Below are 116,433 nucleotides of genomic sequence, written 5' to 3'. Positions count from 1 at the left end.
TCATTCAACCCTCGTAAATAACTTTAGGACATGTCCCCCCAAAAGTCTAGTAAGGAAAAGTTACATTTTTAAAAATTCAGATCATGGAAATGAAGTCAATTATTAGCACCATAATTTTAAAGTTTCTAGTACTTCAGGAGCACTAGATGACCTTTTCGCACCCAGAACCATAGTAGAAAGTTGCTGGTTCGTCAGAGAATTAGGAAATATGTTTATTTTAGCACCTAGAGAAAGCACCGGCTGCATTTTTTGCATATTTAATGCATCTCAGCCCCCTTCTGCACTACCATATATAATCCAGATTATCTGCTTTGAACTGGATTATATTGCAGTGTAGACCCATTGGGGTGTAGGCACTTAATGGCCCTCCAATGGAGGACAGACCAAGACTTTTTGCTGCCTGAGGCAAAGGCTATGAATGTGTCATCAAAAGCTTTCGTGGCCAGAATCACTGAATCGTTGTGATTTTTCCAGGCTGTCTGGCCATGTTCCAGAAGCATTCTCTCCTGACGTTCGCCTGCATCTAGGACAGGCATCCTCAGAGGTTGTGAGGTCTGTTAGAAACTAGGCAAAAGGGGTTTATATATCTGTGGAACGTCCAAGGTGTGTCTGTTGGAGGCAAGTGTGAATGTTACAATCGGCCTGCTTGATTAGCACTGAATGGCCATGCAGCTTCAAAACCTGACTGCTTCCTGCCTGAGGGAATCCTTTGTTGGGAGGTGTTAATTGGCTTTGACTGATTCCTGTCTGGAATTCCCCTGTTTTTTTTTAGTGTTTCTCTTTATTTACTGTCCTGATTTTAGGGTTTTTTAATACTCAAGGCTATTAATATGGCGTCTCTTCTACATACACAATGACTGTGTCTACACTGCAGAACTAATGTGGTTTGGCACTACTTTAACCATAATCGTTAAAAACCGGGTTGTGGCACAGCTGGTTGGGAGTCAGCTGCATTAAAATCACTATTGACCGAAAGATCATGAGTTTGAAGCCAGCCCGGGTCGGAGTGAGCTTCCAGCCATTTGTCTAGCTTGCTGTTGACCTTTACGGCCCGAAAGACAGTTGCAACTGTCAAGTAGGAAATTTAGGAAACACAATAATTAAAGACCTGATTGTGGCGCAGCTGGTTGGGAGTCAGCTGCATTAAGATCACTATTGACCGAAAGATCATGAGTTGGAAGCCAGCCCGGGTCGGAGTGAGCTTCCGACCATTTGTCTAGCTTGCTGTCGACCTTTGCAGCCCGAAAGACAGTTGCAACTGTCAAGTAGGAAATTTAGGAAACACAATTGTTAAATACCGGGTTGTGGCGCAGCTGGTTGGGAGTCAGCTGCATTAAGATCACTATTGACCGAAAGATCATGAGTTTGAAGCCAGCCCGGGTCGGAGTGAGCTTCCCGCCATTTGTCTAGCTTGCTGTCGACCTTTGCAGCCCAAAAAACAGTTGCATCTGTCAAGTAGGAAATTTAGGTGGCTAATTTAACTAATTTACTATGACATAAAACTCTCCAAAAGAATGAGGAAGTACTCAATCGGTGTCACAAGTGGACAATGAAGCAACAGCTCCCCCGGTGGCTGGAATTCAAAGCATACCTGCAAGAAGCTGGAAAGTTAAATAGCCTCTGTGTCCCTGTCTATATATGTTGTGTGTCTATGGCATTGCATGTTTGCCATGTCTATGTGCATATGTGACCCGCCCTGAGTCACCTGCGGGGTGAGAAGGGCGGAATATAAATATTGTAAACAAACAAACAAACAAACTGGATGCTATGAAACTCTAGGATTGTTGTTGAAATTAGCTGGCCAAAGTGCTGAATCTAATCCTGCTCACTCACTTTTCTCTGCTCTGATGGCAGCTCTTCGTCTTTGTTTACATTTTAGTTATTGTCCTTTGCTGAATCTTCAGTAAGACTAAGTCCCTTGTAAAACTAGATCTCCCAAAATTCCATGATCTTAAGACATGGTGGTGCAGTGAGTTAAAGTGCTGAGATGCTGAACTTGTTGATCGAAAGTTTGCAGGTTCGAATCCGGGGAGCGGGTTGAGCTCCCGCTGTCAGCCTCAGCTTCTGTCAACCTAGCAGTTTAAAAAACACACAAATGTGAGATCGATAGGCACCGCTGTATGCAGTCATGCCGGCCACATGACCTTGGAGGTGTCTACGGAGAACGCTGGCTCTTCGGCTTAGACATAGAGATGAGCACCAACTCCCAGAGTCTGACATGACTGGACAATGTCAGGGGAATATTAATAACAATAACAACAACAGCGCTCCTTGCAATCATGCTGGCCACATGCCCTTGGAGGTGTCTATGGACAACGCCAGCTCTTCAGCTTAGAAATGGAGATGAGCACCAACTCCCAGAGTGGAACACGACTGGACTTAATGTCAGGGGAATATTAATAACAATAATAACAACAACAACAACAGCGCTCCATGCAGTCATGCTGGCCACATGACCTTGGAGGTGTCTATGGACAACGCCGGCTCTTCGGCTTAGAAATGGAGATGAGCACCAACCCTCAGCGTGGGACACGACTGGACAATGTCAGGGGAATATTAATAACAATAACAACAACAGAGCTCCATACAGTCATGCCGGCCACATGACCTTAGAGGTGTCTATGGACAACGCCGGCTCTTCGGCTTAGACATGGATATGACTACCAACCCACAGCATGGGACACGACTGGACTTAATGTCAGGGGAATATTAATAATAATAACAACAACAACAGCGCTCCATGCAGTCATGCCGGCCACATGACCTTGGAGGTGTCTATGGACAACGCCGGCTCTTCGGCTTAGACATAGAGATGAGCACCAGCTCCCAGAGTCTGACATGATTGGACTTAATGTCCAATAACAACAACAGCGCTCCATGCAGTCATGCCGGCCACATGCCCTTGGAGGTGTCTATGGACAACGCCGGCTCTTCGGCTTAGACATAGAGATGACTACCAACCCACAGCATGGGACACGACTGGACTTAATGTCATGGGAATATTAATAACAATAACGACAACAACAGCAGCACTCCATGCAGTCATGCCGGCCACATGACCTTGGAGGTGTCTATGGACAACGCCGGCTCTTTGGCTTAGAAATGGAGATGAGTACCAACTCCCAGAGGTGGACACAACTGGACTTAATGTCAGGGGAAAGCCTTTACCTAAGACACGAGCAGTTAAAGTGGTGCTAAAGTGAATTAACTCTGCAGTGTAGATACACATTTTTGATACTGGTTTTAGGGGACAGAGCTCCCTACCACCTCGAGCAGTTAAAGTGGTGCTAAAGTGAATTAACTCTGCAGTGTAGACACACCTTTTGAAACTGGTTTTAGGGGACAGAGCTCCCTACCACCTCCCTTTGACTACATCAAGGCCTCTTTTAATAGTATCTCTGGCCCCTTCTATATTGCCATCTAAAATCCACATGATATGCTTAGAACTGGATTATATGGCAGTGTAGACTCATATAATCCAGTTCAAAGTAGATAATCTGGATAATATGGCGGTGCAGATGGGGAAATCAGTCAACACTGGCTCTTAGGGAATGCAGATGGACACATCAATCGTCAATTGATGGAAGATATACAAGTGGTGCCAAAGTGAATTAACTCTGCAGTGTAGACACAACATTTGATACTGGTTTTAGGGGACAGAGCTCCCTAAAACTTTACTGCTTCCCTTTGACCACATCAAGGCCTCTTTTATTAGTATCTCTGGCCCCTTCTACACTGCCATCTAAAATCCACATGATTTGCTTTGAACTGGATTATATGGCAGTGTAGACTTGCATAATCCAGTTCAAAGCAGATAATCTGGATTATCTGCTTTGATAATCTGGATAATATAGTGGTGTGGAAGGGGAAATCAGTCTACACTGGCTTTTGGACACTTCGTGAATGCAGATGGACACATCAACATCAATTAATGTAAGTTATAAAAGTGGAGCCAAACTGAATTAACTCTGAAGTGTAGATGCACCCTTTGATAATGGTTTTTGGGGACAGAGGTCCCTACCACTTCACTGCTTCCCTTTGACCACATCAAGGCCTCTTTTAATAGTATCTACAGTCCCATCTAAAATCCACATTATCTGCTTTGAACTGGATTATATGGCAGTGTAGACTCGCATAATCCAGTTCTAAGCAGATTATCTGATTTGATAATTTATCCTTTGCAGGTCCTGATCAGTTGTGCTTTCTTTAACCATAAGAATAGAGTTTGGGACCCAAACTCTAGTAAGTTCAGGCACGGGCCAACTTGGGCCCTCCAGGTGGTTTTGGACTACAACTCCCACAATTCCTAACAGCCGGTAGGCTGTTAGGAATTGTGGGAGTTGCAGTCCAAAACACCTGGAGGGCCCAAATTGGTCCATATTCCCTTCCAGCCATCTAGTAAGTTCAGGCACGGGCCAACTTGGGCCCTCCAGGTGTTTTGGACTACAACTCCCACAATTCCTAACAGCCGGTAGGCTGTTAGGAATTGTGGGAGTTGTAGTCCAAAACACCTGGAGGGCCCAAGTTGGCCCATATTCCCTTCCAGCCATCAAAGTAGAGAGATACAATTCTTCTTTGTACAATAACAAAAACAATACTAGAAAAGGTCCAAATAAGGTGCTTTGGGAGTTCTAGTTTCAAGGTGTCGAGGATCAAGTCCTCTTTCTCCGTTGGTCAAAGCAAGGGTCTCTGGTTGAGTTGGTTGAGCTTGGCTCTCTCATCGTTGGAGATGTCCGTCTTCGACAGGCCGCCAGACAGGCGCCCGCCCGCGGGCATCCCTGCCTTGACCGCAACGCCGTCGACAATCGGGCCCGCCTCGCCCTTGGCACGGGTGGCGTTGCGGATGAGTTGAACGGCGGCGTCCAAACGGAGGTTGTTGTTGGCCGCGGGTTCCTGAAGACCGGCTGCGGCTTCTCCGGGTTTTCGGTGAAGCCTTCGTGCCATTAGTGCCAACGCCGGGGTTGCCAAGATCAGGACCAAGGCCAGCGGCAGCACCACGTAGAGAAGGTTTGGGCTGCTTCCCCCTAAAAAAAGATAGAGAACCCTATGGTTATAGTTTTGGAAGAGACCCCAAAGGCCATCCAGTCTGACCTGAGAAACACACCATCTAAGTACTCCCAACAGATGGCCGTCCAGTCTCTGCTTCTAGGTCTCCAGAGAGAGAATTTAAAGATTATAGTGTTACAAGAGACCCCCAAAGGCCATCCAGTCTGACCTGAGAAATACACCATCTAAGCACTCCTGACAGATGGCCATCCAGCCTCTGCTTCAAAGCCTCCAGAGAGAGAATTGGAATATTATAGTGTTAGAATAGACCCCCAAAGGCCATCCAGTCTGACCTGCCATGCAGAAATACACCATCTAAGCACTCCCGACACATGGCCGTCCAGCCTCTGCTTCAAGGTCTCCAGAGAATCGAAAGATTATAGTGTTAGAAGAGACCCCCAAAGGCTATCCAGTCTGATCTGACATGCAGAAATACACCATCTAAGCACTACCGAGAGATGGCCATCGAGCCTCTGCTTCAAAGCATCCAGAGAGAGAATCGGAATATTATAGTGTTAGAAGAGACCCTCAAAGGCCATCCAGTCTGACCTGAGAAATACACCATCTAAGCACTCCCGACAGATGGCCGTCCAGCCTCTGCTTCAAGGTCTCCAGAGAGAGAATCGAAAGATTATAGTGTTATAAGAGATCCCCAAAGGCCATCCAGTCTGACCTGCCATGCAGAAATACACCACCTAAGCACTCCCAACAGATGGCCGTCCAGCCTCTGCTTCAAAGCCTCCAGAGAATGGAAAGATTATAGTGTTAGAAGAGATCCCCAAAGGCCATCCAGTCTGAGAAACACACCATCTAAGCACTCCCGACAGATGGCCGTCCAGCCTCTGCTTCAAAGCCTCCAGAGAGAGAATGGAAAGATTATAGTGTTAGAAGAGACCCCCAAAGGCCATCTAGTCTGAGAAACAAACATTCTAAGCATTCCCGACAGAAGGCCGTCCAGCCTCTGCTTCAAGGTCTCCAGGGAGAGAATCGAAAGATTATAGTGTTAGAAGAGACCCCCAAAGGCTATCCAGTCTGACCTGCCATGCAGAAAGACACCATTTAAGCACTCCCGACAGATGGCCGTCCAGCCTCTGCTTCAAGGTCTTCAGGGAGAGAATTGAAAGATTATAGTGTTAGAAGAGACCCCCAAAGGCTATCCAGTCTGAGAAACACACCATCTAAGTACTCCCGAGAGATGGCCATGCAGCCTCTGCTTCAAAACCTCCAGAGAGAGAATGGGAATATTATACTGTTACAAGAGACCCCCAAAGGCCATCCAGTCTGACCTGCCATGCAGAAATACACCATCTAAGCACTCCCGGCAGATGGCCGTCCAGCCTCTGCTGGCCCGGCGCATCCGCGGAGAGAGGGCCTGAGGCGCATTCCCTCCCATACAAATTCCCTCCGGAGAGAGAATGGGAATATTATATTGTTAGAAGAGACCCCCAAAGGTCATTCAGTCTGACCTGCCATGCAGAAATACACCATCTAAGCACTCCCGACAGATGGCCGTCCAGCCTCTGCTTCAGCCTCTGCGACTTCGCCACATTCCCAGGCAGTCTATACGTCACTAGATTTGGAAGGCTTTCTAGTCTAACCTCATTCTACCATGCAGAAAGACACAATCAAAGCTCTCCTGACAGATGGCCATCCGGCTTATGTTAAATTATAGTTGGGGGAGGCCTCAAGAGCTATCCAGTCCAACCTTCTCTATGTATATGTGTCTGTCTGTCTATCTATCTATCTATCTATCTATCTATGTATCAACCCCCTTCTGCCAGGCAGAAAGACACAATTAAAGCCCTCCTGACAGATGGCCATCCAGCTACGGTTGAATAATAGAATCTAGAGTTGGAAGAGACCCCAAAAGACCATCCAGTCCAGCTCCATTCCACCAGGCAAACACAATCAAAGCCCTCCTAACAGACATTCAGACTCTATTGAATTATAGACTCTAGTTGAGAGAGACCCCAAGGGCTCACCAGTCCAACCTTCTGTGTATATGTGTATATATATGTATATGTATATTTGTATGTATGTATGTATATCACATCCTCATTCATCCATCCATCATAGAATCCTAAAGTTGGAAGAGACCCCCAAAGGTCATCCAGTCCAGCCCCTTTCTGCCAGGCAGGAAGGCACAATCGAAGCCCTCCCAACAGATGGCCATTCAATCTCTATTGAATTATAGACTCTAGTTGAGAGAGACCTTCTGTGTATATGTCCATATATATCTTTATATTACATCCCCATCCATCCATCCCAGAATCCTAGAGTTGGAAGGGACCCCCAAAGGTCATCCAGTCCAACCTCTATCTGCTAGATAGAAAGACACAATCAAAGCCCTCCCAACAGATGACCATCCAGCTACTGTTGAATCATAGAAACCAGAGTTGGAAGAGATTACCAAAGGCCATCCAGTCCAGGCCCATTCTGCCAGGCAGGAAGACACAATCAAAGCCCTCCCAACAGATGACCATCCAGCTACTGTTGCATCATAGAAACCAGAGTTGGAAGAGACCCCCAAAGACCATCCAGTCCAGGCCCATTCTGCCAGGCAGGAAGACACAATCAAAGCCCTCCCAACAGATGACCATCCAGCTACTGTTGCATCATAGAAACCAGAGTTGGAAGAGACCCCCAAAGACCATCCAGTCCAGGCCCATTCTGCCAGGCAGGAAGACACAATCAAAGCCCTCCCAACAGATGACCATCCAGCTACTGTTGCATCATAGAAACCAGAGTTGGAAGAGACCCCCAAAGACCATCCAGTCCAGGCACATTCTGCCAGGCAGGAAGACACAATCAAACCCTCCCGACAGATGATCATGCAACCTCTGCTTAAAAGCCTCCAGAGGAAGAGATTCCACCACAAGCCACTCACCTTGACATGCACCATCCAGGCAGGCTTCTTGCAATTTTTGGCAAGTGGTACCTTCAGGGCAGGAGCAGAGATAGGTGCCTTCTCCGGCCAGGCAGCTCGCCCCTTTGGGACACGGGTTTGGGGAGCAGAGATCCCCCGAGATCTGGTATAGACCAAGAAAGAGAGAGGCAGCATGGAAAGGCATGCCATTGCAGCAAGCATGGGCCAACTTGGGCCCTCCAGGTGTTTTGGACTTCAACTCCCACAATCCCTAACGGCCTGAGGCCCCTTCTTTTTCCCCTTCAGCCGCTTAAGCGGCTGAAGGGGAAAAAGAAGGGGCCTCAGGCCGTTAGGGATTGTGGGAGTTGAAGTCCAAAACACCTGGAGGGCCCAAGTTGGCCCATGCCTGGTATAGACTCTAGTTGGAAGAGACCCCAAAGGCCATCCAGTCCAATGTTTACCTCGCAACGAGACCCACTGAACCCCAAAGGACAGCTACACTGGAAAGTCCGGTTTTCTGTCTCTCGGCACTGTCCTCCATGCAAACAGGGGTTGTCTTCACAAGTTCCCAATTGCGTCTCGCACTCAGCACCGGTATATCCCTTCCGGCAGGAGCATCTGGGCTTGCCTCCTCTCACCTGTTGGGAAAAGAAACAGGTAAGTTGTGTTGAAAGCATCAGGGAGGATTTTGGGTAGGACTGATTTCGGAAGCTAAGCTGGGTCGGCCCTGGTCGGCACTTAGATGGGAGATCACTGAGGAAGCTGTCAAGAAGCCCAACGAAAAAAAGGTAAAGGTTTCCCAGAACATTAAGTCCAGTCGTGTCCGACTCTGGGGGTTGGTGCTCATCTCCATTTCTGAGCCGAAGAGCCGGCGTTGTCCGTAGACACCTCCAAGGTCATGTGGCCAGCATGACTGCATGGAGTGCTGTTACCTTCCCCCTGGAGATCCCCCTATTGATCTATTGATATTTGTATGTTTTCAAACTGCTAGGTTGGTAGAAGCTGGGGCTAACAGTGGGAGCTCTTCCCGTTCCCTGGATTCGAACTGCCAACCTTTCAGTCAGCAAGTTCGGCAGCTCAGCAGTTTAACCCGCTGCACCACCAGGGGCTCCTAAGGTCAGCAAACACCACTATTATTATTATTGGGTTGCTGTGAGTTTTGGTTGGAAGAAGCTGGGGCTAACAGTGGGAGCTCACCCCGTTCCCCGGATTCAAACTGCCAACCTTTCGGTCAGCAAGTTCAGCAGCTCAGCACTTTGACCCACTGCAGCACCAGGGGCTCCTAAGGTCAGCAAACACCACTATTATTATTATTGGGTTGCTGTGAGTTTTGGTTGGCAGAAGCTGGGGCTAACAGTGGGAGCTCACCCCGTTCCCTGGATTCGAACTGCCGACATTTCGGTCAGCAAGTTCAGCAGCTCAGCACTTTAACCCGCTGCACCACCAGGGGCTCCTAAGGTCAGCAAACAGCACTATTATTATTATTATTATTGTGTTGCTGTGAGTTTTGGTTGGCAGAAGCTGGGGCTAACAGTGGGAGCTCACCCCGTTCACCAGATTCGAACTGCAAACCTTTCGGTCAGCAAGTTCAGCAGCTCAGCACTTTAACCCGCTGCACCACCAGGGGCTCCTAAGGTCAGCAAACACCACTATTATTATTATTGGGTTGCTGTGAGTTTTCCAGGCTGTCTGACCATGTTCCAGAAGCATTCTCTCCTGACGTTTTGGCCACATCTATGGCAGGCATCCTCAGAGGTTGTGTTTTATAAGGGTGCATCGATGTAGAACTATTATTATTTTATTAGGCTTCATCCACAGTAGAATTATTATTATTTGTTGGAAGATTTTCATGACTGAAATCATTGGGTTGCTGTGAGTTTTCCTAGCTGTATGGCGATATTCCAGAAGCATTCTCTCCTGACGTTTCGCCCACATCCTCAGAGGCTGTGAGGTCTGTTGGAAACGAGGCAAATAAGGTTAATATATCTATGGAATAATGTCCAGGGTGGGTGAAAGAACTCTAGTCTGCTTGAGGCAAGTGTGAATGTTGCAATTGGCCAGCTTGATTAGCAATGAATAGCCTTGAAGCTTCAAAGCCTGGCTGCTTCCTGCCTGGGAGAATCCTTTGTTGGGAGGTCATTCAATGCTAATCAAGCTGGCCGATTGCAACATTGACATTTGCCTCCAACAGACAAGAGTTCTTTCTGCCACCCTGGACATTATTCCACAGATATATAAACCTCACTTGCCTAGTTGCAATTGGCCACCTTGATTAGCATTGGATGGTGTGGCGAGGGAGAGAGACTATTTCCTTATTAAAAACCTCTTTGCTGTCTTATACTGATTCAGTTTCTTCTTTTATATTGGCTGGGACTTTCTGTGTGCTGTTAAACCTTTGTACTTTATATCACAGGCAGTGACACACTCTTGTGTATAACGAAGTAACACAGTTTATTTATAACTTCTGGCTCCAACGCTTGTGGTTACATTTGTGTTTTGTTTCAATCTTGAGGTTTACAGTCAGTATCATTTACCGAGCTCTATTTAACTAACTGCTTCTCTATATTAGAAGTTACTAACACATCTTCATAACTGCTTATTTCTCACAGGTACTAAAAAACCAACTCTCCTCTTCACACATAGATTCCTAACTCATTTTCAAACTCTCTCACTCTAACTGCCTCTTTCAGATCCTTGGCTCCGCCCCTTTGGAATGTTCAGCTCTGCTCTCCCCAACTGTCATTTTGGCCTAGCAGCCTTTTCAAATCCTGGGCCTACGCTAATCTGCATATGACCAATCGGCTTCACATATGTAAATGAATCCTATCTCTGCTGTTGCTACCCTGTCTGTGCCTATTCTTCCCTATCTGCCATATGTAAACATAGAGCTATACACCAAAACTTTAACATAGAGTAGCAATTTCACTACAGATGGCCTTGCAGCTTCAAAGCCTGGCTGCTTCCTGCATGGAGGAATCCTTTGTTGGGAGTTATTAGCTAGCCCTGATTGTTTCATGTGACATTCCACAGGTATATAACCCCCCCCCCCTTTGTTCTATTTCCAACAGACCTCATAACTTCTGAGGATGCCTGCCATAGATGTGGGTGAAATGTCAGGAGAGAATGCTGCTGGGACATGGCCAGACAGCACGGGAAACTCACAGCAACCCAGTGATTCTGGCCATGAAAGCCTTTGACAACACATATGTTGAATTTGTTGAGACTCGATGAGACATCCATTAAAAATTATAGGAAAATGATATAGCAATAAACAAAGTATTGGTAGTTCAATAAACTTTTTCCATGTTTTTATGATGGAACCAATTAGGAAATGATATCGATAACCCAGGAACAGAAATCATGTTACGTAGCGTAATATTAACAATTAATACCTGGCAAGTCCCTCCATTACGGCACTGGATCTGGCAAGCGTTTTCTCCTGTTGAGAAGAGTTCAAAAATAATATATTGTCTATAAAATCCTAATAAACATCAGTGATCAATCAGCCAGTTGGTTAGCTGCCAGTGAAGGAATCATATGGCTTTACTTTCTGTATTAAAATGGCCCAAAGGGACCCTAAAAGTGTGTGTATTTGAGAATTCAGCCAAACCAGGGGAGCCGTCGCTTCACCGTCCATCTGCGACACCAATGAAGTACTTCCTCATTCCCCGCATGCTTGCTGGACATTTTTATGACCTTGTAAATTAGTTAAATCACATATACATGGCAAACATTCAATGCCATAGACACACAACGTATATAAACAGACACACAGAGGCTATTTAACTTTCCAGCTTCATGAGGGTATGTTTCGAATTCCAGCCACTGGGGGAGCTGTTGCTTCACCGCCCACTTGTGACACCGATGGAGTACTTCCTCATTCTTTTGCATGCTGCTGGAGAATTTTATGGCGTAAATTAGTTAAATTAGCCTCCCCACATAAGTGGTACCTAAATTTCCTACTTGAGAGGTGCAACTGTCTTTCGGGCTGCAAAGGTCGACAGCAAGCTACACAAATTGGTCGGGAGCTCACTCCGACCCAGGCTGGCTTTGAACTCATGACCTTTCGCTCAGTAGTGATCTTAATGCAGCTGACTCCCATCCAGCTGTGCCACAGTGCCTTTCCTTTCTTGGCCCAATTTGCAACCCGAATCCCAAATGGAAAGCTGACTTGCTCCAACACTCGGGATCCCATCGGGTCCCACAACCTATGTCTCTTACGGATGTTGCAGTTTGGTCCCTTCCAGCCGTCCAGACAATCGCAGAAATAGCCTCCGATGAGGTTTTTGCAGCTCCGGGAATGTAGGCAGGGGTTCTTCTGGCATTCGTTCACATCTGGAATGAAGGAAGACATAAGCGAGCCAAGCCTCGGCAATGGGGCAGAGTCCTGTTTAGCTTCAGGATCCAACTATGAACGGGATCAATTTCAACAACGACAACAACAGCAGCAGCAGCAACGTTTCCTGCTGTTTTCCTGTTAATTGGGGCTGGAGCCAAAAGGTTTTCAAGATGAAATGTTCATAAGGAACAACATAGACAATCAAAGTGATCCATCTACACTAAGGATGGAAACGCTGCTGCTCTGCAGGGATTGCAACCTCCAGCATTCTGCATAGCTGATGGGATAGGCAATCCAACCTAATGTGCTTTGCTGCAAGATGGCTGTCAGTCATCTCCAAGTCTTGCCATAGTTGTAATTAATTGCCAGTTGTATTGGAAGGTAATGGGGGGAAAATATTCCAAATTCAGAGGAGTTTTTACCGAAAGCGGCACAGAAAGAAGGAGCAAAGCCTCACCGATCTGGCAGGTCTTCCCCATCCACTGTGATGGGCAAAGGCACCTGAAGCCATCTAGATGGTCCTGGCAACTCCCTCCATGGCTGCAGGGCTTTGAGAGGCAGGTCATCACTGCTGCGGGAAGCAAGAGGAACAAAAAACTTCCATCAAACTCCCATTGATTTGCTTCTCATGGGAGAACAGAGTTGCAAAGGGGTCCCATGAGGCTATCTAGTCCAACCCACTGCTCAATGGAGAGTTTCTGTCTAAAGCTTGTCTAGTCTTTTTTGGAATAAGTCAGGTCCAACAACAGAACTTTATTAACTGACTTAATATCCATCTATCTATCTATCTATCTATCTATCTATCTATCTATCTTAAGAATACTTTGCCAAAGATGAGTGACTTAACTTGATGACCCTATTAATGTCCTATATTTGTCTCCATGCGCAGTATTGCATCACTTGTCTGGAAGCTTGAAATCCATCTTTGCTTTTGGATGGCTCAATAATAATAATAATAATAATAATAATAATAATAATTATTATTATTATTATGTATTGTCGAAGGCTTTCATGGCTGGAATCACTAGGTTCTTGTGGGTTTTTTCAGGCTATATGGCCATGTTCTAGTGGCATTTTCTCCTGACGTTTCGCCTGCATCTATGGCAAGCATCTTTGCTTTTGGAAGTGAAATCCATCTTTGCTTTTGGATGGCTCAATAATAATAATAATAATAATAATAATAACAACTATTATAATTATATAATTATAATTATAATAATTATACCACCTTGAGTCGCCTCTGGCTGAGGCGGCTCAGCAGTAAATAAATATATAATATACCCCATTATCTTTGCTTTTGGAAGTGAAATCCATCTTGGCTTTTGGATGGCTCAATAATAATAATAATAATAATAATAATTATTATTATTATTATACAGCCTTGAGTCACTTCCGGCTGAGAAAGGTGGTATAAAAAGCAATCAATCAATCAATCAATCAATCAATCAATAAAATATCCCATTATCTTTGCTTTTGGAAGTGAAATCCATCTTTGCTTTTGGATAGTTCAATAATAATAATAATAATAATAATAATAATAATACCGCGTTGAGTCGCCTCCGGCTGAGAAAAGCGGTATAAAAAAGCAGTAAATAAATAAACAATCAAACAAATAAAATACCCCATTATCTTTTGCTTTTGGAAGTGAAATCCATCTTTGCTTTTAGATGGCTCAATAATAATAATAATAATAATAATAATTATTATTATTATTATTATTATACCGCGTTGAGTCGCCTCTGGCTGAGAAAGGCGGTACAAAAAAGCAGTAAATAAATAAACAAATAAATAAAATACCCCATTATCTTTGGCCCAGATCCATCACGCTCTATCGGAGCCTTTGGGGAACAAACAGGCAAACCAACATACGTAAATACTTTGATTTTCTTTCCCAAATGCCTAATAATTCGCCCGAATGGGAGGCCGCTTACCATCCTGGCACTTCTCTCCGCTCCATCCCGGGAGGCAGGCGCATCGCCATCCGGATGCGCTTCGGAGGCACGTTCCCCCATTGGCACAAAGCTCCAGAGCGCAAGTCGATTCTTTTCCCAAGGATAGAAGAGCTGGCACCATATTCAAAGAAAGAGAACAAAGACAGTTTCAAAACAGCCTGCGCAAGTGACTAGTCCACAATAAGGTAAATTCACTCACTTTGGATCTTGAATGAGCCATTGGTTGGTGCAAAAAATCCATTAGCTATTCTATTTGATATATATTTTTAGGTTCTAAACAAGATATGGGCAAACTTTGGCCCTCCAGGTGTTTTGGACTACAACTCCCACAATTCCTATCCATTGTAATGATAGATATTAGAAATAGTCATTGTGTGGTTATGGATGTCACAGTTATGAATGGTCCCATTAGAAATACACATGGCACTCTGGATGTGGGTCTTTGGATAGGGGTGGACTACAGCTCCCATCATCCTGCACCAATCCCTGCTGAAAGTCCGCCGGTATTTTAAGTTGAGTCGCCTAAGGGCTGAGAACAGCGGTATACAAATAAAGTAAATAAATAAATAAATATGGTCAAGATCAGTGGCCATAACACGTTTCTCTGGGTGTTGGTTGACTATAAGTCCCATAATCCTTAGTCAATCCCCTGTCCCCAAACCCCACCAGTATTTTAAGTCGCCCACAATGGTTATATGTGTCAAGTTTGTTAAAGATCCATCATCTGTGACCATGAATCACAGTTCTCTGGGTATTGGTGGACTATAAGTCCCATCATCCTTGGTCAATCCACGGTCTCCAAACCCCAGCTGTATTTTAAGTCCATCGCAATGGTTATATGTGCCAACTTTGGTCAAGATACATGATTCATAGTTCTCTGGGTGTTAGTGGACTCTAAGTCCCATCATCCTTGCTCGATTCCCTGCCTCCAAACCACACCTGTATTTTAAGTTGGTCATCATGGTTATATGTGCCAAGTTTGCTAAAGATCCATCATCTGTGGCCATGATTCGTAGTTCTCTGGGTGTTGGTGGACTATAAGTCCCATCATCCATGCTCAATTCCCCACTCTCAAACCACACCTGTATTCTAAGTTGGTCATCATGGTTATATGTGCCAAGTTTGCTAAAGATCCATAATCTGTGACCATGATTCACAGTTCTCTGGGTATTGGTGGACTAAAAATCCCATCATCCTTGGTCAATCCCCTGTTCCCAAACCCCACCAGTATTTTAAGTCAATTGCTATGGTTATATGTGCCAAGTTTGGTTAAGATCCATCATCTGTGTCCATGATTCACAGATTTCTGGGTGTTGGTGGACTATAAGTCCCATCATCCTTGCTCGATCCCCCGCCTCCAAACCACACCTTTATTTTAAGTTAGTCACAATGGTTATATGTGCCAAGTTTGGTCAAGATCCATCATCTGTGGCCATGATTCACAGTTCTCTGGGTGTTGGTGGGCTATAAGTCCCATTATCCTTGTTCAATTCCCTGTCCCCAAACCCCACCAGTATTTTAAGTTGGTCACGGCGGTTATATGTGCCAAGTTTGGACTGTGAAGCAACAGCTCCCCCGGTGGCCGGAATTTGAAGCATATCCTCATGAAGCTGGAAAGTTAAATAGCCTCTGTGTGTCTGTTTATATATGTTGTGTGTCTATGGCATTGAATGTTTGTGATGTATATGTACATTGTGATCTGCTCTGAGTCCCCTGCGGGGTGGGAAGGAAGGAATATAAATACTGTAAATAATAATAATAATAATAATAATAATAGACTTTGGAAAATTACATCCCACATGACTCCATAACATTGGAGGCTAATTTAACTAATTTACAACGCCATAAAATTCTCCAGCAGCATGCAAAAGAATGAGGAAGTACTCCATCAAGGGAGGAATATAAATACTGTAAATAATAATAATAAAAGACCTTGGAAAACTACATCCCACATGACTCCATAACATTGGAGGCTAATTTAACTAATTTACAACGCCATAAAATTCTCCAGCAGCATGCAAAAGAATGAGGAAGTACTCCATCAAGGGAGGAATATAAATACTGTAAATAATAATAATAAAAGACCTTGGAAAACTACATCCCACATGACTCCATAACATTGGAGGCTAATTTAACTAATTTACAACGCCATAAAATTCTCCAGCAGCATGCAAAAGAATGAGGAAGTACTCCATCAAGGGAGGAATATAAATACTGTAAATAATAATAATAAAAGACCTTGGAAAACTGCATCCCACATGACTCCATAACATTGGAGGCTAATTTAACTAATTTACAACGCCATAAAATTCTCCAGCAGCATGCAAAAGAATGAGGAAGTACTCCATCAAGGGAGGAATATAAATACTATAAATAATAATAAAAGACTTTGAAAAACTACATCCCACATGACTCCATAACATTGGAGGATAATTTAACTAATTTACAATGCCATAAAATTCTCCAGCAGCATGCAAAAGAATGAGGAAGTACTCCGTCAGTGTCACAAGTGGACGGTGAAGCAACAGCTCCCCCGGTGGCCGGAATTCAAAACATACCCTCATGAAGCTGGAAAGTTAAATAGCCTCTGGGTGCCTATCTATATATGTTGTGTCTATGGCAATGAATGTTTGCAATGTATATGTGCATTGTGATCCGCTGTGTGTCCCGTGGGGTGAGAAGGGCGGAATATAAATACTGTAAATAATAATAATAAAAGACCTTGGAAAACTACATCCCACATGAGTCCATAACACTGGAGGCTAATTTAACTAATTTGCAACGCCATAAAATTCTCCAACAACATGCAAAAGAATGAGGAAGTACTCCATCAAGGGAGGAATATAAATACTGTAAATAATAATAAAAGACCTTGGAGAACTACATCCCACATGACTCCATAACATTGGAGGATAATTTAACTAATTTACAATGCCATAAAATTCTCCAGCAGCAGTGCAAAAGAATGAGGAAGTACTCCATCGGTGTCACAAGTGGATGGTGAAGCAACAGCTCCCCCAGTGGCCGGAATTCGAAACATACCCTCATGAAGCTGGAAAGTTAAATAGCCTCTGTGTGTCTGCTTATATATGTTGTGTGTCTATGGTATTGAATGTTTGTGATGTATATGTACATTGTGATCTGCTCTGAGTCCCCTGCGGGGTGGGAAGGAAGGAATATAAATACTGTAAATAATAATAATAAAAGACCTTGGAAAACCACATCCCACATGACTCCATAACATTGGAGGCTAATTTAACTAATTTACAATGCCATAAAATTCTCCAGCGGCATGCAAAAGAATGAGGAAGTACTCCATCAAGGGAGGAATATAAATACTGTAAATAATAATAATAAAAGACCTTGGAAAACTACATCCTGCATGACTCCATAACATTGGAGGCTAATTTAACTAATTTACGATGTCATAAAATTCTCCAGCAGCATGCAAAAGAATGAGGAAGTACTCCATCAAGGGAGGAATATAAATACTGTAAATAATAATAAAAGACCTTGGAAAACTATATCCGACATGACCCCATAACATTGGAGGATAATTTAACTAATTTACAATGCCATAAAATTCTCCAGCAGCAGTGCAAAAGAATGAGGAAGTACTCCATCGGTGTCACAAGTGGACGGTGAAGCAACAGCTCCCCCAGTGGCCGGAATTTGAAACATACCCTTATGAAGCTGGAAAGTTAAATAGCCTCTGTGTGTCTGTCTGTATATGTTGTGTGTCTATGGCACTGAATGTTTGCTATGTATATGTGCATTGTGATCCGCTGTGTGTCCCGTGGGGTGAGAAGGGCGGAATATAAATACTGTAAATAATAATAGTAAAAGACCTTGGAAAACCGCATCCCACATGACTCCATAACATTGGAGGCTAATTTAACTAATTTACAACGCCATAAAATTCTCCAGCAGCATACAAAAGAATGAGGAAGTACTCCATCAAGGGAGGAATATAAATACTGTAAATAGTAATAATAAAAGACCTTGGAAAACTACATCCGACATGACTCCATAACATTGGAGGCTAATTTAACTAATTTACAATGCCATAAAATTCTCCAGCAGCATGCAAAAGAATGAGGAAGTACTCCATCAAGGGAGGAATATAAATACTGTAAATAATAATAATAAAAGACCTTGAAGAACTACATCCCACATGACTCCATAACATTGGAGGCTAATTTAACTAATTTACAACGCCATAAAATTCTCCAGCAGCATGCAAAAGAATGAGGAAGTACTCCATCAAGGGAGGAATATAAATACTGTAAATAATAATAATAAAAGACCTTGGAAAACTACATCCCACATGACTCCATAACATTGGAGGCTAATTTAACTAATTTACAACGCCATAAAACTCTCCAGCAGCATGCAAAAGAATGAGGAAGTACTCCATCAAGGGAGGAATATAAATACTGTAAATAATAATAATAAAAGACCTTGGAAAACTACATCCCACATGACTCCATAACATTGGAGGGTAATTTAACTAATTTACAACGCCATAAAATTCTCCAGCAGCATGCAAGAGAATGAGGAAGTACTCCATCAAGGGAGGAATATAAATACTGTAAATAGTAATAATAAAAGACCTTGGAAAACTACACCCCCCATGACTCCACAGCAGTGAACCAAGGCAATTCAAGTACATGCATTTCACAGCACCCCAAGTTTTTCCTTTCCATCGCTGGAAGCTTTGGCGTTGTTTGCTTTTCAAAAAGGAATTCAAAGGGTTTTGAAAACTGATGATTACTTTTTGGTGCTCACCGTTCTCACAGTTCCGGCCGCTGAAACCCTCCAGGCAGAGGCACTCGTACTCGTTGGGCTCCTTGTTGGCACAGGTGCCTCCGTTTTGGCATGGGGAATGCGACCCACAATAGTTCAGATCTAGACAAAGTTGAGGGAAATAAAATCAGCAAGCAGTTTATTGTGGAATATAAGTAGGCAAAGCAGTAAAAAGAAAAAGCAGTAAAAATCCAAAATCCAAGAAAATCCAGGAATTTTAAAGTTCCTGGATTGTCTTGGATTTTGGATTTTTACAGGTCCATTAGTACATAGGAGGGTTGAATGAAAAGTAACGCCTCCACCTTCGTAACCCCTCAACAGACGGCAGTACTGGTATGCAGCAGGTACTGGCTTGTTCAGTAGACTCTCCTCTACAGTTCCATTTTGGCGGGAAGCCTTAGCATTGAACGGTTGTGTTGTTAAAGTGAAAGGTAATGCCTCCACCTTCGTAACTCCTCAACGGATGGCAGTACTGGTATGCGGCAGGTACTGGCTTGTTTAGTAGACTCTCCTCTACAGTTCCATTTTGGCGGGAAGCCTTAGCATTGAATGGTTGTGTTGTTAAAGTGAAAAGTAATGCCTCCACCTTCGTAACTCCTCAACAGATGGCAGTACTGGTATGCAGCAGGTACTGGCTTGTTCAGTAGACTCTCCTCTACAGTTCCATTTTGGTGGGAAGCCTTAGGATTCAACGGTTGTGTTGTTAAAGTGAGAGGTAATGCCTCCACCTTCGTAACTCCTCAACGGATGGCAGTACTGGTATGCGGCAGGTACTGGCTTGTTCAGTAGACTCTCCTCTACAGTTCCATTTTGGCGGGAAGCCTTAGCATTGAACGGTTGTATTGTTAAAGTGAAAAGTAATGCCTCCCCCTTCGTAACTCCTCAACGGATGGCAGTACTGGTATGCGGCAGGTACTGGCTTGCTCAGTAGACTCTCCTCTACAGTTCCATTTTGGCAGCAAGCCTTAGCATTGAATGGTTGTGTTGTTAAAGTGAAAAGTAATGCCTCCACCTTCGTAACTCCTCAACAGATGGCAGTACTGGTATGCAGCAGGTACTGGCTTGTTCAGTAGACTCTCCTCTACAGTTCCATTTTGGTAGGAAGCCTTAGCATTCAACGGTTGTGTTGTTAAAGTGAAAAGTAATGCCTCCACCTTCGTAACTCCTTAACGGATGGCAGTACTGGTATGCAGCAGGTACTGGCTTGTTCAGTAGACTCTCTTCTACAGTTCCATTTTGGCGGGAAGCCTTAGCATTGAACGGTTGTGTTGTTAAAGTGAAATGTAATGCCTCCACCTTCGTAAACCCTCAACAGATAGCAGTATTGGTATGCGGCAGGTACTGGCTTGTTCAGTAGACTCTCCTCTACAATTCCATTTTGGTGGGAAGCCTTAGCATTGAACAGTTGGGTTGTTAAAGTGCGAAGTATGGAATCCTGCGCAGACGGTCGGTCAATGTGACTTAAGCAACGTGCAGTCATTGAATTCTTGACAGCAGAAGGTGTCACCCCAAAGGAGATTCATCAGAGAATGCAAGCTGTTGATGGATTATCTTGGGTTTTGAATTTTATTTATTTATTTTATTGTTGTTTTGTATTTTATTTTATTTTGCTGTATTGTATCTTTGGGCTTGGCCTCATGTTAGCCACCCCAAGTCCCCTCTGGGGAGTTAGAGGTGGAGTATAAATAAAGATTATTGTAATTATAAACCCTTCATAAACCCTTTCTGGCCACTGGGGGAGCTGTCGCTTCACTGTCTGCTTCTCACACAGATGGAGTACTTCCTCATTCTTTTGCATGCTGCTGGAGATTTTTATGGTGTCGAAAATTAATTAAACGGTTCAGGACCTGCCTATCTTTGTGACCGCATCTTCCACTACAAGCCCACACGGTCTTTAAGATCTTCTGGGGAGGTTCTTCTCTCGCTCCCATCCCCGCCTCAGGCGCAGTTGGTGGGGACGAGGGAAAGGGCATTCTCGGTGGTGGCCTCTCGTCTCTGGAACTCCCTCCTCAGGGAGATTTGGCTGGTACCCTCCCTATCCACATTCTGTAAGGCCCATGTAAGCCACCCCAAGTCCCTTCTTCTTCTTCTACTTCTTCTTCTTCTTCTTCTTCTTCTTCTACTTCTTCTTCTTCTACTTCTTCTTCTTCTTCTACTTCTTCTTCTTCTTCTTCTTCTACTTCTTCTTCTTCTACTTCTTCTTCTTCTACTTCTTCTTCTTCTTCTACTTCTTCTTCTTCTACTACTTCTTCTACTTCTTCTACTTCTTCTACTACTACTACTTCTTCTACTACTACTACTTCTTCTACTACTACTTCTTCTACTTCTTCTTCTTCTCCTTCTTCTACTACTACTACTTCTTCTTCTACTACTTCTACTTCTTCTTCTTCTACTTCTTCTTCTTCTACTTCTTCTTCTTCTCCTTCTTCTACTACTACTACTACTACTACTACGACTACTACTTCTACTCCTCCTTCTCCTTCTTCTTCTTGTACTACTACTTCTTCTTCTACTACTTCTTCTACTTCGTCTTCTTCTACTACTTCTTCTTCTACTTCTTCTTCTACTTCTATTACTTCTTCTACTTCTTCTTCTACTTCTTCTTCTTCTACTTCTTCTACTTCTTCTACTTCTTCTTCTACTTCTACTACTACTTCTACTACTACTTCTACTACTACTTCTACTACTACTACTTCTTCTACTACTTCTTCTACTACTTCTACTTCTTCTACTACTTCTTCTTCTACTACTTCTACTTCTTCTTCTTCTACTTCTTCTTCTTCTACTTCTTCTTCTTCTTCTTCTTCTTCTACTACTACAACGACGACTACTTCTACTTCTTCTACTCCTCCCTCTCCTTCTTCTACTTCTACTACTTCTTCTTCTTCTACTTCGTCTTCTTCTACTTCGTCTTCTTCTACTTCGTCTTCTTCGTCTTCTTCTACTTCTTCTTCTACTACTTCTACTTCTACTTCTTCTACTTCTACTTCTACTTCTACTTCTACTTCTACTTCTACTTCTACTTCTACTTCTATTCTTCTTCTTCTTCTTCTTCTTCTTCTTCTTCTTCTTCTTCTTCTTCTTCTTCTTCTTCTTCTTTCCAAAGGCCAAAACTGACAGGAAAGTTTTGTCACTTTCCCACTAGTTAACGGTTTATTATCTTTCTTTGGTTGTAAACGAGCAGAGCACCTGAGATTCTGAAAGTTCTATTTACTAAAACTTTGCTATCTGTTCGAGGTTTCACTATCCCTCCCTTCTGCACCTGGCACAGTAATCTCAGCATCATTTCCAGACTGCTGCTCTGAGAAAAGCGGTGAAAGGTCTCTCCCAGGAATGTGGCCTTCCTCAGGCCTCTCTTCTGAACTTAACTCCAGCCCGGGCAAACCCTCATCCCCAGCAACATCATCCCCATTCCCATTATGCACATCGACATGAACATCATTTCCAGCATGAACATCATCTTGAGTATCATTCCCATCACGAGCATCAGACACAATCACAGGCTGGCATACAACAGGGGCCTTCTAGTACAATTGCTACCTTCTGATCCAGAGGTGAACATAATAACAACTACTGGGAGTAGTCGATGAAGAGAAGTCATTGTCTCACTTCTGCTTTGGTCAGACCTCAGTGCAGTCACCTTCTCTGGAGATTCTTAAGCAGAGGGTGAATGGCCATCTGTTGGGAGGGATTGGATTGTGTCTTCCTTCATAGATGTGAAGGGAGTCAGACTGGATGGCCTTTGGGGTCCCTTCTATACTCTTACCTTTGTCACACAGAAGTCCTCCCCAGTTGGTCTCGCAGTCGCACTTCCACGGCTCGGTGCAGCTCCCATGGACGCAACCCGGGAAGGGGATGCATTCGTCGCAGAGGGTTCCCCTCCAGCCGTAATTACAGCTGGGAAGAAAGCGGAAGTTTATCATTGGCTGAACAATTCATTCATAAATATCCCACCCTATATTGGAAGATTTTCAAGCTGGTGTGCAATACAGACAACTTAAAATAGTAAAAAAATAATTAAGAGAGATTAAAAACAAAGCTGATGCAACCTGTCGGCTGATGCAATCTCCTGGCTGAATTTTATTATTGACGAAACAATTGAACTCAAGATTTCTATATTGACTTTCCTATTGAAAGCACCTTTGGACAGAGACCTGTCTTAGGTACCTTCAAAAGCACCTGAGAGCTCAATGGAAAGAATAAACCATTAGGCGAGAAGAAAAGCAACCTCTCCTTTTTTCCTCTCCTTTCTTCCTTCTCTACCTCTTTCTTTCCTTCTTTCCCTCCTTCCTTCGCTCCCTCTTTCCATTTTTGGTTTCTTTCTCTCCTTCCTTCCTTCTTTACCTCTTTCCTTCCTTCTCTCTTTCCTTCTCTCCCTCTTTCTTTCCTTCTTTCCCTCCTTCCTTCGCTCCCTCTTTCCTTCCTTCCCTTATTTTCTTTCCTTCTCTCCTTCCTTCCTTCTCTACTCTTTCCTTCCTTCTCTCCTTCCTTCTCTCCTTCTTTCCTTCTTTCCCTTTCTCTCCTTCCTTCCTTCTCTACCTCTTTCCTTCCTTCTCTCTTTCCTTCTCTCCCTCTTTCTTTCTTTCTTTCTTTCTTTCTTTCCTTCTTTCCCTCCTTCCTTCACTCCCTCTTTCCTTCCTTCCCTTATTTTCTTTCCTTCTCTCCTTCCTTCTTTCCTTCCTTCCTTCCTTCTCTACCTCTTTCCTTTTCCTTCTGTCTACCCTCCCTTCTTTCTCTCTTTCGTTCTCCCCCTCTTTCTTTCCTTCTTTCTCTCTTTCCTTCTCTCCCTCATTCTTTCCTTCTTTCCCTCCTTCCTTCTCTCCCTCTTTCCTTCCTTCCCTTATTTTCTTTTTCTCTCTCCTTCCTTCCTTCTCTACCTCTTTCCTTCCTTCTGTCTATCCTTCCTTCTTTCTCTCTTTCCTTCTCTCCCTCTTTCTTTCCTTCCCTTGTTTTCTCTCCTTCTTTCCTTCTCTACCTCTTTCCTTTCTTTCCCCCTTTTCTTTTCCTTCTCCTTTCTCCTTTCTCCACCTCTTTCCTACCTTCCTTATCTCTTTCCTTCTCTCCCTCTTTCTTTCCTTCTTTCCCTCCTTCCTTCCCTCCCTCTTTCCTTCCTTCCCTTATTTTCTTTCCTTCTCTCCTTCCTTCCTTCTCTACCTCTTTCCTTTCTTTCCCCCTTTTCTTTCCCTTCTCCTTTCTTCTTTCTCTACCTCTTTCCTTCCTTCTGTCTACCCTTCCTTCTTTCTCTTTCCTTCTCTCCCTCCTTCCTTCACTCCCTCTTTCCTTCCTTCCCTTATTTTCTTTCCTCTCCCTTTTTCTTTCCCCCTTTTCCTCTTCTTTCTTCCTTCTATACCTCTTTCCTTCCTTCTGTCTATCCTTCTTTCTTTCTAATCCTTCTCTCACTCTTTCTTTCCTTCTTTCCATCCTTCCTTCGCTTCCTCTTTCCTTCCTTTCCTTTTTTTCTTTCTTTCTCTCCTTCCTTCCTTCTCTACCTCTTTCCTGCCTTCCTTATCTCTTTCCTTCTCTCCCTCTTTCTTTCCTTCTTTCCCTCCTTCCTTTGCTCCCTCTTTCCTTCCTTCCCATATTTTCTTTCCTTCTCTCCTTCCTTCCTTCTCTACCTCTTTCCTTTCTTCCCTCCTTTTCTTTTCCTTCTCGTTTCTTCTTTCTCTACCTCTTTCTTTCCTTCCCTCTCTCTTTCCCTCCCTCTTTCTCTCTTTCTTTCTTATCTTCTTTCTCTCCTTCCTTCCCTGCCCTTTTTCTGTATTGTCATTTAGTTTTTCATCATTTAGCTTTTTGGGGGGGGGGGGTGTTTAAGTCCTTTCCACTGTTTTGGGGCAAATTTTATGAGTGATGGTCACTCGTTGGTCTGTTAGGGGTGTAGTGTCCAAATTTGGTGGCAATTCGTCAAGTGGTTTTGAGTTACCTATGTTAATCCCACAAACCAACATTACATTTTTATTTATATAGATTATTATTATTATTAATTTTATTTACTACCCACCTCTTCTTACACCTTGAGGTAGGGCACAACATAGTTGAGAACACCATAAAAACATTATTATTATTATTATTATTATTATTATTATTATTATTATTATCTCCCCCCTTGAAAGAGACTCCAAGTCTTAAACTAAGACTACAGAAAATCCAAAGCTCCAGACAATAGAAAATCCCAGCAAAAAAGTGTAAAAAAAGCAACTTTTCTAGGCTTTGCTAGAATAAATTAAGCTGTCTCTGACTCGTAGCCGAAGCTTGACGTCACCATGATGTCTTCAGAGTTTATTTATTTGGATGGCTCACCCCGGGGCCCCAGCTGAATGGGAGTGGGTGGGTGGGTGGGTGTGCCAGCCAGGTTTCTGTCCCGTGCCAAGCTTTCCTCGTCCAAAACCTGGGTGGCCCACAAACCCATTTCCCGACTGCCGCACCCCAGCCGCGTCAGACCTTGAATCCAACGGGTGACTTCATTCCCCTGGAGGGGAGTCAACCCTTTCCTAACTTCCCAGCTGGGCTGGGCTTGAGGACCCCAATCTGACTGCAGGGAAGGGCTGAACTTGGCTGGATGTCGCCTGGATGATGGGATTTGCCTTCAAAAGGACTTCACTGTGTGTGGAAAATTAATGCAAAGTGACCCAAATTGTAGCTGAACGCAGCTGAACGCAGTTGGGAAGTTGATAATTTAGCAAGGTGGGAAGTTAGCAAATTAGGAAGTTGGGAAATAAGCAAATTCAGAAGTTGGAAAGTTAGGAAGGTGTCAAGGTGGGAAACTGAGAAGGTAGCAAGTTAGGAAATTGCCAAATTGGGAAGGTGGCAGGTTAGGAAGTTGGAAAATTGGCAAGTTAGGAAGTTTGCAAGTTAGGAAGGTGGCAAGTTAGGAAATTGCCAAATTGGGAATGTGGCAGGTTAGGAAGTTGGAAAATTGGCAAGTTAGGAAGTTTGCAAGTTAGGAAGGTGGCAAGTTAGGAAATTGCCAAATTGGGAAGATGGCAAGTTAGGAAGTTGGAAAATTGGCAAGTTAGGAAGTTTGCAAGTTAGGAAGGTGGCAAGTTAGGAAATTGTCAAATTGGGAAGGTGACAAGGTAGGAAGTTGGGAAGTTGGAAAATTGGCAAGTTAGGAAGTTTGCAAGTTAGGAAGGTGGCAAGTTAGGAAATTGGCAAATTGGGAATGTGGCAGGTTAGAAAGTTGGGAAGTTTCAGGTTAGGAAATAGAGAAATTGGCAAGTTAGGAGGATGGCAAATTAGGAAATTAGGAAAGTGGCATGTTAGGAAGTTAGGAAGGTGGCATGCTGGCAAGTTAGGAAGTTAGGGAGTTGGGAAGGTGGGAAGTTAGCAAATTAGGAAGTTGGCAAATTGGAAAGGTGGCAAGTTAGGAAGTTGGGAAGCTGGAGGCTAGGAAGTAGGGAAATTGGCAAGTTAGGAGGGTGGCAAATTAGAAAATTAGGAAGGTGGCATGTTAGGAAATTGGGAAGGTGGCATGCTGGCAAGTTAGAGAGTTGGGAAGGTGGGAAGTTAGCAAATTAGGAAGTTGGCAAATTGGAAAGGTGGCAAGCTAGGAAGTTGGGAAGCTGCAGGTTAGCAAGTGGGGGAATTGGCAAGTTAGGATGTTTACGAGTTAGGAAGGTGACAAGTTATGAAACTGGCAAATTGGGAAGGTGGCAGGTTAGGAAGTTGGGAAGTTGGAGGTTAGGAAGTAGGGATATTGGCAAGTTATGAAGTTGGCAAGTTAGGAGGGTGGCAAATTAGGAAATTAGGAAGGTAGCATGTTGGCAAGTTAGGGAGTTAGGAAGGTGGAAAGTTAGCAAATCAGGAAGTTGGCAAATTGGAAAGGTGGCAAGTTAGGAAGTTGGAAAGCTGCAGGTTAGGAAGTAGGGAAATTGGCAAGCTAGGAAGTTGGCAAGTTAGGAAGGTGTAAAGTTGTGAAGGTGGCAAATTAGGAAGTTGGGAAGGTGGCATGTTGGCACGGTGGTAATGTAGGAAGCTGGGAAGTTGGGAAGGTGGGAAGTTAGTAAATTGGGAAGTTAGTAAATTAGGAAGTTGGTAAATTAGGAAGGTGGCAAGCTGCAGGTTAGGAAGTAGGGAAATTGGCAAGTTAGGAAGTTGGGAAGTTGGCATGTTGGCAAGGTGGTAATGTAGGAAGTTGGGAAGTTGGCAAGTTAGGAAGTTGGCAAGTTAGGAAGGGAAAGTGGCAAGTGGGAAGTTGGCAAGTTGGTAAGATGGCAAGTTGGCAAATTCAGAATTTTCTAACTTCCCAACTTCCCAAGTTCGTTGACTTCCCAATATCTCAACTTCACAACTTAACTAGTTCCCAACTTCCTAAGTTTCCAACTTCCTAAGTTTCCTAACTTCCCAACTTCCCTAGTTCCCAACTTGCACTAATCTCTGTTCCTTTGGAATAGAAACTCCAGCATTTCGGAGCAGCTAAAAACGCAAGTGGTAAAACCTATAGAAACAAAAAACTATTAAGTTGAAAAGGCTGGGAAAAGAGATGTAGTACCGGTCTCGAAGTTGGGGGAAGAAATATAGTATGGACCTCTGTCTATTTTCCTAATGTTTTGGATTTACGTGAGGAATGGGGAGGTGTCTCCAGCCCCTTCCTCTCTTTGGCTTACCTGCACTCACCAGGTTCCTCACAAAACCCGTGACACCCTTGGCGACACACCGCTGCAAGAAAGAAAGAAAGAAAGAAGGAAGAATTATTATTGTTATTAGAATTAAATATGAACAGCATGTGCAAACTTGGGCCCTCCAGGTGTTTTGGACTTCAACTCCCACAATTCCTAACAGCCGGTAGGCTGTTAGGAATTGTGGGAGTTGAAGTCCAAAACACCTGGAGGGCCCAAGTTTGCCTAAACAGATCCTTCCTCGGACATACCTTGTTTACACTCGTCTCCTGTCCATCCGTCCAGACAGACCTTGTTGCCCGCGGCGTCGCAGCCGTGATGCCCGAAGAAGTCGTCACGAGGCCGGCACAAGAGGTTGCACGCCGGACCGTAATAGTGCTCCTGGCAGCGCACACGCAACCGGAAGTCCAGCAACACGCCCCGGCCGTGGTGCCGCAGGTCTTGCCAACCCTCGCTCGGGTTCAGCATCCCTGACCGAGTCACCCGTTCTACCAGCTGACCGGCTCCTGGGAAAAGGGAGGAGGAGGGCAGGGAACAAAGGGTTAAGGTTTCCAGGAGGAAGGCACCATCAAAGCCCTCCCAACAGATGGCCATCTGGTCTCTAATGGGTCACGGAATCCTCGAGTTGGAAGGGACCCCGAAGGCCATCCAGTCCAACCCCTTCTGCCAGGAGGAAGGCACCATCAAAGCCCTCCCAAGAGATGGCTATCTAGTCTCTAATGGGTCACAGAATCTTCGAGTTGGAAGGAACCCCAAAGGCCATCCAGTCCAACCCCTTCTGCCAGGAGGAAGACACCATCAAAGCCCTCCCAACAGAAGGCATCATGGATCACAGAATCCTAGAGTTGGAAGTGACCCCATCCAGTCCAACCCCATTTTGACAGGCAGGGAGACACAACAAAAGCCTTCCCAACAGATGGCCTTCTGGTCTGGGATGAATTGTAGAATTCTAGAGTTGGCAGAAAGGGTTGAAGTTTCACAGGGTTCATTTATTCAACAGCCTAGTGACCCCAAAGGCCATCCAGTCCAACCCCTTCTGCCAGGAGGAAGGCACCATCAAAGCCCTCCCAACAGATGGCCATCCAGTCTCTAACGGGTCACAGAATCCTCGAGTTGGAAGGGACCCCCAAAGGACATCCGGTCCAACCCCTTCTGCCAGGAGGAAGACGCCATCAAAGCCCTCCCAACAGATGGACATCTAGTCTCAAATGGGTCAGAGAATCCTCGAGTTGGAAGGGAACCCAAAGGCCATCCAGTCCAACCCCTTCTGCCAGGAGGAAGCCCTCCCAACAGATGGCCATCTAGTCTCTAATGGGTCACGGAATCCTCGAGTTGGAAGGGACCCCATCCAGTCCAACCCCCTTTTGACAGGCAGGAAGACACAACAAAAGCTCTCCCAACAGATGGCCTTCTGGTCTGGGATGAATTGTAGAATTCTAGAGTTGGAAGAAAGGGTTAAAGTTTCACAAGGTTCATTTATTCAAAATCCTAGCGACCTCAAAGGCCAACCAGTCCAAGCCCTTCTGCCGGGAGGAAGACACCATCAAAGCCCTCCCAACAGATGGCCATCTGATCTGTGATGAATTGTAGAATTCTAGAGTTGGAAGAAAGGTTTGAGTTTCACAGGGTTCATTTATTCAAAATCTTAGCGACCGCAAATGCTATCCAGTCCAACCCCTTCTTCCAGGAGGAAGACACCATCAGAGCCCTCCCAACAGATAACCATCTGGTCTGTGATGAATTGTAGAAATCTAGAATTGGAAGAAAGGGCTGAGGTTTCACAAGGTTCATTTATTCAAAATCTTAGCGACACCAAAGGCCATCCAGTCTAGTCCAACCCGTTCTGCCGGGAGGAAGGCACCATCAAAGCCCTCCCAACAGATGGCCATCTAGTTTCTCATCATGGATCACAGAATCCTAGAGTTGGAAGTGAGCCCATCCAATCCAACCCCCTTTTGACAGGCAGGGAGACACAACAAAAGCCTTCCCAACAGATGGCCACCTGGATTGTGATGAATTGTAGAATCCATTTCTTTTTTACCTAGCGTGTTGACATCAGATTCATTGGCAGCATCCCAAGCCTCCAGAATCAAAGAGTATGAACGCTGGAAGAGACAAAGCAGAAGGGTTACACAGAGGATGCATCTGCACCGAATAATTATTGCAGTTTGATGCCATGGCTCTATGCTATGGAATTCTGAGTTTTGTAGTTTGGAGAGAAAACAGAACTAAAGACCTTGTAAAACCACAACTCCTAGGATTCTATAGCATTGAGCCATGGCAGTTCAAGTGGGATCAAAATAGATGAAATCAACACCCTTTGCTCTCTGATGCTTCAATGGATACAAACTTCATTTCATAACACAAATTATTAATATATAATACATAATATATTTATGAATTATATATGTGTATATATATGTGTGTGTGTGTGTATATATATACACACACACATATATAATACATAAATATATTATATATTTTGATATGGTATATAATATTAATAATTTATAATAATTTATTAATAAATAATATTATATAATAGTAATAATATATATTTATAATGTAATATATAATACAATACATATTATTAAATATTATGTATAATCAATAATATAATAATATAATTATTTCTTTCTTTTTTGCTCTAAGATAATTATATTAGCAATATATATATATATATATATAATGTAGATTATTAATATATAATACATAAATATTATATGATTACTATATATTTTAATATGGTATCTAATATAATAATTTACAATAATTTATTGTTAATAAATAATATTATATATTATATAATAGTAATAATATATATTTATAATGTAATATATAATATAATACATATTATTAAATATTATGTATAATCAATAATATAATAATATAATTATTTCTTTCTTTTTTGCTCTAAGATAATTATATTAGCAATATATATATATATATAATGTAGATTATTAATATATATAATACATAAATATATGATTACTATATATTTTAATATGGTATCTAATATAATAATTTACAATAATTTATTGTTAATAAATAATATTATATATTATATAATAGTAATAATATATATTAATAATGTAATATATAATATAATACATATTATTAAATATTATGTATAATAAATAATATAATAAAAGAATAATTATTTCTTTCTTTTTTGCTTTCTTAAGATAATTATTATATTAGCTATATATATATATATAAATAATGTAGATTATTAATATATCTAATACATAAATATTATATGATTACTATATATTTTAATATGGTATCTAATATAATAATTTACAATAATTTATTGTTAATAAATAATATTATATATTGTATAATAGTAATAATATATATTAATAATGTAACATATAATATAAAATATAATACATATTATTAAATATTATGTATAATCAATAATATAATAATAGCATAATTATTTTTCTTTTTTGCTTTAAGATAATTGTTATATTAGCAATATATATATAAATAATGTAGATTATTAATATATATAATACATAAATATTATATTATTACTATATATTTTAATATGTATCTAATATTAATAATTTATATTAATAATGTAATATATAATATATAATATAATACATATTATTAAATATTATGTATAATAAATAATATAATAAAAGCATAATTATTTCTTTCTTTTTTGCTTTCTTAAGATAATTATTATATTAGCAATATATATAAATAGTGTAAATTATTAATATATATAAACACAACATATAAATATGATATATTTAAATATGATATATATATAATATTAATAATATATAATATAGTATTATATATTATTATGTATAATATAGAATATTATATAATAGTAATAATATACATATAATGTAATATAAAATTATTATATATTGTTACATATAATAAATAATATATTATATATTTAAATATGATATATTATATAATATTAATAATAGTAATATTATATATATATATTATATTACTCTTACATTATTTATTATATATTATAATATATATATTATATATATTTAATATGATATATATATATATATTAATAATATATACCATATTCTATATCAAATATATTATATATAACATTATCTTCAGACTATGTTCCTATGAAACATGAATGAATTTTGTGTGTAAACATGGGTCCCATCGCTAATTATTATGCATATGCAAATATTCCCAAATCCAAAAAAAATTCCAGTGATATTCAACCTATATTATCTTATAGCACTTGTCTCATTGTTCAGTTTCACGCTTTATTATACATCATTAAATATTTAAAATTATAGCCTTCGTGTCAGGCCTTTCCATAAATAGGCCTATTTATATATGTAAATATATCTAATTAAATGCTGAATTTCTCCCCCTCCATATGCAAACAGAACGAACCCCGAAGGGCCCTGATCCAGGTGATAAGGACAGTTCAGTTTCAGTTTCTTGAAGGAACAATGCTCCTCCCTTGAAGACAGTCACGTTGGGTGGCATGAGAGCATAACGAAGTTGCCCTTTGTGGACTACAAGTCCCAGAATTCTTAGACATAGGTTGCATCTATACTGCAGTACGAATGCAGTTTGATATTTCTTTAACTAGCATGGTTTACAAATGTGGAATTCTGGCATTTGTAGTTTCAAAAGGTCTTTAATGTTTCCTGGTGCCTCGCCAAACTATAAATCCCCATGGAAGCCATGGCAGTGCAAGTGGTGTCAAACTGCATTAGTGTGACAGTATAGTGAGGTATAAATAATAATAATAATAATAATAATAATAATAACCACAATAATTCCAGTTGCAATGATTACAATTCCATGTATTGTCGAAGGCTTTCATGGCCGGAATCACTGGGTTGTTGTAGGTTTTTTCGGGTTATATGGCCATGTTTTAGAGGCATTCTCTCCTGACGTTCCGCCTGCATCTATGGCAAGCATCCCCAGAGTTTGTGAGATTACAATTTCAGTGGTGATGATTGCAATTCCAATAGCAATTATTGCAATTCCAATGGCATTGATTGCAATCCCAGTGGTGTTGATTGCCATTCCAGTGGCCGTTACTGCAATTCCAGAGGAAGTGACTGCAATTCCAGTGGCGGTGACTGCAATTCCAGATGATTGCAATTCCAGTGGCATTGATTGCAATCCCAGTGGTGTTGATTGGCATCCCAGTAGCATCGATTGCCATTCTAGTGGCAGTGACTGCAATTCCAGTGGAAGTGACTGCAATTCCAGTGGAGGTGATTGCAATTCCAGATGATTGCAATTCCAGTGGCATCAATTGCCATCCCAGTGGCATCGATTGCAATTCCAGTGGCGGTGACTGCAATTCCAGTGGCGGTGACTGCAATTCCAGATGATTGCAATTCCAGTGGCATTGATTGCAATCCCAGTGGTGTTGATTGGCATCCCAGTAGCATCGATTGCCATTCTAGTGGCAGTGACTGCAATTCCAGTGGAAGTGACTGCAATTCCAATGGAGGTGACTGCAATTCCAGTGGCATCAATTGCCATCTCATTGGCATCGATTGCCATCCCAGTGGCAGTGACTGCAATTCCAGTGGCGGTGACTGCAATTCCAGTGGCGGTGATTGCCATTCCAGATGCTTGCAATTCCAGTAACATTGGTTGCCATCCCAGTGGAATCGATTGCCATGTCACTGGCATCGATTGCCATCCCAGTGGCATCGATTGCAATTCCAGTGGCGGTGACTGCAATTCCAGTGGCGGTGATTGCCATTCCAGATGCTTGCAATTCCAGTAACATCGGTTGCCATCCCAGTGGAATCGATTGCCATGTCATTGGCATCGATTGCCATCCCAGTGGCATCGATTGCAATTCCAGTGGCGGTGACTGCAATTCCAGTGGGGGTGACTGCAATACCAATGGTGATGATTGCAATGCCAGTGGCAGTGATTGCAATTCCAGTGGCGGTGACTGCAATTCTAGTGGCGATGATTGCAATTCTAGTGGCGTTGGTGCAATCCCAGTGGCATCAATTACCATCCCAGTGGAATCTTTTGCCATTCCTGTGGCAGTGACTGCAATTCCAGTGGCGGTGACTGCAATTCCAGTGGCGGTGACTGCAATTCCAGTGGCGGTGACTGCAATTCCAGTGGCGGTGACTGCAATTCCAGATGATTCCAGTGGCGTTGATTGCAATCACGGTGGCATCGATTGTCATCCCAGTGGCAGTGACTGCAATTCCAGTGGCAGTGATTGCAATTCCAATTGCAATTATAGCAAATTTCAGTTGAATTGCAATCATTGCACCCCAATTATCTTTAGGATTGATCAGTTATTTTTAATTCTATCACAGAACCCCGAAAACTACAAATCCCAGGATGGTATTGGTCTCTATAAGGGGCTCTAATAGAGATTATGTATACTGTATTGTCGAAGGCTTTCATAGCTGGAATCACTAGGTTCTTGTGTGTTTTTTCGGGCTATAGGGCCATGTTCTAGAGGCATTTCTCCTGACGTTTCGCCTGCATCTATGGCAAGCATCCTCAGAGGTAGTGAGGATGCTTGCCATAGATGCAGGCGAAACGTCAGGAGAGAATGCCTCTAGAACATGGCCATATAGCCCGAAAAAACACACAAGAACCTATTATGTATACTTCCTGAGCGAGAAGCTACGAAGCTGGAGCGGAGAACGAGAGCTACAATTCAAAGGGAGGAGAAAGGACTTTGCCGCAATTAAGGAGAGACTTTAATTAAGCGCTTTATCTCCCGATCTCATTTCTCTTCCCCCGAACCCAACCTTGGGAGGCAGAGATCAACAACGAAGAAGAAAACATGCTCTTCCAGTTTAGGAAGACAGGAAAAGAAAGTCTCGGGGTGCATCTACACCGCAGAATTGATGCAGATCGATACCGGTTTAAACTCCATGTCTCAGAGTCAGAGTTTTGCAAGGTTTTTATAGCCTCTTCTACCAAAGAGTGTTGGTACAAAGCCAAACTTTAACAGGCATTGAGCCATTAAAGTGGTGTCAAAGTGCATTAATTCGGCAATGTGGATGCATCCTTTGCTGCAGAAATCAATGAATTGCCGCCAGCTGGTTGACGTCGTTGCCGTCTCGCTGAATTTATGCACGATTTGGCATCTGCTGCATCAATTCCCGTCCTTTGGGGAAAAGAAGATAAGCAAAGCCCATCTGGTTCTGTATTTGCATTGCACCTGGGACCCACTTTGGAAAGAGAAGTCAGCTGCTCCAGTTTCATAATTTAAACCTGGCCATTCAGACAAACCCCAAAAAGGCTTCGGCAGAGAGAGGAAAGCACGGAAAATGCACGTTTCCAGGTTTCACCAAATTCCCCATTGGGTCAAGCACTCCGTGCAATGCTCAAGCAAACATACAAGCTTTGTTTACATCCTTCAAAAATATTTCCCCAACATTTCACCTTCACTGCATCTTGTTATCGTGTCCCTCTCTAACCTTCTCCAACTTAAACCTGCCCAGTTCCCGACACATTTCCTTTTAGGGATTTGTGGCTCCCAGATCTTTGGCCATTCGGGTCACGTCCAGCTTGACCATCTCCTTCCTGGGTAAGGTAAAAGTAAAGGTTTTCCCTTGACATTAAGTCCAGTCGTGTCCGACTCTGGGCGGTGGTGCTCATCTCCATTCCTAAGCCGAAGAGTCGGCGTTGTCCGTAGACACCTCCAAGGTCATGTGGCCGGCATGACTGCATGGAGTGCCGTTACCTTCCCACGGGAGCGGTACCTATTGCTCTACTCACATTTGCATGTTTTTCAACTGCTAGGTTGGCAGAAACTGGGGCTAACAGCAGGAGCTCATGCCACTCCCCGGATTTGAACCTGCAACCTTTCGGTCAGCAAGTTCAGCAGCTCAGTGGTTTAATCCACTGCGCCACCAGGGTTCCAGTGCTTTGGTCAGATCAAAGAGAGATTTGACCAAAGCAGAATAGAGTGGGACTATGAATTCCCTTGATCTAGACACTAGACTCTTATTGATGCAGACTAAAATCTTCCTTCCTTCCATCCATCCATCTTTCCCTTGGATCCTAAAACTGGAGGAGGCCACTATGACCACCCAGTTTGTTCGTCCATCCATCCATCCATCCATTCATCCACCCATCCATCCATCATCTTTCCCTTGGATCCTAGAACTGGAAGACCAAGAACCATCCATTTCCTCCTTCCTTCCTTCCTTCCATCCATCCATCCATCATCTTTCCCTTGGATCCTAGAACTGGAAAACCAAGGACCATCCATTTCTTCCTTCCTTCCATCCATCCATCCATCATCTTTCCCTTGGATCCTAGAACTTGAAGGCCAAGGACCATTTCTTCCTTCCTTCCTTCCTTCCTTCCTTCCTTCCTTCCTTCCATCCATCCATCCATCCATCCATCCATCCATCCATCCCTCCCTCATATCCTAAAATTGGATGTAGACATAAAAACCATTCTGTTATTTCTTCCTTCCTTCCTTCCATCCATCCATCTTTCCCTTGGGTCCTAAAATTGGAAGCGGCCAGGAGGACCATCCATTCATTCCTTCCTTCCATCCATCCATCCCTCCCTCATATCCTAAAATTGGATGTAGACATAAAAACCATTCTGTTATTTCTTCCTTCCACCCACCCATCCATCCATCCATCCACCCATCCATCCATCCATCCATCGTTCCCTTGGGTCCTAAAATTGGAAGAGGCCAGGAGGACCATCCATTCATTCCTTCCATCCATCCATCCATCCATCCATCCATCCCTTGGATCTTAAAATTGGAAGAGGCCATAAGGACCATTCAGTCCGTCTGTCTATCCTTCCTTCAGATCCTAAAATTGGAAGAGGCCACTAGAACTACCCAGTTTGTTCGTTCTTCCATCCATCTGTCCATCCATCTTTCCCTTGGATCCTAGAATTGGAAGAGGCCACAAAGACCATCCATTTCTTCCATCCATCCATCCATCCATCCATCCATCCATCCATCCACCCATCCATTCATCCTTCCCTTTGATCCTAGAATTGAAAACCCTTCCTTCCTTCCTTCCATCCATCCATCCATCCATCCATCCATTCCTCGGATCCTAAAATTGGAAGAAGCCATAAAGACCAGTCAGTTCTTTCTTCCTTTCTTTCATCCATCTTTCCCTTGGATCCTAAAATTAGAAGAGTTCACTAGGACCATCCAGTTTGTTCATTCTTCCTTCCTTCCATCCATCCATCCATCCATCCATATTTCCCTTGGATCCTAGAATTGGAAAAGGCCACAAGTATCATCCATTTTTTCCTTCCATCCATCCCTCAGATCCTAAAATTTCAAGAGGCCATTAGGACGATTCTGTTCTTTCTTTCTTTCTTTCTTTCTTTCTTTCTTTCTTTTTTCTTCCTTCCATCCATCCATTTATCCATATTTCCCTTGGATCCTAAAATTGAAAAGAGGCCACAAGGACCATCCAGTTCATTCATTCATTCATTCATTCCTCCATCCATCCATATTTCCCTTGGATCCTAGAATTGGAAAAGGCCACAAGGACCATCCTTTCCTCCTTCCTTCCTTCTTCCATCCATCCATCCATCCATCCCTCGGATACTAACAATGGAAGAGGCCATAAGGACCATTCCATCCACCCGTCCATCCATCTTTCCCTCAGATCCTAAAATTAGAAGAGGCCAAAAGGACCATCTGGATCTATCTATCTATCTATCTATCTATCTATCTATCTATCTATCTTATTCTCTCCCATCCATCCATCCATCCGTCTATCCATCGTTCCCTCGGATCCTAGAATTGGAAGAGGACACAAGGACCATCCTTTCCTTCATTCATCCATCCATCCTTCCTTCCTTCCATCCATCCTTCGGATACTAACAATGGGCCATAAGGACCATTCCATCCGCCCGTCCATCCATCCATGTTTCCCTCAGATCCTAAAATTAGAAGAGGCCAAAAGGAACATCTGGATCTATCTATCTATCTATCTATCTATCTATCTATCTATCTATCTATCTTATTCTCTCCCATCCATCCATCCAACTAACCATCATTCCCTCAGATCCTAGAATTGGAAGAGGCCACAAGGACCATCCTTTCCTCCTTCCTCCCTCCCTTCCTTCCTTCCTTCCTTCCTTCCTTCCTTCCTTCCATCCATCCCTCGGGTACTAACAATGGAAGAGGCCATAAGGACCATTCCATCCGCCTATCCGCCCGTCCGTCCATCCATCCATCCATCTTTCCCTCAGATCCTAAAATTAGAAGAGGCCAAAAGGACCATCCGGATCTATCTATCTATCTATCTATCTATCTATCTATCTATCTATCCATCCATCCATCCATCCATCCATCCATCCATCCATCCATCTATCTCTCTATCTAGCTATCTTATTCCCTCCCATCCATCCATCCATCGTTCCCTCGGATCCTAGAATTGGAAGAGGACACAAGGACCATCCAGGTCGGTCGGTCGGTCGGTCGGTCTATCTATCTATCTATCTATCTCCCTGCCTGCCTGCCTGCCTGCCTATCTATCTATCTATCTATCTATCTATCTATCTATCTATCTTATTCTCTTCCTTCCTTCCTTCCTTCCTTCCTTCCTTCCTTCCTTCCTGCCTGCCTGCCTGCCTGCCTGCCTGTCTGTCTGTCTTATTCTCTTCCTTCCTTCCTTCCTTCCTTCCTTCCTGCCTGCCTGCCTGCCTGCCTGCCTGCCTATCTATCTATCTATCTATCTATCTATCTATCTATCTATCTATCTACCGTATCTATCTTATTCTCTTCCTTCCATCCATCCATCCATCCATCATTCCCTCAGATCCTAGAACTGGAAGAAGACACAAGGACTATCCAGTTCTTTCTTTGCTCCTGTCTTACTTTTTTTCTTTCCTCTCTTCTCACCGACAGAATTGGGCCAAACTTCCCACACAAAACCACCATTACCAAAGGAAAATACGTGATCCTTCTGACACCCGCACGACCCCCTTAGGGGTCGCAACCCCCAGATTGAGAACTGCTGTACTAGACATTTCTCCGTACCGGGTTTCCCCAATCCACTCACCGGCCAGGCGAAGTCGAAGGGCATGACCACTCGGTGGCTGTGGTCGGAGTGCTTGGGGTGTCCGGCGGAGAAGGTGTTGCCCCCGAGGAGGGGGGTGGCGGCAGCACCCAGGACGCAGGGCCCCCCCGGCTGCACCCGCAACTGGTACTCTTTCAGGCAAATGCGGAAGAAAGTCCGGCACGGATCGTCCTCGGGGCAGGGTGGCTCCAGCCCTCCACGGCAGCAGCGCCCGTCCGCCAAGGTGCCCCTCTCGTTGCGCATGAACCGGATCTGGAGCTCAAAGGTGCCCACGGCTTCGGCAACCTGGAAGTGAGATAGTCAAGGAGAAGCCGCATGAAATGCAATGGACTTGTGGTTAAGCGGAACTCTCAAGCAACCGGCAAAAAAACCCCCAAAAACAAAGAAGTAATAAATGTAGAAATAGTCTACATTTCACCTACTGCCACCATCACCTTACAACTAAATAGAGGAGACTATTATTCTATGACTCTCGGTTAACCGGAATCCAAGTATCCAAAACTCTCAAGCAACTGGCAATTTTTTAAAACGAAATAATACTTTTAAACAAAAATAAAAACCAATTTAACTCAAATTGCATACTGCATTCCAAAAAGGCAAAGAGCATTCTGCATATGCTCAGAGGTACCTTTGCTACAAATATGTACTTTGCACCAATGATCACTCCCTATGTGGTTAGGGAAAGGCACTCTGCATATGCTCAGAGGTACTTTTGCCATGAATATATACTTGACGTCAATAATCAATCCCTATAGTTCGGAAAAGACACTCTACATATGCTCAGAGGAACCTTTGCAATGAATATGTACTTTGCACCAATGATCACTCCCTACGGTTAGGAAGATGCACTCTGCATATGCTCAGAGGTACTTTTGCCATGAATATGTACTTTGTGCCAATTCCTTATGGTTCGGGAAAGGCACTCTGCATATGCTCAAAGCTACCCTTGCCATGAATATGTACTTTGCACTAATGTTCAAAGCCTAAGGCAAGTAAAAAGCACTCTGCATATGCTCAGAGGTTCCACTGCCACGAATATGTACTTCACACCAATTACCTATATCCTCAGAGGTACCTTTGTCATGAATATGTACTTTACACCAATGTGCAAAGCCTATGGCAAGTAAATAGCACTCTGCAAATGCTCAGAGGTACCTTTGCCATGAATATGTACTTTGTGCCAATTCCTTATGGTTTGGAAAAGGCACTCTGCACATGCTCAGAGGAACCTGTGTCACGAATATGTACTTTGTGGCAATGATCAATCCCTATAGTTAGGAAAAGGAACTCTGCATATGCTCAAAGCCACCCTTGCCCTAAATATGTATTTTTCGCCAATGATCACTCCCTATGGTTAGGGAAAGGCACTCTGCATATGCTCAGAGGTACTTTCGCCATGAATATGTACTTTGTGCCAATTCCTTATGGTTCGGGAAAGGAACTCTGAACATGCTCAGAGGTACATTTGTCATGAATATGTACTTTGCACCAATTATCAATCCCTTTGGTCTTGAAAAGGCACTCTGCATATGCTCAGAGGTACCTTTGCCAAGAATATATACTTTGTGTCAATGATCAATCCCTATAGTTCAGAAAAGGCACTCTGCATATGCTCAGAGGGACCTTTGCCATGAACATGTACGTTGCATCAATAATCAATCCCTATGCTTAAGGAAAGACACTCTGCATATGCTCAAAGTTCTCTTTGCCGCACCAATTTTGAATCCTTAAGGTTAGGAAAAGGCACTCTGCATATGCTCAGAGGTACCTTTGCCATGAATATGTACTTTGCGACAATGATCAATCGCTATGGTTAGAGAATTTTAATGTACCAAACATGCCAGGTTTGTCTGGAAATGTGACACTATTTCCTGTGCTGGTCAATGACCGAAATAAATATTTTGATTTGATGGTTAGAGAAAGGCACTCTGCATATGCTCAAAGCTACCCTTGCCCTGAATATGTACTTTGCACCAATGTACTTTGCTCTATGGCTAGTAAAGGGCACTCTGCATATGCTCAGAGGTACTTTTGCCATGAATATGTACTTTGTGCCAATTCCTTATGGTTCGGGAAAGGCACTCTGCACATGCTCAGAGGTACCTTTGTCACGAATATGTACTTTGCGGCAATGATCAATCCCTATGGCAAGTAAAGGGCACTCTGCATATGCTCAGAGGTACTTTCGCCATGAATATATACTTTGTGCCTATTCCTTATGGTTCGGGAAAGGCACTCTGCATATGCTCAAAGCTACCCTTGCCATGAATATGTGCTTTGCACCAATATTCAAAGCCTATGGTTAGGAAGAGGCACTCTGCATATGCTCAAAGCTACCCTTGCCACGAATATATACTTTGCACCAATGTACTTTGCACTATGGCTAGTAAAGGGGACTCTGCATATGCTCAGAGGTACTTTTGCCATGAATATGTACTTTGTGCCAATTCCTTATGGTTCGGAAAAGGCACTCTGCATATGCTCAAAGCTACCCTTGCCATGAATATGTGCTTTGTGCCAATGTTCAATACCTATGGCAAGTAAAGGGGCACTCTGCATATGGTCAGAGGTTCCACTGCCACGAATATGAACTTCACATCAATTACCTATCTCTATAGTTAGGAAAACACACTCTGCATATGCTCAGAGGTACCTTTGCAATGAATATGTACTTTACACCAATATGCAAAGCCTATGGCAAGTAAAGGGCACTCTGCATATGCTCAGAGGTACTTTCCCCATGAATATATACTTTGTGCCAATTCCTTATGGTTCGGAAAAGGAACTCTGCACATGCTCAGAGCTACCTTTATCATGAATATGTACTTTGCAGCAATGATCAATCCCAATGGTTAGGAAAAGGCACTCTGCATATGCTCAGAGGCACCTTTGCTACGAATATGTGCCAATTACTGGGATTCAAAACAGGTTTGGCGGCTGGGAGTGATTCCAGGCCAAAGTCCTAGGGGCCAGGGCATGGTTTCCTTTTGAGCAGCTTTTAAAATCCCAGACAAGTCCAAACAGAAAAGGAATACAGGAATATATTCCTTTTTTCGTTTTCCCGGGGCGTTTTGGGAATTTCCTCCTCCGTAGTGTCGAAACTACCTCCGGGAAAATAAATAAATACGCTTTTGGCGTTGAGTAGAGAATTGGGGACCAGATGCAAAAATAAATAAGGAAAATAATCAATTGACCTGTTCAAACGAAGTAATGATATGCAAATTTGAAACAAACAAATTTGTTTACACTGTGGTGCGCCTGCAAGACGTCTTTCCAACCAAACAAATTTGTTTACGTTGTTGTGCGCCTGCAAGATGTCTTTCCGACCGATGGGAAAGCTATTGCAAGGAAAAGCAAGGAAAATAGAGGAAGGGATACATAGTGCAGCCAAAGGAGTGGGCAGCGATTCCCAACCCATCGCTCGGGGGGCAGATCCGCCACACCCGACGCTGGCATCCCGATGAGGAAATCCATCATCCCCAAGGGAGGCTGGGCGTTGCTGGAGCGAAACACATGCACAAGCAGGGTTGTGGCACATCTGCTCTCTGCTTTTGCTCGGGGGCCGCTCTCTTGCCAGATGTGGAGCCGCTCATATGCCAAGACGGGCCGTTTCTGGCCCAGGAGGAATGCTGTGGCCACCCAACTGGCCCACATGGCCACGAACTCTGCAGCCATGCAGCCATTCCTTGCAATATATTTACAATTCCATAGATAGGTGGTGAAGCCTCTTTCTCTGAACACAGTCCAAAAGAACTTGTAATGGAGCTCTGTGTGTGTATCAGGCATGGGCAAGCTTGGGCCCTCCAGGTGTTTTGGACTCCAACTCCCACAATTCCTAACAGCCTAGCGGCTGTTAGGAATTGTGGGAGTTGGAGTCCAAAACACCTGGAGGGCCCAAGTTTGCCCATGCCTGATTAGACCTAATAATAATAATAATAATAATAATAATAATATATAAAGACCTAATAATATATATATAATAGATATATATAATAGACCTATATATATAATAGACCTAATAATAATAATAATGGAGCTGTATATGTGTATGTATGTGTGTGTATATATGTGTGTGTGTGTGTGTGTGTGTGTGTATATATATATATATATATACACATCAGCCATTCATCCGATAGCGAATGGTGACACTTGTTTTTATTAATTATAAGCCAAATGTGATGTTATTAATTGTTAATTGTTGTATTTCATCGTTCTACTTTCACTTGACTTGGCCGATGGTTTGTTGACCGAAATAAAGGCTACTGACTGACTGACTTATACACACACACACACACACACACACACACATATACATATACACACACACATACATGCACATATACAGCTCCATTATTATTATTATTATTATTATTATTATGTCTATTATGTCTATTATTATTATAAAGCCACATGTTGTGCAAAGGACACAAACATTGTTTAGAACACATACAGTTATACTGTTCCATTATTATTAATATTATTATTAGGTCCATTATTATCACTATTATTATTATTAGAAAACCATGTTTTGTTGTGCAATGGACACAGACATTGTTTAGCACACATATAGTTATACTGCTCCATTATTATTATTATTGCTCCATTATTATTATTATTATTAGGTCCATTATTATTATTACTATTATTATTATTATTATTATTATTATTAGAAAACCATGTTTTGTTGTGCAAAGGACACTAACATTGTTTAGCACACATACAGTTATACTGTTCCATTATTATTAATATTATTATTACTATTACTATTGCTCTATTATTATTATTAGGTTCATTATTATTACTATTATTATCAGAAAACCATGTGTTGTTTTGCAATGGACAAAAACATTGTTTAGCACACACATACTTATACTGCTCCATTATTATTATTATTATTATTATTATTATTGCTCCATTATTATTATTATTATTATTGCTCCATTATTATTATTATTGCTCAATTATTATTATTATTATTATTATTATTATTATTAGGTCCCTTATTATTATTATTATTATTATTATTACAAAACCATGTTTTGTTGTGCAAAGGACACAAACATTGTTTAGAACACATATAGTTATACTGCTCCATTATTATTATTAATATTATTATTACTCCATTATTATTATTATTAGGTCCATTATTATTACTATTATTATTAGAAAACCATGTTTTGTTGTGTAATGGACACAAACATTGTTTAGAACACATACAGTTATACTGCTCCATTATTATTATTATTATTATTATTATTATTATTATTAGGTTCATCATTATTACTATTATTATTATTAAAAACCCATGTTTTGTTGTGCAATGGACACAAACATTGTTTAGCACACATACAGTTAAACTGTTCCATTACTATTATTATTATTGTTGTTGTTGTTGTTACTATTACTATTGCTCCATTATTATTATTATTGTTAGGTCCATTATTATTACTATTATTATTATTAGAAAACCATATTTTGTTGTGCAAAGGACACAAACATTGTTTAGAACACATATAGTTATACTGCTCCATTATTATTATTATTATTATTATTATTATAGCTCTATTATTATTATTGTTATTATTAAATTGCTTATTTCAGCAGTTTGTGCCTCTTGAACAACAAAACATTGCAATATATATACTAATTGTTTAACAGACACAGACTCATATAGCTCCATTATTACTATTATTACAGCTCCATTATTCTTATCATTAGGTCCATTATTTGTTTGTTTGTTTATTTCAACAGTTTGTGCCCCTTGCACAACAAAACATTGCAATATATATTAATATAGTAGATAGATGTTTTGTTGTGCAAGGGACACAAACATATAGCTCTATTATTACTATTATTACAGCTCCATTATTCTTATGATTAGGTCCATTATTATTATTATTTAATTGCTAGTTTCAACAGTTTGTGCCACTTGCACAACAAAACATTGCAATATATACACTAATATAGTAGATAGATAGTTATAGATAGATAGATATTGTTGTGCAAGGAATATGAACATTGTTTAGCACACATAAATTCACACTGCGCCATGATTATTATTATTATTATTATGTTCATTATTATTATTAATTGCTTATTTCAACAGTTTCTATCCTTTGTGCAACAAAACATTGCAATATATATATAGTAATATAGTAGAGAGATATTTTGTTGTGCAAAGGACACAAATATTGTTTAACATACACATACTCAACTGCTTCATTGTTGTTGTTGGTTGTTGTTATTGCAGATCCATTATTATTAACATTAATAAGTCCATTATTATTAATAGTAGTATTTAACTGCTTGTTTCAACAATGATTGTGTCCTTTGCACAACAAAACATAGCAATATATATATACTAATATAGTAGATAGATAGGTGTTTTGTTGTGGAAAGCACACAAACATTGTTTAACACACACATACTCTTACAGTTTTATTATTATTATTATTATTATTATTATTATTATTATTTGATTGCTTGCTTCAACTATGTGTGTGTCCTTTGCACAACAAAACATTGCAATATACATACTAATATAGTAGAGAGGTAGATAGATGCTTTGTTGTGGAAAGGACACCAACATTGTTTAACACACACATACTCATACTACTCCATTATTATTATTATTATTATTATTATTATTATTATTATTATTATGCTTGTTTCAACAGTGTTTGCATCCTTTGCACAACAAAATATAAACACTAATATAGTGTGTGTTTTGTGTGTGTGTGTATATATATATATAGGTTTTGTTATGCAAAGGACACAAACATTGTTTAACACACACATACTCATATTACTCCATTATTATTATTATTATTATTATTATTATTAATATGCTGCTTGTTTCAACAATGTTTGTGTCCTTTGCACAACAAAATATAAACACTAATATAGGGTGTGTTTGTGTGCATGTGTGTATATATATATATATATATATACACAAAATATAAACACTCATATAGTGTGTGTTTGTGTGTGTATATATATACATATACACACACATATAATATAGTGTGTGTTTGTGGGTTTGTATTATATTATATTATATTTATATATATATATAACTATATATATTACTGTGTTTTGTTGTGGAAAGGCCACAAACATCCATGTCCTTTGCAGAACAAAATATAGTAAGACATATATATAGTAAGACAATAGTATATTAATATATATTGTACTCTAGTTTGTTGTGCAAAGGACTCAAACATTGTTCATGCAGAACACAATATAGTAAGACCTATTGATTATCTATCTCTCTATGTATCTATCTCTCTATGTATGTATCTCTCTATGTATCTATGTATCTCTCTATCTATGTATCTCTCTATCTATGTATCTCTCTATCTCTCTATGTATCTCTCTCTCTATCTATCTATCTCTCTATCTATCTATCTATGTATCTCTCTATCTCTCTATCTATCTCTCTATGTATCTCTCTCTCTCTATCTATCTATGTATGTATGTATGTATCTATCTATCTATGTATCTATCTATGTATCTATCTATCTATCTATCTATCTATCTATGTATCTATCTATCTATGTATCTATCTATCTATCTATCTATCTATCTATCTGTCTATGTATGTATCTATCTATCTATCTATCTATCTATCTATGTATCTCTCTCTCTCTATCTGTTTTGATGTGCCAAGGAGAACCCTCTCTGGCTCCCTTCTCCCCAGAATGGCCCATCCCAGCCCCCCAAAGCCAAGGCATGCCTAGAGATCCAGAGACAGGATGGGAGGGGTCTTCTCACCTGTCCGCCCAGGTAGAGCAGGAGGAGGAGGAGGAGGAGGAGGCAGGTGGAGGGGGGCCCAGGGGGTCTGGGCGGGGCCATTACCGCTCAAGCAGGGAGCTTTGAGATGGTAGAACAGAAGCTTTCCGAAGCTCCAGGTGCTCTTACTGCCTATTACAGGGAAAACCAGATGATCCCTAATCCATCTAAAACACAGACATGTGCTTTTCATCTCAAGAACAGACAAGCATCCCGAGCTCTGAAGGTCACCTGGGAAGGAATCCCACTGGAGCATTGCAGCGCACTATCTATCTATCTATCTATCTATGTATCTCTCTCTCTCTATCTGTTTTGATGTGCCAAGGAGAACCCTCTCTGGCTCCGTTCCCCCTAGTATGGCCCATCCCAGACCCCCAAAGCCAAGGCATGCCTAGAGATGCAGGCTCTTCTTCTCACCTGTCCGCCCAGGTAGAGCAGGAGGAGGAGGAGGAGGAGGAGAGGAAGGCAGGTGGAGGGGGGCCCAGGGGGTCTGGGCGGGGCCATCCTGTCCGGGGAAGCCCCTCCCTCCCGGGACCCCGGCCCTGGAAAGGCTCCAATGCCTCCTCTCGCCTCTTTGCTCCCAGCAGCAGAGACACAGGCAGAGAGACTGAGAGAGAGGCACACAGACAGAGAAACACCCAGCAGCAGCAGCAGCAGCAAGAGGCAGAGGACACGCCCCCTTCCCCACCCCGCAGCCAATCGGGTTGCCGCTCCCTGCGAGGACACGCCCACTCTCCCCAGGGCAGGGCCAAGAGCACCAGGGAAGGAGAAGGAGCATCCACACTGGGAGGGCAATGCGGGTTAGCACCACTTGGGATGGACATCCTGGCAGGTGGAGTTTGACAGAGAAGGATAAAAGGGTTGTAAAACTAAGGCTGCATTTGCACTGTGTGATTTATTAGTACTGTATTATTACTCTTACCATTACTACTACTTATTAGTATTATACTATTATTATTATTATTATTACTATTATTACTACTACTATTATTACTATTAATATTACCACTACTACTACTTATTAGTATTAAATTATTACCATTATTATGACTACTATTATTATTACTATTATTACCATTACCTCTAGTACTAATTAGTATTATACTATTACCATTACTACTACTACTATTAATACTATTATTACAATTACCTCTACTACTACTTATTAGTATTATACTATTATTACCATTATTACTACTACTGTTAACTATTACCATTACTACTACTACTTATTCATATTATTCTATTACCATTTCCACTATTATTACTATTGTTACTGTTACCATTACCTCTACTACTACTGATTAGTATTATACCATTATTATTACTACTATTATTATTAACTATTACCATTACTACTACTACTTGCTCATATTATTCTATTATTACCATTACCACTATTATTACTATTATTACTGTTACCATTACCTCCACTACTACTTATTAGTATTATACTATTATTACCATTATTACTACTATTATTAACTATTACCATTACTACTACTAATTAGCATTATACTATTACCATTATTAATACTATTATTACCATTACCTTTACTACTAATTAGTATTATACTATTATTACAATTACTACTACTACTACTTTTATTGTTACTATTACCATTACTATTACTACTCATTAGTATTATACTATTATTACTAATAGTAGTAGTATTACTATTACCATTACTACTACTACTTATTAGTATTATATTATTATCACCATTATTACTACTACTACTTATTAGTATTATACTATGATTACAATTATTACTACTATTATTACTATTACCATTACTACTGCTTAGTATTATTATAACCATTACTACTATTACTATTTTTACTATTATTATTATTATTATTACTACTACTATTACCATTACCTCAACTACAACTACAGGTGTATTTGCACTGTACGATTTATTAGTATCATTACCATTATTCTTACGACTACTATTATAATTACTAATATTACCATTACTTCTACTATTATTACAGACATTTTAAAACTAGGGGTGCATTTGCACTGTATGATTTATTAGTATTATACTATTATTACCATTATTATTTCTACTATTACTATTATCATTACTATTATTACCATTACGATTACTACTACTATTACAGATGTTGTAAAACTGTGGGTGCATTTGCACTGTTTGATTTATTAGTATTCTCATTATCATAACTATTATTATTATTACCTTTACTGTTATCATTTATTGTTACCATTATTGATATTATTCTTATTATTCTTATTAATGCAGTTTGGCATTACTTTGTCTGCTATGGCTCTATGCTATGGCATCTACGCAATAAAAATTATTGTTGTTGTTGTTGCGGTTATTATTCCATGCAGCAGCACTCTGGCAGAGAATACTAAAGACCTTGATGATGATGGTGGTGGTGGTTATTATTATTATTAGTAGTAGCAGTACTACTACTACTATTATTACAATAATTCCCCGCTTTAGCTAAAAACAGACTCAAAACAGGTCTTCATGTAGTTTGGAATAACTTTGACTTCCATGGCTCTATGCTATGGCATCTACGCTGTAAAATTTACTCTTGTTGTTGTTGTTATATGCAGAGAAGGCTAAAGATCTTGTAAAACTACATCTCCTACGATTCCATAGCCTTGAACCAAGGCAGTTCGAGTGAGGTCAGACTGCATTAACCCTACAGTGTAGATGGAGTCTTCTCATTTATTGATTATTATTTAATTTATTATTATTATTATTATTATTATTATTGTGAGGGCAAACTGCATTAACCCTACAGTGTAGATGGAGTATTTTAATTTATTGTTGTTGTTGTTGTTGTTGTTGTGGGGTCAAACTGCATTAATCCTACAGTATAGATGGTCTCCTAATTTATTGATTATTATTTAATTTATTATTATTATTATTATTATTATTATTATTATTATTACCATGGGGTCAAACTGTATTAACCCTACAGTGTAGATGGAGTCTCCCAATTTATTTATTATTATTTAATTATTATTTAATTTCTTCTTCTTCTTCTTCTTCTTCTTCTTCTTATTATTATTATTATTGTGGGGGCAAACTGCATTAATCCTACAGTACAGATGGTGTCTCCTAATTTATTTATTATTTTTAATTTATTATTATTATTACTATTATTATTACCTTGGGGTCAAACTGCATTAACCCTGCAGTGTAGATGCAGTCTCCTCATTTATTTATTATTATTTAATTTATTATTATTATTATTATTATTATTATTATTGTGGGGTCAAACTGCATTAACCCTATAGTGTAGATGGAGTCTCCTAATTTATTTATTTATTTATTATTTAATTATCGTGAGGGCAAACTTCATTAACCCTACTGTGTACATAGTCTCCTAATTTATTTATTTATATTATTATTATTATTATTATTATTATTATTATTATTATTATTATTATTGTGGGGTCAAACTGCATTGACCCTACAGTATAGATGGAGTCTCCTCATTTATTTATTATTTAATTTATTATTATTATTATTATTATCATCATCATCATATTATTATTATTATCATTACCATTATTGTTATTGTGCGGGCAAACTGCATTAACCCTACAGTATAGATGGAGTCTCCTAATTTATTTATTATTATTTAATTTATATTATTTAATTTATATTATTATTATTATTATTATTACTACTACTACTACTACTACTACCGTGGGGTCAAACTGCATTAACTCTATAGTGCAGATGAAGTCTTATAATTTATTTATTATTATTTTATTTATTATTATTTTATTTATTATTTAATTAATCATCATCAAAGATACTGTTTGTTGACATCTTCTCATCTCGTTCAAACCTCCCATAGACATAGATGCACTTGCAGTACAGATGCTGTCTCCCCCTGCTGGCCAACTCCGGTAAATACACCCATTGCTTAAAACTTTATTTTTTGTTTTGTTTTGAACTCAAATTAGTTTCTGTAATTGCAGTTCTTTTCTTCATGCTGAATATTCTTCCTTGGAGTGGAAATTTTTTTATTTGTGTTTGTGACCCTCAGATAAATGTGATCCAATCTACAAAAGCTTAGGCTTTGAGCCAAAAACCAATTCTTCTGCCCAAGAAAATACAATTCCCATGCATCGCTCAACCCAAAAGCAAGCACAGCTCTTTCTGGGTTGTTGTAGGTTTCTCCGGGCTATATGGCCATGTTCTAGAGGCATTTTCTCCTGACGTTTTGCCTGCATCTATGGCAAGCATCCGCTTGCCATAGATGCAGGCGAAACGTCAGGAGAAAATGCCTCTAGAACATGGCCATATAGCCCGGAGAAACCTACAACAACCCAGTGATTCTGGCCATGGGAGCCTTCGACAATACAGCTCTTTCTTCCGGCCACTCTCCTTTATTATTATTTTTAGGGTTTGTTTTGGGGCTTAAACAAAAGCTGCCCCCTTGACATCTCCTGGCCGGCTTCTGCTGGACTTCACAAAGGCCTCTTTGTCCTCTTGGAAGAGGAGAGAAAAGCCCTTTCCTGGCCTCAGCAAAGGGATCAGGCTTTTCTCAGGCTTCGAAAAGGAGGGATCCACTCCTCATTGGCCCATCGGGTTCCTTGATAAACAATGCCTTCAAAGCTCCTCGGAAGAGCCAAGGTCTTCCCCATCTGTCTAAACAATCGGTTCCTGACTCAGAGATGTCTTGCTTTTGCTCTTTGCAAGGCAAGTTAGAATAATTATAATAATATACATCACACAGTCCTAGACACTTGGGAAGTGTTCGACTTGTGATTTTGTGATGGAATTCTGGGATTTGCAGTCTGATCGGGCCCTAGCCTTCCTTGGAAGAGAAGGCTGAAGATTTTGCAAAACTACAGCTCTCATTTTTCAAAAGGAAAGAGGGGTCTGTCTGTATTTCCCCCATAAAACAGTGAATCCTTTTACCAGAAGGTGGTAGTGTTACTTACCACCATGGTTTTTATTGTGTAATGTTTTGTTATTGCTTATGTTTTTAATTTGCTTTCTTTTCTATTGTTGTTGTTTATTGCTGTGTGTTGAGGCCTTGGCCTTTGTAAGCCGCATCGAGTCCTTCGGGAGATGCTAGCGGGGTACAAATAAAGTTTAATAATAATAATAATTACTTACGGAAATTCATCCTCTCTCTCAGGGGAGCGTGCTCGCTCTATCCATGTCCAACATCTACACAAATGACCAGCCATTGCCAGAAGGGACAGAGAGTTTCATCTATGCTGATGATCGTGCCATTACCACTCAAGCAGGGAGCTTTGAGATGGTAGAACAGAAGCTTTCCGAAGCTCTAGGTGCTCTTACTGCCTATTACAGGAAAAACTAGCTGATCCCTAATCCATCTAAAACACAGACATGTGCCTTTCATCTCAAGAACAGACAAGCATCCCGAGCTCTGAAGATCACCTGGGAAGGAATCCCACTGGAGCATTGCCGCACACCCAAATACCTGGGAGTCACTCTGGACCGTGCTCTGACCTACAAGAAGCACTGCCTGAACATCAAGCAAAAAGTGGGTGCTAGAAACAATATCATATCACACAACCTGGGGATCACAACCAGATACAGTGAAGACCCTTGCGCTATGCTACTCTGCTGCTGAGTACGCATGCCCAGTGTGGAACACATTTCACCACGCTAAAACAGTGGATGTGGCTCTTAATGAGACATGCCGCATTATCATGGGGTGTCTGCGCCCTACACCACTGGAGAAATTACACTGCTTAGCTGGTATTGCACCACCTGACATCCGCCGGGAAGTAGCAGCCAATAGTGAAAGGACCAAGGCAGAGACATCTCCAGCTCATCCCTTGTTTGGGTATCAGCCAGCGCGTCAAGGACTTAAATCAAAAAATAGTTTTCTAAGATCTACAGAGACACTTGCTGGAACACCTCAGCAAGCGAGAGTCCAAAAGTGGCAGGCTCAAACCCAGAACCTCAATCAATGGCTGATACCAAATGAGAGACTCCCCCCTGGGCACACAGAAGACTGGGCGACTTGGAAGGCGCTGAACAGACTGCGCTCTGGCACCACAAGATGCAGAGCCAACCCCAAGAAATGGGGCCACAAAGTGGAATCCACGACATGTGTGTGTGGAGAAGAGCAAACCACTGACCACCTGCTGCAATGCAACCTGAGCCCTGCCACATGCACAAGGGGAGGACCTTCTTGTGGCAACACCAGAGGCACTCCAAGGGGCCAGATACTGGTCAAAGGACATTTAATCAACTACCAAGCTTGCAAACTTTGTGTTTTTTAATCTGTTTGTTTGTTTTGTTCTGTTAGAAATGTAATACAATGGTCTGGTTGCCCCTGACACGATAAATAAATAAATATCCTCTCTCTTTTTCCGAAAGAGAAAAAAAAACACCCTGTAAATCTTTCAATAGTCACTTTATTTTTTAACATCTTTTTTTTGTTTTGTTTTAATTACAGACAGTAAAATAGCTCAGTCGGTAGGAGGGCGACCGGGTGTATAAAAACCCTCCATGGTCATCATCATGGGAAAACAAAAAAAATTTCATCCAAAGTGCTTCTTGGATATTCACTGGTTCCTCTCTTTCTTTCTTTTTGTTTCGGCCACAAAAGAAAAGAAAAAGCAGCAGCTTCGTCTGGGGTCGGTGGGAAAGACGTCTTCCTTCCAAAGAGTGGGGTTGGTTGGTTTCTTAACAGGGCAAAGAGGAGGAAAACCTAAAGGAAGCAACACCCTGTTTCCTTTTAATCGGATCCATAGGCAAAAATGGGACCTTGGTGACCCCCGTCTCTATGCTTTTGTGCCTTGTTTTGGATGAAAAAGGAAGGAAATGGAGAGGTGGCGGAGGAAGAAGGGATGGTTAGGAACCAAGAAGTAACTCCTAAATTCATCTGGATCTATACTGGCATATAATCCAGTTTCGGAATACGGATTAACCGCATTGGTCTGCATTATTTGAGACCACATTGCAATGTATAGTGTTCCCTCACTTTTCGCGGGTGTTACGTTACAGGATCACCCGCGAAAAGTGAAAATCCACAAAGTAGGGATGCTAAAAAACCTGTAGTAACCCAGGGATAACTCCTAAATTCAGCTGGATCTATCCTGCCATATAATCCAGATTCAGAATACAGATTAACCATGTTGGCCTGGATTATTTGAGACCACGTTGCAATGTATAGTGTTCCCTCACTTATCGCGGGTGTTACATTCCAGGACCACCCACGAAAAGTGAAAATCCGCAAAGTAGGGATGCTAAAAAACCTACAGTAAGCCAGGGATAACGCCTAAATTTAGCTGGATCTATACTGTCATATAATCCAGTTTCTGAATACAGATTAACTGCATTGGTCTGGATTATTTGAGGCCACATTGCAATATACGTAAGTGTTACGGTCCAGGACCACCCGCAAAAAGTGAAAATCCGCAATGTAGGGATGTTCAAAAACCTGTAGTAACCCAGGGATAACTCCTAAATTCAGCGGGATCTATCCTGCCATATAATCCAGATTCAGAATACAGATTAACCATGTTGGTCTGGATTATTTGAGACCACATTGCAATGTATAGTGTTCCCTCACTTATCGCGGGTGTTACATTCCAGGACCACCCACGAAAAGTGAAAATCCGCAAAGTAGGGATGCTAAAAAACCTACAGTAAGCCAGGGATAACGCCTAAATTCAGCTGGATCTATACTGGCATATAATCCAGTTTCGGAATACAGATTAACCGCATTGGTCTCGATTATTTGAGACCACATTGCCATATCCAGTGTTCTCTCACTTATCACGAGTGTTACGTTCCAGGACCACCCGCGAAAAGTGAAGATCCACAAAGTAGGGAGGTGGCGGAGGAAGAAGGGATGGTTAGTAACCAAGAAGTAACTCCTAAATCCAGATGGATCTATACTGGCATATAATCCAGTTTCGGAATACAGATTAACCACATTGGTCTGGATTATTTGAGACCACACTGCAATGTATAGTGTTCCCTCACTTATTGTGGGTGTTACGTTCCAGGACCACCCGCGAAAAGTGAAAATCCGCAAAGTAGGGAGGTGGTGGAAGAAGAAGGGATGGTTAGTAACCAAGAAGTAACTCCTAAATTTAGCTGGATCTATACTGGCATATAACCCAGTTTCGGAATACAGATTAATCATATTGGTCTGGATTATTTGAGACCACATTGCCATATACAGTGTTCCCTCACTTATCGCGGGTGTTACATTCCAGGACCACCCGCGAAAAGTGAAAATCCGCAATGTAGGGATGCTCAAGAACCTGCAGTAACCCAAGGATAACTCCTAAATTCAGCTGGATCTATACTGCCATATAATCCAGTTTCAGAATACAGATTAACTGCATTGGTCTGGATTATTTGAGACCACATTGCCATATCCAGTGTTCCCTCACTTATCGTGGGTGTTACATTCCAGGACCACCCGCAAAAAGTGAAAATCCGGAAAGTAGGGTTGGTAAAAAACCTACAGTAAGCCAGGGATGCTATGTTTATTTTAATATTTATACATTATTTTAGTATTATACACTATTTTAAGTCTTTATAAATCCTCCTCGCACACTTATACACTACATAACCCTCTTTGAATGTGTTGTTTACATAATCCTCGTCTCCAGCTTTATCCATAAAAGCACTCTTAAATCCATAGCACTTCTAAAATTGATCAAACCAGCCCTTGTTGGCAGTGAATTTGCCTGATTTGGTGGGAGAACCAGTCAATGTTGATGGTCGAGTACCGCAAAAACCCGCGAAAATGCAGCGATTAATATTTATTGAAAAACCGCAAAAAATTGAGTCCGCAAAAAGCGAACCACGAAGTAGTGAGGGATTACTGTAGTTCCGTTCCATGCAGTCAAGCTGCACCCCAATACATCATCATATAGAAATGTCGATCCAGCTTGAGAGGAAGCATCCCAAATCTTTAGTCACAATATCCCGATGAGATACCTGACTATTCAAGTGTTGTTATTCTACTTTTAACCTCACTTAAGATGGATCCTGGGATTTGCAGTTTAGTGAGGCCCGGGAACCCCTTGGCGGAACATGAGTGTGATGAAGTGTAAATTTTTATCTACAGTTAGGTATTGTTATAGATAAGTGTTTGTAAGGGTAAGTATACAGTATGGCGTAATACTGGGGGATGGTAGCCAGCTTAGCTCGCTTTGAGCTGAGTTGCTATGGAGATAGGGGCGGAGCCAACTGCCACTTGGCAGAGCAGCCATTTTAAAGCGGTCAGTCTGTGGTCAGTGAACTGCAGAAGTGGCTGGTTCTGTTGTGTGTGGGGAACCAGTGAGGATTCTGTAGTCAAAGAACTGCAGGGGAAGGTTGATTATTTGGTATTAAGAATCAGGAAGGTTTTGGCTTTGAGCCAATATAGTTTAGATAAGTCAAGTGACTTATTTATATTAAAAGTAACGGTTGTGGGAAAAGAGGGGAAGCCCTAATAAGCATCTTTATTATAACAGAACCATCATAAAGGATAAGCGTGTGCCTGAAACAATCTGTTAAAGAAACACCTTTTTAAAGGAACTAAGTTTGAGACCTGTTTGTCAGAAGAATTAGTCCTCATAAGAGTTATTTATGAATTGCTATGAATGTAACCTTCGAAGATCTGTACCTCTAAGAGAAAGGAAACTTTGAAACCATCAAGCTTCTGTACCTCAATAAACTTGTTACAGTTTCTTTTTAAAGTCAAGCCTATGTTACCATTCCTTTCCAAGTCAAGTCACGCTACATATTGAAGAAAGACCAAAGCAACATTACAAGCTATTGGTTGTGTCATCAATATAATAAGCCCTCACAAAGAGGTGGCTCCTTTTACCAACTCTCTACATATTGATAGTAGTTATATTTATACATCCTTACAATTTGGTGGCATCATTACAAGCCTTTACAATTAGTAGCAGTAATATACAGGCACCTTCACAATGATGAACTGCAAATCCCAGGATCCAAGAGAAGGCAAACCATAGAATGAGAGTAGGGTAACAACTCTTTAAGAGTATCGTATGGAATTGTCCTAAACTGGAAATCCAGTTTCCCCCAAAACACCTAATATTCTGCAGTCAATCCGCATCCCGAAAATTCATCATATAGCAGTGTAGATCCAGCCTGAGATGAAGCAACCCTCACAATATCCCAATGAGGTATCGGACTATTCAAGTGTTGTCGTTCTACTTTTAACTCTGCTTGAAAATCCTGGGATTTGCAGTTTAGCGAAGACCAGGAACTCCTTGGTAAACTGCAAATCTCAGGATCCAAGAGGAGGCAAGCCATAGAATTGAGAGTGGGATAACAACTCTTTAGGAGTGTAGTGTGGTATTGTCCTAAAATGGAAATCCAGTTTCTCCAAAAACACCTAATATTATGGCCTCAGAGAGTTTCCATTGCGTCCATTCCAGAGAAAAATAAATTAGCACAAACTTGCCAATCTAGATTTCTTAAAAGAAGTCTCCAAAGGCTGGAGATCTTGGGAGGTCAAGATTCCAGATGAATTCCTATCTTTGCACAATGCCAACAGTGCCCTAGACTAGAGGCGAGAAAAACGGATGAGGTTAAGAGACCTAGAACGCTATATGGGTCAGTTCTAGACTCCCTGCAAAGATCTGCAAATCTGCCACCAGGAAGATCATCTTCCTCCGTTCTCATAGGTGGACACATCCACATAAGCTGCTCACCATAGATTTGCAGTAGTGCAGGCATGGGCAAACTTGGGCCCTCTCAGTGTTTTGGACTTCAATCCCCACAATTCTTAACAGCCTCAGGCTTAAGCAGCTGAGGGGGGAAAGGAAAGGGCCTGAGGCTTCTAGGAATTATAGAAGTTGAAGTCCAAAACACCTGGAAGGTACAAGTTTGCCCATGCCTGCAGTAGTGGCTTGCAGCTCTCAGTAGTGGGTTGCTGAGTCCATTCCAGGTATTGGAAGGGATCTCTCCAAAGTGATGGACCTGTAGTGCAGTACCTTGGAGAGCTCCCTGAACACCTTGGGTTGAATCTGTTGCCCTGCAACTGATGGTAAAGCTTGTAGGGCATTCCTAGCCAGGTGTAAACAACCCTGATGGGAGCCTAAAACAAGTTAGGATTGGAGGGGAGTGATGTCAGAATCACCATACCAGCACGGGATTGGCTGCTTCGATTCTCTGTGGTGGTGGGGGGGGGGGGGGGAGGGAGGCTGGGTACAGTTGGGGAAGGTAGTGTAGATAACACATTTGTTTTGGGAGGGAAATTAAATAGCAATAGACTGTGGGCAGTGTTTGGCCAGTACGGGGAGGATGGGAGTTGGGGTTGATATATACAGGAGGTTTGAGCAGGGAAACTTTAGAACTGTCTTTTTAGGTTTGTGGAAAGAAGGAACAAACCACTTGCCTCCAGCATTTTATTGTTGTGAGCTTGATTTTAACCCCAAGATCTTCCAGAGTCTGGCAGAGAGGGAGCTGGCCACAGATTCAGAGACCTTTCCTTCCTTCCTGGAAATCTGGATGGGAATTAGGCTGTTATATTACAAAGTTGAGAGGGAAACTTTAGAACTGTTTTTTTAGGATTGTGGAAAGCAGGTATAAACCAATTGTCTCCAGCGTGTTATTGCTGTGAGCTTGATTTTAAGTGCAAGATCTTCCAGAGTCAGACAGAGGGAGCTGAGCACAGATTCAGAGACCTTTCCTCCCTTCCTGGAAATTTGGATTGGAGTTGGGCTGTTATATTACAAGATGTTTGAGCGGGAAACTTTAGAACTGTCTTTTTAGCATTGTGGAAAGAAGGAATAAACCAATTGTCTCCAGCGTGTTATTGCTCTGAGCTTGATTTTAACTCCAAGATCTTCCAGAGGAAGCTGGCCACAGATTCAGAGACCTTTCCTCCCTTCCTGGAAATTTGGATTGGAGTTGGGCTGTTATATTATAATGTGTTTGAGTGGGAAACTTTAGAACTGTCTTTTTAAGACTATGGAAAGAAGGAATGGACCACTTGCCTCCGGCGTTTTATTGTTGTGAGCTTGATTTTAACCCCAACATCTTCCAGAGAGAGCTGAGCACCGATTCAGAGACCTTTCCTTCCTTCCTGGAAATTTGGATAGGAGTTGGGCTGTTATATTATAATGTGTTTGAGTGGGAAACTTTAGAACTGTCTTTTTAAGACTATGGAAAGAAGGAATGGACCATTTGTCTCCAGCATGTTATTGTTGTGAGCTTGATTTTAACCCCAAGATCTTCCACAGTCTGACAGAGGGAGTTGAGCACAGATTCAGAGACCTTTCCTTTCTTCCTTCCTGGAAATTTGGATCACAGTTGGGCTATTATATTACAGAGTGTTTGAATGGGAAACTTTAGAACTGTCTTTTTAGGATTGTGGAAAGAAGGAGTAAACCATTTGTCTCCAGCGTGTTATTGCTGTGAGCTTGATTTTAACTCCAAGATCTTCCAGAGTCTGACAGAGAGGAAGCTGGCCACAGATTTAGAGACCTTTCCTTTCTTCCTGGAAATCTGGATGGGAGTTAGGCTGTTATATTACCGGATGTTTCAGCGGGAAACTTTAGAACTGTCTTTTTAGGATTGTGGAAAGAAGGAATAAACCACTTGTCTCCAGCGTTTTATTGTTATGAGTTTGATTTTAACTCCAAGATCTTCCAGAGTCTGACAGAGAGGAAGCTTGCCACAGATTTAGAGACCTTTCTTTCCTTCCTGGAAATTTCAAAAGCAACAATGACTGGGAGTACACTGCAACCTTGATCCAACCTATGGCAATATCCAGCTTCTTGGTGGAAAGAAGCACACTCCACGTGAGAATATGCTCTCATTTCTTCCAAGCTAAGACCAGCGGCTTCCCTATCACTTCTTATTCACTCTTTGTCGCTGAAATAAGAGTCTGTTCCTTGAAAGCTGTTGGGAGGACACAGAACTGTGTACAGGAAGCTATTTATCCCTGTCAATATCACCACAAGACTGTCAACCAACCCCACATCCATCTACTCCAGTGGTTCTCTTCCAAGTTAACATCAGTGGCTTCTCTATGGTCTGCATCACTTCCTTTTCACTCTTCTTCCCTGAAATAAGAGCCTGTTCCTTGATAGTTACCTGGAGGACACAGAACTATGTATAGCAGTGGTTCTCAACCTGTGGGTCCCCAGATGTTTTGGCCTTCAACTCCTAGAAATCCTAAAAGCTGGTAAACTGGCTGAGATTTCTAGGAGTTGTAGGCCAAAACACCTGGGGACCCACAGGTTGAGAACCACTGATGTATAGGAAGCTATCTGTCCCTATCGATATCACCATAAGACTGTCAACCAACCCCACATCCATCTACTCGAGTGGTTCTCAATCTGTGGGTCCCCAGATGTTTTGGCCTTCAACTCCCAGAAATCCTAACAGCTGAGATTTCTGGGAGTTGTAGGCCAAAACACCTGGGGACCCACAAGTTGAGAACTACTGATCTACTCACTTCTGGATATTGAGCCTGGGAAGGAAGAGTCTGTATCGTAAAGGAGGATGAGCACAAGGACCAAGGGGAGGGGGAAAGAAGAAAACAAAACAAAACAGTAGATTGTAGGGAATAAATACAATCTTCCAATATATATATTTTTTAAAAAATCGTTTTGTTACACTCTGGCTGCCGTTTCCTCTCGTGCCGCTAGTGCATTGACAGAAAAAAAACAAAATGAGAAAGAAGGGTCCATGCCCTGCCTTTTTTTTGTATGAGGTGGAAGGGCGTGCGTTACTGACGCAACCCCCCAACCCCTGGAATTGATGTTCGGGGCATTAACACCCGCTCTCCCTCCATTCTCTTGCCCCCCTCTGCTTTGTAATGAAGGATGATGCTGGAAGAAACTGTAACCAAAATAATAATAATAATAATAATTGAGAAAAGGAAAACCAGAGTCGTTTGCCGAGCGCAAAAATGGGTGTCTCCTGACCAAAGGGGAGGAAAGGGGGGCGAGGGCCAGCGGCGGAGGCGGCGACGGGCAGGCGGTTTACATCATCCCCAGCTGCAGCAGCGAGTTGGCATACATCATTGGCTTGACGTTTGGATGAGGCTGGAAGGAGGAGAAGACCAGTGAGACATATTTTTTCCTGGGTTATAAATGTCATTTCCTAATTGGTTCTATCATAAAAGAACATGGGAAAAGTTTATTAAACTGCCCAAACTTTCCGTTGCTGTGAATTTTCCAGGCTGTCTGGCTATGTTCCAGAAGCATTTTCTCCTGATGTTTCACCCGCATCTATGGCAGGCATCCCCAGAGGTTGTGATGTCTGTTGGAAACTAGGCAAGTGAGGTATTTATAGGCCTGGTCAATCCATGGTTCTAAAGTATACATACCTGTGTTCACAGATTTATTTATTTTATTTACAGCTTTTATATTTGCCCTTCTCACCCCGCAGGGGACTCAGGGCGGATTAGAGTGTACACATATATGGCAAACATTCAATGCCAATTTTGACATACAACATATACAGACATAGACAGAGGCTATTTAACTTTTTCTGGCTGCCAGGGGAGCTGTCGCTTTCATCGTCCATCTGCGACACTGATGAAGTACTTCCGCATTCCCCGCATGCTTTTTTCTGAAGTCTTTATTGCCTCATAAGTTAATTTATCCTCCCCACACTTTAAGGTGGTACCTTATTTTCCTACTTGACAGGTGCAACTGTCTTTCGGGTTGCAAAGGTCGACAACAGGCTACACACAATTGGTTGGAAACCCACTCCAACCCGGGCTGGCTTCAAACTCATGACCTTTTGGTCAGAGTGATCTTAATGCAGCTGACACTCAGCCAGCTGCGCCACAATCCCGGGCCTAGATAGATAGATAGATAGATAGATAGATATACTAGGCCTGGGCAATCCATGGTTCTAAATGGTTCTAAAGTACTTACAAAACTAAAGTTCTGGTGGTGAAAATTTCAGAACTCTAACAAAACTTTCAAAATTTAATTATTATTTCATTATTGGTGATTGTTATGATAGAACCAATTAGGAACTGCCATTTATAATTACATTTTGGGAGTTTTGTTAGAGTTCTGAAATTTTCACCACCAGAACTTTAGTTTTGTAAGTACTTTAGAACCATTTAGAAACATGGATTGCCCAAGCGTTCTGAACACAGAACGCTGGACCACTCTAATAACCACTATGTCGGACTACAAAGAGAAGCCACTGAAATCCACAAATAGGTGGACAATTTCAACAGAAAGGAGGAAACCATGGAAATGAACAAAATCTGTCTACCAGTCTTAAAAAAAAACCTCTAAAATCGGGACAGTAAATAAAGAGGAACATTCAAAAACAGGGGAATTTCAGACAAACAATCAGCGCCAACTAATGATCTCCCAACAAAGGATTCCCCTGGGCAGGAAGCAGCCAGGCTTTGAAGCTGCAAGGACATCAAATGCTAATCAAGGTGATTAATTACAACATCCACACTTGCCTCAAGCTGATAAGGGTTCTTTCTCCCACTCTGGACATTATTCCACAGATATATAAACCCCATTTGCCTTGTTTCCAACAGACCTCACAACATCTGAGGATGCCTGCCATAGATGTAGGCGAAACGTCAGGAGAGAATGCTTCTGGAAGATGGCCAGACAGCCCAGAAAACTCACATTGCCATGAAAGCCTTTGCCAAAACTTTGTTTTTACAGGACATACTGCAGCACATTTTGCTATAGTTTGTGGCCTGAGTCTCTCTTGTCATTACCCAGCCTATCTGTCATTCATCAATCTGGCTATCAATCATCTTCTTTCTGTATTTCTCCATCCATCCAATCATTACCTTTTGTATCTGTCGTTTGTTATGCTATCTCATTCTATTTCATTATCCCTCATCTATCTATCACAGGCATGGGCCAACTTCGTCCCTCCAGGTGTTTTGGACTCCAACTCCCACAATTCCTAACAGCCTACCGGCTGTTAGGAATTGTGGGAGTTGGAGTCCAAAACACCTGGAGGGACAAAGTTGGCCCATACCTTCACCACACCCGTGGCATCTCTGATTCTGAGCATCCGGACGAGGTAATTCCACAGGGGAAGCGCACTCACCACTGCTGTGAACTGGTGGAATTCCGGCCGCAGGTCTGAGCCTTTCAAGTGGATGTAGGAACCTTTATTGCCCATCTGGTCACTGGCAAGAAATGGTCAAAAAAAGGGAGAGTTGTGAGTACAGTCAGGTCTCAAACTGGGATCAGGGGAAGGAGTCAGGGCAGTTGGCATCCAAAACAGATGGGAAAACAGTGCATCACTATGTGACTTGCTCCAAACCTGTCACTGGGATGCCTGTGGTGGAGGAAAAACAGAAAATCTAGGATGAAATTGTCCCCTTCACTTGGGTGGTGGGCAGTCTTGTGTTTGTGGTTTGTGGAGGAGGACATTGGCAGGGCTCTTGTACATGTTCATAGGACTTACTATAACCTGCAATGTTATTGGAGGGAGGGCCTTTGGTGTCTCCTGAGTAGTGGGAGCTACAGCTATCTGTGGAAGTGGGAGCTTGTCTGTGGTAGTGGGCACCCTAGCCACATACACATACGCATTTTTACTTTTATTATATGTACTAGCTGTCCCCTGCCACGTGTTGCTGTGGCCTGCATGGGGGTTCTGTGTGGGAGGTTTGGCCCAATTCTATCGTTGGTGGGGTTTAGAATGCTCTGTGATGGTAGGTGAACTATAAATCCCAGCAACTACAACTCCCAAATGACAAAATCAATTTTTTGAGTGAAGGGCATACATTGGGTTGTTAGGTGTCTTGTGTCCAAATTTGGTGTCAATTCCTCCAGTGGTTTTTGAGTTCTGTTAATCCCACAAACGGACATTACATTTTTATTTATATAGACTAGACGTCCCCTGCCACGTGTTGCTGTGGCCCACATGGGGGTTCTGTGTGGGAGGTTTGGCCCAATTCTATCGTTGGTGGGGTTCAGAATGCTCTGTGATTGTAGGTGAACTATAAATCCCAGCAACTACAACTCCCAAATGTCAAGATTCTATTTTCCCTAAACTCCACCAGTGTTCACATTTGGGCATACTGAGTATTTGTGCCAAGTTTGGTCCAGATCCATCATTGTTTGTGTCCGCAGTGATCTCTGGATGTAGGTGAACTACAACTCCAAAACCAAAGGACACTGCCCACCGAACCCTTCCAGTATTTTCTGTTGGTCACGGGAGAACTGTGTGCCAAGTTTGGTTCAATTCATTGGTGGGGTTCAGAATGCTCTTTGATTGTAGGTGAACTATAAATCCCAGCAACGACAACTCCCAAATGACAAAATCAATTTTTTTGAGTGAAGGACATACATTGGGTTGTTAGATGTCTTGTGACCAAATTTGGTGTCAATTCGTCCAGTGGTTTTTGAGTTCTGTTAATCCCACAAACTGACATTACATTTTTATTTATATAGATAGAAGAAAGTTTGTAGTATATATGGTTTTCCATTGGCTCACTCACCAGTAGTTGGGGGCAGAGAATACAGTGACGCACTTGCCGTCGTGGGCCACCTCGTATCCCTCGGGCTTGACTTCGTGGCTGCGGATGATGTAGTCTAAATGGTTGCGTTCCAGGAAGCTTTGGGTGACGTCGGGCCCGAACTGGCAGCTCACGCCCCGTTTGCTGATCGACCGGCCGTTCTGGAGGAGGCGAGACAAGAACGAAGGCACGCAAAGGTGCTTATGTTTAGCCCCAGCTTCTTTCTAAGTGATGTTCCAGCCATGAGTTCTGCTATATTGGTAGATCACAAGGGAGCCAGAAAGGCAGTGAGTTTGTGTGTCTGATTCAGGCATGGGCCAGCTTGGGCCCTCCAGGTGTTTTGGACTACAACTCCTGTATTCCTCACCATTAGACATCATGGCTAGAGCTTATGGGAGTTGAGATACAGCAGTATCTGGACAGCTGAAGTTTGGTTTTGTTTCGACAAGAGAGAGAGGTTTGGATTTAGATACAAGGCTTGTGCCTCATGTAAGCCACTCCGAGTCCCCTTCGGGGAGAGAGTGGTGGGATATAAATAAAGACTATTATTGTTATTGTTATTGTTATTATTATTATTATTAGCTGTCCCCTGCCACATGTTGCTGTGGTCCAGTCTGTGTATATATTTGTGTATATATGTGTGTTTGCGTATCTATCTATCTATCTATCTATCTATCTATCTGTCTGTCTGTCTGTGTGTGTGCATGTCTATATATGTGTTTATATATTTGTGTGTTTATGTATATTATATATGTGTGTATGCTTGTCTATTTGCATATTTGTGTGTATATATATGTGTGTGTTATGTGTATATCTATATGTGTGTGCATGTGTATATGTATATATGTGTGTATACGTGTGCATGTGTGTGTATATATATATTTGTGTGTACTTGTTCATTATATGTGTGTGTGTGTATGAATGTGTGTATATGTATATTGAGCGTATATGTATACATGGTGTATTTTTTGGGTTTTTAAGTCTGGTCTGATGGGCTTTTTTGGTGTTTTTAGGGGTGAGGGACACTCGTTGGATTGTTAGGTATATTGTGTCAAAATTTCGTGTCAACTCGACAAATAGTTTCTGAGTTATGTTAATCCCACAAACAAACATTACATTTTTATTTATATAGATTATTATTGTGGAGGTGAAGTCTGACATTAAATGTCCTCTAATTATCCCCTAACCTCAGAATCGCAAGTATTACTGGGTTGCAATTCCCATGATTCAAACTCGGCATGGCAGTCAAAAAGGATAGGAGTTGTCATTCAACAAATCTGGGGACACAAACTGGGTTTGTTTGTGTCAGGAGCAACTTGAGAAACTGCAAGTCGCTCCTGGCATGAGAGAATTAGCCGTCTGCAAGGACGTTGCCCAGGGGACGCCTGGATGATTTGATGTTTTTATCATCCTTGTGGGAGGCTTCTCTCATGTCCCCGCCTGGGGAGCTGGAGCTGACAGAGGGAGCTCATCTGTGCTGTCCCCAGATTTGAACTTCCAACCTGTCGGTCTTCAGTCCTGCCGGCACAAGGGCTTAACCTACTGTGCCACGAGGGGCTCCTGGGTAAAACTGGGTAAAAACTAAAGAGCACTGATCACTATGTCAAAAAATTACATTTGGCCCTCTGTATCTGTGGATACTCCATACATGCATTCAAGGGACCTTTGAAAGCAACCATAAGGTGGACGCGGCCCTCAATGAGGCCAAAATGGGGATCGACAGGTTACTGTCTCTTGCTTGAATGCATCACATAACATAGAGATCAAATTTACATGCCTGGACTGTATATGGAGCAAAACCTTCTCCTTATGTGTCATACTTTCCCAAAAATGCCCCCTTGTTTATTCTCTTGGAATTGAGCCGGGCTTTAGCACAGCAGGTTAACCGCCAGCTGCAGTAAATCTGCAGAAAGGTTGACAGTTTGAAGCCCGGGATCGGGGTGAGCTCCTGGCCTTTAGCGCAGCTTCTGCCTACCTAGCAGTTCGAAAACAAAATGTACTGTTTTAAAAGCGGGGAGGTATTTAAGGCACCCATAAGGAAATGACAGAAAAATGCCGGCAATTCAATCAAGGAGGAAGTTTACGAACAAAAGCTCTTCGGCAGATGTTGTGGTTGAGCTATTTTCTGACGATGAAGATGATGGGATTCAGATTCCTGCTGGGATTCAGCTTCCTGGCTCTTTGTCTGTGCCTCAAATCTCTGGGCCTGCTTCTGAGGCTCCCACAGACAGTGCCATGTCAACACAGCTGTCTCCACCAGAAAGGAATTTTAACGAAGGATATAGCGAGCAGGTGCCTTCCACGCTGATACTGAAAGTGTAGATAGTGACTTGACCCCGCAAGCTCGCCTTGATCTCCGGGTCAGGCAGAGTCCTCGTCTGGCCAGCAGACGAGAAGCCAGCTCGGTGAAAGGTAGTCGCAATGCTTTCATGATGACGAGAGCCTAATGTTTTCATGTTAGAAAGGTATTTAGGGCCTTTTGCAAACTCTGAGAAAGTGTCAGTTCAATGTAGCTTATTAGCCTGGAAGCTTCATGGAATAACCTTAGCTTGGAAAGCAGTATGCTTGGGATTTCTTGCATTATGATTCATGGGGCAATGGTTTCATTGCTTGTAACTGGGACTCTGGTTTGATCTTTGCCAATTGGATTGTGTCTCCTGTTTTTTCCTGATGGTCTTTGGAACTATCTTCTGCATTTAACTTTATTCTTTGGAAGTTTGCAATGCTTATTCTTTACTTTGACTTGGATTTTTTCCTCAATAAACTATAAAACTACAGCTCTTGTGTGGTGGTGTTTGGAAGCAAGGTGAAGCTTACTCTGAGTTGTAACAGTGTAGCAACAGCATCTCCCTGTGGCTGGAACCGAGCACAGCCTCCAAGATGCCTATATATACCTCTATCTATCTATCTATTTAAAACATTTATATTCCGCCCTTATCACCCCGAAGAGGACTCGGGGTGGAGCACAGCATATATACGGCAAACATTCAATGCCAGGACACAGATTCACATACAATACATAAACATTAAAAAAATATATTAAAATACACCATTTAAAACCGTCCTAGTCATTTCCTATTGCTGCTTTATTGCCCTGTCCCGAAAGCTTGGTCCCATAGCCAAGTTTTTACCATCCTTCTAAAGGATGGAGGGGGCCGACCTGATGTCACCACGAAGAGAGTTCCATAACCGGAGAGCAATCACTGAGAAGGCCCTGTCTCTCGTCCCCACCAATCGTGCCTGTGACAATGGCGGGACAGAAAGCAGGGCCTCCCCGGAGGATCTTAATCTCTATCTATGTACAGTTGATGTCAATGTACAATGGCATTGAATTTAGCTGTATACGTGTTCTGTGATCCATCCTGAGTCCCCTTTGGGTGGAATATATATTCTGTGACTAAATAAATAAACACACACACACACCCCTTTGTCCTATAACAACATACAACTTGGCACCCAATCTCATTTATTTTTATTTAAGACATTTATATGCCACCCTTCTCACCCCAAAGGGGACTCAGAGCGGCTTACAAGATATATATACATACAATAGATTATATTAAAAGCATAGTACAATATCAGTATTAAATATTACTATATTGTATTATACCATTATATTGTGATATTATTAGTAATATTACATGTAATATAAATATATAATTAGTAATATCATATTATTAGTAATATTATATTGCATTACGTTATAATATTATAAATATTAAAATTATATACAATATATATTATATATTATATTATATTACATTATATTATATTATAAAGATAGCACAGGAGACAAGGTGGAACTGTCCCCTGGCCCCCTCTCTCTTCACTCTGGCCCAGAGCAGCAGTTTTACCTTATGCAAAGCATGTATGCCCATAATCTGCAACTAGTTCAGACAGAGATAGAGAAGGGAAGGAGTTCCTAGGATGCCTGGCAAACATTTGAACCAGGGTAAAGTGCAGGTAGAACGAAAGGATTGCCAAAGTAGGCCTTACCTGAGGTTGAGGGTCTGACCAGAGTAAGTCACACATGGGACCTGCCAATAAGAATGTGGAAAATTAATTAAAAATACCAAAGGAAGACCTGAGTGCCAAACACGTCTGCTGTAAGCCACCCAATCAAACTAGAGATGGAAAAGAATGAAATTCCATTCAGGTTGGTAGAACTGTAGCTGGTATAATAGGCAAGGTGCAAGTGTAAACCACTGGTGGTGCAGTGGGTTAAACCACTGAGGTACTGAACTTGCTGTCTGAAAGGTCAGCGGTTCATAGAACCAGTCCCATGACGCGACTCAGAAGGATAACATGGTCTACTGAAGTGTTTCTCAACCTGTGGGTAGGGACCCCTGAGAGGGTCACGAGGGGGTGTCAGAGGGGTTGCCAAAGACCATTAGAAAACACAGTATTTTATGTTGGTCATGGGGGTTCTGTGTGCCAACTTTGGCCCAATTCTATAATTGGTGGGGTTCAGAATGCTCTTTGATTGTAAGTGAACTATAAATCACAGCAACTATAACTCCCAAATGTTAAGGTCTATTTTCCTCAAATTCCACCAGTGTTCACAATTGGGCATATTGAGTATTCGTGCCAAGTTGGGTCATGATCCATCATTGTTTGAGTCCACAGTGCTCTCTGGATGTAGGTGAACTACAACTCCAAAACTGAAGGTCAATGCCCACCAAACCCTTCCAGGATTTTCTCTTGGTCATGGGAGTTCTGTGTGCCAAATTTGGTTCAATTCCATTGCTGGTGGAGTTCAGAATGCTCTTTGATTGTAGGTGAACTATACATCCCAGCAACTACAACTCCCAAATGTCAAGATTCTATGTTCCCCAAACTCCACCAGTGTTCACATTTGGGCAAATTGAGTATTCGTGTAGTTTGGTCCAGATCCATCATTGTTTGAGTCCACAGTGATCTCTGGATGTAGGTGAACTACAACTCCAAAACTGAAGGTCAATGCCTACAAAACCCTTCCAGTACTTTTTGTTGGCCACAGGAGTTCTGTGTGCCAAGTTCGGTTCAATCCCAACGTCGGTGGAGTTCAGAATGCTCTTTGATTGTAGGTGAACTATAAATCCCAGCAACTACAACTCCCAAATGACAAAATCAATCCCTCCCAACCCCACCAGTATTCAAATTTGGACGTATTGGGTATTTCTGCCAAATTTGGTCCAGTGAATATCATCCTGTATATCAGATATTTATATCACAATTCATAACAGGAGCAAAATGACAATTCTGAAGTAGCAACGAAAATAATTTTATGGTTGGGGGTCACCACAACACGAGGAACTGTATTAAGGGGTCGCGGCATTAGGAAGGTTGAGAACCACTGGTCTACTGTATCGAAGGCTGCGGAGAGGTCCAGGAGAACCAAAAGGGACACAATCCCCCATCCAGTTCCTTATGCAGATCATCCACTAAGGTGACTATAGCTGTTTCAGATCCATGTCCCAGCCTTTTAACCTTTCATATGCCATTTTAAAAACTTTTGTGCACTTTAAAACACTTTTTCCATGTTTTTATGATAGAAATAATTAGGAAATGGCATTTTAACCCAGGAAACAAAAATCATGTGACATAACGTAATTAACATGGGGCTTGCTGTTACTCTGCTCTCAAGACCACACAACTCTGTTGTCCTTTGGGATTAGTGCCATTTCTTTTTCTCGAGTGCAATTTACACATGCATGAAATCCACAAATACGCCAAAACGAACCAATACTTCATTTGGTGGGCAAAAGCCCGCAGAGGGAGCAGTTAATCCTGCTCAGAAATGTGATGCAATGGAGTTCAACGTCTGTATTATTTACCTGAATCTGGAGGTTGCCGATTCCGTTCGATCTTCCTGATATCATCTAACGTTACTCCATCTTCACTGAAAAGCCCACCATGCATTATCTATTGAAGGGGAGGAAAAACATAATAGGGTCACCAATGGAGTAACACAGGGCATGGGCAAACTTGGGCCCGCCCGGTGTTTTGGACTTCAACTCCCACAATTCCTAACAGCCAGTCAAGTTTGCCTTCTCACCCCCTAAGCTGCAGGGCCATCTTACCAAGACTTTGCCGTTGATGCACTGCGCCAGAGGAAGCCACTCAAACACTTCGCTGAAGAGCTCAAACATCTGGGCTGTGTATTTGGCCTTCACTTCGCCTTCAAACCCGTAAATTTGGTTCATGTTGTCTGTTTCGTGGTTCCCTGGAAAGGCAGGCAAAGGGGGAAATCCGGAGAAGACAGTGTTGGGACGAGGAAATGTAAATTCCACAGGAATGGGTTAAAAAGAAGAGGAAAAGGAGAAAGAGCGATGGGATGCGGAAAGAGAATAAGTGACAGGACAAGAGAGATTTGTGTGAGTGGTTAGGAGAGAAATTAGACTGACTGAACAGTGGTTTACCACTTTGAATATGTTTTAGTGGATTTAGTGATTTTTTAAAGATACTGTTTATAATGAATTCTGTTTTAATGTTTGCATATTAACATAAAAACATTGTACGCTAATGTTTTTGTGTTAAGCTGCATTGAGTCTCCTTTGGAAGAGATAAAGAAGGGTATAAATAAATATAATAATGATAATAATAATATCAATTTTGCAATCCCATGCAACAGCAGGATTGAAGAAAAACAACTGGAAAAGCCAGTCAAGGTGGCCCCAGTGGTGATCGGCACACTGGGTGCAGTGGCTAAAGACCTTGGCCTGCAGTTAAACACAATTGGCGCTGACAAGATTACCATATGCCAGCTGCAAAAGGCCACCCTACTCAGATCTGCACGCATTATTTGCCAATATATCACACAATCCTAGACACTTGGGAAGTGTCCAACGTGTGATCCAATACAACAGCCAGCATAGTAATCTTGTCTCAACGTTCTTGCCCCAGGAGTCCCCCCCCCCCCGCCATACAAAGGTTTGTTTACTTCTCTGACTCTCTATGAGTTCTCCCTTACAAACAGTTCTGCCCCTTTATCTCACCCTGAGTTTTAAAATAATGTTATGTACATGTGACCCGTTCTCTGTCATTATGTTTGGTTTCTATGTTTTGTGTATATTTTTTATATGCTTTGATGTTTTATACTTTATTGATATGTTGTTTATTTTATTGCAATTTGTATTTTTGTATTGTAATTCATTGTTCGGGCTTGGTCCCATGTAAGCCGCTTCGAGTACCCGTTGGGGGAGATAGTGGCGGGGTAGAAATAAAGATGATGATGATTATTATTTGAGAACACGGAATTGTTTACAGAACAGAAAAGAGACACAGAGGTGCTGGGGTGACTGGCAAAAATTACAGACAGATGGGGAAAAAGAAAATTGGATTTCATATGTTCACGTGCGCATATTTACGTCAAGTTGAGACTACAAAACCCATGATTCAGAAGCACTCAAATGGGGAATTTTTCTTGATTGAAAACTATCTCTTAGTTCTTCTGGAGAACATACTATGGATTTTAATCTAACATCTAGACTTTGAGACGTAAAAAAGACTATGAGAATCAATATTTTTTGGCGCCCGACAGAGACAGGCTCGTTTTTCTTCCCATTTAGCAAGAAACCGAGTTGGTCCAAACTGCACAAACGATCCAAGCTTTGGCCTACAAAAAGGCATCAATGAAACCGGGCCTTTTGCGACACTGAAAAGAAAGCTGACTGCACAGCGCTCTAAGCAAGACCTGGTTCCCATGATTGGAGTAGCACTCACAGCCTGGAAAGTAATTTTTAAAGAAGTCAGTTGTTCCACTTGCTCATTAAAATGTGTTAAACGTAAATAGCTGTCCTTCCCTGCTTGAGAAAAACAGGGCAGATAAACAAACAAACAAACAAACAAAGTGATGGAAATAGCAACCTTCCAAGTCTCCACTAACTGTTTGTAAATGTGTATAACTGTTAAACCTATATTGTATGTATATTTCTGTTTGCCAGTTTGACTACCTCTTTCATGGGGAGGGGGGGGGGGCTTCAGATACAGGACTCCATTATGTGTTCTGTTTGCATCGGACCTCAGTGAAGGTGGAGGCAGAGGCATGTTGCTATTTGGACTTTAATAATAATAATAAAATTAAAAAAAACTTTATTTATACCCTGCTCCATCTCCCCCAGGGGGACTCGGGGTGGCTTACATGAGGCCATGCCCATCAGTACAGTAAACAGAATATAACACAAAAGCATAACAGAACTAGAAAATTAAAAAAAACATAAAATGCAAAACCACTATAATAAGCGACACAGAAATATAAAATCGAACATTAAACACACAAGATTACACGGGGCAGGGCCAAATTTAAGGATAAAAATTTAAAACACTGGGAGATTGGGCAATGTAAATTATCGGGAAGGGCGATCCGGGATGAGGAAGGATTTAATTGCACAAACCATAAATTTGTGCTAAATTTGGTCCGGGAGTATTGATTTACTGTATATACTCGAGTACAAGCCTAGTTTTTCAGCCCTTTTTTAGGCTGAAAAAGTCCCCCTCAGCTCATACTCGAATCAAGGTTATTTATTATTTTACTCTATTATTTTTATTACATTTATAATTATTATTATATGTGTGTGCATATATATTTGTGTATATGTGTATATATGTGTGTTTGTGTATATATGTGATTCTGCGCATGCGTTGTATTTTTTGGGTGGTTTTTTTTTTTTGCTTTTATTATTATTATTATTATTATTATTACATTTATTATTTCACTCTATTTATTATTGTTATTACATGTATTATTTTACAATATTATTACTGGTATTATTACATTTCTATTATTATTATTATTATTACATTTATTATTTTATTCTATTATTATTGGGAGGATACATAAGCACATTTACATTGAAGAAGGTTAGAATAATGGTTTAATCAGAGCTGGGCAGTCTTATCTTAAATTACAGTTTTATGTAAATATTTAATCTACTGATGCCTCAATTAATGTAATTTTATTGGTAACTATTTTTATTTTGAAATTTACCAGTAGATGCTGCATTTTCCACCCTCGGCTTATACTCAAGTCAATATGTTTTCCCAGTTTTTTTGTGATAAAATTAGGTGTCTCGGCTTATATTCGGGTCGGCTTATACTCGAGTATATACGGTAAGTATCAACACAGAGAAGAAACTACATCTTATCTAACTGAACTCTAACAAGAAATGTGCCTGTATGGTGACTTAATGCAAGTTGTTTATGAGTAAACAAGTTATGCTATTTTTAATTGTTTTTCTCTCTTGAGTGCATATTTTAACTAAGAGGTTTCAAGGGAGTATATATCTTTTGGGCAATCACAACTGCAAATTCTACTTCAAAGAAATAACTGTTCTCTGCTAATCCAATATATTTTTGTAGTGGCATGTCTTTATTCGTGGCAGTTTAAAGACATGGTTCTTCAGTTTAACAGTCGTGTTACCTGTGTGCCATTACACGAATGCTTATGAATATCACTGATTCAAGGAGTTAACTTCTAACAACATCATGACTAGTGGTTTTCAAAAGGTGGTCTCCACATGTTCATGGCGATTCACGTTTGTCACCATTTTTACCTTTTCAATAAGGTTGTGGTGTACTTATTTCCAATAGGTCATGGAATTTCCAATACAAAGACCTATTGCTATTGGCAGGTGCTTCATTTGTCTGGCTAGCTGGGTAGGAGGAGGAGGAGAGCCTTACCTCGAAGTAGGTGGAAATGGTCTGGGTATAGCAGCTTAAAACCAAACAGCGTTAATATCACCTCCACTGAGAACGAGCCACGGTCAACAAAATCCCCGTTGAATATCTGACGCGGTGAAGAGACTTCGGCTCAGGAAAAATAAATACAATTCTGGTGCCCAGAGGACACCCAGATGTTTTTGATCTGTTATCACCCTTCTCTCATGTCCCTGCATGGGGAGCTGGAGCTGATAGAGGGAGCTCATCCGTGCTCTCCCCGGATTTGAACCTCTGACCTGTCGGTCTTCAATCCCGCCGGCACAAGGGTTTAACCCATTGCACCACCGGGATATGTAAACGGATGGATATTACTGAAACTAAGGGGAAAATAGAGTATGTCTAAGTAAACTGATAAAAGGAACACTTATCATGCAGGCTTGGGGGAAAAGATAAAGAAAAGATGGGACAATATAAGAAGATTAATACGAATGCCAGATGACAAGAATCTACTTGTTCTTCGAATAGAAGAAGATATTGTAGATGGAATTTCTTTATATGCTAGATTCCTGTTAGATTTATATGCTAACAAAACTCCATCATACTTTTCTTTATTTCCCATCTTTTTCCCACCCCGCTTTTCCTTGATGTTATACAATTGTGACAATCTATATAAATAAAAATGTAATGTTTGTTTGTGGGATTAACATAACTCAAAAACCACTGGGTGAAATGACACGAAATTTGGACACTACACCCTTAACAGACCAACGAGTGACCATCACTCAGAACTCCCCCCCCCCCCCAAAAAAGTAGAAAGGACTTAAACCCCCAAAAAGCTTAATTAGGAAAAGCTAAATGACGATACAGGGGCGGGGGGAAGGGAAGGAAGAGGGAGGGAAGGAAGGGGAGAAGGAAGGAAGGAAGGAAGGAAGGAAGGAAGCATGGAAGCAAAGAATGAACAAACGAAGGAAGGAAGGAAGTAAAGAAGGAAGAAAGGAGAGAAAGAGGAAAAAAGGGATGGAAAGAAAGGGGTAGAGAAAGAAGGAAGGAGAGGAAAGAAAAAAGGAAAAGAGGGAAAGAGGGAGCAAAGGAAAAAGAAATAAAGGGAGAAAGAGGGAGGGAAGGAAAGACAGAAGGAAGGATGGAAGCAAAAAGCAAAGGAAGGAAGAGGTAGAGAAGGAAAGAGAAAGAGGGAAAAAAGGGAAGGAAAGAGAAAGAGGGAGAGAAGGAAGGAGAGAAGGAAAGGAAGAAAAGGGAGTGAAGGAAGGAGGGAAAGAGGTGGAAATGGAAGAAAGGAGAGAAAGAGGAAGGAAAGACAAAAGGAAGAATGGAAGCAAAAAGTGAAGGGAGGAAGGAAAGAGGCAGAGAAGGAAGGAAGGAGAGAAAGGGAAGGAAAAGAAAAAGGAAGGAAAGAGGTAGAGAAGGAAGGAAGGAGAGAAGGAAAGAAGAAAAGGGAAGGAAAGAATGAAAGAGGGAGTGAAGGAAGGAGGGAAAGAAGGAGAGAAAGAGGGAGGGAAGGAAAGACAAAAGGAAGAATGGAAGCAAAAAGTGAAGGAAGGAAGGAAAGAGGCAGAGAAGGAAGAAAGGAGAGAAAGGGAAGGAAAAGGAAAAGGAAGGAAAGAGGTAGAGAAGGAAGGAAGGAGAGAAGGAAAGAAGAAAAGGGAAGGAAGGAATGAAAGAGGGAGCGAAGGAAGGAGGGAAAGAAGGAGAGAAAGAGGGAGGGAAGGTTGGCCACAGCAATGCATGGCTGGTACAGCTAGTCTATATAAATAAAAATGTAACATTTGTTTGTGGGATTAACATAACTCAAAAACCACTGGACGAATTGACACCAAATTTGGACACAAGACACCTATCAGGCCAACGAGTGACCATCACTCATAAAAACACTGAAAAACACATTGGAAGAGACTTAAAAAGCTAAAAAAAAGTAAAACGACACTACAGCGCATGAGCAAAAATGATTCCCCCGGCAAACAAAACACGCAATAGTATGACCACACTCTTTTCCAGACTACAGCTCCCAGCATCCCCTAGACCAGGCCCTTTAGGAGAGGAGGATGATCCAAATGCACTGCTTCCAAGAGGCAAGCTTTCTTCTCCTTGGATTTCTTTGAGAGCATCCCAATCCCTGCATATTTCCAATTTTCTATTCCTGGACTGCAACTCCCATCAATCCTCGAGATAGATAGATTAGATAAAGACAGATAAGTAGGTAGATAGATCTATCAATCAGGAGGACTGCTGGGAGTTACAGTCCAAGAATGGGTAGAGAAGGAAGAAAGGGGAGAAAGAGGAAGGGAAAGAAAAGGGGGGAAGAGAAGGAAGGAAGGAGAGAATGAAAGAAAAAAGGGGAAGGAAGGAAGGAAAGAAGGAAGGAAGGAGAGAAAGAGGAAGCGAAAGAAATGGGGGGAAGGAAAGGAAGAGAAGGAAGGAAGGAGAGAAGGAAAGAAAAAGGGGAAGGAAGGAAGGAGAGAAAGAGGAAGCAAAAGAAAAGGGGGGAAGGAAGAGGAAGAGAAGGAAAGAAAAAGGGGAAGGAAGGAAGGAAAGAGGGAAGGAAGGAGAAAAAGAGGAAGCGAAAGAAAAGGGGGGAAGGAAAGGAAGAGAAGGAAGGAAGAAGAGAAGGAAAGAGGAAAGGAAGGAAAGAAGGAGAGAAAGAGGAAGCGAAAAAAAAGGGGGGAAGGAAGAGGAAGAGAAGGAAGGAAGGAGAGAATGAAAGAAAAAAGGGGAAGGAAGGAAAGAGGGAAGGAAGGAAGGAGAGAAAGAGGAAGGGAAAGAAAAGAGGGGAAGGAAAGGAAGAGAAGGAAGGAAGGAGAGAAGGAAAGAAAAAAGGCGAAGGAAGGAACGAAAGAGGGAAAGGAGGAGAAAAAGAAAGGAGAAAAAGAGGGAGGGAAGGTTGGTCGCAGCAACGCGTGACAGGTACAGCTAGTGAAATAATAAAAAAGGAATGCCGCCTGCATTATGACTCCTGCTTCCCTCCAAAGAGAGGAGGTGATCAATACAAGAGACCCAGAACGGAGCACCAAGAAAGGATACATAGGGGTTTGTTTCTGCCGGCAGCCCATTCAACTCAAATATGTTCAGGAGGTCGTAATACTGGCCGTGGGTGTCTCCACAGACTGTGATTTTCTCTGTCTGGAGCAAAGAGAGAAGAGACAATAGGGAGTAGAGACAACAGGTGGAATCAAACGTATTTCTTTGCAATGAGCCCTGGATTATTTCCCTCTGTTCAATTCCAAGGGACCATGACATGGTTGTGCCCCAAACCTCCCAACTCAAGAACAGGAAACGTAATGTTGGTGGACAGGAAAAGAGATTTAAAGATGGGCTGAAACCCAACCTTAACAATTGTGTGATAGACACCGAGAACTGGGAAGCTCTGGCCCTTGAGCACTCTAACTGGAAGTCAGCTGTGACCAGCAGTGCTACAGAATTCGAAGAGGCATGAATGTGTTTTCTGATGGTCTTTGGCGACCCCTCTGACACTCTCTTGTGACCCCCAGGATGAGAAACCTTGATCTAGAGCAGAAGTCCTCAAACTAAGGCCCGAGGGCCGGATACGGCCCTCCAAGGTCATTTACCCGGCCCTCGCTCAGGGTCAACCTAAGTCTGAAATGACTTGAAAGCACACAACAACAACAACAATCCTATCTCATCAGCCAAAAGCAGGCCCGCACTTCCCATTGAAATACTAATAAGTTTATATTTGTTAAAATTGTTCTTCATTTTAATTACTGCATTATTTTTAAGTGTTTTTATGCACTACAAATAAGATATGTGCAGTGTGCATAGGAATCCATTCTTTTTTTCTTTTTTGCAAATTATAATCTGGCCCTCCAACAGTTTGAGGGACTGTGATCTGGCCCTCTGTTTAAAAGGTTTGAGGAACCCTGATCTAGAGCAAACTTGCCCAACATGACAAACTTTAACTATTGATGGAGTTTCAGGGGGTTGACCCTGATGTGAGTTATAGCTCACCCACAAACGTATGCATTTTGGGAAAAAATGTCTTTTTCAAATAACCCGGGCAACGCCTTTTCGGTGGTGGCCCCTCGAGTCTGAAATTCACTCCCTAAGGACATCATACATGCCCCAACGTTGGCAGTTTTTAGGAGGAGCCTGAAAACGTGGTTGTTCCAGTGTGCCTTCCCAGAATAAGGAAAACACTTATTGCTGTCCTCAAATGCACTTTAGTATTGATTAGGATTGCCTGCGCGCCCTCTTCTTCCTTTGAAAACCCTATCCTAGTTTACCCTACCTTGTTCATGCCCCAGAATTTAAAATTTTAATTATTACATTTGGCCCAGCCATAGGTTTTTTAAATGCTGTATGTTATTGTTATTGCTTATTGTGTATTTTTTGTTTTTGAGTTTTATTTTAACTGTGTGTATTGATTATTTTTTATCGCCTTTGTTTATTGATGTGCTGTGGGCTTGGCCTCATGTAAGCCGCACCGAGTCCCTTGGGGAGATGGTAGCGGGGTGCAAATAAAGTTTTATTTTTATTATTATAACGGTAGGTACCCAAACTAGTAATAATATAAGACTTTATTTCTATCCCGCATTATCTTCCCAATGGGGACTTAGGGTAGTTCACAACATACAGCGACAAACGTTCAATGCCGTAAAGTGCGACCCAAAAAAGCAAATAAACAACCCATAAATCAAAAGTTCTGAGAGTGCCTTGGACTGCGAGAAGATCCAACCAGTCCATCCTCCAGGAAATAAAGCCCGACTGCTCACTGGAGGGAAGGAGACTAGAGACAAAGTTGAAGTCCTTTGGCCACATCATGAGGAGACAGGAAAGGCTAGAGAAGACAATGATGCTGGGGAAAGTGGAAGGCAAAAGGAAGAGGGGCCGACCAAGGGCAAGATGGATGGATGGCATCCTTGAAGTGACTGGCTTGACCTTGCAGGAGCTGGGGGTGGTGACGGCCGATGGGGAGCTCTGATGTGGACTGGTCCATGAGGTCACGAAGAGTCGGAGACAACTGAACGAATGAACAACAACAAATCAAATAACAACATATTATGGTATTAGCATCGGTGGAACTCAGTCCATTTCTAGAGTACAGACCTCTATAGCTTATTCCATAATTTCGGGCTGCAAAGGGATACACTCACTTCTTTTAACGTCGTTTCAACTAAGGTGGGGAGTTTCGATAGCACCTCTTTCGCTTGCACCAAGATCTGCAAGAAGGGAGAGACAAGTCAAGCTAAATGGGAGGAAAGATTGATGCGAAAAAGAGGGGAAAAATCAATAAACATGCATTTATATCCTGAGCAGTATTATACACTTCAGTTGTAATCATTTAAAGCCAAGTACAGTAGACAGTCTTCAAGATCAGAAGTGATTTTTGAAAAAGCCAAGGACGGTCTTGTAGCATCTTAAATGTCAACAGTGTCTACAATATCTTGAAAGGTTTGTTTATTGATGTTTTGTTTATTGATGTATTGTGGGCTTGGCCTCATGTAAGCCGCACCGAGTTCCTTAGGGAGATGGTATTATTATTATTATTATTATTATTATTATTATTTCATTGTTTCATATCAGATCTTATTACAGCTACTTAAATATATTCAATCCTATTTTTTAAAAATGCAATGCTTGGAACATGAGTCTTTCACACACAGAACTAACAAGTAAGTACATATAACTTATGCGGCCAGCAATGGACTGATCTTGGACTTTGATTCTGAACTGGCAGAATTTTTAAATGAATGTTTATAACTTTATTTTAATGTATTTATGTGTTTGGCATCTAATGGTTGCCTGTTGCAAAGCCACTCAAGAGTCCCCATCCAGGGGTGAGAAGGACAGGTACAAATGTGCGGAATAAATAAATAAATACCCAATTATAAAATACCAAACAATGCAACATTAATTACCTCTTGCCTAGTAAGTAACCAATTAAAATTCCATATTACTGAAGAATTAAATAAGAGAACTTTGAATATAAACAACCACATCATAGTTAGTTAGTGTTAGGAAACCATGTTGAGTATGAGAGTTAAAAAAAACCAAAAATAAATATTCGTATATGTAAATATACAAATATTTACCAGTAATATTGTTTTTAACTCTTATATTCAACATCGTTTCTTAACTCTGCTTTTAAAAATTGTAATTTAATGCCTAAACATATGTTTATTTACCTTTTGCTATTTGTTTTAATGCTGGTCACTGACTAAAATCATTCTCTCTCATATATATATATATATACATATACACACACACACATATACATATACATATATCATTTTTTTTCACAGCTATTGGAAAAAGACCTTCCACATTCATTGGGGTAAGAGGGTGAGAATCTCCACAAAAGTAGGGAAAGAGTATAAAAATATCTAAAAAGAATGCCTCTATAGAAATCTCTAGGTCCTCCAGCATGTTTTTATGGTCAACATCTAGCAAAACCTGAGCACAGAATCATGCTGGAGGAACTAGAAATGCTTTGTCTACGAATGTCTAGGGCCCCTTCTACACTGCCATATACAATCCAAATTATCTTCTTTGAACTGGATTATATGGCAGTGTAGACTCATATAACCCGGTTCAAGGCAAACAACGTGGACTATCTACTTTGATAATCTAGGGTACTTAAACTTTTTCAACAGAGGGCCATGTCACAGTCCCTCAAACAGTTGGAGGGCCCGATTATAATTTGAAAAAACAAAACAAAACATGAATGAATTCCTATGCACACTGCACATATCTTATTTGTAATGCAGAAAACACTTAAAACAATACAATCATTAAAATGAACAATTTTAACAAATATAAGCTTATTAGTATTTCAATGGGAAGTATGAGTCTGCTTTTGGCTGATAAGATAGGATTGTTGTTGTTGTTGTTGTTGTTGTGTGCTTTCAAGTCATTTCAGACTTAGGTTGACCCTGAACGAGGGCTGGGTAAATGACCATGGAGGGCCGTATCTGGCCCCCGGGCTTTAGTTTGAGGACCCCTGATCTAGATTATATGGAAGTGTAGAAGGGACCTAGGTCCTCTATTGCCATTCTATGGTCACTCTCCAATGGAAGTCCAAGGTGGAGGACTTCAGAGATTTCTGAAGAGAACACATTAATCAAATCCAGATCTATAAACATTAAAGTCACAGATATGGAGGTCTGATGATATATGGATCATTATGATTAAGAAGTGAAGGATATCTGGACAAGGAGACTATTATTATTACTATTATTATTATTATTATTATTATTATTATCATTATTATTATTATTAGCTGTCCTCTGCCATGCGTTGATGCAGCCCAGTCTGTGTATATGTGTATTGTGTGTGTATATGTGTGCGTATATATATATGTGTGTGTGTGTGTGTGTGTGTGGTTTTGCACATGTGCTGAAATGTAATTTTTGATTTTTGGCTTTTTAAGTCTCTTCAGCTGTGTTTTCCGGTGTTTTATGAGTGATGATCACTTGTTGGCTTGAGAGGTGTCTTGTGTCCAAATTTGGTGTCAATTCGTCCAGTGATTTTTGAGTTATGTTAATCCCACAACTGAACATTACATTTTTATTTATATATTATTATTATTATTATTATTATTATATTTATTTACACCCTGCTTTATCTCTCCTGCAGGAGACTCAAAGTGGCTTAACATAAAAGCATCAGCATGCAATTAATCATTATCAATTGATCATTATCAATTATCATTATCTCCCAGTTTCACCAAACGCATCATTTTCAGCATCCCTGGAACAGAGGGGAGGAAGTACCTGGTAGGCACACTTCCTGTGAAGCTTCTTTTGATCCTTGTACCACTGCATTAGCTCCTTCATGAATTCGGGGGTCACTTTCCCATCGTCCAGCTTGGGGCCGCTGTACTCGTCCTCGATGGCTGGGGGGGAAAGAAAGGTGGGGATGGTTTAGAGCAGGCATGGGTAAACTTCGGCCCTCCAGGTGTTTTGGACTACGACTCCCACCATTAAAAAACAGAGCCCTGCCTTTCTGATCATCTAGGGTTGGACTGCCCTTCACAACATCCTGTTTCTAGCTTTCTTCAAACACATTCAAAGGTAGGGGATTATAAAAATTCGATTTCAGGGGCATTCAGACTTCAACTGTGCCAGAGTTCAATCCAGATGCAGGGACCAAGGCTGCCTTGCTCGTGCCGTTTGCAAAAACGGTGTCTATTTACTCTTACTGATTAAGCCTCTCTGTGATGAGATCTATTTATGATGGGAGATTGTGGTCTATTTTGGGCCCTGGCAGGAAACCCTCGGTGCGGCCAGCCGGCAAAGTGGCATTAGTCACCGGCAGGAAGAGGCCAGGGCTGCCTTTGGAAAGGAGGGAGTCACGAGGCAAGAAGGCCTCCTTCTCGGCCGTTTCCAAACCTAAAGGGAAAGGCAGGGCCCCTCCTGAGGTCTTCCAAACTCAAGCAACAGAAAGACTGTAATACACCAGTTTTCAAGTCCTATAGAAGGAGATGCCTTCAGGTGCATCTAAAGCAGGAATGGGCAAAGTTTGGCCCTTGGAGTGTTTTGGACTTTCACTCCCACAATTCCTAGCAGCCGGCTTATTGCCTCCAGGCAATAAACACACTAAAGGAACAAAGGCCTGGCTGCTTACAGGGAGATGCCCTCATGATACAATCTCCTCAGTTGCTGTTGTTGATTTGTTCAGTCACTTCCGACTCTTGGTGATCTCCTAGACCAGCCCAGGCCAGAGCTCCCTGTCCGCTATGGTCACCCCCAGCTCCTTCAAGGTTAAGCCAGTCACTTCAAAGATACCATCCATCCCTTGATCGGCCCCTCTTCCTTTTTCCTTCAATTTTCCCCAGCATCACTATCTTCTCCAAGCTTTTCTGTCTTCTCATGATGTGGCGTATAAAGAAGAACAGTTGGTCATGAGTTCGAAGCTAGCCCGGGTCGGAGTGAGCTTCCGACCAATTTGTGTAGCTTGCTGATGACCTTTGCAGCCTGAAAGACAGTTGCATCTGTCAAGTAGGAAATTTAGGTTCCACTTAAGCAAGGAGGCTAATTTACAACACCATAAAAATCTCCAGCAAGCCTGTAAAGAATGAGGAAGTACTTCATCAGTGTCACAAATGGTGATAGTGAAGCGACAGCTCCCCTGGTGGCCAGAATACCCTCATGAAAAAGCTGGAATGTTAAATGGCCTCTGTCTATATATGTTGTGTGTCTATGGCATTGAATGTTTGCCATTGTAATCCGCCCTGAGTCCCCTGCGGGGTGAGAAGGGCGGAATATAAATACTGTAAATAAATAAAAATAAATGTGGCCAAAGTACTTCATCTCTGTCTCTAATATCCTTCTCTATAGTGAGCAGTTGAGCATTAGTTCCTGGAGAATGGACTGGTTGGATCTTCTTGTGGTCCAAGGCGTTCTCAGCATTTTCCTCATTTCAAAAGCATCGCTCTTCCTTCGCTCAGTCTTCTTTATGGTCCATCTCTCGCATCCATAGGTTACTATGAGGAATACCATTGCTTTGACAACGCGGACCTTCGTTGCCAATATGAAGTCTCTATTCTTAACTCTTTTATTGAGATTGGCCATTGCACTCCTCCCAAGATGGAAACGTCTTCTGATTTCCTGGCTGCAGTCTGCAGTAATCTTCCTGCTGAGAAATACAAGCCCTGTCTCTGCCTCCATGTTTTCTCCTTAGATTTGTCAGTTATCAATCACCTTGGTTGCCATCATCTTGTTTTTTTTTTTTAATGTTTAAATGCAGCTTTTGTCCTTTCTCCTTTTACCTTGGTGAGAAGCCTCCTCAGCTCCTCCTCGCTTTTGGACATCAAAGTAGTATCATCCGCATATCTAAGGTTGTTAATATTTCTTCCAGCCATTTTTACCCCAGCCTTGCATTCGTCAAGCCCCGCACATCGCATGATGAGTTCTGCATACAAGTTGAATAGGTCGGGTGAGAGGAAACAGCCCTGCCATATGCCTTTCCCAATCTTGAACCAGTCTTGTTGTTCCCTGGCCAGTTCTTACTGTGGCTACTTGGTCCTCATACAGATTCCTCAGGAGAGAGACAAGGTGGCTTGCGATCCCCATACATACCACCAAGAACTTGCCACAATTTATTATGATCCACACAGTCCAAGGCTTTAGAATAGTCAACAAAACAGAAATATATGTTCTCTGCAACTTCCTGCCTTTTCCCAATATCCAGCAGATATTGGCAATCGGGTCTCTTGTTCCTCTGCCTTCCCTAAAACCTGCTTGTCCATCTGGCAACTCTATCTCCATGTCTTGCTGGAGTCTTCCTTGCAGGATCTTGAGCATTACCTTCCTGGCACGTGAAATAAGCTAATGGATGGATCCCACTCAAATTCTTTCAAATCAGGCTTGCTAATTGCACTCTTTACACTTGGTCAAAAGATATTGGTTCTTTCTTCCACCCTGGACCTTCCACAGGTATATATTTTCCACTTGCTTTACCACCATCAGATCCTCTGAAGATGCACAGAGATCCACAGATGCAGGTGAAATGAAAAAACTTGTGGGTTTTTTCGGGCTATAGAGCCATGTTCTAGAGGCATTTCTCCTGACGTTTCGCCTGCATCCTCACTACCTCTGAGGATGCTTGCCATAGATGCAGGCGAAACGTCAGGAGAAATGCCTCTAGAACATGGCTCTATAGCCCGAAAAAACCCACAAGAACTTAGTGATTCCAGCTATGAAAGCCTTCGACAATGAAATGAAAAAAGAAGAAAATGCTTTGTCAAAGGCTTTCATGGCCAGAATCACTGGTTTGTTGTAGGTTTTTTCAGGCGATACGGCCATGTTCTAGAGGCATTCTCTCCTGACGTTTTGCCTGCAACTATGGCAAGCATCCTCAGAAGTAGTGAGTGACCTCACTACCTCTGAGGATGCTTGCCATAGATGCAGGCGAAACGTCAGGAGAGAATGCCTCTAGAACATGGCCATATAGCCTGAAAAAACCTACAAAAGTCAGGAGAAAATGCTGCTAGAACATGACCATACAGCCCGGAAACCACGCAATATTCTAATATTGGAATAGCCTTCTAGAACCCATCCTTAGTTTATAGAGAGCACTAAAAAAGAGCAAATGCTCCACAGATCAGCCCATCATTACCCCGCAGTAGTGTTGAGCTTATTTTCAGGTCACAAAAAAATCCCTGCATTCAAATTATGACAGTTCAAAATGAAGTTTTTTTCCAAACACAAAACTCCAGAATTCCAGGGAACCCTGGTTGAGAAACCTAGTCCTCAAATATGTCCCAGAATTCTTTGCAATGAGCCTGAAGTTCAAGGAAGACATGCAAAGTCTCGAAAATAATGCTGAAAGTTCAGCTTAGGCAGGGCCAGAGTTCCAGGGCCAGAGAAGCAGATGGCGGAAACAGAAGAACGGCCTGCCTCAGGGGAGCGTGCTTGCTCCATCCATGTTCAACATCTACACAAATGACCAGCCACTGCCAGAAGGGACAGAGAACTTCATCGATGCTGATGATCGTGCCATTACTGCTCAAGCGGGGAGCTTTGAGATGGTAGAACAGAAGCTCTCTGAAGCTCTAGGTGCTCTTACTGCCTATTACAGGGAAAAGCAGCTGATCCCTAATCCATCTAAAACACAGACATGTGCTTTCCACCTTAAGAACAGACAAGCATCCCGAGCTCTGAGGATCACCTGGGAAGGAATCCCACTGGAGCATTGTAGCGCACCCAAATACCTGGGAGTCACCCTGGACCGTGCCCTGACCTACAAGAAGCACTGTCAAACAAAAAGTGGGCGCTAGAAACAATATCATACGAAAGCTGACTGGAATAATCTGGGGATCACAACCAGACACAGTGAAGACATCTGCCCTTGCGTTATGCTACTCTGCTGCTAAGTATGCATGCTCAGTGTGGAACACATCTCATCACACTAAAACAGTGGATGTGGCTCTTAATGAGACATGCCGCATCATCACAGGGTGTCTGCGTCCTACACCACTGGAGAAATTACACTGTCTAGCCGGTATTGCACTACCTGACATCTGCCGGGAAGTAGCAGCCAATAGTGAAATCACCAAGGCAGAGACATCTCCAGCTCATCCCCTGTTTGGGTATCAGCCAACGATCAATGACTTAAATCAAGACATAGTTTTCTAAGATCTATAGAAACACTCGCTGGAACACCTCAGCAAGCGAGAGTCCAAAAGTGGCAGGCTCAAACCCAGAACCTCAATCCATGGCTGATACCAAATGAGATTCTCCCCCCTGGGCACACAGAAAAGGTGCTGAACAGACTATGCTCTGGCACCACGAGATGCAGAGCCAACCTTCAGAAATGGGGCTACAAAGTGGAGTCCACGACATGCGAGTCTGGAGAAGAGCAAACCACTGACCACCTGCTGTAATGCAACCTGAGCCCTGCCACATGCACAAGGGAGGACCTCCTTGCGGCAACACCAGAGGCACTCCAAGTGGCCACATACTGCTCAAAGGACATTTAATCAACTACCAAGCTTGCAAACTTTGTGTTTTGTCTGTTTGTTTGTTTTGTTCTGTTAGAAATGTTATACAATTGTCTGGTTGCTGATGACACAATAAATAAGCTTAGGCACAGAAGCACCTAGGAACCTGAGGAACAGCACAAGCTCCACTGCAGAGAAACAGTTTATTAATGGACAGGCAGCTTCTCCTAAAATTAGGGAAATGCATGGGATGCTGGGCATCTGGGCGCTATGGCTTTCAGTCAAGGACAACGGCACAAAAGGGCTTGTTCCTCCCTCGGGCAGCTCAACCTTTTTGCCCTTTGTTGTTGCCATGCGGATTCAGTTCCCCCTCTGAGCAAGTCCCAAATGCCTGTCAGATTAACTAATGTCACTAGCTTTAGCAATGGGGGGCTTATTATGCTTCATGGAAGAGAAAGGAAACCTTGCCTTCGCTTTGGAGCGAAACCCTCCCATTTTCACTCTCACGTTCTCCTCTGCTCCCAAACTCACTCATATTCTCAATGTCCAGAGAGTCGACCACGGACCGCTTGTGCTCGTCGCTGGCGATGGCCCGCTCGAAAGCCTTCTGTTTCACAATCTTGTTGCACTCCTGGTACTTCATCTTGGCGTCCTTGTCGTTTGGTTTCACCTTCACAACCTGGGAGGAAATAAGGAGTTATAGATAGTCAGCCTTTCAACTTTCACAAGAGTCAGAGACATAAGAACCTTGTAAAAAGCTGCAAATAATAATAAAACTTGGAAAAACAACTCTTTTTTGTTATTTTTATCGAGAACTTTCCACATGCATTGAATCTTGTAAATATTTTAAGAAACTATGAATGAAAGCAGAAAGAAAACAGTTATTATATGAGAAAATGCATAGAAATAAATATATAAATGTCATAAATAAATCAATAAATAAAAATAGGCTTACAACTTCCTCTTGGTGCTTATAAATTGCAAAAGGTAAAGGTTTCCTCTGACATTAAGGCTAGTTGTGTCTGACTCTGGGGGGGTGGCGCTCATCTCTATTTCTAAGCTGAAGAGCCGGCGTTGTCCAAAGAAACCTCCAAGGTCATGTGGCAAGCATGACTGCATGGAGCACCGTTACCTTCCCGCAAAAGCGGTACCTATTGTTCTACTCACACTTGCATGTTTTCAAACTGCTAGGTTGGCAGAAGTTGGGGCTAACAATGGGAACTCACCCTACTCCCCAGATTCAAACTGCCAACCTTTTGGACAGCAAGTTCAGCAGCTCAGTGGGTTAATCCGTTGCGCCACTAGTGTTTAACCCATTGCGTTCACTAAACCAGACTGAGTCTTCAGCATGGAATAAATACACATAGTAAAACTATTCCTCTCTATATAAGATTACATCATGTTTATCTTTAGACAATCAAATCCTAATTCTCAAAACTCTCAGAGATCAAATCATTTTTTTTCTGCAAAAGGAAATCAACCAGTGTTCCCAGTCTTTTAAATATATCACTAATGATTTTTCTCTAATCAAAGCAGATAATTTTTGCTATTTAATTTTGTTGACCTTTAAAAAAATTAAAATACATCGTCAAATTTTTTACATAGCATTCTTTCATATATATAAGAATTTTTGCTGTTGCCGATCCAGTTCATATGATCATTTCCATACAATCCAGTTGTGTCAAATATTATGTAACAGATTAACATTTTGAACATGAAATGCCCATGTTGAAATTTTATTTTCATCCAGGAATTTTTTTGAAGTGTTCCCAACCATGCTTGAATATTGAAAAGGGTTTTAGGTGTGCTTTAGCACAGCAGGTTAATCACCAGTTACAACTGCAATAAATCTTGCCAACCAAAAGGCTGACAGTTCGACGCTGGGTTAGGGTGAGCTCCTGACCTTCAGCCCAGCTCCACGTCCACTTAGTGGATCGAAAACAGCAATGTGAGTAGATAAATAGGTACCACGTAGAAAGTGGGGAGGTATTCGGCATGGCAATTCCACCAAAAAGGAGAAAGTTTACGAACTAAAATCACTCTTCTGAAGGGAAGATGGAGTGACAGCACTCCACCCCCCAACCTGTGGCCGGAATCGAACATAGCCTCCAAAATGCTGAAAGATGGGAAAGCCTATAGATACCTCTATCTATGTTGTCTGTCTTGTCATTGTATAATCGGCATTGAATGTTTGCCGTATACGTATTCTGTGATCTGCCCTGAGAGGGGCAGAATATAAATATTGTAAATAAATTAATAAATAGTCAATTTCTGCTATTTCAGCAACTTTTACTATCCAGGAAGAACACATCTGAAGGAATCCCTAGGTCCATGCAACTCTTTAGGAATTCTAGAGGGAGCACATTAATCAACCCAGGGAGGAGTAAATGGCCCACTTGTAAGGAAAGCTCATCTTAGTGGCCCCTGAAACCGCCACATCTTTGCAGTGCAACTCTGAGCAAACTAACCAACATCCCTCAAGTTTGGGCAACCTCAGAGGAAGAAGGGAGGCCTACTTCCTTCCCATCCTGCCTCCCTTCCCACTCACCGTCTCGTAGTCCCGCAAGGCCGCCTTGAACTTGCCCAACGCCATGTTGCTGGTGGCCCTCCTGTAGTAACCTTTGATATATTTCTTGTCCAACTCGATGGCCTTGGTGGCGTCCGCAAGCGCGTATCCGTAGCATTCCGTCCGCAGGTAAGCCAAACTCCGGTTGCCATAATAGATGGCATTCGTGGGGTTCAGTTCAATGGCTTGAGTATAATACTTCACGGCATTCTCGTAGTCCTTTGCTAACAAGGGAAGGAGGGGGGAAAACATAAAAAGAAGAGTCTTTATTGGAGAACTGACACAACAACCATATGCAACCTTATGAGGCACGGTCCAAAGTTGCTCAAGGAAAGGCTAAGGCTTTCTGTAAAGTTCTATAAGGTTTATACCATGTTGCATCCACACAGGACAATATTCCACAAAATGCTGATGATAATAATAAATTATTGTTATTATTGTTATTATTATTATGTGAAAAGATTTTCTACCTTTTGACTGACACTAACTCTGTGGTTGCTTACAAGGTGTCTCTTTTTGTCCCGGCAACACTGAAAATTTGGGCAAGATGAATAATAATAATAATAATAATAATAATGCTGAGCTTGTTGACCAAAAGGCCGCAGGTTCGATTCCGGGGAGTGGCATGAGCTTCTGCTGTAAGCCCTAGCTTCTGCCAACCTAGCAGTTCGAAAATGTATTTATTTATTTACGGCATTTATATGCCACCCTTCTCACCCCGATGGGGACTCAGAACGGCTTACAATATATATTTTCATACAATATATTATATTATTAGCATAGTACAATATCAGTATATATTACTATATTGCACTATACCGTTATATTGTAATATTATTAGTAATATTAACAGCGCTCCATGCAGTCATACCGTCCACATGACCTTGGAGGTGTCTACGGACAACGCTGGCTCTTCGGCTTACAAATGGAGATGAGCACCACACCCCAGAGTCAGACATGACTGGACTTAATGTCAGGGGACTACCTTTACCTTTTATTAGTAATATTACATGTAATGTAAATATATAATTATAATTATAATATTGAATTATTATTACTAGTATTATATTGTATTGTATTACATTATAATATTATAAATATTATATGTATATACAATATACTATATTATATTATTAGTAAAGACAAGATGGAAATGTCTTCTGCTCTCTTCTGTCTTCGCATGCAAATATGAGTAGATCAATAGGTACCGCTCTGGCAGGAAGGTAACGGCGCTCCATGCAGTTATGCTGGCCACATGACCTTGGAGGTGTCTATGGACAACACCGGCTTTTCGGCTTAGAAATGGAGTTGAGCACCACACCCCAGAGTCAGACATGACTGAACTTAATGTCAGGGGACTACCTTTACCTTAAACTTTATTTATACCCCACCACCATCTCCCCAGAGGGGACTCAGGGCGGCTTACATGAGGCCAGGCCCAAAATCATACAACATAATAAACACACAATAACAAAATACATCAAACAATATATGAAATAACAAATAAAATCAACAATATAAAATAACATAATGATGAATGACTGATATTGCAGATGACTGTGCTGGGAATGCTTTTATCTAATCATTATACACAGTTATATTCAAAATTCTCTTGTTTAAGTCTTCAATAATACTGAATTTTACTTGGCTTCTCACTATGCAAGAGCTAGTTTATGTGGTATTTTTAATGTTGCATTGTTTGGTATTTTATAAATGGGTTTATACGTTCTCCCCTATGAACCGTCATGGACGTTAAGATCTTCCGGAGAGGCCCTGCTCTCGGTCCCACCACCTTCGCAAGCGCGTTTGGTGGGAACGAGAGAAAGGGCCTTCTCTGTGGTGGCCCCTCAGCTATGGAACTCTCTCCCGAGCGAGATTAGATCTGCCCCCTCCCTCTTGTCCTTCAGGAGGCTAGTGAAATCCTGCTTATGGAATGAACCATTCCCAGAGTAATGGCTGAAACTGGTTGCAGACCAAAGTGAGTGACCACATATGCGCACTGAGTTGAACATGATCTTGCCTTGGCGATTTGGTATATATGTATTTTATCTATATGTATTTTAATCTTGTATTATTGTATGATATTTTAACTTGCATTAGTAGCATTGAATCCTTGCTGTAAGCTGGTCTAAGTCCCTCTACGAAGGTGAGAAGACCGGGATAGAAAAGTTTTAAATACATAAATACTTGTTTGTTCTATATGTGAAAGACCCACGGACTAAGCATTAGAATCATAGAATCAAAGAGTTGGAAGAGACCTCATGGGCCATCCAGTCCAACCCCATTCTGCCAAGAAGCAGGAATATTGCATTCAAATCATCCCTGACAGATGGCCATCCAGCCCCTGTTTAAAAGCTTCCAAAGAAGGAGCCTCCACCACACTCCGGGGCAGAGAGTTCCACTGCTGAACGGCTCTCACAGTTAGGAAGTTCTTCCTCTTGTTCAGATGGAATCTCCTCTCTTGTAGTTTGAAGCCATTGTTCCACTGCGTCCTAGTCTCCAGGGAAGCAGAAAACAAGCTTGCTCCCTCCTCCCTGTGGCTTCCTCTCACATATTTATACATGGTTATCATATCTCCTCTCAGCCTTCTCTTCTTCAGGCTAAACATGCCCAGCTCCTTAAGCCGCTCCTCATAGGGCTTGTTCTCCAGACCCTTGATCACTTTATATAAATAAAACTGAACTGGAATTGAATTGGTAAAGTTCTTTGAGGTTTAAACTTGTTGCACTCCAAGACTCTGTACACAACACTCACTCCAGTCCAAGGTAAAATAGCAAAGCGGATTATTGAGGACTATGTGAAGAGCAATTCAGCAAAATAGTATATTAAAAATTCAAAGTTCAAATATTAAGATAAATCCACAGAATTCAAAGTACATGAGTAGCATCAAAAACCAGGAATACAAAAGCAGAATAAATCCAAAACATGAGATTCAGGAATAGTCCTCAAAACTTGGAATCATGAGACATGAACAAAAGGGAACACGGAACTAGAAATCTCTTGACTAGACAGAAGCTCTATACTCAAACATCAACCTTGCCTCGACTGGCAAAACAGCCTGCTGGTCTAGCTAATATAGAGAGAAAATCATGCCTTCTCCCATGGGAAACTCATAAGGCCTTCTTGGCTAATAGGCGTCTTGACCTTCCTACATTCTCCTGAGAAGCTCTGTGTTGATGGAACACAAATCTCCTATCTAGCTGCTCATTAGCTTGTCCACCTGGACTCTCATTTCCATGAGCAGTTCTGTTTCTGAGCTTGCTTCCCTAGAGAACTGCCTTTCTGGAATGTGGCCGTCTGACAGAGACTGCACCTTTTCAGGGCTTAAAATTTCTGACTGGCTCTCCTGCTGCTCCTGATGACTTGCAGACCCAGAATCCCTAGTGCCATCGGGCTGACTAACAGGCCCACAATCCCCAGAGAGATCAGCTGCAGGCACAATCAAAGGCTGGACTCCAAGGTTGCTTACACACAGGACAATATTCCACAAAAATGATAATTATTATTATTATTATTATTATTACAACAAGACCCATCTACGAGTCCCATCTATGAGTTCCAATAACAGATCCCAAATGTAGACTCTGCAAGGAAGCAGATGAAACAATAGATCCCATCCTCAAGAAGATCGCACAGACAGACTCCAAGCAGAGGCACAACACCGTTGCTCAGATGATTCATTGCAACTTGTGCCACAAATACCATCTGCCTGCGACAAAGAACTGGTGGAATCACAAGCCGGAAAAAGTTACAGAGAATGAACATGTCAAGCGACTCTGGGACTTCCAAATTCAGACAGACAGAGTTTTGGAGCACAAGACTCCTGACCTCACAATCATGTAAAAAAACAAAGTATGGATCGTGGATGTCGCAATCCCAGGTGACAGCAGGATTGAAGAGAAACAACTGGAAAAGCTGACACGATATGAGGATTTAAAGATTGAACTGCAAAGACTCTGGCACAAGCCAGTAAAGGTGGTCCCAGTGGTGATCGGCACACTGGGTGCAGTGCCTAAAGACCTTGGCCTGCACTTAAACACAATGGGTGCTGACAAGATTACCAGCTGCCAGCTGCAAAAGGCCACCTTATAGGGATCTGCACGCATTATCCGCCAATACATCACACAGTCCTAGACACGTGGGAAGTGTCCGACGGGTGATCCAATACAACAGCCAGCAAAGGGTCTGCTGTGGACTCATCTTGTTCTGTTTCAAATAATGGTAATAATAAATGTATTGTCGAAGGCTTTCATGGCCGGAATCACAGGGTTGTTGCAGTCTGACATGCTGGTTGTGAGAGTGGTCCAGCATTTCTGTGTTCCACTCTCACAACCACCATGTCAGACTACACAGAGAAGCCATTGAAATACACAAGCATGTGGACAATTTCAACAGAAAGGAGGAAACCATGAAAATGAACAAAATCTGGCGACCAGTATTAAAAAACTCTAAAATTACAACAGCACAACAACAGAGAGGAAACAAACAAGGACATCTAATCACCTCTCAACAAAAGATTGCTCCAGGCAATCAAATGCTAATCAAGGTGGTCAGTTGAAACATTCACACCTAGCTCCAGCAGACAAGAGTCCTTTGTCTCACCCTGGTCATTCCACAGATATATAAACCCTTTTTCCTAGTTCCAACAGACCTCACTTCCTCTGAGGATGCTTGCCATAGATGCAGGCAAAACATCAGGAGATAATGCCTCTCTAGACCATGGCCATATAGCCCGAAAAAACCTACAACAACCCGATAATAATAAATGTATTCCCTATCTCTCCTTGTGGCTCAAGACTCATACATAGGTTCATAAAGAGAGATAAAATACAATATTAAAATACGTATAACAATACATGTGCACGCACACTTAAAATACATATTATAATTCTCCGATAAAATACAGATTAAAATTCAGAAATTTGAAAAACAAGGAAAGACAATTGAATGGGATTTGTTATTATCCTTGATTTTCTATCTCCATGGTTTCAGGAATATATCCCCTGCGAATACAGGGGTCATGCTGTATTTTCATAAGTCTCTTCGCAGGAGGCATGGATTCTAATTTGCCTGGAGGATCTGAAAATGGAAGTGGGATGGTGCTACCATTAGGCTGAATGAGCAATCGCACACCCCTAAGCTGCTACACACGACACACAAATGACACACAAACATTAAATGCACATTGAATTGCAATAATTGTCCATTTAAACACAAGATTGGTTAGGAGGTTCAATGGCACAGCGAGAACGGAAATCATTAAGGCTGAAACTACACAGAAATATGCACATTAGTGTCTACATGGAACTCCCTTACTTCATGTCCAAGCCAGAATGAAATATAACCTAAGGCACTAGAAGACCTTATGTCAGAAGCCAGTTTGGCTAAGGATTACAAAACAGTCACATTGTGGAAATTGGCAAAGACGCAACCAAATGTAGCTTGAGAGTCCAGGATTCCCCAATAACATTCTTTGAACCACAAGTTAAGGATCCAAGCCTGCAAGGAAGGCAGTGATATCCTCCTGCAAGAGCTAGTTTACAAGGAGTACTTTGGGAGAATACAATCACGGTGTTAAAGGTATTCCCATTTTGTGTTAGCTTTTATCACTGCAATGTAAGTATTCAACAATATTTTTATCTTTCATAAAAAATATTCAAATATTTAATTAGTCTTACCAGTTTATAGTTGTGGACCTTTCAATGCTGAGCAAATTGGGTCTTTGGATTGTAATAAAGTTTTGCTGGATTGATCAAATGTTGTATTTTAATGCCTCACTCTATGTTTTACCTACACTGTTCTGTTTCTTTCATTGGTGGTTACTAGGCATGTGCAATCCATGGTTCTAAATGGTTCTAAAGTACTTACAAAACTAAAGTTCTGGTGGTGAAAACTACGAGGCGCTGGTGCTTTGCTTCTACAGTGTTGCTAAAGTTCTGGTGGTGAAAATTTCAGAACTCTAACAAAACTTTCAAAATTTCATTATAAATGGCAGTTCCTAATTGTTTCTGTCATAAAAATCATCAATAAAGAAATAATAATGAAATTTTGAAAGTTTTGTTAGAGTTCTGAAATTTTCACCACCAGAACTTTAGCAACACTGTAGAAGCAAAGCACCAACGCCCCCTAGTTTTCACCACCAGAATTTTAGTGTTGTGCTTTAGAACCATTTAGAACAGTGGTTCTCAACCTGGGGTCCCCAGATATTTTTGGCCTTCAACTCCCAGAAATCCTAACAGTTTGTAAACTGGCTGGGATTTCTGGGAGTTGTAGGCCAAAAACATCTGGGGACCCCAGGTTGAGAACCACTGATTTAGAACCATGGATTGCACATGCCTAGTGGTTACCATGCTCTGACTTATAAGAAACCCTGCTTGGATATCAAGCAAAAAGTGGGTGCTAGAAACAATATCATAAGAAAGCTGACTGGCACAACTTGGGGATCACAACCATACACAGTGAAGGCATCTGCCCTTGTGCTTTGCTACTCTGCTGCTGAGTATGCATGCCCAGTGTGAAACACATCTCACCACGCTAAAACAGTGGATGTGGCTCTTAATGAAGTGATTGAACAGAAGGTCTCTGAAGCTTTAGGTGCTCTTACTACCTATTACAGGGAAAACCAGCTGATTCCTAATCCATCTAAAATGCAGGCGTATGCTTTTCACCTTAAGAACAGACAAGCATCCCGAGCTCTGAGGATCACCTGGGAAGGAATCCCACTGGAGTATTGCAGCATACCCAAATACCTGGGAGTTGCCCTGGACCGTGCTCTGACCTACAAGAAGCACTGTCTGAATATCAAGCAAAAAGTGGTCACTAGAAATAATATCATACGAAAGCTGACTGGCACAACCTGGGGATCACAACCAGACACAGTGAAGACATCTGCCCTTGCGCTATGCTACTCTGCTGCTGAGTATGCATGCCCAGTGTGGAACACATCTCACCACGCTAAAACAGTGGCTGTGGCTCTTAATGAGACATGCCGCATTATCACAGGATGTCTACACCCTATGCCACGGGATAAATTATGTTTAGTCAGTATTGCACCACCTGACATCTGCCAGGAAGTAGCAGCCAGCAATGAAAGGACCAAGGCATTGACATCTTTGGCTCATCCTCTCTTCAGATATCAGCCAGCACGCCAATATCTTAAAACAAGAAACAGCTTCCTAAGATCTACAAAGATACTCGCAGGGACATCTCAGCAAGCAAGAGTCCAAAAGTGGCAGGCGAAAACCTGGAACCTCAATCAGTGGCTGAAACCGGATGAGAGACTCCCTCTGGGCACACAGAAGACTGAGCGATCTAGAAGGCGCTGAACAGGCTGCACTCTGGCACCATGTGATGCAGAGCCAATCTTAAGAAATGGGGCTACAAAGTGGAGTCCACAACATGTGAGTGCGGAGAAGAGCAAACCACAGACCACCTACTACATACAATGCAGCCTAAGCCCTGCTACATGCACAATGGAAGACCTTTTCACAGTGACACCAGAGGCACTCCAAGGGGTCAGCTTCTGGTGAAAGGACATTTAGTATAAGGCCAAGTTTTTAAATTTTGTGTTTGTAAATATATTAAAACTGTACCCTCATGATAAATCTATATAAATAAAAATGTAATGTTCGTTTGTGGGATTAACAGAACTCAAAAACCACTGGGGGAATTGACACCAAATTTGGACACAAGACACCTAACAACCCAATGTATGTCCTTCGCTCATAAAAACACTGAAAAACACAACAGAAGGGACTTTAAAAGCCCCAAAAAGCTAAATGACAATACAGAAAAAGGGAAGAAAGAGGGAGGGAAGGGGAGGAAAAAAAGAAAGGAAGGAAGGAAGGAAGGAAAGAAAGAAAGAAGGAGGGAGAAAAAGAAAGAAAGAAAGAAAGGGAAAAGGAAGCATGGAAGCAAAGAGAGAAGGAAAGGGATAGAGAAGGAAGAAAGGAGAGAAAAAGGGGGAAAAGAAAAAGGGGGAAGGAAGGAAAGAGAAGGAAGGAGAGAAGGAAAAAAAGGGAAAGAATGAAGGAAAGAGAGAGAGAAGGAAGGGGGGAAGATGTAGAGAAAGAGGGAGGGAAGGAAAGAAGGAAAGAAGGAAAGAGAAAGAAGAAAAGAGAGACAGAAGCGAAAGAAAAAGGGGGAAGGAAGGAAAGAGATAGAGAAGGAAGGAAGAAGAGAAGGAAAGACAGGAAGGAAAGAGGGAGTGAAGGAAGAAGGGAAAGAAGGAGAGAAAGAGGGAAGGTTGGCCAAAGCAACGTGTGGCAGGTACAGCTAGTAAATAAATAAAATGGATGGTTACTAACTGAAATAAATGAAATATAATATATGTGAGAGTGTACAGGTTTATGACAGGTTACTTGGAGGAAATTCCTTCCTGCTACATCCCCAAAAAAGCAAAGCAATGGTTCACAGAAGGTGGCTGACCAATTAATGCAACCTTTCATGCAACAACAGTTATTTAAAATGAAACAGCACAGCTTTTATGACATTACTGGACTCAGAGCTGCAAATCTGCTGGCCGCAGCATCACCTCCAAAGATTACATTGCCTTTAAATGCTAATCCCACTCACGGATAACAATGCTCCCTGACTGAAGAGATCGTTCTAGTGGGTGTGTGGGTGATTTGTCACATGAGATACAACAGGCATGAGCAAACTTTGGCCTTCCAGGTGTTTTGGACTTCAACTCCCAAAATTCCTAACAGCCTATCGGCTGTTAGGAATTGTGGGAGTTGAAGTCCAAAACACCTGGAAGGCCAAAGTTTGCTCATGCCTGAGATACAAGGTCAGACTCTGAATCCACAACATTTCATCCAGGCAGGAAATACAAAGGACCTGAGTATTGCTAAACTAATACTAGGATCCCAAACAAGACCTTTGGCCCTTTAGGTCAGTAGTCCTCAACCAGATATTGCAAGGCTCTCAGAAGTTACGGCCAAATTGGCAATACAGACAGTCCCCAAGATATGACTTAGATATGACTCATAGTTAAGAACAGGGCTGAGACAACACGAAGCGAGAGAAATCGAACCCTTGGAAGGGAAATTCACTTCTGGAAGAGATATTATCATGAGGAAAAGCAGTCTCAGCTGAAGCTTTATCACCAATACTTGTTTCCATGAGCTAAATTTTTCAAAATCCAATTCTCACAGGGACAGAAAGAGAGGTGAAATCTCTTGAACAGGGATACAGACACCAAAACAAACACCACTGGGGTGTTAACCCTTCCCTATGCTATCCAAAGCATGCTCTCCCTCCCTCCTCCTCTCTCTATATATATTTGACTGGAGATAAACTTATAATATGTCCTTGTTCTAACATACATATTCAACTTAAGAACAAACCTACAAAACCGATCTTGTCTGCAACCCGGGGACTGCCTGTAGTGTGAGATAATTGGAGTTGTAGTCCAACAATGTGTATCTCCTTTTCTTCAAGGATTTGCAGAAAAACATGGATTGCAGGCTGCATCAAAAGAAATTTGGGTGTAGATCGAGGGAAGTCATGATGCTTCTCTAGTCTGCTTTGGTGAGACCTCTTAACCTGGCATACTTTGTCCAATTCTGGGCACCACAGATCAAAAACGATATTGACAAGCTGGAAAGTGTCCAGAGGAGAGCAACTAAAATGATCAAAGGTCTGCCCTGCATCTCCACTATGTTTATGTTTATTATTATCTTTATTAATGCCGTGCTTTTGCTTTCCGCTGTGTTTATTATGTTTATTTATACCCTGCTTTTGCTCTCCACTGTGTTTATATTTATTATGATGTTTATTTATAATCTTCTTTTGCTTTCCACTTTGTCTGTTTATTATTATCTTTATTTATACCCTGCTTTTGCTCTCCACTGTGTTTATGTTTATTATTATGTTTATTTATAGCCTGCTTTAAGGAGACTCAAAGTGGCTTGCATTAAAAACATTTCAATACCATTTTAAAATCCACATATATATATATATACACATACATACACACACACACATATATACACACAAACATTGAAATAGAATTAAAAATCAATGGTATTAAATAAAAATCCATAAAATTGATTTAAATGTATTCAAAGCTGAACGATATAAAGAAATAGCATATAGTAGGTATTGATATAAATAACAGGCCTAACTCAAACTATGCCCTGCCTTGAACTATGTATTGATTTGATATTGATATTGAAACACAGTTTTGAAAGGTCATTAAGACAAATAGGGGCAAACTTAATGTAACACTGATTTATTTATATCCTGCTTTATATCTCTATATGCACACTCAAAGTGGCTCAAAATCAAAACATTACAACTTAAAAATAAACAAATATACAATAATAAAACAGTATATCATTACATTATTATATATTACCCATAGTAATTATATTTAATATATCAGTATGACTATATCACAATATTATTAATATATATTATATTGTATTATTATTAGTATTATACTATATTACATTATAATATTATTGATGTTATATGTATGTGTAATCGTTGGTTTTAATTCAAACACAATATTATTAATATATATTATGATATTGTATTATCATTAGTATTATACTGCATTACATTATAATATTATTGATGTTATATGTATGTCTAATCGTTGGTTTTGATTCAAATACAATATTATAAATATATATTATTATATTGTATTATTATTAGTATTATACTATATTACATTACAATATTATTGATGTTATATGTATATATAATCGCTGGTTCTAATTCAAATACAATATTATTAATACATATTATCATATTGTATTATTAGTAGTATTATACTGCATTACATTATAATATTATTGATGTTATGTATATATAATTGTTGGTTTTAATTCAAATACAACATTATTAATATATATTATTATTGATGTGATATGTTTGTATAATGTTGGTTTTAATTCAAATACAATATTAATAATATATATATATATATATATATTGTATTATTAGTAGTAGTATTATTATACTGTATTAAATTATATTATTGATGTTATATGTATAATATAAATATTATTGTTATATATATAATATAAATATTATTGATGTTATATGTATAATATAAAAGTTGGCTTTAAGTCAAATAATTATTATAAAATGCATGCTTCAGTTCCTCACAACTCCAGGTATTCTTGGTAGACACGGATTATCTAGACCCGGCACAGTCTGGCTTTAGGCCGGGACATGGTACCGAGACAGCCTTGGTCGCCTTAGTGGATGATCTGCGCCGGGAGCTCGACAGGGGGAGTGTGTCCCTGTTGGTGCTGCTGGACCTCTCAGCGGCCTTCGATACCGTCGACCACGGTATCCTTCTGGGACGCCTCGCAGGGATGGGTCTTGGAGGTACTGTTTTGCAGTGGCTCCGGTCATTCCTGGAGGGTCGATCTCAGAAGGTGTTGTTGGGGGACACCTGTTCAACCCCACAACCATTGTCTTGTGGGGTTCCTCAGGGCTCAATATTATCTCCCATGTTGTTTAACATCTACATGAAGCCGCTGGGGGAGATCATCCGGAGTTTCGGGGTACGGTGTCATCTGTACGCGGATGATGTCCAACTCTGTCACTCCTTCCCACCTGCTACTAAGGAGGCTGTCCAGGTCCTGAACCGGTGCTTGGCCGCTGTGACGGTCTGGATGAGGGCGAACAAATTGAAATTGAATCCAGACAAGACAGAGGTACTCCTGGTCAGTCGCAAGGCCGAACAGGGCATAGGTTTACAGCCTGTGTTGGATGGGGCCGCACTCCCCCTGAAGACGCAGGTTCGCAGCTTGGGTGTGACCCTGGACTCATCGCTGAGCCTGGAACCCCAGGTTTCGGCGGTGACCAGGGGAGCATTTGCACAGCTAAAGCTTGTGCGCCAGCTGCGCCCGTACCTTGGGAAGTCTGACTTGGCCACGGTAGTCCACGCTCTGGTTACATCCCGTTTAGACTACTGCAACGCTCTCTACGTGGGGTTGCCTTTGAAGACAGCTCGGAAGCTCCAACTAGTCCAACGCTCGGCAGCCATGATTTTAACAGGAGCGGAGCGCAGGGAGCATACAACCCCCCTGTTGCGCCAACTCCACTGGCTACCGATCTGCTACCGGGCTGAATTCAAAGTGCTGGCGTTGGCCTTTAAAGCCCTAAACGGTTCCGGCCCAAGCTACCTATCTGACCGCATCTCTGCCTATGAACCCACCAGGACTTTGAGATCTTCCGGGGAGACCCTGCTCTCGATCCCGCCTGCTTCTCAAGCTCGGCTGGCGGGGACGAGAGATAGGGCCTTCTCGGTGGTGGCTCCTCGGCTGTGGAACGCCCTTCCTGCGGACATTAGACTGGCACCATCTCTAATGGTATTCCGCAAAAAGGTGAAGACCTGGATGTTTGTGCAGGCGTTTGAGTAATTTAGTGCAATCTGGTAATGGAACATAGGAATGGAACAATGGACGACGAACCTGGACTACGCTTGGATGATGAGAAGATTGGGTACGGTTGTTTTTTGTAATAATTGTGCATTGTAATTGCTTATTGGTAATTTATGGATAATGTGTTAAGTCAATTGTTATATGTTGTATGGAACCACTGCTGTTTCTACTGTTTTTACTGTTTGTGAACCGCTGTGAGTCGCCTTCGGGCTTGAGATACAGCGGTATATAAGCAAAGTAAATAAATAAATAATACTCTCCCCTTTTCAGGCTCTCCTCCCTGTCCTTCAAGGAGACCCCTTTACTCCTATTGGCTACTCTAGTTCCCGCCTTTGCCATTCTCTCCCTTTCATTGGTCAATGGAGAGACCTCTCCCTCCCCCATTGGAGGTTCGACTGAGAAGCCCCGCCCCTTCACCAGTTGGCCCCGCCCTCCAAAAAAACCTCTTTTCTGTCAATGAGAACCCCTATTTTCCTATTGGCTACTTTAGTTCCCCCTTAGCCAATCGCTGCCTCGCATTAGATAACGCAGAACCCGCCCTCCGCTTCTCATTGGCCAGTCAAGTTGGAGGCCCCGCCCCTTTTCGGGTTGCCCCGCCCCTACCGAGGCCCCGCCCCTTTTCTCCTCAGGGAGCGAGGCCACGCCCCCTCCGCTACCTTTGAAGTAATCGTTCGCCTGAGTCTTGAGGGATTCGGCCCGCTCCATTGTCCCCGGCTCCCCTTCCTGAGGCGGCCGCCCGGAGCTGCTCCCTCCTGCACCGGCGCCGCTCTCCGCCCTCTCTCCCTCCGCCATCGCCGCCGGGCCGTAAAACGAACCGTCGCGACGAAAAGCCGTCAAGCGCGGACGTCGCAAACCACAATCTGGTGGAGAGGGGGCGGAGCCAGAGATGACGTCATACAGACGTATTACGCATGCGCAGAAGCAAACCCGGGCGGACTCCTAGCCGGCAAACCACAATCTGGTGGAGAGGAGGGGGCGGAGCCAGAGATGACGTCACGCTGACGTGTTACGCATGCGCAGAAGCAACCCCGGGAGAACTCCTAGCCGTGGTTTCCATCCCTAGTTTAGGAGGCGGGGTCCGAATTCATACGTCATCGCCTCCTTCAAGGGCGGAGCCAGAGGGAATCCTGGAACGTCATTGGACAGAATAAGTGCCCTAAGATGCTGTGATTGGCTGTTTGGTGATTGGACAGGCGCCGAGCTGGAAGGCAATTGGTGCGCGTCTATTTGCGGCTAGACGTGACGTCAGTGTTTCTAGGCAAGATTCCCAAAGCTTTTGAGTCTTTTTTATTTTATGAATTTCTTTATATCTTTGCTTTATCTTTCCATCACAATTAAAAACATTACAATACAACTGAAAATATACAAATATACAAAAATAAAACAATTATTATATGTTATTATTATATTATCAATACCAATATAATATAATAAATAATAAATAATAATAAATATAATAAAATATTAATATTGAATATTATCAATATTGTGCTATATTTTACTAATTATGTTATCAATAGCAATATAATATTATTGAATATTATCAGTAGTATATTGATAATTATACTATATTACTATATTACAATGTTATCTATTATTATATGGTATAAGTATATTTTAGGTCATCATATTATATTATTAATATATACTATATGTGTATATAATATATATTATTAGCATAGCACAACATTACTATTATATATTACTATATTGTACTATGCCACTATAGTGCTATATTTTACTAATTATATTATCAATAGCATTATAATATTATTGAATATTATCAGTAGTAATTCTTTAATATATTAAAATTACTATATTACATTATATATTATTAGCATAGCACAACATTACTATTATATATTACTATATTGTACTATGCCACTATAGTGCTATATTTTACTAATTATATTATCAATAGCAATATAATATTATTGAACATTATTAGTCGTAATTATATTTAATATATTAGAATTACTATATTACAATATTATCTATTATTATACGGTATTAGTATATTTTATGTCAACATATTATATTATTAATATATACTATATGTGTATATAATATATAATATATTATTAGCATAGCACAATATTAGTATTATATATTATTATATTGTACTATGACACTATACTGCTATATTTTACTAATTATATTATCAATAGCAATATAATATTATCCGTAGTAATTATATTTAATATAATAGAATTACTATATTACAATATTATATATTATTATACGGCATTAGTATATTTTATGTCATCATATTATATTATTACTTTATACTATATGTGTATATAATATATATTATATTATTAGCACAGCACAATATTAGTATTATATATTACTATATTGTACTGTACCACTATACTGCTATATTTTTACTAATATAACATGTAATCTATAATATACAATTATTATCATAGAATCAGAGAGTTGGAAGAGACCTCGTGGGCCATTCAGTCCAACCCCATTCTGCCAAGAAAGCAGGAAAATCACATTCAAAGCACCCCCGACAGATGGCCATCCAGTCTTTGCTTAAAAGCCTCCAAAAAAGGAGCCTCCACCAAATTTATTATTATTATTATTATTATTATTATTATTATTATTATATAATGCACTATATGACCAAACTGCTTTATATGTCAGTTTAGATCCAGTTGAAGTTCACTTTTGCACATCTGCAGCTTCCAGCCATCTTCGGAAGTTGATATTCCGCTTTTCTCTCTCCTCGGTTTGTGCATTGGCTCTTCTGCCACTAGTTGGTGCTCTGAGTCTGGTAAATAAATGTGTGATTAAAGGCAGCGAGACACGCATAGGATGAACTTCCATAGAAGGATACACACCACTGTGGCTGGTTCTATACTGCCATATAATGCAGTCCCAAACTGCATTGTATGGTCAGTGTAGACCCATTTAATGGTGTTTAACTGCATTGTGTTATTGAAGGCTTTTAACTGCATTGACCTACATTATATAGGCCTACATTGACCACAGTTCCAGTTGAACTGCATTATATGCATCTACACTGACCCTAGTTCTGTTGACCTGCATTATATGGGTCTATATTGGATATATAATGCATTCAACTGCATTATACAGGTCTATATTAATCCTAGTACTGCTGAACTGCATTATATGGGTTTACACTGGCCATATAATGCATTCTGTTGCATCATACGGATCTACATTGATCCTAGTTCAGTGGAACTGCATTATATGGGTCTACAGTAGTCATATAATGCATTCAGTTGCATTATATGGGTCTACATTGATCCTAGTTCAGTTGAGCTGCATTATATGAGTCTACGCTGGCCATGTAATGCATTCAGTTGCATCGTACGGATCTACATTGATCCTAGTTCAGTGGAACTGCATTAGATGGGTCTACACTGGCCATATAATGTATTCAGTTGCATTATATGGGTCCACATTGATCCTAGTTCAATGGAACTGCATTATATTGGTCTTCAGTGGTCATATAATGCATTCAGTTGCATCATACGGATCTACATTGATCCTAGTTAAGTGGAACTGCATTATATGGGTCTACGCTGGCCATGTAATGCATTCAGTTGCATCATACAGATCTACATTCATCCTAGTTCAGTGGAATTGCATTATATGGGTCTGCAGTGGTCATATAATGCATTCAGTTGCATCATACGGATCTACATTGATCCTAGTTCAGAAGAACTGCATTATATGGGTCTAAACTGACCATATAATGCATTCAGTTGCATTACATGAGTCTACATTGATCGTAGTTCAGTTGAACTGCATTATATGGGTCTATACTAGCAATATAATGCATTCAGTTGCATTATATGGGTCCACATTGATCCTAGTTCAATGAAACTGCATTATATGTGCCTACACTGGCCACTTAATGCATTGAGTTGCATCATACGGATCTACATTGATCCTAGTTCAGAGGAACTGCATTATATGGGTCTACAGTAGTCATATAATGCATTCAGTTACATTATATGGGTCTAAACTGACCATATAATGCATTCAGTTGCATTATATGGGTCTACATTGATCCTAGTTCAGTTAAACTGCATTATATGGGTCTACACTGGCCATGTAATGTATTCAGTTGCATCATACGGATCTATATTGATCCCAGTTCAGTGGAACTGCATTATATGGGTTTACAGTGGTCATATAATGCATTCGGTTGCATCATACGGGTCTACATTAATGCTAGTTCAATGAAACTGCATTATATGGGCCTACACTGGCCACTTAATGCATTGAGTTGCATCATACGGATCTACATTGATCCTAGTTCAGTGGAACAGCATTATATGGGTCTACAGTGGTCATATAATGCATTCAGTTGCATTATATGGGTCTACATTGATCCCAGTTCAGTGGAACTAGATTAAACTGGTCTACGTTGATTCTAGTTCAGTTGAGCTGCATTATATAGGTCTACAGTGACCATATGATGCATTATACAACATTATATGCATCTACACTGAACCCAGTTAAGTTGACCTGTATTGTATGACTCTATACTGATTATATAATGCATTCAGTTTCATTATACAGGTCTATATTGACCCTGGTTCCCTTGAACTGCATTATGTAGGTCTATATTGACTATATAATCCATTCAACTGCATTATATGCATCTACACTGACCCTACTTCAGTTGACCTGTTATATGGGTATACACTGACCCTACTTCAGTTGACCTGTGTCATATGGGTATACACTGACCCTAGTTCAGTTGACCTGTGTTATATGCAGCTACGCTGACCCTAGTTCAGTTGGCCTGTGTTATATGGGTATACACTGACCCTAGTTCAGTTGACCTGTGTTATATGCATCTACACTGACCCTACTTCAGTTGACCTGTGTTATATGGGTATACAGTTACCCTAGTTCAGTTGACCTGTGTTATATGCATCTACACTGACTCTACTTCAGTTGACCTGTGTTATATGGGTATATACTGACCCTAGTTCAGTTGACCTGTGTTATATGGGTATACACTGACCCTACTTCAGTTGACCTGTGTTATATGGGTATATACTGACCCTAGTTCAGTTGACCTGTGTTATATGCATCTACACTGACCCTACTTCAGTTGACCTGTGTTATATGGGTATATACTGACCCTAGTTCAGTTGACCTGTGTTATATGCATCTACACTGACCCTACTTCAGTTGACCTGTGTTATATGGGTATATACTGACCCTACTTCAGTTGACCTGTGTTATATGGGTATACACTGACCCTACTTCAGTTGGCCTGTGTTATATGGGTATACAGTTACCCTAGTTCAGTTGACCTGTGTTATATGCATCTACACTGACTCTACTTCAGTTGACCTGTGTTATATGGGTATATACTGACCCTAGTTCAGTTGACCTGTGTTATATGGGTATACACTGACCCTACTTCAGTTGACCTGTGTTATATGGGTATATACTGACCCTAGTTCAGTTGACCTGTGTTATATGCATCTACACTGACCCTACTTCAGTTGACCTGTGTTATATGGGTATATACTGACCCTAGTTCAGTTGACCTGTGTTATATGCATCTACACTGACCCTACTTCAGTTGACCTGTGTTATATGGGTATATACTGACCCTACTTCAGTTGACCTGTGTTATATGGGTATACACTGACCCTAGTTCAGTTGACCTGTGTTATATGCATCTACACTGACCCTACTTCAGTTGGCCTGTGTTATATGGGTATACAGTTACCCTAGTTCAGTTGACCTGTGTTATATGCATCTACACTGACCCTACTTCAGTTGACCTGTTATATGGGTATACACTGACCCTAGTTCAGTTGACCTGTGTTATATGCATCTACGCTGACCCTAGTTCAGTTGGCCTGTGTTATATGGGTATACACTGACCCTAGTTCAGTTGACCTGTGTTATATGCATCTACACTGACCCTAGTTCAGTTGACCTGTGTTATATGCATCTACACTGACCCTACTTCAGTTGACCTGTGTTATATGGGTATACAGTTACCCTAGTTCAGTTGACCTGTGTTATATGCATCTACGCTGACCCTAGTTCAGTTGGCCTGTGTTATATGGGTATACACTGACCCTAGTTCAGTTGACCTGTGTTATATGCATCTACACTGACCCTAGTTCAGTTGACCTGTGTTATATGCATCTACACTGACCCTACTTCAGTTGACCTGTGTTATATGGGTATACAGTTACCCTACTTCAGTTGACCTCTGTGTTATATGGGTATACACTGACCCTAGTTCAGTTGACCTGTGTTATATGGGTATACACTGACCCTAGTTGAGTTGACTTGCGTTATATGCATCTACACTGACCCTACTTCAGTTGACCTGTGTTATATGGGTATATACTGATCCTAGTTCAGTTGACCTGTGTCATATGGGTATACACTGACCCTACTTCAGTTGACCTGTGTTATATGCATCTACACTGATCCTAGTTCAGTTGACCTGTGTTATATGGGTATACACTGACCCTACTTCAGTTGACCTGTGTCATATGGGTATACACTGACCCTAGTTCAGTTGAACTGCATTATATGGGTCTATATTGACATATAACACAGTCCCAAACTGCATTATATGGTAGTACAGGTCCAGCATTTGTTATGTTCTTCCATTTAATAAAAACAAAACGCATACACAGAGAGATATGATGTTACCAGACGTATTTAATGTTCCACAACAGCGATAGATACATACGCAGCGGGGGCCAACTCTGATCCCGCCATACAGAGAAGGAGGGGAGGAAATTAAACCGTACACAAGGGCGGAGGAAACGAGAGATATAAAAACGATATCATATAAACAAGATGCCCAAAGCCTTGAAAAAGAGACACGGCGGCCTCCTGCCACTGGCTCCCCTTTGAAGGAGCCCGTCCTCTGCCCCCCCTTTTTTTGCCATCGCCAGCAAGCCCTTCTTCGGCTGATAGCCCAAAAGTTTGGTTTGGTGGCCCACTGAACCCAGGGCAGATCGATCGATGAAGCTGCCAGGAAAGAGATCCGTTCTTTCATGGAGAAGCTAACGCCGGATCTACACTGCCATATAATGCATTATATGATTAGTGTAGATCTATATAATGCATTGTATAGGTCTACACCAAGCATGGGTCAACTTTGGCCCTCCAGGTGTTTTGGACTTCAACTCCCACCATTCCTAACAGCCGATAGGCTGTTAGGAATGGTGGGAGTTGAAGTCCAAAACACCTGGAGGGCCCAAGTTGGCCCATGCCTGGTCTACACCGACCATATAATGTAGTTTGAAACTCTATTACGGAGGTTGAATGAAAAGTAATGCCTCCACCTTCGTAACTCCTCAACAGAGGGCAGTACTGGTATGTGGCAGGTACTGGCTTGTTCAGAAGACTCTCCTCTACAGTTCCATTTTGGCGGGAAGCCTTAGCATTGAATGGTTGTGTTGTTAAAGTGCGAAGTATGGAACCCTGCACAGATGGTCAGTCAATGAGACTTCAGCATTGAATTCTTGGCAGGAGAAGGTGTCACCCCAAAGGAGATTCATCAGAGAATGCAAGCTGTTTATGGTGATTGTGTTGATGTGAGTACTGTGCATCGTTGGGCGAGTAAGTTTAAAGATGTTGAGGTGGGAACATCTGACTTGCGTGACAAACAAAGTGTTGGACGTCCTGTGACAGCAACCACTGAGTTTAACAAGCAAAAGATTGACAGATTGATTCAGGATGATCGTCATATCACTCAGAGCGAGATTTCAAGCACAATCGGCATTTCACAAGAACGTGTCAAGAATTCAATGACTGCACATTCTTAAGTCGCATTGACCGACCATCTGCGCAGGGTTCCATACTTTGCACTTTAACAACACAACCGTTCAATGTAAATGCTTCCCACCAAAATGGAACTGTAGAGGAGAGTCTACTGAACAAGCCAGTACCTGCCGCATACCAGTACTGCCATCTGTTGAGGAGTTACGAAGGTGGAGGCATTACTTTTCATTCAACCCTCGTATATGGCAGCGTCGATCCAGCTGGCATTCTCATCCCGAAAATCAGCTTGAGAGGCACTTAAAGGTGCAGTGGGCCTCCATCCCCAAACCTGTAAGGGCCAGGTTTTGTCGTACCCAAGATCAATGGCTTCCAAATGTTGGCTTCCAGTGAATTCTCACATTGCAAATAACTTTGTCAGTTGTCAAACATTACTGTTCCTACTTTGCTCAAAGATGTCTTTTCTCAAGGGCACAGTCAGTAATTATGACGATATTGCCTTTGAGAATAACCTATCCATCAATAATGGTGACCTTGGGTTGTTGTGAGTTTTCCGGGGCTGTGCGGCCATGTTCCAGAAGCATTTTCTCCTGATGTTTCACCTGCATCTATGGCAGGCATCCTCATGAGGATGCATGCCATAGATACAGGTGAAACGTCAGGAGAGAATGCTTTTGGAGCATGGAAAACTCACAACCCAGTGATTCCAGCCTTTGACAATACATTGAACATCTCTACAGGGAGAAACTGTTGCAAGATTTACGGAATTTGGAAAAATGAGGTTGCCTGCCATAGATGCAGGCACAACGTCAGGAGAGAATGCTTCTGAACATGGCCATACAGCCTGAAAAACTCACAACAACCCAATGATACCAGCCATGAAAGCCTTTGACAAAACATCTCTACAGGGAGAAACTGTTCCAAGACTCACGGAAATTGCAAAAATGGAGATGTCTGCCATAGATGCAGGCGAAACGTCAGGAGAGAATGCTTCTGGAACATGGAAAACTCACAACCCAGGGATTCCGGCCATGAAGGCCTTTGATGATGCATTGAACATCTCTACGGGGAGTAACTGTTCCAAGACTCATGAAAATTGGAAAAATGAGGATGCCTGCCATAGATGCAGGGGAAATGTCAGGAGAGAATGCTTCTGAACATGACCATACAGCCTGGAAAACTCACAACAACCCAGTTAGTCTGGCCATAAAAGCCTTCGACAATACATCAAACATCTCTACGGGGAGAAACTGTTCCAAGACTTATGGAAATTGCAAAAATGGGAGTGTCTGCCATAGATGCAGGTAAAACATCAGGAGAGAATGCTTCTGGAACATGGCCATACAGCCTGGAAAACTCACAACAACCCAATGATATTGGCCATGAAAGCCTTCGACAATACAATGGTGACCTTATTTGGAAACCAATTGTCAAGCATTACGCTTTATCTCAAACTGCGGCCCTCCAGCTGTATAGGACTCCAACTCCCAGAAGCCCTTGCAAGCTTGGGAGTTGAAGGCCCAAACAGCTGGAGGTCCGCAATGGTCTTATCTTGGGGGCAAAGTCCGTAATGATGACCATATTACCTTTTGTGAATGACCTATCCACCAATAACGGTAGCCATATGACCTTTGAGACTCACTCACATAATGGAGACCCTGTTTGAGAACCAATATCTCACCATTATTGATCCGGAGGCCCTTTGAAAGCCATTGATCTCACCCTTTTGAGCGCTGGCTGGCATGGCAAACGTTTTGGGGCGAGGGGGCAATGTGCGTGTGTAAGCGTGGCCGGAAAGCGGGAGGGTTGTGTCTCTTTCAAACGTCTCCGTTTCGCACTCGTGCAACCGGTGCTCCTTCTGGAACGAGATGGTGGCACATCCCAGCATCCACCCAGTACCACCAGTGATAAGTAGCACCGGAAAGAAGGAAGGAAGAGATCCGCATCCTCTGTTCGGCCCAGCCGCCGCTGCCGCGAAAGGCAGGGACGGAGCACCGGGGCCTCAATAGCGGCACAGTGATTTGCCGCTAGAGACAGAGCGATGGGTTCTTCGGAGCACGTGGTTGCCGTTGTTCTCTACCCCTCCATAGCTGCCTCTTGAAACAACTGCAGAGCTAAGCGCATTTACCTTTTGGGGAAAGAGGGGGTTAAGGGGTTCTGGGAGTCGCAGTCTCCAAAAGTCACTCCTATCGAGTTCTGCGGGGCGAATGCATGCACATGCGCTAACTAGGTTTGCCAGATCTGGACTCTGATGTTGACTAAAGCTGCATCTAGACCATTGATTCCCAAACTCAGGTATTTTGGGAGATGTAATCCAAAACATGCAAGGAGCAGAGTTTGGGAAACGCCGATCTGCACCGTTGAATGCAGTTTGACACTGCTTGAAATGCCATGGCTGGATGCAATGGGATCCGGGAAGTTTTGGATCGAAGAGATTTTTATCCGGTGCCCACCAAACTCCAACTCCAAAGATTCCATAGCATTGAGCCTTGGAAGTTAAAGTTGTGTCAAACTGCATTCATTCCACAATATAGATGCATCTTAGGGTTGCTGGAATGAAAACCGGAGAGGGTTACCTGTCTCATTAATGTAATAATAATAATAATAATAATAATAATAATAATAATAATAATTTTATTTTATACCCCACTTCCCTCTCCCTGAATGTATTCAGGGTGGCTTACATGGGGCCAAGTCCAAATAACAGAGTTAAATCTGGAACCCAGATGTAGAATCTGGAACCCAGATGTAGAATCTGGAACCCAAACATCGAATCTGGAACCCAAACGTAGAACCTGGAACCCAAATGTAGAACCTTGAATGCAGGTGTAAAAGCTAGAACCCAAAACATAGAATCTGGAACCCAGATTTCACATCCAGGTAAAATGCAGCACCTGTTGAAATTCCCTTTTAGACTCAACAAACCCCAAGGTACGAATATTCAATCCAAGCCCTCCTGTCAAAACATAGAATCTGGAACCCAGATGTAGAAATCTGGAACCCAGGTATAGAAATCTGGAACCCAGATTTCACATCCAGGTAAAATGCAGCACCTGTTGAAATTCCCTTTTAAAATTTCAACAGACCCCAAGGCAGGAATACTCAATCCAAGCCCTCCTGACAGATGGCCATCCACTCTCTGCTTAAAAACCTCCAGAGGAGACTTCAAGACAGCATATTCCTCAGACCTTTGGGGAGTTCTTCCTAATGTTTAGGTGGCGTCTCTTTTCCTGCAATTTGACTTCATTTCAAAAGTCAGGAGGTGTCTCCGGCTTTCCTTCTTGCAACCGTAAGCTGGTTCTACACCCACCATATAATGGGCGTTTGAACTGCATTATATGATTAGTGTCTAACCATACAATACAACGAACTGCATTGTATGCAAATACATATAATGCAGTTAGAACTGTATTTAATATGCTTAGTGTATAAACCATATAATGCAGCTTGAGCTGTAATGAACTGCAAAATATGTAGATCCATATAATGAGTTTGAACTGTATTTAACTGCGTTATATGATCAGTGTCGAATCATATAATGCAGTTAGAACTGCACTGTATTGCATTATATGATTCGACACTGACCACAGAATGCAGTTCACACTCCCATTATATGGACAACATTATATGCTTAGCATCGAACCATATAATGCAGCTTGAGCTGTAGTGAATTGCACTGTATGCAGATCCATATAATGCAGTTTGAAGTGTGTTTAACTGCATTATATGATCAGTATTGAACCATATAATGCAGTTAGAACTGTACTGGACTGTATTCTGTGGTTCAACACTGAGTATAGAATGCAGTTCAAACTCCCATTATATGAACTGCATTATATGCTTAGTGTCAAACCATATAATGCAACTTGAGCTGTAATAAACTGCATTATATGTAGATTCATATAATGCAGTTTCAACTGTATTTAACTGCATTATATGATCGGTGTCGAATCCAATGATGCAGTTAGAATTGCACTGGACTGTATGATGTGGTTTGGTACTGACCATAGAATGCAGTTCAAACTCCCAGTATATGGACTGCATTATATGCTTAGTGTCGAACCATATAATGCAACTTGAGCTGTAATGAACTGCACTGTATGCACATCCATATAATGCAGTTTAAACTGTATTTAACCACAGAATGCAGTTCGAACTCCCAGTATATGGACTGCATTATATGCTTAGTGTCGAACCATATAATGCAGCTTGAACTATAATGGGTTGCACTGTATGCAGATACATATAATGCAGTTTGAACTGTATTTAACTGCATTATATGATTTGACACTAACCACAGAATGCAGTTCAAACTCCAATTATACGGACTGCATTATATGCTTAGTGTCGAACCATATAATGCAACTTGAGCTGTAATGAACTGCACTGTATGCACATCCATATAATGCAGTTTAAACTGTATTTAACCACAGAATGCAGTTCGAACTCCCAGTATATGGACTGCATTATATGCTTAGTGTCGAACCATATAATGCAGCTTGAACTATAATGGGTTGCACTGTATGCAGATACATATAATGCAGTTTGAACTGTATTTAACTGCATTATATGATTTGACACTAACCACAGAATGCAGTTCAAACTCCAATTATACGGACTGCATTATATGCTTAGTGTCGAACCATATAATGCCGCTTGAGCTGTAATGAATTGCACTGCATGTAGATCCATATTATTTAACTATTTCACTGCATTATATTATTCAACACTGACCACAGAATGCAGTACAAACTCCAATTATATGGACTGCGTTATATGCTTAAGTGTCAAACCATATAATGAAGCCTTAACTGTATTTAACTGCATTATGTGATCAGCGTCGAACCATCTAATATAGTTAGAACTGCATTATATTTTTTGACACTGAGCACAAAATTCAGTTCCAACTCCCATTATATGGAGTGCGTTATATGCTTAGTGTCGAACCATATAATGAAGCTTGAGCTGTAATGAATTGCACTGTATGCAGATCCATAAAATGCAGTTTAAACTGTATTTAATTGCATTATATTATTTGACACTGACCACAAGATTCAGTTCCAACTCCCATTATATGGACTGCATTATATGCCTAGTGTTGAACCATATAATACAGTTCGCCTAATATGGTTCGCCTAGTGTTGAACCATATTACTTAACTATTTAACTGCATTATATTATTTGACACTGACCACAGAATGCAGTTCAAGCTCCAATTATATGGACTGCATTATATGCTTAAATGTCAAACCATATAATAAAGCCTGAACTGAATTTAACTGCATTATGTGATCAGCGTCGAACCATCTAATATAGTTAGAACTACATTATATTTTTCGACACTGACCACAGAATTCAGTTCAAACTCCAATTATATGGACTGCATTATATGCTTAGTGTCGAACCATATAACGCAGCTTGAGCTGTAATGAACTGCATTGTATGCACATCCATATAACACAGTTCGATCTGTATTTAACTGTCGAACCATATTATACGTGTGGATCAGTGTTATACCATATTATGTAGTTAGAACTGCACTGGACTGCATGATATGGTTGGACACTGGCCATAGAATGCAGTCCAAACTCCATTATATGGTCTACATCGAAGCAACCCCATTGTTGACATTGCCTGGAGCGTCCATCACTGGCAACCTATCCCTATTTTCGCCTTTCGAGCAGGAAGAAAGCGGGTCCAACCCTCCGCTGGACTAGCACCTCAGCCTCTTGGTGGCCCGACGGTTGCCCTTGGCCATATGTATACAAGAGAGGGATTAGTAATAGTAATACTAATCCTGGCACCTGGGTGGGGAGGGCTACCAAACCGCTGACCACCGGAGAGGGCTGATTGAGAATAAAAGGTGGGAGGGTTGACCGTCACAGTCTCTTAGGTAAGCTAGCCACCGTCGCAGGTATATTGGGGTTCACGCGGGTGGGTGAGAGCACCATGGCCGTCACGGGGCCATATAGAAACCACCACAACAAGGGACGAGAGCACCACAACTTGAAGGTAGTTTAGCACCTCATGCTCGATTCGCATGACAACATGGCGGAGTTAGCAGCGGCTCGCAATACATGCCAAAGCAATGTGCCACTCGGGGCACGACAAGCACCGAAACATGTGCGTTGTTTGTTGTTGTTGGGGGGCAGAGCGAAGAGACACAACCCTCCCTTGGAAAATTAGCAGGACTGGTTGACAAAGGAGAGAAACGGCACAGCGGCCGCCGCGTCTTTTTTTTTTTCCTGGGGAGGGGGACGAGACGAGAAATAAACAAGCGAACGACCCTACGATAACGAACATCGACAATAAGAAAAGTGCGGCATAATGATTTCAAACCACAGTCTCTGGGGGAGGAGAAAAAATCAAAACAGAACGAAACCGGAAATAGGAAAAAAGAAAGAAAATATTCAAAACATTGGGGAAGAGGGGCACGGTGGCGAATCCGGGTCCTCCTTCCTTAGAATAATTCGACAACAAAAAGAAAATAAACACAGAGAGAGAAAGAGACGTTAACATCCCGTGTTCTTCACCTGGCTTGGAGATTTCTATTGTTCTGTGCGTGCGGACAAGTGCGGCTTTTTGACAAAACGAAAAATAAACAGAGAGAGAGAGAGCTGCCTCGGGCCGAAGGCGACCCAACCTTTGTGTGTGATTGCACATGCTTCCGTAAGGTGTGTGCATTGGTGCGTTGGTGTATGTGTGTGTACATGTACGTAAAGTGTGGTGTGTCGACTAGCCTTGTATATTGCCCGACCGAAGGGGCTCCTCCTTCGCTCTCCTCCCTCCAATCGTTACCCCTCTTTTTCCTTGCTTTTCGAACCGAGCGGCTTGGAAAGGCGAGGGCCACAAAGGGGAGGAAGAGGAAGCATGTGAGGAAACAGGGAGGTAGTTGTAAACAAAGGGGGGAAGTGCATATGTTCCCCGCCACCTTCGTCTTCCTCGCTTGCCATAGTTTGGGGGAAATGCAGCCTGTTTCTCTCCCCATTCTCCGGTGCCACTGACAATTTTGCGTTGTCTTCCAACCCGGAAAAAGATCGGAAAGGGTTGGGTTTGGGACTTTTCCCTTGAAAGGAAAAGAACCACATGATATATTTGGTGCTGGTGACGTTGTCAACATGAAGGCACAGGTGAATGGCGAAGGAGGCAAAAGTGGTGTTCAGTAAGGGCAGCGTCGGTCCCTTCTCGGGGCTGCAATGCTCAACTTGGCTCGTAAAGGGAACAATGGAAACGCGGGGACCATCTCGGTCTCCCCGCTTCCCAAGGGATGTTGGTCCCGGCCACGTTGTGTTGGTACGTCTTTTCTAAAAGGCAGGTGGACGGCCCCAGGTTGGGTGGAAGCAGGGGCCGAAACCCAACCAAAGTTTGGCGTTGTAATCGAACCTTCTGAAGTTGCTCTTGCCCTTCCAAACACTTTTGGGGGAACTGGAGGAAAACTGGGACAAGGAGGACCATTCACACTAAGCAATTAGAGTTGCAGTTGTGGTAGGGTCATCATGCTCTAAGTCAGTGGTTCTCAACCTGTGGGTCTCCAGATGTTGTGGCCTTCAACTCACAGAAATCCCAACAGCTGGTAAACTGGAAAGGAATTTCGAGGAGTTGTAGGTCAAAACACTGGGAACCCACAGGTTGAGATCCACAGACTCTACCACAACTGCCATGAAATCCTGGGATTTGTAGTTTAGTGTGAGTAATCCAGAAGTCTCAAACTGAGAGCTCCAGTACTTCCCAAAACTACAAACTCCAGTTTTTTTCAGGATCTTAGTAGTTTAA

General features: G+C 41.6%; 2 protein-coding genes across 2 annotated transcripts; both read right to left on the bottom strand.

Moving 5' to 3' along the window:
* Nucleotides 1-4,302: 4,302 nt before the first annotated feature.
* On the bottom strand, nucleotides 4,303-46,508 carry LOC137094871 (protein jagged-1-like). Its single transcript, XM_067460790.1, has 14 exons — nucleotides 46,428-46,508; nucleotides 38,637-38,939; nucleotides 29,666-29,729; nucleotides 27,876-28,130; nucleotides 27,613-27,664; nucleotides 22,776-22,906; nucleotides 18,992-19,111; nucleotides 14,183-14,314; nucleotides 12,709-12,822; nucleotides 12,134-12,247; nucleotides 11,305-11,351; nucleotides 8,374-8,550; nucleotides 7,934-8,075; nucleotides 4,303-5,024 (listed from the first exon to the last, which is right to left on the bottom strand). Exons 1-14 carry the CDS (start codon nucleotides 46,506-46,508, stop codon nucleotides 4,675-4,677), a joined length of 2,082 nt encoding a protein of 693 aa, XP_067316891.1. The 3' UTR covers nucleotides 4,303-4,674.
* A 6,316-nt stretch (nucleotides 46,509-52,824) lies between these two features.
* LOC132781880 (serine/threonine-protein phosphatase 5) lies at nucleotides 52,825-101,760 on the bottom strand. The gene is made up of 13 exons (XM_060786407.2): nucleotides 101,559-101,760; nucleotides 88,481-88,722; nucleotides 86,464-86,611; nucleotides 81,263-81,384; nucleotides 78,644-78,709; nucleotides 76,557-76,655; nucleotides 73,542-73,647; nucleotides 69,944-70,086; nucleotides 69,698-69,785; nucleotides 67,878-67,918; nucleotides 63,864-64,042; nucleotides 62,465-62,546; nucleotides 52,825-60,462 (listed from the first exon to the last, which is right to left on the bottom strand). The coding sequence occupies exons 1-13, from the start codon at nucleotides 101,692-101,694 to the stop codon at nucleotides 60,400-60,402; spliced, it is 1,515 nt and encodes a 504-aa protein (XP_060642390.2). The 5' UTR covers nucleotides 101,695-101,760; the 3' UTR covers nucleotides 52,825-60,399.
* Between the last annotated feature and the right edge of the window lie 14,673 nt (nucleotides 101,761-116,433).

This window comes from Anolis sagrei, chromosome X (assembly GCF_037176765.1).
Source record: "Anolis sagrei isolate rAnoSag1 chromosome X, rAnoSag1.mat, whole genome shotgun sequence".
Classification (NCBI taxonomy): Eukaryota; Metazoa; Chordata; class Lepidosauria; order Squamata; family Dactyloidae; genus Anolis; species Anolis sagrei.
Note: the sequence above shows the minus strand (reverse complement) of the source record. Positions and strands in the feature narration are given on the sequence as shown.

What these genes read in the sequence shown, in the direction of transcription:
- LOC137094871 (XM_067460790.1), bottom strand. Translation starts at nt 46,508, where the DNA reads ATGGCCCCGCCCAGACCCCCTGGGCCCCCCTCCACCTGCCTCCTCCTC. An exon ending in CCTTCGACTTCGCCTGGCCG is followed by an intron (nt 29,730 to 38,636) that starts GTGAGTGGATTG and finishes TGTCTCTTCCAG; the next exon opens with CGTTCATACTCTTTGATTCT. An exon ending in CCTGGATGGTGCATGTCAAG is followed by an intron (nt 5,025 to 7,933) that starts GTGAGTGGCTTG and finishes ATCTTTTTTTAG; the next exon opens with GGGGAAGCAGCCCAAACCTT.
- LOC132781880 (XM_060786407.2), bottom strand. Translation starts at nt 101,694, where the DNA reads ATGGCGGAGGGAGAGAGGGCGGAGAGCGGCGCCGGTGCAGGAGGGAGC. An exon ending in GGCGAACGATTACTTCAAAG is followed by an intron (nt 88,723 to 101,558) that starts GTAGCGGAGGGG and finishes TTCCCTTGTTAG; the next exon opens with CAAAGGACTACGAGAATGCC. An exon ending in CCTTGCGGGACTACGAGACG is followed by an intron (nt 86,612 to 88,480) that starts GTGAGTGGGAAG and finishes ATTTCCTCCCAG; the next exon opens with GTTGTGAAGGTGAAACCAAA.